Genomic DNA, 144,179 nt, shown 5'->3' on the forward strand with positions numbered 1-144,179 from the left:
TTAAGAAAAATCTCAAAGCCAATTTTCTAAAATCCTATGTTTAATTATTTTGCCGTAATCACTTGAACTTTTTTTTTTTTTTTGCATATACTCAAATGATGCCTCGCTCGGATGACTTCATTAGTTTGATCAACTTGCTACTTTTCTTAGCATTTATACCATAAGTTAATCATAAACATTATATACTATACCTTGTACATCCCGTAAACATTGTAATATTCTCGATATTTTGAATTTTGCATGTTACGTCACTTCCGACATTGATATACTGTACTAAAACCTATGTTATATTTTTGGAGCCCACATCCTGCAAGCTTTGCTTTTTAGTGGGTTCCTCATATTACACGCCAATTATATGTCCTTATACATTTGTGCATTATTGGTTGAAACTGACCATTGTGTGAAAAACATTTCTGCTTCAAATCAAATGGAATATAAAACTTGTATGAAATGTGGAATATGGAACATGAATAATAATAATAATAATGATAATAATAATGATAATAATATATAAGTACATATGTATATGTTTATATATTGCTGTATATATATATATATATATATATATATATATGTGTGTGTGTGTGTGTGTGTCTTGACACATGTGTAACACACAGACAAATATATATATATATATATATATATATATATATACACACATACATATGTATTCAGTGCGTATCAAAATGAAATAAGTAATCCAACTTACAGGGCTACTATTTCATAATTGATAATTGTCAACTATGGAATGCGAAATTTCGGTTGTGAGAAAAAGAGAATAATGTTCTTCTTCTTTCTATTGGTAGGTAATTGTGTTGACAAAATAAATGTCGTACATGACTGATCACGTTAACTTTAAGAACAACTATGACAAGTCCATGACACTATGACACAGTCCATTTTCTCTGTTCATATTCAAGACATGGTTTGTCGCTGCTCAGGGTCGCTGCGAGCTACGTTGTTAGTGTTGAAAGTGCAGGTGGCCATGTTGAAGGTTATGGAACATAAAAGATAAGATGAAACCTCAAACACAAACCTGCAGTCGTTCAGGCTGGCCTGTTTATTTGGCTAGTTCCAATAGACTGATCTCTTCCATTTCAGTGAGACAGTTCAGTTCAGTTCAGTTCAGTTTTATTCACCATCAATTTAGGAGTATACAATAAAAAACATACACAAAGATACATAACTATATACAAAGCAAACAAAAACAAAACAGAAAACAATTAAACTTGATGGTGGGAACCCCAGGAGAAGCAGTGCTTATAAATAGGGGCCAGAGTAATGCTTAAATATTAATATACATGTAAAACAAACAAGCAAAAGAATTAATATACATTTCAAGGTTGTAGATTTGGTATGGTGGGAATGGGAAAGAAAAAAAAAACAGCATGCATATAATACAATTATAAATACATATATATGCACAGATACCATGGAAAACAACAGCGAAAATCCAGTAGAGATGAAAGAAGAGTAGAAAACAAGGTGAGTATGATTTGAAAGGTGGGAGTATATAAGCGATAGATGGACTGTAGACAATAGACGTAGTGCTCGCAAGCAATGGTTTTCATTCATGTGCGTACAAGTGTGACTAGGATGACAGTAGATTTTTTTTTTTCAGTTTTCCCTCGGAAGGAGCAAATTAAAGGACAATCTCTTAAATCGTGATAAAGTAGAACTATGCTTTATATCTTCTGGAAGAGCATTCCATAGTTTTGGGAATTTTACTTGGAATGAGTTCAGGGCTAATGTTGTGCGTACCTTTGGTTGTCGCAGTGAGTTTCTCTGACGGGTATCATACAAATGAACAGAACTATTTAATACGAATAAATCATTAAACACATTTGGTAATAATCCAGCGTGAAGCTTATACATAAAGACTAAAGAATTGAATGATATCGAATCAGTAATAGGTAATACACGAAGCTGAGAAAACAGGTTGCTCGTGTGGGCATAAATACAAGAATTAGTTATAACTCTGACTGTCTTTTTTTGGAGTATTTCTATTTTTCGAAGTTGACTTTTGTATGTATGACCCCAGATTATTACAATAATTCAAATGTGGCATTATGATACTATTATACAATATTTTTGATACAGTTTGGGGTAAAATGTGCTTCAATCTTCTAAGAACACCAAGGCTTTTTGCTATCTTGAGTGAAATGGCACTGATGTGAGGCCTCCAGGAAAGATATTCGTTTAATACAACACCAAGAAATCTTATATTATCCACCATTGACACAGCGTGACCTCCTTTACATACATTTGGTTGGTTACATGGTATTTTTCTGTTTCTTGTTCTAAACAAAACATATTTGGTCTTATCAAGATTCAAAAATAATTTGTTACAATTAAACCACTCATATACATTAACCAGTTCTGCGTTAACTATTGTTATAAGATCATTCAGATTTTTGTGGGATACGAGAATTGTTGTGTCATCGGCAAATAATAAAAACTTGACTATATTAGAAGAAGATACAATGTCATTAATATAAATAAGAAACAAAAGGGGTCCCAGAACTGATCCCTGTGGGACACCACAACAAAGATTACCAAAACTGGATTTAACACCGTCCACCGCAACGTACTGTTTTCTATTCGTCAAGTAATTGGTGAACCAATCAAGAGCAATACCACGTACACCATAACATTCCAGTTTACGTAACAGTATGTGGTGGTCGAGGGTGTCGAACGCTTTTGGAAGATCCATAAAGACCCCAACACAATAGTTACCAGCATCTATTTCGCGAGATACTGAGTTCACCAAGTTCAGTACACCGAGTTCGGTTGAGTAGTTTTTCCTAAAGCCGAATTGTTGTGGTATCAACACGTCATTGCGAACAAGGTGACCGTGTAGTCTGGCGTAGAGTACTTTTTCAAGGAGCTTGGAAAAAAATGGGTAAAATGGCAATAGGTCTGTAGTTTTCTATACTGTTTTTGTCTCCTTTCTTGAAAATGGGAACTACTTTGGCTGTTTTCAAACTATCTGGGATCGTACCTTGAGTCATGGATTGATTAAAAATAAAACAAAGAGGATCAGCAATATAATGGATACACTTCTTAATAACTTGACTGCTGATTCCGTCAGGTCCAGACGATGCTGATGATTTCATACAGCGAGCAATATCTATTATTTCGGAGACTGTTGTGGGTTTCAAAAAAAGAGAACAGAAGGATTGTTTTGGGAGAAATTTATCAAAATTCTTACTTGTCATTGGGATATGCTGACGGATACGTTTTCCAGTATTCAAAAAGTATTTGTTAAACGCTTCGGAAATAGACTTTTTGGTGTTCAGTTTATCTTGATGATGATACATAGTTGTAGGAAGATTATTACTCTTTTTGCCAAGCAGCTTGTTTATGTGTCTCCACGTCTTATTCATGTCACCTTTTACAGAGATAAACTTATTGTGAAAATGCCCTTTTTTGATATTCTAATAATATTCGTCAAACTGTTTCTATACATGACATAAACCTTGCGTGTTTTATCAGTTGGGTTTCTGATATAAGTTCTATACAATCTCTGCTTCCGTTTTATTGATTTCAAAATTCCCGGAGTTATCCAAGGCTTTGACATATTCTTTATGGCAACTCAAAACACATTTCATATAAGTGACAGAATTTTTGAATAAACATATTATACGACTTGTTGACATTGTCAGTGTCATAGATATCAGACAAATCAACCGACTGGAGCCGCTGGATAAAATGATCTATCTTATTCACGGTTATTAATCTTGTCTTTGTCCATTTTTTGTTGGACATTTGGGGTTTGTTTCGGTTACTGACATAAAATATAGGAAAATGATCTGAAATATCAGAATAAATAAGACCACTTTTCTAACTTATATCAATACAATTACAAAATATATTATCAATCAAAGTAGCTGTATGGGGCGTAATTCTTGTAGGTTTTGTAATAGAGGGAAACAAACCAAACTGAAAGAGTGATTCAAGAAAACTATTTGTTTTGTTATCTCTTTCATAATTGAGTAAGTTAATATTGAAGTCGCCCATCAAATAAAAATCTTTGTTGCCAATATTGGTATCTCTTAGGTAGTCGGAGAGAATCTGCGTGAAAGTAGAGATGTCAGTATTGGGTACTCTATAGCAACAACCTACTACAATGGATTTATTCGTTTGGGGTATTTCAATAAACACTGAATCACAAACACTACTACTGGCTGGCATTCTAGAACAGAGTGTGAATTCCACACCGTTTCTTACATAGAGGGCCACGCCGCCACCTTGCCTGTTCGGTCTGTCAACATGAACGAGTGTATAGCCATTGAGAGAGAAAGACTCAATTGATGTATCATTACGAAACCAGGTTTCTGAAATACCAATGACAGTAAATTTGTAGTCTACAGCAAATAAGAGTAGTTCCAATTCTTCATGGTTTCGGACAAGGCTTCTTGCATTTACGTGTAATAATGCAAAATCATCAGAAGTTGCCTTAGTTTTATGAAGGAAATCTTCACAGAACAAATAATTACAAAAATTGGAGTCATTGACACTGTCGTAGGCACTCAATGCAGCATTAAAATCATTGGTTATCGGATTAAACTTGTTCATGCTCATTGGATTCACAGAGAGGGAGCAGAATCTTTCTTCATCAACAATTTCATTTAACTTAAAATATGAGAATAATGACCATAGAAATTGATCATTACTATCGTAGTGATTAAATGGAAACAATTCAGAATTACATGTACGACAGAATGAATTATAACGTAAACACTTCTGTTTGGAACAATATATACAAGGGTATAACGGATTCGATTTGACAATACCAGGATTTCGCTCAGCAGTGGAAAAAGGTAGTTCACAGAACAAACATTTGTCACATATCCAATCACATGTTTCATTAAAAATGGTGAGGCTTGAGGGTGTACATTTCAAATGGCACCATGACTTACACGAGACACAGAGGAGTGCGTTTTGATTGTTTCGCACGGAGGTATTACAATCGATACACGGGTATTTCGGAGGCATTTATGAAATTGAAACCAGTTGGACGAGAATATAACTACAAAATGTGTATGTACAGTTGCAAATATAGAGAGAGTGAGAGAAGTAGAAGAAGGTAGGAGAGGGGAAAAGAAGTCTCAGACTTACACGTTTCCGAGTTTTTCGAGGTCGTTTACAGTGTTTATTGGTATTTTCTTGTTGTCTGTGGTTAGAACTGTGATTCGTCCGTCTTGGGTCCACGTTCTTTGTACGTTCTTGCGACGTTTTGCTTGCATCAAGAGTCGCTGCCTGTAGGAAGTCAGAGATTCGTTGATGTAGATTCCCTTCCCTTTCAGCTCGCTTTGGACTTGTAGACGAGTTGCCTCGCGTTGTACGTGGCGAAGCGGACAATGACGGCTCTCGGTTTCGGAGGTCGACTTGTTCGCGCGTTGTCGGCTTGTTGTCGAGGTCGCTGTGTAAGTCGATGGCTGCGGTCGATGTCCTTGGCGTGGAGGTCGATGCCCAATTCAGTCTTGGCAAACTGCGAGATGACGGTGTCTGTGCTCTCGTTCTCGTTCTCGGGGAGACCATGGATGACTAAGCAGTTTCGACGACTATACTGCTCCTGGTCGTCGATATCCTCGTTGACTTCATCAAGTCTGCGATGAAGTTGTTTTAGCTGGTTGGAAAGAGCCTGAACTTCTTTCTCTTGTCGTTCTATGTCCAAGCGGAGGGACTCGTATATCTGTTGAGTGACGTCCTCCAAGATGGCCTCTTTCACGGCTTGAATGAGGGCCGCCATGACAGGTTGAGAAAGGAGGGCACGCCGTATCTTTTCAGATAGGAGACAATCAAGGTCATTGTCTCCTTTGTCTGTTGACTGATTGTCCGTGGTGTCGGTTGGATGACCAGCTGAACTCCCTTCAGGACCGGTGGGAGTGGAATCTACCGCAGAGTTGCCGAGGCCAGTTGTGGTCCGATGTTAGTTTGCAGGCACAAACCCTTGTTGGTCGTAGAGGAGTCTGCGCCAAGACTACTATATGCACCACCTCGGCACTGTCCCATAGGCCCTGTGTTGTAGCTTCTCCCAACAAGAGAGGCTGCAGTGCAGTTTTGCGTGTATTAGTCTTGGCACATGCAGACTCCTAACACGACCTACAAGGGTTTGTGCCTGCAAACTAGTCCGATGTCGTGCTTCCTTGCCTTGTCGTGTCACAGGCATCGTCACCACTTCAAAGTTGTCACAAAATTCAGTTATTTGAACGGAGTTGGTGGTAACAGAGCTTATCAAATGTTTCTTGAGCTCGACATCGTCGACGTCAGGCTGAAAATTATTTCTCAGATGCCATTTCAGCCACGTTGTCAGAGAGAAAACAGAAATTTTAGTGGAGCAACAGGCAGTGCATGATTGGAACACTCTTTCCATCTCAATCATACCTATCATATGATAGAGACATTCAATGTTCCTTCATGATAACACTTAAACTTGGAAAAAGTGCAACTTGTCATTGTTTTCTCTAAAGTTTGAAGTGATGTATGACATCTGTCAACACATAGGTTGCAATGCCAGGAAAGAAAAGAGTTGTCCTTTCCTCACAATCACCATTGCACTTTCCATAGTTGACGATTTGGATTACTTAAAAAAAAAATATAGACTGTATAAAGATATATATATATATATATATATATATATATATATATATATGTGTGTGTGTGTGTGTGTGTGTGTGTGTGTGTGTGTATGTGTTTGTGTGTGTTTTATATACGCATAACATAGAGATATATAAAACGAAGAAAACTACAAAAAACAAACAAACCAATACCAGAAAGATACTAGTAGTGGACCAAAATACACATTTTCATTCCTATGAAAAACATATTGGAAGTGTCTCCCCCTACAGTTGCCCTACAAAACATTAAAAACAAAACAAAACATAATCTGCCCAAAGAATAACATTAAAAAAGCAGAAAAGGAGCTCCTGCTAATAGATTATGCCTCATTTATCTTACTCTAACATAGTTTGGGGAAATTGTGCAAAGCATCTTTTAGAGCGTATTTTTATCTTACAAAAGCGTGCAATCCGTATGATTAGTAATAGGCCATTTTTAAGCAACATAGGTCTTTATTCAAAGAACATAACTTATTGACGAATTTTGATATGAACAAATTCTTTCTCGCTGTTGTCATGTACACATATATGAACAACATTTTGCCAAGGTTTCTTGATACCTCTTTTATTCAAAACAAGAATAAATATAATACTAGACAGATGAATAGATTGTATATCCCAAATTTGAAGTACTGTATTTCAAGATACACTTTCAAATATGTGGGACCTGTTTTATGGAATGATCTGCCAAATGCAATAAAGTAGTCTAATAGACTTTCAATATTTAAAAGAAGTTATAAATTCTTTCTTGTCCATAAAAATATAAGATAAATTTCAAGTTTTATTCATTGTATAAGCACCACACTTTGCTGATTCCTGCCTTCTTATATGTATAGTGTTCTCCCTTTCAGTCTTTAGTATACATGTAGTTCTCTGTTTGTATTGCATTAATGTAATCTATTTTACCTGTAATAATAGGGATCAGCCATAGAAAGACCAATGGTCTATGTTGATCCCCCCACAGACTGAAATTACTGCTTTATGTTGTGTGTTTGTCTGTTGTGAAATTGAAATAGGTTCACTATTTCCTCTGTTGTTCCAATGTTCTACTGTGTATGTATTGTTCCCAGTATTCTTTGTAAATGCTTTTTATCAGGATGTGGAAATAAATGAAATGAAATGGAATGAAGAATGGCAATTTTCAAAAATGATAATGTTTTGTATTATTGTTTATTTCCTCTTTCATCGATTCATTACTTTTTATGCTCAGTTGGAAGAAGTGGATCATTCAAGTGCGAAGGACACTGAAAGGGGCATTCGTGAAATGGAATATTTTATGATTATTCACTTATCGGGATGACTGCAAGAACGTCTATTCCCGTGCCTCCAGTTTACCTGGCATGATCGTGTTTTCATTCATTTTAACCGACAGGAACAAGTGGGTCATTCACGCGCAAAGGACAATGAAAGGGGCATTAGTAAAATGGAATATTTGATAATAATTCACTTATCGGGATGACTGCAAGATCATCTATTCCTGTGCCTCCAATTTACTCGGCATGATCGTGTATTCATTCATTTTAACCGACACCGTGCCACATCCCGACAACGTAATGCGATTTGAAAATGCTCCTCGACAACGCATGGATGAGACAATAATTATGACATACAATGATCATGTATGCATACGTTGAGAAAGTATTAACAGCAGACATATTGGCAGACTCATATAGTTATGTTCAGTTTCTTTTTCTTTCTTGCAGTACACATACGCAAACCCAAAGACACAAACACACACATACACACATACTACGTGAGACAAAAAGCATTTCCTACTTTCAATCCGGGTGACTTGAACATGAAAACATAAATTGGTTTCATTAAATCCATGAGTTATCTTGATAGGTTCCAGATTTTCGTCAAATTCTATTAAACCATCTGTGAACTTTACAGAGCGTCCAATGATGTGTATGTGAGTGTGTGCTTACCCTGACCCTGAACAATGGACAGGAATACCACTTTTTCAGAGCTCTGCTGACTACAGGCTTCTGATGTCTTGTTCCAAGGCACATGGATGCTTTATTTACAGTATAATTCACGATGGATTAACTTGGGCATTGCTTGTCTGAATTCATAGCAATGGGTAAGATTCATGCACATGAAAAAAAAGAAAAAAAGAAAAAAGGTAAGCACATGCTTCCACGTCCTTGCATACACTACATTTCAGGATGAATAAAGACTAGCTGTGACAGTGGAATTCCTCCTGAATAAATAATAAAGCATTAAAACCCTGGCCATTGTCTGGGTGTTAACCACACACCCATCAACATACCAATTGAACCCTGTGCAAAGTTAAAGTTTTGTACAGATGGTTGAAAATAAAGCAATATCTAAACTCTAACTTAAAAAAATAATCTTGAATTTAATGAAACTAACCTATGTTTTAGTTTTTGAATTACCTCCAACAAAATTACTCACTATTCAGCAATTGCTCATGACAATGTCAGTGTTATCTGATATAGTTTTTGAAATATTAAGAGTCAAAAGTGGGAAATGTTCCATAGTTCTCCTCCGATATTAATAAAGTTTTTTTTGAAAGAAATTTGTTTTACATAGTGGCTTTCTTAATCATTTCCTGTTTGAATTGCGGGTTATCCGCAAAGATACATTGTCGCTAAAGCAGAAACATTCACACAATATTGGTGGAGCATACTATTCACACATTTGTACATCATGATGGCGATACTTTTCTTAAATAGTGTTTTGAGTGTACACCACCCGAGGTTTTGTAAGACTTGATCAGATGGGGTATCCCAAGTATATCCACTAACCATGTAACCAGCACGTTTATGCAATTTATTATATATTGATTGAATTCGGATCTTGAGGACCAAGGAGTTGAGCAGTACATTGCGTGAGGTAGAACAAACCCAGTATAATCTGCTTAATTGGTTCGGGTGTAAATAAATGCTTTATTCGTCTAATCATGCCGAGCTTTTGTTGCGTGACTTTCACTGTAGAATTAATGTGGTGTTTAAAGCTTAACGTTTCGTCAATAACATCACCAAGACATTTACTTTGTTCTACACAATCCAATTCTATATCATCTATTCTAACTTTCATTTTCTTCCTTTGTAACGTATTCAATCTTTGCCGAGAACCTACGAGCATTACCCTTTTTTTTTGCGTATTCAATACTAACTTATTTTTTGTTGTCCATTGATTAACCTCCTCCATTGATTGGCTCAATTTGTTCTCTATTGATTCAAAAGATTAGAAAAATGTTATCTTATCCAAATCGAATGAAAAGTATTAAAGGAAGGTATGACATTTTGAAGATACATTGTCGCTAAAGCAGAAACATTCACACAATATTGGTAGAGCAATGCTACTCACACAATTGTACATCATGATGGCGATATTTTTCTCAAATAGTGTTTTAAGTGTACACCACCCGAGGTTTTGTAAGACTTGATCAGATGGGGTATGACATTTTGAAATTTCTTTAATTTTCAAGAAACAGTTCTTTAACAGCCAATATGAATACTCTCAGTATACAGATAATGAAGTGATGATGTCATCCCCTCACAACTTGCCATATAGTTTGTACATAAAATTGTGAAATTTACATTTTTTTCCATTCAAACGCAATTACGATATAGTCTCAGAGCCTGATATATCTAACTGACATTGAATTTTCGTGTTTTTTTTTAAGTTTACACAATCTGTGGGAAATTGTGAGGTCATGACATCATCAACTCACTCACTCGCATGTTCGTATCAACTATATCATAACAACTTTTCTGCAGAAAATCTGATTTCCCTTATTTTTATCTGATTGCGATCAAATTCTCAGTGTGGTACTCGTAATATTTTACTCTTTCTTATTAGATTGATTTATGGTTGAATTGAATTTATTTCCACGTCTGTGGGTGAAACAACCTGATTAGCAGAGCTGGTTTCCATAGGGGTCCACAGACATACATAACTAACAGTAAATGCAAAGAATATTTTCAGCTAAGACACAAACAAATATCATGTACATAACAATACAGATTCAACACCCATGAAACAAGCATACAGCAGATTCAAAATGAGATCATATAAATCAAGCCTATGACAATTACATATGGCAATAAGCGAGAAAAAGTTTCAGTTACAATCCTTTAAAACTGAAAAGTGAACTGTTCATCATTAGATTAAGATAGATCTAAAACTATATCAAATCGCATGAGATAAAATAACGCAAAAATATTATATAACAACAGAAAACCCCTTTCAAATGGCAAATTACTACATAAAACAGAGTAATCAAAGGAAAATTCCTCTTTTAGAGAGATATGCCAGCCAAAACATCCTGGTATCATCAATAATAATAATAATAATAATAATAATAATAATAATAATAATGATACTGGTGTTTCTAAGCGCACTGGTGCTATTCATACTAAAAGACTAGAAAACACAATAACATTAGCAAAACCAGCATAACAGTAATAAGAGAAGAAGAGAAGAAAAAAATACATGTGATACAGTGATACAATATTTAATAACCGACTGTGTGCGCCTCCAGGAAAACAAAATTACGACTGACTAAACAGGTGAGTTTTTAGAAGAATTTTAAATGATTTAAAAGATGAGGCATTCTGAAAATAAAGAGGGAGTTTATTACAAAGGGTGGGGGCAATAGAAGAGAAGGCTCGGTCACCATAACGGGTTTTTGTACGTGGGCCATGAAGTAATTGGAGAGAGGAATTGTTATTACATTGCATTACCTTCACGAGGTCTCACACACTGCCAATGGGTCATGCTGCTGGGAATCCCGAATTCTTCAAGGGACTTGATTGGTGGTCGCTCTATTTGCTGCAATTCCAGCTGGATTTCGTCTCCAGCTACTTCGTCCCGCACAGTCGGACACACAAAGGCAGGACAATTGGAGCCAGCGCAGACACCTTCTGATCCCGCTGAAAGAGACAAAGCTGTGGGTAGAAAGTAAAGTTATAAATCTTGATTGGAAATAGAGATAGATAAATAAATGAATTCATTAATCGGAGACCAGGACTAATGCGCCGTTTGCGTAGATTCATAAAGTTAATGTGTCGTAAATTGTTTGTCTTAGATGTGAAGAGAGGGGATTTGAAATTCCGATACTGAAAGCTAGCCACATCGATTGTTTGGCGTAATGAATTAAAATGAAACGAATTGACATAATCCAATTCTTAAAAAGGGAGAAGAGATGCAAACGAATAATCATCGTTTGATTTCTTTCCTCCTGGCGTTATCCAAAAGGCCTGGAAAAGATTGCCCGTAACAGATTTTTAACAGACTATTTGATTTCTGAATAGTAATGCACATTCAGTTCCTAACCAGTTTGGCTTTAGAAAGGGATGGTCGATAATTGTATTGTTAAATGTGACAAAGTTATTGAACCATTTGTATGGACTCAAGTATAAGGCGTTCGATACCGGTGATCAATATATATATAAGATATAATCATATATAAATACGATTGTAATGTATACATAAAAAGAGGTCAAGCTCTAGACCGGTGTAAACATTTGAACATAGCAGAAAATAATTTGTATTTTTTTTCCTCTATCCTTAGATTTTTTTTTTTAATCGACCATGTTTGATTTTCTTTCGGGGGAACCTACTCCCACAAGCATTTGCTTCTACGTAGGTTCCCTCCACACACAATTTTACATTTATTCGTCATGAATGTACTCTTGAGAATGATTGATTTTCTTTCGGGGGAACCTACTCCCACAAGCATTTGCTTCTACGTAGGTTCCCTCCACACACAATTTTATATTTATTCGTCATGAATGTACTCTTGAGAATGATTTCAACTGCTTTTGTGCTATGTAAAGCTATTTGATTGAATACGGAACTTGTAGCTTATAATTTATGTGTTACTTTACACTGTATGGATGGATGTTGTAAACACAAAACTGTATGATGTGTATGAAAACTAATAAATGAAATGAAATGAACATGAAAAATTATATTCACTGAACATTTTTTTTTTTGTAGAGTTTGGCAGTCCGTAAGGATCGATTTTAGGAACCCTCATATTTTTTTTTATATAATGTAAATTATTTTGTATGTTCTGCTTCATTTGATTTTGTTTGTTGATAGAACGAGCATTTTTTTTTATCATAACACTCTGCATGAAGTTAACATGCAATATTTCGATAACCAATTTAGAATAATTCAAAGTGTTAAGACGCTTTGGGATTACCATATTGTCTCTTGATAAAAATAATTGCAATATGTTTAGTTACAATTATAGACTTATACAAAATACTGCTACCCATGTAGATGGACAACGAGAAAAAACAAACAAACAAACAAACAAACAAACCCGAAAACTTTTGTTGATTTTCTGGGAATAATCATTGATGCTCATTTACAATGGCCCTATTACTTACACAAAGTCCAGTCAACGATATCAAGAAATATCAATTTTCTCAGGAAACTTAGACAATAATAGTTTATTATCTTTTACAGTGTTAGTTCTTTACAATGCATTAATTCTTCGTATCATATATTATCAAATGGTTTGGAGAAACTGCTGTCCTATTATAACCAATAGTCTTTTGCTTCTATACGGAAACGTGCAGTATACTTAAGGCTTCACACCACTATACGCACACACCAAATCCCGTTTCACGACTTTATTAAAGGACAAGTTCACCTTCATTAACATAAGAATTGAGAGAATGTAACAATATTAGTAGAACACATCATTGAAAGTTTGAGGAAAATCAGACAATCCGTTCAAAAGTTATTAATTTTTGAAGTTTTTGTGCAGTCACCGCTGGATGAGAAGACTACTGCAGTGTATGATGTCACATGCGTACAACAATATAAGGAAAATATAAAGAGAATTTTACAAAATTTCATGTTTTGAAAAAAGTACACATTCCCTTGACTCGATACTGACATATGTTGTGGGTAATATTATTCCCATTGCCTTTAGAAAGAGACAAGTCAAGTGCTCTTTTATTATGCGGTAAAAGTGAAGATATGCTGGATTTTCTTTACATTTTCTTTATACTGTTGTACTCATATGACATCACGAGCCTTAGTAGTCTCCTCATCCAGCAGTTCCAACACAAAAATTTTAAAAATTCATAACTTTTGCATCGATTGTCCAATTTTCCTCAAACTTTCACTGTTGTGTTCTACTAATATTGCTGCATTCTCTCAATCCTTATGTTAATGAAGGTGCTTGTCCTTTAACACTCTCAAAATCATCTACACCAAGGCAAAGAACAATAATGATGTATAAATATACCTTCAACCAGCTATCTGCAATGTTTGGAGATTCATTTATTTCAATTAGTTGAATGTAGCTCAAACATCTGAGCACTCCCAACATCCTGAGCACTCCCAACATGCATACTCTATATTATATCATTAATTTTCTTTCATATCGTTGTTTATGCAAGTCAAACGACTCTGTGTTAAATTACTTTGTATATTTCCTACAAAGTCATGTTCATGATTATGTAACTTATGTATATCGTTGTTTAAGCAAGTCAAACGACTCTGTGTTGAATTTACTTTGTATATTTCCTACATTTTCATGATTATGTAACTTATGTATGTTGATTTGGAGAAAATAAAGTATCTATCTATCTATCATCATATCCCCTTTACTCCTTTTTCTATTTTCTCGATCGTGAGATTGCTGTAAGCTTGTTGAATATCAAAACGTAATTTCTATTCAAATTTTATTTCATTTACACAGAGAAAAAACATCATCATAAGTAATGAATTACATTTCGTAGGAATAGCTCATACAATTAACTCACCACTCAGTGCACATAGTAAAGAGAACAATATCCAGACAGGCAAGGTCCCCATCTTTTTGTCCAGACAAAGTTGGCACGGAAGAGAACCACTTCACCTGTGGAAAAGACCTTACTACTGATATGTCGATGCCAACTTTAAACGCTTAAGGCGTGCAGGAACAAGATTGAGTTGTGGAGCGAGCGCGCTCTTTCAGACTAATGATGTACTGCTTTGGTAAGGCTGGGGAAGGGAAACTTTTCAATGCACAATGATACGTGATTGTACATCATCATAGTGGCAATGAAAGATATTCTACTGCCGGTAGATGGTAATAACCATACCAAACATCACAGAAAAGTTCATCATGAAAATAAATCATAAATGCCTTACAAGTCAGACATGGAAAAAAAAACCTACAAAAAAAAAAAACAAACGCGTATGTACCTGTCAACTATTACCTCAACCATTAATTTTCATAATGCAGTATCAATTTATTCAAGGTTACGTGCTATTCGCTTATCGCCTAGTTGTCACATCTCAGCAACAAACAAATATGCATCTCACTCATCTAGATGGGTGATGTTCGTTTATCAGAAGGTTCGTTAATACGAAAATGATATAAGGTAGGCTATTTCGTAGTCTCGTTATTACGAGACTACGAAATTCCGTATTTTATTATCTAGATGTTTGTTAATCCGAAAATAAAGTTTGTGGCAAAATTGTGGAGGTGCGTTATTCTGAAGGTGCTATAGTCCAGACATGAAATAATTCGGTTCGTTAGTTCGCTGAAAAAGAGAGTTGTTTAGTCTCAAAATGAAACTAGGTACGTTATTCCGAAGGTTCGTTAGTCCGAAAATGGGGCCTATGCAGGATTCTTTCAAAGGGGTTAATCAATACGGATGTAGGATTCTCTTTTTAAATCTGCCTTTGAGTGACCTGTTTTAATGATTATTTCTACGTCTTGCATGACACATTGTGCTGATGCTGAAGAGGAGAAATGTGAAATTCTAATCAGTGAGGGTATCGTGTGCGTGTGTGTGTGTGTGTGTGTGTGCGTGTAAAGAGTATTCACACTTCCCCCTTGTTAAAAGTAAACTTATCTTCATTTTCGGAATAATAAACCGTATTGGCTATACCTTATTGTAACCTTGTTGAATTTGGGACAGATATCTGGTGTACTGAATTGTGTGCCTCGGAATAACAAACCCTATCTGATTTTCCGATTAATAAACAAGCTTTATTGTTCAGACTTACGACCCTTTATAATGTACCAACAAACCCTCTGAATAATGAACCTTATTCCATTATCGAGTGAGCCTTCATCGTCTTACTTCGTACCTTCTGTTCTACCTCTTGATCATCCGAATATAATAATTATTCGCAAGAAACACCCCCCCCCCCAAAAAAAAAAATAAAAAAGAATGATAATTACAATCAGGCTATGAGTGATAATCATGAGTGAAAATCTTGGTCTGTACTGTCAGGGGATAACTGGTGCCGAAAAGGAATGTAACTTCGAACTATAGTAACCCTGTCATATTGGTTGCAGTTTGTTATTGAAAAGGTTCGGTATTTGTTTGTTTGTTTGTTTGTTCATTTCCATCTGAGAGATGGCTGGATAGCCCATATTCAGCTTCGTTAAGCTGGTCTACCATGGGGTCCAGTTGGATGTGAGGTGGGACCACTTCACCGGGTTAAACACCTTGCTCTTTGCGATGAATGAATGAAGCGGGATCTTTTGCGTGCATGAGTTGTTACTCTCTCATACACGGGACCTCCATTTTATGTCCTATCCGAGGGACATAGTGTTTTGCCTCTTGCTAGAGGAGACGGTATGCTTAAAGCCGTGGTCACAACTCGCCGTACTTGCAAGTGCGTGCTGTCTACTTGCAAAAACGTGGACAAAACTTGGGGATCCGTACGTAGTAAGTACTGCCTCAGTACGGATGTTGAAGCACGCAGACACGCCGTAACACTTTTATGTCACGAGGAACTTTCGCTGCGTCGGGCTACGGATTCACCCTAAGTACGGGCAACGTACGTGCCCTCTACAGTAAACGTGCTTACAACGCTCTGACTCCGTGCGTCTTCCTACCGTCACTATGTCTGTCTTGCTCGACGGACGGCGCACGAAGCACTTGCGTGTTGAGCACGCGTGGTAAGTGTAGTTTGCAGGCACAAACCCTTGTTGGTCGTATTAGGAGTCTGCATGTGCCAAGACCAATACACGCACCACTGCAACACAGGGCCTATGGGACAGTGCCGAAGTGGTGCATGTAGTAGTCTTGGCGCAGACACCTTTACGACCAACAACGGTTTGTGCCTGCAAACTATGATAAGTGCGTTGTCCGTGCTTATTCGGCACTTCGTGAGTTCAACTCTTCAACAGAGCACGCAGATCGTACCGAATAAGCACCTGATCCGCACTTACAACGCAAGTTGTGCGCACTGATTTCTGCAAGGCACACAAGTCCAGCCGACGGACGAGTGTCATTAATTTTGTCTCCAAGATGTTGGCAATTAGGTATTCGTATACTGTTCTACTTCACCTACGGGGCAGAAATGCCCTATAAGGATCGTTGCCTTGAAAAAAAAAAATCGCATACACAGAAAAAATGATTGTTATGTTACATGAAAGAGCTTTCAAAACTCTATCGAATTGTCATCACAAACCAAAATGTCATGCTACAGGACCTTTCTGCCTAGTAGACGATGAGTAATGATTATGGTAATTAATATATATATATAAATATATATATGTTTTGCAGAACATAAGAGACAGTCAAAAACTGTTTGAAGAAGAGAAGTCTTGAGTTCTGAGTGGTCAGTGCATGAAGTAACCAGGTTTTTGGAGTTCTGAAAAATTGTTACATTAAAGACTTGCACAAGTTTGGTAAAAACGCATTGATCATCATTATATATATATATATATATATATATATATATATATATTTTATCTTTTTTTTTGTAGAGTAGTAATAAAGTCAGAGAATGTGTATATTTTGAAAATAAGCAAGGAGGAAATTACTATGATGACAGTATTACCTTATATAAATTGCAAACGTGACATCTTCAGACTCAAAGAAAATGGAAAAAAAAAACATAGGCCTATATTCATCGTTCCAGCAATATGCTGTTAATCTAGCTCAAAATATGATGGATGGCTGAAAATAATGAACCACTGGCCACCTCTGAAACTGGGTGTAAAGATGGCCGACTTCATAACAGTAAATCATAAACACCTGAAATAACAAACGTATATTCTCAGCTCATCTCCAGTGGCAATGTGTTAGGCTATTTAAACCAAAAATAATGTTTAACAATGTCATTGTGTACACGATTATGTTTATACGTGTATCTGGGCCCCATTTCATAAAATAAGTTACGATGGCAACTCTTGCTGGAATGGCAGCTTCCAATGGCAACAGCCAATCAGGAAGCTGGATCCTTTCGTTACTACTGTATGACAATTGCCATTCTAGCAAGAGTTGCCTTCATAATCGACTATCAACTTTTTATGAAATATTATATGGCCCAGATGTATTAATCCTTTCTCTGTCAGTGAGTCATATATTCACACATTATTTTCACATTTTATAAACCTGTGGACATGAAACAAATATGGTACACAGTAGGTTAAACTGCCATGTACACGAATGGAGAAGACGTATGATTATACATCAGAAGAATCTCGAAGGTGGTCCTATAGGCCTACCCCCAACATTATGACGGAAAAAAAAAAAAAAAAAAAAACATCGCACTTGCACGCACTTACAACATGCGAGAGAGTAGAGAGATAGTACGTGAGCAGCACGTGTAATTACAGTCACCGCAAGATAACATGGCAATTGGACGGAAATTGTACGTTGTAAGCACGTACATTTCACTTACTACGTGCACAACGTACGATGCTCGTAACCCCTCACAGCCTGGCGTGGCGTGCGGGCCACGTACTTAACCCTGCGCAAACGTGCGAGTGTCGTGCGTTGACGAACTGCCTCCCTGCTCTAGTCACTCCCTCCCCACGTTTTCAAAAAAAAAAAAAAAACAAAAAACGAAAACATGAATGCCGTGGCCTCCGCCAAAAACGTACGGACTGAAAGCACACACGGCGAGTTGTGACCAGGGTTACACACAACATTGCTCAGTCCAGACTCGGGTTCGAACCCGGGCCGCGTGATGGTAAGGGTGTGATTTCACGGAGCATGTGAACGATTTGCGAAGGACGCGAATGGAAAAATCCAATATTCGGAAAAGTTTTTTCTCCGAATGTGTTCCGACAATGAAGCTGAAAACCATTCTTGCGCAATTTGTGCGAAGTTCTCACGATGTATGTGCGAATATCGTGTGTTTCATTGCTAAAGTACAGCATGTTACGTACACGAATAACACGCGACGGAAATGCGAACGCAAATTTTTCAATAATCATGGGAGAAGATGTACCCAAGGAGTTGTCTTGAGTTCAATTTTTTTTTCTTTCCTGTATTTCTCCTTTCTTTTTCTCTGATTTCTCTATTGTCATGATTGTGTGCGTGCCTAGAGTTATTTTCTTTATAGGACCTATCTCCACTAGTAAACCATTTGATTTTTTTTTTGGCAGTTTCTCCAACAAATAATCTCTGGTTTCAAATGTAATTATGGCATGCTTTAGATTCATTTTACGTGTATTCTGCGATTTTCTTGTACATTTAACACTTCTTTCTCTTTGCTAGTCTTTAATTTCTTTTTCACTATAATGTAGTGGTTAATAGTGGTGTTTAGATGTATGCTACGATTTTGATTTGTAGAAAACGTAGGTCATACATCCCCCAAACATGCGCTAAACGTTTGTGAAAATGTCTCAAAAGGTACGCGAACAGTTTGCGGTTACGTCGTAAAATGATGGGAAAAACTTCGCAGATTTCGCGAAATATACGCGAGACATTCTCCAAAGTTTCGGAGTCTGTTTAGGGTTTCATGAACATTTTGCGAACATCGCGCGTATCTTGCGAATGTCTTGCGCATATGGCGAGGCTTTAAAGACACTTTCGAGAACAAATCACGAGCAAATCACGACCAAGTGTGCGGAAAAGATTCGCAAAAAAATTCAAAATTTGTTGAAATTCTCGCCGAAGTAAAATCGACATTTACGAACAATTGACGATGCTTCCGAACCCTCACGTTCGTTTGGCGATCTTTTGCAGACTAAAATACGAATGCTGGATTTTGCCATTCGCGTCCTTCGCAAATCGTTCGCGTGCTCGGTGAAATCACACCTTAAGGCAAATGCGCTGCGACTGATCCAACTCACGGCCATTTCGAAGATTTGTAATTCCGAAAACTAAATTAATCATGCGGGCAGGTTGGCTGCAAGCCCGTTATGCGCAGCCTTTGTTAAATGGAATGTACAGTACTGGTTGAGGTGAGGATTCAGCTTGTAACGTTTTGCAAGATATTTAGAAACCTCTCTATGATTTGAATGTTAAAGAGCACACAATTTTAAAGGGAATCCAAATTTTATTTGATGAAAGTCGGTTTTGAAATAACCGAGATATATGAAAACAAGGAAAGACAAGGAGATCCTAATAAAAGTCGTTGCCTGTCAATTTTATTAGGATGGCTTTTTTTTTTGGATATCTCAGCCTTTTCAAGACCAACTTTCATCAATATTGAAATTGCATGCTTTTTCATATTTCATAGGAGGCTTCTCATTATCTCACCAAAAAAAAAAAAAATTATAAACCCGAATCCTCACCTCAACCAGTACTGTACAGTCCCTTTAAAGGTCCTTTGACAACCTTTGGCAGTCACATCTTTGTTTTAAAGCTTATCAGCAAAGACTGCTAATTGACTTTATATGTAGTGTGTTGCTACCCTTAATCAGAACGCCTGAATCAAGGATAGCAGAACCTTTTCAACGATTTTCTTTGACGAAGAATCCATTTATGTCATCGGTTTTTTTTTTTTTTTTGATGCCATTAAATCACTTAAATAACAAATTTATTACCATACTGAATTCATTATCATAATGTAACTAGTAGACAGTGCTATACATGTACTATGCGTGCAAGAGCAGCAACAACAAAACAATCAATACCACATTGTTTTTAAATGAAAGAAAGATATTATTCAGCGGGAGGGGGGGGGGGTGGCGAAGAAAGGTTCAGGTGTAAGTTTCTTCAATGTGTCTCAATTTTTCTTCCTCTCCCTCTAGGGGGAGACAACTTTGGGTCCCTACCCCGTTAGGATGTTCCCCACCAAGTTTGATTGAAATTCGCAGACTGGTTCTGAAGAAGATGAAAATGTATCTTTCCCCTTGGCCCCCACCCCTCAAACTTTCACCCCCTCTAGGGCCCAAGGGGGCCATCTTGGGTCTTGCCATAAACAAACTAAATTTTTCATACATAAAGGTATCTACATACAACATAATTATCTAGACTGTACAGCTTTGGGTTTGGAGAAGAAGATCTTTTAAAGTTTACCTCTTTTCCCTTGGGGGCCACATACTCCACGGGGGCATCCCACGAGACCGACACCCACGAGTCATACGGTTCACGAGACCGACATCAATAATAGGTCCATGAGTCATACAGCCCACGAGTTATACGGCTCAGGAGTCATACAGCCCATGAGTTCGACACTACGCACAAAAGGCTCATGAGACCGACACTAAGTAAACATAGCCCACGAGACCGACACTAAGCAATAAAGGCTCATGAGACCGACACTAAGCAAAGAAAGCCCACGAGACCGACAGTAGGCAAAAAAGGCCCACGAGACCGACACTAAGCTAAAAAGGCTCACGAGACCGACACTAAGCAAAGAAAGCCCACGAGACCGACAGTAGGCACAGAAGGCCCACGAGACCGACAGGATAAACAGCGCCATCTACATGTCAATCACCTGTACAGGGTGTTCCATGAACGGAAAAATAACATACTGGCGGTTGTAATTTCGTCACGCTATCAATTGAAAGATGGTGACCATCTACATAATTATGAACGACATCAAACATGTATTTCTACATACTTCTGGGGGGGGGGGGCAAGTGTGTCAGGGAGCGACATTGTTATCAAGTAGAAAAATAGAATTGTATTCTTCATGCCCCCCCCCCAAAAAAAAAAAAAAATAGAAGAATTAGTATTCTTCATCCCCCCAAAAAAGAGACAAAAAAACAACAACCCACAAATGAATTAAAAAGAGGGCAAGAACAATGTATGGATTAATTTTAGAGCTTTGATAATGCCATCGTGCTATAAAGGCTTTCCCAGGTTTTAGCTAGAAGATGGACAGGATATAATTTTTACCTCTTCTCTTTCCCGATTCACTAGTTACATTTTTGTACTTATTCTAGTTTAGATATTCTACCCTCCTGCTTGGAAGTTTTGCAGTAAGATCTATTTGTAATTTTCTCTGTAACTATAGTGTAATGCTACTGATTAAAACGTTTTATATCGCAGGGATTCACTTTAATTTGTTGCTTGTGTTATTCTCCTCCAAACAGTACATTTTTTTTTCCGTGAAATACAATAGCTGTTTTCCTGGATGCATCTAATTTTTCCCGAATCTCTTACGGTACCTTAATAGACGATTACGTTATTTTTTTATTTTTAATCAATACTAATTCAACACCCTCGCAGGTTTACTGTGGAAAGATCTGTTACACACTTTTACTGTACTTTGTTCATTTTTTTTCACAAACAAACACCCATGCAAACACAATTAAAGATCCTGATCATTTCGGGGGGGGGGGGGGGGGGCAACTGATGGGGTTACACCCTGCCGGAGATGGCAACTCTTCTTTTCCATCTCTCATATCTTCCTATGCTATTATCAGGACACCCTATACAATTTATTGGTCTATAGGTGGCGCTGTTCATCCTGTCGGTCTCGTGGGCCTTCTTTGCTTAATGTCGGTCTCGTGAACCTCTTTTGCGTAATGTCGGTCTCGTGAGCCTTGTATGCGTAGCGTCGGTCTCGTGGACCTTTTAAGTGTAGTGTCGGTCTCGTGGGCTTTGATTGCTTACTGTCGGTCTCATGAGCCTTTTGTGCGTAGTGTCGGTCTCGTGAGCCGTATAACTCCTGGGCTTATTTTACTTGATGTCGAACTCGTGGGCTTTATTTACTCAGTGTCGAACTCGTGGGCTGTATAACTGGTGGGCTGTATGACTTGTGAGCTGTATGACTCGTGGGCTGTATGACTTGTGAGCTGTATAACTTGTGGGCTGTATGACTCGTGGGTGTCGGTCTCGTGACGTGCACCCTACTCCACATGAACAACTTTGGGTCCTTACCCCATAAGAATGATTCCCACCAAGTTTGTTTGAAATCTGCTCACCGGTTCTGGAAGAGAAGATGAAAATGTAATCAGTTTATGCACGACGCACGACGGACAATGGACGATGGACGGCGGACGAAAAGCGATCGCAATACCTCATTCGAGCCTTCAGCTCGGGTGAGCTAAAAAGTGTCTTGCCTGTCTTTACTGCAGGACCAAATCACCTTAACTCCTTGACCGTATAATAGCTCTCAAGCCCATCCGTGGGTTTTTAGTTCAGTTACCAAAATGTGCAGATTGTCCAAAATGTACAGGCAAATCCACTTTTAACTGCACATTTTGATAACAGTTGATCCTGTCAGGTATAGGTGCACAATCGGTACATTTTGGTAGCAAATTTCTTTTACCAAAATGTGCAGTAAATTGCACATTTTGGTAATTTACTAAAAATGTGCAATTTACCAACATGTGCCGTAACATGGTCTAATTGGCATAGTAATGATGATGATAATTATAACGATGATGATGATGATGATGATAATAATAATAATAATATTAATAATGATAAAGATAAAAAATGCTTATATTATATTACGCATATTACATATGTCTATATCTCTATGCATTCAAGCAAAGAAAAGACTATAACAGAATCAACAATTCGTTTCGAGTTTTCGAGTTTCGATGGTTTCGAAGTTTCAAAGGTGAAGTAGGCTCGGCCTCGTATTATAGTAATAATTATGTGTGTATAATTTGAAAGCTTGTGGATATTGTATGCATGCAGGTGTACGAGTGTGTATGCACATGTGTGTACATGCTTACGTTTGCACACACCCACCCATTACATTGCTTATAAAGTTTGTGAGCGTTTTACTGCACGCACACATTCACTGCATGATCATGAGCAAAATGTAAAAAAGAAGTCGAGTATACTTATTAATCTGATTCAAGTTCTTCGCGCCATCAACGTCCAAAATACTGCAAGTCACACGCCCTCACACTTCACACACCCAACATTACGTTTGCGAACCCCTCACACTCATCCCACTGACACCACACACAGCATGCATACCCCCACCGCCTTAAAAGGTAACCAGTGTGTTTTAACCTATGTTGGTATATGTATTTCGAATGATTTCATTGCAATCATTGCCGCTGTCACAAGTAAGCTGGAAATTGTCATTTATTTTGCCCCCGCAGCTTTGTTTGATTTTTCTCCAGCAAAAGATGCTTTTAAATCTGTTTATTTTGTTTTCGCGGGTGACAACCGGCACAGGTGTACCGCATGTTTAAGCGGCGATTACCTGGAACCTACCTCCTTTTAATCTATCCTTCCATGGTGCGTGTTACCATGGCGATATTATGTAAATTAGATGTCGGTATAGGTGTATCGCTGATACAGCCCTTTCGGTACCGTAATTTTGTATTAAGATTGCTATGTGTATGCTTAGGAGCCCAAAGGGTTAATTTGTAGCGTCAGCGGCAGTTTTCCGTGCCACGCCCCAAGCGTTATGTTGGGCAAGGTATATCAGCAGTCCACGGTATATGTCAATTTATTACGTTCTTTGCTTTCAGCCCGTTAAGTTGATTCGTGTTAAGTTCGGAGGTCTCCACGTAAGCAGCCGTTGTATAATTTCGCCCTACGTTAAACCGTTCAACATTTATTACAACATTTGTTACAACTCCTTGTCCACGTTGCTGTCTACTGGTTTTAGCCAACACCGAGTTTGTTTGTATTGGCCGAGCCTCCGCCTCACATTTTAGTGTGGAAAACTCATCTGTGTATTGGCAGAGCCTCCATCCCATATGTTAGTGGGAAAACTCACCTATGGTGGTAAGCCCAATTTATTTTGTATTAATGATTAGGAAGATTGTGAATTATGTTATAAAACCAAGTAATTATGCAATGCAATAGAATGATGTTTGTATTTGAATAATTCATTATGTTAAATGATGGAAGGTTGATGATATGATGTAGATGTGATATGGAATTGTAATTATAGTTAGTTACACGGACAGAATGACTGTTATGCATGTGTGTGGGTTGTGTGCATTGGAGTCTAATTACAAAATGAATATTATACGGGATAAATTATTTGAAAGATATTGGATAACTGTCCTTCTATATATAGAGTTTTACTTCGGGACTGATGTCACGCTTCGTCAGAGCTGTGTCCTCCCGGCAACCCAGCAGCGTAACCAGTCCTCGTCACCAACCTTATTGTGTCTCCAAGGCCGTCAGCGACACCAGCCTTGGATCGTCGCAAGACCGCCGGCGTTATTACTGACCGCCAAGTCCGCTATTATTACATCACAGCACCGACGCAGCAATCATCGTTGTGCACGAGGATCCTCCAGCTCGCGTTTGTTATCTACAACGGGGCCCCAACCGCGAACTCTCAGGTTTCCAAGTGTGCTTCGGTGTGACTCCGTATGTTTGCGTGTGTGATTCCCCTTTTCCGTGAAAATTTAGATATTAATGTTTGTACTTGTCCCCCTGTATATTAGATAGCCCAGAGGGCATGAATACACTTCGTTATAAATCTTTTATATATATCATTGATTCTGTAATCCAGAATTTGGCGTGAATACAGTTTGTTATACCGCTTAATATATTATTTACGCTGTAACTCAGAATTTATTAAGGTTTGATTAAAGTGCTTTAATTTGAAGTCATTTGTCTTACTCCGTTTGTTGTGTTGATCGTCCACAAATAAGTTCGAACCCCTCTTGATTCACTGTCGGTCCTCCACCCGACCGTGACAACCGTTGTTATTGCTTATTAATACTATACTGTAGTAGTTGTAGTGTTGTAGTGAATGTCATGTTGTTGTCTATATTCCGTTTGATTTTCTTTTGATTTCCTTTCGGCTTTTTTAGGTAAGAGTTCCTTTTGAGACAGCCACCCAAAAGTGAGTGCGTGCATCCGTGCGTATCGCAAGCAAGGTTAGGCTAGGTAGAGTTGTATAGGTCTGCACTTATTTAGTACTAGTGTGATTGGGGTGGCTGTCTCAAAAGGAAGTCTTTCCCTTTTTTTATTTTGCCTTGTTTTTGCCTTCTTTTCAAATATGCAAAGTGGTTGCTTTTCTGCAATCTTGACTTGGATAAAACGGGGCACTGGAAGTTTAAACACTGGCACAACATTTCTTGCATCTATACATATCTATTATGTATACATATGTCAGGGCTCCACACTAACTTTTATTTTTGGTGGCCCAAAGGCAAACATCCGACCTTTTTTGGTGACCAGATCAGGCCACCAAATTCTTCATTTCTGAAATTTTGGTGGCCCGACGTGCGTTTTTGGTGGCCCCGGGCCACCGGGCCACCGTTAGTGTCGAGCCCTGCATAATATATAATATACATATACATATGAAGAGTTTGTTTGCAAAAACCGATAACTCCATATTTGCCAAATGGAGATATTTGCGATTAAAGGTCAAGAAAAATTAAGAGAATAATAAGAAAATTTTTTCTTCTTTTAACCATAACTTCAAAAATGTACCTTTATATGTGGTGACCAATATATCACTTAAAAGGTGTTATTTAGTGCTTTATGACAGACACCGTACTTTAAAATCTTAAACAATGGACTTATCGGTTTTTGCGAACAAACACTTCATATATATATATATATATATATATATATATATATATATCATAATGTATAAGTTAACCTCAGTGACTTATGATCATTCGACAAATTAGTCGTAGATTGAAATGAAATGTTTATTTTGAAGTATACCTCATAACAATTAGAGAATCCACGATGTTTGACAAATGGCACTGCACTCTTTTGCACCGTATGATGGCGCTGTAGGAAATCGTGGAAAAGACAATGACAAACTATTGCAAAATTTGTGGGCTATTTTTTGTTTGTCATGGTCATTAATACATCTGTATCATCTGCTACCCTGCACCACAAAACCAACAAAAAGGCTCCATACATCGTTTTTTTTTTTTTTTTTTTTTTTTTAGTGAAGAGCAGACACTGAAAGGGCAGACTCTAAGCCTTAAAGGCAAAATTTAACATTTGCAGATGAAACAAAATAGTTATGAAATGTGAGTTAGGGATAGAAACAACCACTGTAAAAAATTGATTCCGTATAATTAATGTTAAGTATTGTTAAATACACAAAATGTGAACAATAGTTATAATAAGAATGCTTACAGATTAAACCATCTACAGTTACGGTTTATTGAGAAAAATACTGATATCTCCTTATATTTTATACTTTATTGCGAAGAATTTATATGGTAGGATGTTTTGTGATACAACAGACCTACACATATGCATCAAATGTGATATCTTGAAGATTTTTAAAATCACTGCTCCCAAAGGTAAACTGGACCTTTAATGATGTATATAACTGAATTCAAATGGACTCTCCTAAATCTAAATCTAAATCTTGAAAAGAAATCACACACTCTGGAAAAGTGTGAACTGAGAAAACAACCTCTGAAGTACAGTGTCTATGTACAGTTCTGGTCGAGGTGAGGATTTAGCTTCTAACGTTTTGTGAGATATTCAGAAACCACTCTATGAGATGTCAAAGAGCATGCAATTCTAAGGAGTATCAAAAGTTTATTTGATGAAAATCGGTTTTGAATGGCTGAGATATCCAAAAAACAAGGTAAAACAAAGAGATCCTTATAAAAGGCATGGCCTGTCGCCTTTTATTATTATCACCTTTTTGGATATCTCAGCCATTTGAAAACCAATTTTCATCAAATAAATGTTGAATCCTTCTTAAAATTACATGCTCTTTCATATTTCTTAAGAGATTTCTCATTATCTCACTTAGGAATGTTCAAAACATGAATCCCCACCTCAACCAGTACTGTACAGTCCCTTTTATCTTGACCAAACCGTGCTGGTTGTGCAATGAATGGGACAAAAAAAAAAAAACAACAACAACCCAACAACAACAACAACAACAACAACAACAACAGCAAAACAGGATGTTGATCACCATAGCAACAACAATGAAGGAATTATCAGCTTAATGGGGCATTCCAGACGATTTTCATTATTTCTCATCATGTAGTACATAAATCAACAGATCCACGTATAGACTTATGGAATTTATTGTGGCCCTTGAGCAGAGAAACCAATAATCTGAAAATCTTAAACAAATTACACTGAACAGTGTTGATGACATATGAGTCTCACATATTTCAGAAATGTAGCAATGTAATTCCATTACAATACCACTTGCTTAACAAGTTCACCTGTGTAGAATCTATGCATACCTTCTTTTGTTCTGCTTCCTTGCATTCTTATGGTGAGGCTGCCATGTCATCATCCTTTAGTCCATGGGCCAAGACCCGAAAAATGGGTTGTTGGTACCATCTAAGGTGGCACAACCTTTTTGGTGTCAGTTTGTTTGTCGGGCATAGATATGCTTATCAAGCTATGATAGCATTTCCAAATGAGTAGCTTAGTCATAATAAATGAATTTTTAACCAATTTGGTCTCGTTTTTATATCCCTATACTTCTGAATCGAAACTAAACCGCTATACAAAGAAGAGCACTGCCTTCTGTATGTCCACAGGTGTTCTGTTGTAATCGCGGTGCGCTTTGTCTTTATTCAAGGCAGCGAAGGGAATATCCAAAGGGTTATGATGTCCACAGCTGTCACGCGGTGCGCTTAGTCTTTATCTAGACCAATGTGCCGTTATCATATCTAAAGTTCCTCATAAAAGGGATTATCTATACTGTTTTTATACTACCCTATCAACAAATACATAAGTTTTAAACAAAAATCACTCTGTTCATTTACAATATCATTCATGGAATGTATCGTAGTGTACCGGTACATTGTTTTTGCATTATCTTATATTGTTGGAGGGACATGAAGCGACATTGGCGTGGTATCAGCGTTTTCACCGTAGCGTTTTCGCCGGAAAATGATAAATAATTGAAAGATACGGTAAAATTCACGAAGAATTGCTTTTATTGTTGTTGTTGTTTTAAGATAAAAGGATATACACTGTATCATAAGCTTTGGACATTCCCTTCGCCGTCTAGAATAAAGACTAAGCGCTGTGGACATCATAACCTTTGGATATTCCCTTCGCTGCCTTGAATAAAGACTAAGCGCACCGCGTTTACAATAGAACACCTGTGAACATACCATCAGAGCTGCATTTTACAGCTCTATGGAACATACAGAAGACAGTGCTCTTCTTTGTGTAGCGGTTAGTTTTGATTCAGAAGTATAGGGATATAACAACGAGACCAAATTGGTTAAAAATTCATTTACTGTGACTAAGCTACTCATTTGGAAATGCTATCATAGCTTGATAAGCATATCTATGCCCGACAAACAAAATGACACCAAAAAGGTTTTGCCACCTCAGATGGTACCAATATCTGGCCTGGCCCATGGACTACTTGTTCATTGCAATTTGTTATAGATTTTGAAAACATTATTATTCCTCATCCCATTCACTATCAATTCTGAAACTCTGTACCCAGTATAAGTAATTTATAGTTGTTCAAATGTAAATGTCTGAAAATCTCCGGAGGTCCCTTTAAGCTCATATTGTTCTTGATTAATGCCAATTTTCAAAGCAGTAGCATTATCTATTCAGAAATTTCTAGAGCTGAAAGTGAAGAGTGTTCAAAGGATTCCCAAGAAATGAAGAGGTGCTTCTTAGACATACCCGATCACACAACTCTACCAAAAAAAAAAAAAAAAAAAAAAAAAAAAAAGGGGGGGGGGGGGGTGGGTTGTGAAAAACTGCTGAAAAAAAAAACAAACCCAAACGTTCCCATTCACTTTATGATCCCAAACTTATGAATAATGTAGAAGAAGAATAGCTCTTTCGGAAAATACATTACGGAAAACTAAAAATTGACTTGGCTGACCTGTTTAACCTTTTTTTTTGAGTTCTCACATAAAATCAAGAAGTGCGACTTTTTGATGGTTTTGTGATGCACGGTCACATTTTTTTTTTCATCCCTGCACAGTTATATAAGGAAAGTTAGAGATACAAATCAATACAGGAAATGTAAATTCTGCAGCAATACTGTAAAAAAAAAAAAAAAATAATAAGAGCATATGGAAAATGGAACATTGAACACAGGCGACCGTCACCATGATATATAGATAGAACTTAAAGGGATAGTTTAGTATTGGTTTAGATGAGGATTCCGCTTTATCTTTTTGGAGATACTTCAAACAACACTCTTTAAAATGCTATAGAGCATATTCTCTAAAGAATTCAAACTTTATTTGATGAACAAAACAAAGTAAAACGATGCGATCCTAATAAAAGGTGGGTAACACCTTTTATTAGGATCACTTCGTTTTGGATATCTCAGCCAATTTTCAAAAACCAATTTTGATTAAATATACTTCGAATTCCTCCTACGATTTTATGCTCTTTCATATCTTATAAGGGGTTTCTTATTATATCATAAAAATGATCATCAAAAAACGTTTGAAACTGTCATAAAACTTGTTATCAGTAACTGCCACATTTCTATGACAAATTTGTTCTCAACCAATCAGATACAAGGATTTCAATAGCTTATAACAACTATCGTAACTTGTTATTGATGACACGTTTTATGAAAAGGGGCCCTGAAGTCCAATCCCATTTGAAACTATGCCATCTCTTTAAATTAGATCAGGTCCAATTACATTTTACGACTTTTAGCGATATTATTTACCCTATTTCATTTACATGATTACATGTACATGTATATACATTGAGTGATTACAACTGTATATACAATGATAATATTCCTAAGGTAAAAGCGACAAATTGTAAGATGTTAATTTCTTGGCTGTGTGTGTGTGTGTGTGTGGGTGTGTGTTTGTGGGCAGGTTACTGATGGGCGTGTGGCTTGGATGAAGTTGCTGCTATCATTTAATTTGTACGAAAATGAATGTGCTGCAAGAGAATATTATGTAGAGGGGTTAAAGTTGAACTTTCTTTGTCTGCCTCTGTAACAAATGAAATTATCAAACTTCAATGAATGTGTTGCAAGTGCGATAGGAAACGACGGTGTCAATTCTGAATGTGTACATGTTTTCGGAGTAGAATGTGTGTCTCTGTGGATGTGATAAAATACAATAATTAATATCTTATTCTCATTATTAAGGATCACGAGAATAAAGTAAAATAATGCTTCTAGTCAGATTACATTACTCTTGATTATAGTAGTTGAGGACTCACCAACATTTGGAAAGCTAATATGACTCTATAAACATCAGAAAATAGTCCGACCTATGTACGATGCCATAGCAATACTTTAGTTATTTGTTTTTGCTCATCAAGATTGACATAGATATTGGACCAAGAAGCATCTACCTTCAATTGGCAAGCAGCAAGAAACTGTCTTCTACATTTACTACATTATGAATAACAAACGCATGCAGAGCTTGCCGATAGAGTATACATATTGAGCAATATTTGAAATACAATTTAACCTGCTAACCTAAAGTCACAGGCCCGTAACTTTTATGGGGGGGGGGGGATGGTTAGAATTAGAAAAAGTGGATAACTTCCGGGTTTAAAAAAAAAAACAAAAACAAAAACAACTCCCCGTGCGATCGTTTTGTTTCTCGTGCTATATACTTCTGGGTTTTATCTGCTGGCAAGAAAAAATTAACCCCTCTTTCATATTATTTTTTTTTCAAACGGGAGGTTCAGCGACTCAATTTCTTTCTGTTTATTTCCTTCATTTTTCTTTTTGCCTGCTGGCAAACGGGGGGGGGGGGGCCTGGGGGGAGGGATGTGTTCCGCGGAAACCCCTGAACCTCCCTCCCCACCCCCCCCCCCCCCCCCAGTTACGGGCCTTAGTTTTAGTATAGCAATTCACTTTGAAGCCACGGTTCTTCTGAACAGTCACGTCATATACATATAGTAGAGAGTGAGAATTCAATTGCATTCTACATTGGTTCAGTCAAGCAATATCATATGATTATAATTATTATGTATTTTTATGTAAGTAGAGATAGAGAGGGATAGATTAAAAAATGTACGTTGTTATCAGAATCAGTTTGATTAGTGTTGTCTGTATTTCACAGGCTGGCATACATTACGAAGAAATGGGAGGATATCTACATGTTTTTTTTAGATTAAAAAAAGTGTTTGAATGTGTTACGTAATTATTAAGTACAGAATAAGATTTCACTTCTATCTAAATTGGTTCAATGAAGCAATATCGTTCAATTATCATTATGTATATAAAGAGAAAGAGAGATAGACAAAAAAGTGTGTGTAAGAAAGTCAGAATCATTTTGATTAGACCTGTATTTTACAGGATGGCATAAATTACGAAAAAGAGGGAGCAGATAGATCTACAAGAACAGAATGTATTGCGTAACTATGTATAGCCGACCATTTACATGACATACAAAACTGTGAATCTGTACCTTGGTGAGAGAAAATAAACTGCTAGCTGATCAGTAATCAAGGCCATATACCTCTGTACAGACATAATTAACAGGCAAACTTCTATTTTCCTTCTCCCCTTTTCTTCTATCGTATATTGTATGTATCCATGTCACTCCTCCGTTCTCCTCTTTTCCTTTATGTATCACTAATTATACAGGCTGCAAGCGAACTTAGCTACGCTGAAGCTGTAGCCCTTTTAAATTATTTACTGTTTTACGTTTGCATTTAGATTTTTTATACACTTTGTGGATCCAAATAGAAACAAAATTACATTGTAAGTAACTTAAACAATGTATGCTACCAGCAATATGTGTGTGTGTTTTTTATGTACAGTAATATTGCAGGAACCAGGGAGGTTGGTCTCTTTCATCTCTGTGTAGGAACCAATAAATTACATCTTTCTATCAAATTCAAGCATATCAGAAAGCTTGTCTAACATCAAGTGCCTCATTTTACTGTTTGGGTTAAAAACATGGAAAATAAATACGATTGGTATTCCATCATGCCTAATCTCAAACGTGCCGGGGATGGATAATAGTACGTTACTGTAATTTCAGTGAGCTAATTCACACTATGATATCATTGTATCTGAATTTATTTTGTTCCCACTGTTATTATTGTTATTGTTTAGTGACATTTTCATCATTAGTATCATTTCATTTTCTGTCATTCTGTCATTACTTAATTGTCGGGAATCAAAGTTACCACCTTGAGTTGAGTCGAGACGTTCTGCACGGAATGATAGGTGATATTGCCAAAACCTGTTCGGGGAGCCCAGCGAGCGACCCTTTTCAGAGTTGGCTCTACCCAAACCAGCCAGCCGGACTCAAAGAACATGCTGAAGGGTGTGACTGTGACATCGAGAGCAATCGGTACGTCGACCTCTTGACTCGTTCCTTCGATGTTGATCATCTTCAAGGTTCCCGCACCGACGGAGAAGAAGAGGGCGCCACCTGTAGAGATGACGAAAAACATGAACAATAACGATCATTATGACGTCACTTTAACCCTGGCCAGTTTCAAAATTGATCCTGCGATAGTTCGAAGTCGTAACTGGAGAATTCGTTGCAATGCAGGGACCTCAGAACGTTTTCGAGGGTGGGGCCAATAAAATAGGAGGTCAAGGGTCGATGCACAATGTATATGACATTATATTCATGGTTTAGTGCGCTATACCACGAGTAATATGGCACATTTTTTTCTCAATCGGCATTTTGTCCTTGATATAACAATGTTATGTTTGATGACATGACGCCTTATTGACCAATCAACGAATAGGACTTCATTCATGAAGGATATAATGCAGATATCTTCAAAAGCAACTCAATAAAGTGGAGTTTACCAACATGTATCCCGAGAGCTGATAATGTTTTGTCAAGATTGAAGATCTGGAAACCTTTGCGAAGCTGTGTTAATCCTGGCTCGAGTGGTAGAGAAGCAGGATATAACTTGTCTTCATAGATTGGATTTATAGTAAGTTTTGTTTGATTAGTTCTATTTCATTTTGTTCAAAATAATTTCATACATAAATCAGTATATCAAATCTCTTTCAGGAATATAACAGGACACGTCAATATACAATCTATATGATTTGAAGAAAGTTAATAAATGTATACATAAAGGCATCTGGCAAAATCAATTTTATTTTACCAAATAAGCTAATAGTATATTAAGAAACAAAGAAGTCTGAGCATCCCTCGCCACGCCCCTTTTAAGTTCTTGACTTGGGCTAAATCAGTGGTCTGAATTATTAACATGACGAAGATTGTCCCTACGGAATTTGCCACCCGAAATTTCGCCATTGGCGGAAACAGAGAAGAGAGAGTATTATCGAAACCTTAACAAGAAGAGAAAAGAAAGCCAAAGTGCATTTCTCTCTCTGTACTTATAGAGATATTGCAGAATGAAACCAAACAAACGTTGAGTACATGAATTGCAAATTTTTGGATTCACGTAAGCATAGCTGAATCAACGCCTGACCAAGCTCTTCTCCGCAGTGTTTGGACACAAAGTACCGGCTATGTCGATGCTAAGTGATTAGAGTTTGACCATGGAGAGCTCTATGGTTTGACTTACCCACTTCGTCGAGTGCAAGTCCTCGGACGTAGGGTCGACTGTCTGGGTCTGCGAAGGCATGCAAGACTCTCTCGGACTGACGGGGAAGATCCCCGGTGATGATACCGGTCCCTTGCAGGATGTAATATGTCCTGCAAAAAAGCAAACATTACGTAATATCCATCACTTACTAATAATTGAATTATTCTCATTATAAATGAATGTTCATGCATAATGCAATCTCCTCATTCGATATGATTTTTGAGTAAATTAAGCATAGTTATTTCTTGTAATGTCGTGAAGCTCGAACATATTTTATCGTAATGTTTACTTAAGTTTTATCATACCATAACAACTTAATGTATGCTTTTCATACCTTTTCTCGAATCTGTTTATGCTACCAAGAGTGTTTCTTTCTTAACCCTCCATTGCCCTCTGGATTGCAGACAGACAGACAGACAGACAGACAGACAGACAGACAGACACAACTCATCTTTTATGAGGCGTATGTGGGAGATGAGTCAAGTGTTCGTTCATTAGAAGAATGAAAATATGTGACATTTCTTTTTATTATTAGATATAACGTTCCATAACGATGACTTTACGAATTGCAGCTATAAGCCTTTTTATTCACGAATAGGCCAGTCTTCATGGCGGCAATCTCAAGATTCGGGTTGTGATCATGATCGCGTCTTTTTAGTTCAGCGTTCTCACGGTCAGAATTTCGCGATTATTTTGTGAAGAGCTGACGTGCGCATATATTATGGATGCTTACTAGTATACATCACAAGGCCAATTCGATGTACCATGGTGCGCCACAGCTTGTAAAAATAGCCAGGAGCAACACGAGCGGTGCATTAAAGGATTTATTTCGAAACATCTTCAGCTTGCCGTCATCTTTTTCACTGCTCAACTTCGCGTCTTTTTGCAAGATAAAATGTGACTCTGCACCTCAAAACAGACAAAAAGTCGCCAGACATGAATTTTTAATTAAGACCATATTCTGAAAGAGCAGACTTTAAGCTTTAAAATGATGTATAACTCAAATCAAATGGACTCTCCTAACCTATCTAAATATTGGAAAGAAAACACAAACTCAGGAAAAGTGTGAACTGAGAAAAGAGGCTCTGAAGTACAGTGTCTATTCAAGCGCTTAATCTTTACCAAACCGTGCTGGCTGTGCGATGAATGGGACAAAAAAGAGGAAGTAAACCAGCAGAGTAACAACAATGAAGGGATTATCACATTGAACTGAAATTAACCCTAATCAGGCTGGGGGGGGGGGGGGCGGAATCCGCCCCCCCCCCCCCTCGACGTTTCGCGCAATATCTTCGCAACGCGATAAGCTCCCGCCGCGATGTTTCATGACTTTTTTCTTTCAAGTATCGCGCAACTTTTGAGACCCAAATTGTTGCACCCGCGCGTACCGTTTTGACGCGACGCCCGTTCGAAAAAAAATTGTCAACCCCAAAATTGCTCCAAAATGTGATTTTGTGTACAAATCCAATGCAAATTGTGTTTTTTCAATTAATTCACATAAAAATTCATATCTTCACTTAGAATGGCCGAAATTAATTTATTTTAGCATAATAATGCTTCGAAAAATGTCTGTGACAAATTTTGGCCAAAAAACAAACAAAAACAAAAGGTCAAAAAACAGAGAAATACATAAGAAATTTAAAAAACAATAAAATACATAAGAAATTAATTTCGATACAGATTTTTTTTTTTTATCCTGTGTCTCAGAAGAATGATACAAGAAACATTTTAAAAAAGAAATTAGCTTAATTGGAGCATTAATAAGTGATTTAGAGCCCAAAACTGAATTTATGCATAAATTACATTAATTAATTAATATAAAATATAAGAAAAATTTTTCGGAGAAAACAACCATACATTTTGATAGAATACGTCGCGGGCGTCGCGTGTGCCGATTTTCGGCGCGATCGCGCGTTCCATAGGCGAGATCTGAAGGGGGGGCGGAATCCGCCCCCCCCCCCCCCCCAGATATAGCATAGCCAAAAAAGCCCAGCCTGATTAGGGTTAAGCATGCCTCATTAACACATTTTGTCCATAATTAATGCCAACTTTTAAAGCAGTAGCACTATCCTTTCAAAAGTTATTAGAGTTGAAAGTGAAGAGCGTGGGCAAGGTTTTTCAGAAATGAAAAAGGGATTCTAAAGACACACCTACTCACACTATTCTACCAAAAATGTTCGAGATAAACTGCTAAAAAAACACACTTTCCTGCCCGTTTTATGATACCAAATTTTAGCATAATGTAAAAGAAGACCCGCTCTTTCAGAAAATATGAAAAAGTCAAGTTCGGCTAGGTTGACCCATTTCAATTATTTTCAGTCCTCACGCAAAATCAGTGTGTGCGACTTTATGTTCGTTTTGAGGTGCACGGTCACAAATAATCTTACAAATCATTGCGTTTTGGATCGCGACCAAAATCTCGCAAAAAAGCGTTATTTCTGTTCTCACTGTAAAAAAGACGAAATAATGCGTTATTATGAATGCAATGAGAACGGTACTAAAGACGGTAGACGGATTGAAACAAGCCCTCAAACTTTCCCTTGATAAACTTTCCATTTCCCAAGCAAAGTTTAATGTCATATTTATTTGTCTATCCACTGTCACATTCCATTAAATTCATGTTCATTCTGACAGAAGCCAATTCCTAAATGTGCTTTGGTTCCTCCTTGAACTCCGATTTGAATTCTTTACACATCATGGTCTGTTAACATCTTCTCAAATTAATATACTCAGGACAGGGCATAATTAGTTCCAGAATTTAGTATCATGCTAACATACTCATTAGTATAATTACGACTTATTCATCATCAAATATGTCCTACCTCGTAGACTGACGAATAACCAGGCTTCTTGGATATAATGTTATGTCTGAAGAGTAACGATGTAAAAGGCTCTTCTCACTCTCCCCATCAGGGTCTCGCCGGTAGAATTCCCCAGTCTTGGTTGTCCAATAGACATATCCATCTGTCTCATCTACCGCCAAAGAATTGTACCCTGGAGAAATCAAGATAAATAAATTGACTCACGCAATATGTATCCGCAGGATGTTTTGTTCGTTTATTTTGTGTGTGTGTGTGTATGTGTATGTGCGTGTGTTTACTTGGTCTTTGAAAAAAAAATAAAACAAAATTAAGACAAAAATACGCACTAACATAATACATAAACCAGCAAACAGTTTTATCTTTGTGCACGCGCACGCGCACGTGTGCGTGCGGTCACTTGCCGTACAGTCTCTTAATGATCGATTCATACATTTGCTATTCTTAGGCCCTATCCCTTACATATTCAATTTTGCAACATTACGCTACTAAACCTGTCATTTGGTTGTGATGCTGCTCTGGCTCCTCTCATCACAAGAAAATGTCTCATCCGTAAAGAACAATACTCTAAAGGCAAAACATTACAAAAGAGTATAAACGCATGTACAATGGAAAACCAAAACAAAACAAAGCAACCCAAAACAGAGAAGCTTTTGCTGACATTTACTTTTTTACGTCTGTGCATGTGTGTGCCATTGTGTATGTGCTTAAGATGGTTCTAGATTTTTGAAACAGTAGTTACAATTCGAGATCGACAGAATAATAGGGCCATTCAACCTTGTATTTGCGATTTAATGAAAGCAGTGATGATCATAGACGTCGTGTAGGCCTATCATTTAGCGTGTTATTTGCCTTGAAAGATGAAAATACGAGAAAAACAAAGATTATCATTTGCTAAATGCTTTTATGGAAGCTAGATCGTTTGTCAATGCCAAGACATTTTCATCTTTTGATTGTTGACATTTTTAGTTATCAAAATTAAAGTTTTGCCCACTAGTGTCAATTATTTCTCTCCCCAACTCCCCTCCCCCCATCCCGCCCCGTATGCCAGATAAAGTGTTGCTTAGGGTCTACTCAGCAGTTTCAGTCTCACAAAAGCACCCGAAAGCAAATAAGGCAGTCACCACCTAACTGAACAATTTGGAAATTAAAGTCATTTTTTTCAGTTCTTGTCCTTCGAATTTAATCACTCCTGTTATCAGTCCACGATACGCATGCCACTAGATATCGATGTCGAATTCTGTACCAAAAGACCTGCGACACACACTTTAAGTATAAAGTAGTGGAATGTTTATCGTGTTCAAGACCCCACATTCACCGTACTTTAGCTCACGGTGACCATACACAACATTATGAAGCTTTGCATTTGGGTATAGGGTAATTACCCCTGGTCAGTTACCCCGGACTCTTCCCCAGACCGTAACCCTAATCCTAATCCTGAAACTAATCTTTAACCTAACCCAAACTCTTAACCCTAAACCTAACCCTAAACCTTACCCTTACCCGAACCCTATAATCTTTACACTAACTTTATTACTAACCAATATTTAGCGGGGGGAGGGGGGGGGGGGGGTTTAATGCCTTCTGGGGGTAATTGCTCTTCACCAATGCCCGTATAACTTAATGAACCAGTGTCAGACGAGAGATGGATCCGCGGCCACGTGCTTTGCCTCACCGCCATTATAGTACATGTATTATCATTATGCATACTAATTTCTACGTATGACAGGCCTTTACGCATTACGCAGTAAGCGGTACCATTGGCTTAAATACATTATTTGTGAAAGGCTTTTACATTTACACAAACACACACACACACAATCACATACGCACACAACACAAATACACGCACACACATACCAACACGCACAGGACGTGGCCATTTATGACGGGAAACGAAAGACTTCTTACCGTTGCAGGTCGGAGAATTACTGTGGAGAGACCACTGATCACTTCCAAGTTCGCGTCGAAAAATTTTGCACTGGTCGACATACACCAAAGCGTAGAGCCAACCTCGCAAGGAGTCATAGTAGACAGAAAACACATTTCGCTGGCCAGAGCCAAATGGCTCGAAGGAGCTCTTTGACACTTCGGAAATGAAGAATGAAGAGTCGGTGCTTCTCCTCTCAACAACAAGAAGTCGTCCTTTATAAAAAAAGAAAGAAAGAAAGAACTTAAAAGAGACCTCCGGGTGATTCTCAGATTTTTACATTTGTACAACTATTAATTAGTTATACTGAGGACAGAGTTTCAGAATTTGTGATAATTGGGATGAAGAATAAGAATATTTTCAAAAAATAGAACAATTTGCAATTAACAAGGATGATGACATGGCAGAGTCACCATAAAAATGCATGAGTTGGGGCTCAAGGAACCAGACCAAAAGAAGAAGGCATGCATAGATTAAGTGTAGACAGGTGAACTTGCAAGCAAGCGGTATTGTTATGGCATTACACTGCTATCATTTCTGAAATATGTGAACCTTCTATGTCATCATCCTCGTTCAGTGTAATTTGTTTAAGGTTTTTCAAATGCAATTAACTGCGATCAGCAGCCCCATACGCATAGCGACCAGCAGTCCCATACGCATAGCGTAATAGGGCTTCGCATTGTAGCATTCAGGTTCATGACAGATTTAGTATCGCAGGGTAAATGTCAACTTAAAATCCCATAAATTCTTCAATTTGAAGACTTACCAATTAACTTGAAGTATTGAAAACAGGCTTCGGGCAACGTTTGGTTCTGCCTATAGTCCTTTTCTGTTCGAATTGATGACTGAATGTGACTCGGTCGACAGGACCTTAGGAGAGCTACATACAGTGCACTGAATACTACAGCCAGTGCATGCGAACACATCACATGCACACAAATTTCAAATCCATGAACGGATAAGATGTTTGTGTGCGCATGCGCTGGCCATGGTATCCAGTGTATGTAGCTCTCCCAAGGTCCTCTCGACCGAGTCACATTCAGTCATCAATTCGAACAGAAAGGGACTATTGGCAGAACCAAACGTTGTTCGAAGCCTGTTTTCAATACTTCAACTTAATTGGTAAGTCTTCAAATCGAAAAAAAAATTTTGGATTTTAAGTTGACATTTACCCGCGATACTAATTCTGTCATGATCCTGAATGCTACAATGCGAAGCCCCATTACGCTCTGCGTATGGGGCTGCTGGTCGCAGTTAGCTATGCGTACAATGGGCTGCACGCTGCTGGTCGCAGTCAGTGGTTTCGTACAATATTTATCGACGCTGGTCAGCGTCGGCTCTGGTACGAAACCATTATTGCATGATTACTAAGACATGAGAGCACTTTGGGGTGAGTAATTCTCACACACAACGTACTTTAACCTGAAACACAAACCAAGACAAGGAAATTCAGGGAAGCTTTTGAGGTACCAAAACTTTTTATTATCTTTAACCAACAATAACAAGTGAGTCAACAGGAAGCCGGGACATTTCCTCTAGTCAAGGGTTCTTCAGAATTTCAGCGGTGATCTTTGTATGTTGTTTCTTTGATTTGAATGAATAGGAAAGATGATATCTTTTTTTTTTGTTGTTGGCGGGGGGGGGGGGGGGGGCAAGGTATGTTTTTTGTGACCGTGCACCTCAAAACGAACATAAAGTCGCACACACTGATTTTGCGTGAGGAAAGAGCGGGTCTTCTTTTACATTATGCTAAAATTTGGTATCATAAAACGGGCAGGAAAGTGTGTTTTTTAGCAGTTTATCTTGAACATTTTTTGTAGAATAGTGTGATTAGGTGTGTCTTTAGAATCCCTTTTTCATTTCTGAAAAACCTTGTCCACACTCTTCACTTTCAACTCTAATAACTTTTGAAAGTATAGTGCTACTGCTTTGAATGTTGGCATTTATTATGGACAATGTGTTAATGAGGCATATTTAATTTCAGTTTAATCTGATAATCTCTTAATTGTTGTTACCCTGGTGGTTTACTTCCTGATTTTTGTCCCATTCATCGCACAGCCAGCACGGTTTGGTAAAGATTAAGCGCTTGAATAGACACTGTACTTCAGAGCCTCTTTTCTCAGTTCACACTTTTCCTGAGTTTGTGCTTTCTTTCCATTATTTAGATAGGTTAGGAGAGTCCATTTGATTTGAGTTATACATCATTTTAAAAGTCTGCTCTTTCAGAATATGGTCTTAACTAAAAATTCATGTCTGGCGACTTTTTGTTTGTTTTGAGGTGCAGGGTCACTTTTGCTCTCCTTTCACTGCCTCTTCCTGTCTGTCTTTCTGTCTGTCTGTCTGTCTGTCTGTCTCTCTCTCTCTCTAACTTTTTATTTCTTTTTTTTTTTTGGGGGGGGGGGTTGGGATGTTTACAAACAGTGACTGTGATTGATACCACTGTTCCACAATATTATTATGATCGAACACTCCTTCAATGCTGGTTACATGGCATACAGAATTGATGGAAACAGACGAAACGTTATAAAGAGGAAAATGCTTGAAAACGAATGCGAATTTAAGAAAAATTAGCTGCAAACTGCGAGCTGAAAAGAGAATTACGAAACGTTTCAGAACCTTTGAGATCGCACACCACCCCAGCGTCTTGGCCGTGATCACAGGTGTTCACCCCGATTTGACTCTTGCGGCATCTGTAGAGGGACTCCTCTGTGCCCGAGCACACGGTATTGTCAAGCCAGATCATACCCGTCCCCTCCCCGTACGCCGATGCATCCGGCAAAGCTACAGCCTTGGTGTAGCCAAGCTCCTTGCAAACAACTTGAGCAGCCTCTCATTCCGAAGGGAACAGAGTTGAGAGAGAGAAAAAAAAAACATGCTTATAAACTGATAACTAGTATTGTATGATATAAACGATTATGTTACAAAAGAAATGTAAAGGGCTGTAATCTCATCGTACGAGAATACTGTCGGAATACTTTTAATGCTAATGTTTGCAAAGTCAATAAACTGTAGACTTCACAAACTGAACATAGTTGTAACAACATTCAGTGCATGCTTTTCATGTGAGCTATATATCACAATCTGGAAACCAAATATATGTGTAGATTCAGTAAAATAAAAATGTAAAAATAATAGAACACTTCCGTGAAGTTAAAGGAAATTTGGCGAATTGGGGTCAAATGTGGTTTTGGTATGAACATCGCTGGATATGAAGACTAACACGATATCACATTGTAGGATAAGAATAACAAAGAAACTTTATAGAATTTTATGCATTTTCATAATCATTTTTCCAGTACGTAGGCTCTAATCATGCTAATGCAACAGCAATAGGCGAAAACATGCAGGGGGAATAATTCCTATCCTTTTTGCTTGTATTATATGCGTATATATATATATATATATATATATATATTTGAAACAAAAATACAATTGTGTTTTCTTCATTGTTACTCACTTTCACATGTATTTTGTCAATCTACGTCTTTGTAATCATTACAAATATGTCCTGTTTTTACATTGTACATGATTTCTATGTTCATTATATGGAAATAAAAATGAATTTCAATCTTAATCTTGAATCTTGAATATCACTCTCAACATAAAATGCCAGTATAGGTAGGGGGAAAACAGTGTAATGTTCATAGAATATGAAATTTTGTGGAATTCTCTTTGCATTTTTTATATCGTTATCCTACTGTGACAATACGAATTGTAAATTCAATATTTTCTCTTCCTTGCTTTACCCCTTCTGTCAGAATCAAAGTGAACGCAGATATAAGGTCTCTTTGATACCTACTTTGTTTTAAAAAAATAGGAACTTAAACTTAAGAGTCATAACTTACGTTGCTATCCCATGAGGTGTTACACACGGTTCCCCATTCCTTGAAGTAGTAGATTTCAACTCTTCCTTCTCCATTTGATGATAGTCGAACAGCTACCGACAGGAAAGTTCAGATAAGAATATAAATCTTTCTTTTATCGCATTTTTTTTTTGATTCAACAAATTGGTGCTACATTCTAAAAAGAGCATTAATAACAAGTAACACCCATGAAAATCAGCAAACATGTATATAATCATCTGTCTACTGATCCATGTGTAGCTAATAACCCTCTGTGATATGTAGTGCAATTTGTATCCCTGCATATTATTATATGCGACGATGAGCAATGTCGGGACGACATTAGATAATTGTCTGACTTAATACGCAGGCCACCAGGTTCCCACACAGACTTTATACCTGCCTAACCCACTCAAGATCTCACGTCACTGCCATTCATGCCTTTGAATAAACTTCGCTATTTTCCAGCTAAATTTAGCATCTCAGTGAGCCCAACAGGTCGTCTCATCCACAATGATAACAGACAATGACAATCACACCGTCGGCGCCCAAGATTCCACACATCGTGAACGCTACTGGTCCTACGGCAAGCCGAATTCTCGCTTTTTGTAGTATCTCTGAGAGTGCAAAATGATCACATTTTGAAAATTGCAAGGGTTGACAAAAATTGTCCTAAACTCATAACACATTACCAAAATTAAAGAATCTGGTGTCATTCTGTTGGAAAAAGAATGGCCTTTCAAATATTATGCAATATAATGACACATTTGCAACAAAATTGCTGAAATTAAAGATCATAAGTGTTCCGTTCTTTCTGGGCCACCCTGTACAGGCCTATATCACGAGGAAAACTTGAGGCTTGAGACATAGAGAAAGAAAGAGCATCATCCGTTTCTGATATCAAAGGATGCTAGTTGTAGACCAGAATGCACACTTTTATTAGTGTGAAAACTAGATTGAAAGCATCCCTAAACAACAACAACAAAACAAAACGAAACGCAAAAAATGCGGGAAAAGAGCCTCCATATTTTCCATTATCGCTCATTTCCTCTTTCATCGATTCATTTCGATACTTTTCAATGATCAGTTGGAAGAAGTTGATCATTAAAGCGCGAAGGACAAGGAAAAGAAAATTAGTGACATGGAATATTTGATCATTATTCACTTATTGTATGTGTTTACTGCATGATTGTCTGTTCCTGTGCCTCCAATTTACTCGGCAAGATCGTGTATTCATTTATTATGACCAACACCGTGCCACATCCCGACAAAGGTAATATGATTTGAAATACTTTTCGATAACACTTGGATGAGATGATATGAATACAATAATTATGACAATGATAGTAGGTTGAGATAATCATTAAGAGCAAAGTCATGTATTTTCAATCTCTTTTTCGTCCTCTTTACACATACGCAAACCCATGCACAAACATAAATATATAAGTTAACGTGTTTGTGTATCCGTGTATGTATGTATGGGTGTGTGTATGCGTGTTTTACAACTGCTGAGACTTTTCAAGACACGGCCTGAAATAAAATCATAATCAAGGCAGGAAACGAGGTATAGTAGAAAATACGTTGACAGTATACAGGCAGCCTTGACATAAGATCCATGTTCTCTGTTTTTTTAACAAGTCTTTCGTTCCAAACGTTCATAAGTGGTTTTTGGTTGGAAATTTCCCACTCCATCACAGACTGTTTTCAAGAAACTAGTTACATTTTGACAACCATCTCACAAGACACAGAAATTACATCTTTAACAATTACACTAAGAATTTCATATCATCGGGTCATTAAAATGTATCAGCATATTTTTGTGGAGTCGATATATCAATTTTTCTATACATATATACATAATACAAATTCATATTTGACTCTCCTCACAATGTAATACTTTTGTTTATTATGTTTGTTTCATTCCATCTCAGAACCACGTAGTATTCCATGGGATCCAGTTTGACGTGAGGAGGACCCAAATCCCTCTTTTAATGCTTTTTAATACCATAATCTTACTCTACACATAACATACATCATCTCATATGTGGAAAGTGCAGTGAATCCAAAGTGAAAAAAAACATACATATTTGATTCAGATATTTGATGTAACATTATGTATATAGCAATACATGTTTTTCATTGCTTTCATGAGTATTGTACTATTAGTCTATGTAAAGGATGTCTCGCTAACGCTATTGCAAATTACTAGTTTAGTCAGCTCAGTCTCAATTGCCTTGGGTTGCATACAGCGGAGTTCTCTCTTTGCCCATTTTGCTTTGGTCTTCTGACCTTCACATGTCTATTCTATACTTTCACCACTTTGACCTTGAGCTCACTAACCTTGTTCTTCTGACCTTCACATGTCATTCTGTGCCTCCCTCGCTCTGACCTTGCTCTCACCATTAGTACTTTCACTTTGTCCCTTCTCACTTTGACTTTGCCTTGTCTTTCAGAACTCTTGCCTTGCTCTCCTCAGTTCAACCTTGTCCTGACTTTCAGAGTCCTTGCCCTTACCCTTCGTTCGCCCTTGCCTCTTACTGCCTTTCAGCCTCATGCTCCCTACGTCCTTGACACTCACTGTCCTTCAGTCTTTTCAGCTTGCTCCCTTTCCCCCTGACTTTCACTGTCCTTCAGCCCTTTGTGCTTGCTTCTTATCTTGACTTTCTCCTGTCCTTGTATCCTCTCCTTAATATGACTTTGAGCTCCAGTGCTCAAAGACGTCCTTCTCCTATATACTCCGCAGCGCGATAAACGTCTTTCTCGCGACCTTCATGACTGGTCCTCCCCATCTCTCTCGAACAAGAGGGGCTTGTTTGAAAGCGGTATATAATACAGACTCTATGCTTATCTAAGAGTTGACTTGATTGAAGTTCACTTGCTTGCTTGGGAGATGGAGTGGAGAGTGTGTCAGCTAAGAGCGGAACCCGCGTGTTTGAACAGTGAGAGAGTAACCAACGAAAGAGATAAAGAGTCAACCAGTCCAGAAACGGTATGCTGTCATGTTGTAGCTTCTTGTATTAGTAAGTCTAAGTCCTTCACCGCATCGCACCTCTCATGCCTGGCGAGACATCCTCAAAAATCCATCCCTCTAAATGTGTTCAAGTGATTCTCCATAATAAACTTCTTTAACTGTGATTTCTGCCAGATGACTGTAATTTCTCCGTGACCCTCGGCATCCTTCGACAAATAACTCTTCAACACATAGCGGGACTTTATTTTAGGACCTTCACAGAATAGAAATTATATTGTGCCCATATTCAACAAATATAAGTTGCCGTTACAATATATATTTTCTTGTCTATAGTAAAGAAGGCTATGATAGAAATGTGTACAACTTCTATCCTTATATCACAGACATTACTTCACCCATTGAAAGTTTTCAAATTTCATGATACCAATGCTTTACAAACAGCAACATTAGTGATTAAGTATAAGAAAAAATTGTTACCTCAAGCTTTTAACGATTATTCTTCATTAAAGGGAAGGTACGTGTAGTATTGGTAGAGGTGAGGATTTGGCTTTTAATTTTTTGCGAGATATCAAGAAACCACTTGTGAAATAGTACAGAGCGTATCATTTTGAGAGGAATTCTAAGTTTATTTGACGAGAATCGGTTTTGGAATGGCTAAGACATTCAAGAACAAAGTAAACAAAAGCGATCGTAATAAAAGATGGGTCCCACCTTTTATTAAGATTGTTCTGTTTTGGGTATCTCAGCCATTTCAACACCAATCTTTTCATCAAATAAATTGAATTCTTCTTGGAATTACATGCTCTTTTATATCTAATAAGAATGTTACAAACCTGAGGTTAGGTCTCAACCAAAAACCATACAATCCCTTTAAAGTATTCATATCCTGCTGAATCACATGTCCTGAAGGCACTATGGAACTGTGGAATGCTCTCCCTAATCATAGGAAGCAATTCACATCCTTCTTAAAACATTAAAAAATTGATGATAATAGATGAAACTTGTTTTCTGAATGAAAATCATGTCTTTAAAAAATATGACTATCGAAACAAGGTGTAGTATTAACAACGACAGAAACGTACTTAGTTATGTTAATCTATGGTCCCACACAATGACATTCTTTTTACAGTAAAATCAAACAAAGCCATTTTGAATTCCCCGTCCCTCCCTGGCCCCTCCACTTGCCCCTCCTCTTTTTGTGAGCAAACACTTTTTACCCTCTCTGTCAACTCATCAAGCATTATTACTTATGTTAAACGTGAAATCACAAATTGCAGCAATGAATTGAAATTGATATTTAACTTAAAATCTAGACATATTTCTCCTTTTTATTGAAGTCGTAATGAGGGGATCACGGATATGTCTCACCTTCTCGTTGGCACTTACTATAAGCTCCAGCATTTAAAGGAAAATGCCAGTGCAGTTAAAAATGAATTTGAGGAAAAGGAGTAAACTTGTCTTAGCTCATAAAGACAGAGAATTTGATTAAAACCAAATTTAAAATAAGGAAGTTATGGCATTTTAAACTTTCGTAGATTTTTCAAGAAACAGTTCTTGAACAGTCATTTTGAATTTGCAAATAGTGAAGTGAAAGTCATCAAAACACGATTTGATCAATTGGTACAAAAAAAAATGTGATATTCATTTATTTTTTCGTTCTACCCAATTATGCCTCTGTCTCAAGTCCTGACATATGTAACTGACAATTATTCTGAAATTATTCAATAGGATTAACATTATGTTTTATAAATTGTTATGTTTCATAAAAAAAACCCAACGTCTAATTTTGTCACTGATAATGGTGAGGTGATCACATCATCAGCTCACTCACTTGCGTTTTCATATCAACTACACCAGAACATTTCTGCAGAGATTTGAAACTTCACCATTTTATAACCTCCCTATAATTTTTTCCCGAATGTGGTCAAACTCTAAGTTTTGTTCTCAGATTTCATTCGTTTTATTGTTATATTTAGCTTTCACTGTTTTATTGAATTGACTTAAACTAAATTGAACTGAACTGAATTAATTTTCATGTCTTGTGGTGGTACACCCTGATCAGCGGAGCTGGTTTCCGTGTAGGGGTCCACATACATACATAATTAACAGTAAAATGTAGAGAATATATGCAGCTATTAAAAAAACACAAGCCATGATGTACACGACAATAGGTACATAACTCAAACTTTCAGTTAAACAATCTTCTTGTTAGATGTAAACTCCACATGATTAGATGAAGACAGATCTAGAATTGCGTAACAACATGATATTTAATTTGTGTAATTGTGTAATGCATTTTACATATAATTCGTACAGGATTAGCGAAATTTGTTCATATCAATTCAGTAACACAATGTAGTCGTGGTAACTTTGTGCTGATTTATACATGTAACAAGCCATGCATTCTAAAAGAATGTTTGAATTGTTTCTTTAAGTCAGTCTTCTGTCTTGATGATTATTTATCAATTAGTGGTTTTTGTGAAGATTCAGATAGTGATAAAAAGTATGGATGATAAGTGCAGCGATAATTCCTACAGTTAGTTCAAAGTTGTGTTACAGAGGTTGGACACATGCATTTTGATAGCATTGTGTGTAGATACGTGTGTATACAGGTTGGCCGTATGACACATTTTAGACAATCAATCCTAATTAATTAGTAAACGTGATCAGTTATGGGACTGAAAATGGTGTTGATGTATGATGTAAATAGTTTAAGCAAACTGTGAAGAGTTTGAAGGGATAGATTAACTGTGTAAAAATAAAGAAAGAATAAAGGAAATCTTAGGGGAAATGTATAATCGTGTTTATAATAATTCCACACAGGTACTATTTGCTACCTCATGTATCACCCTTCTGTCATGAGTACATTTCAAACGAGATATTCTGCGCATACTCTCTAAGTAAGGTGGTTGTAATCGATGCCGATCTGTATCTTTGGAGATCTGTGCGGCGTCCTGAACGAGCGAATATACACAGTGTATATATACCTATAACGAACTAAACTTGTGTTCCAGTACATCACCTCTGAAGTTGTAATGCATTCTTGTTCAGTACAAGATAAGGATTGGTTGGAAAGAGTGCTAAATGCCGACGAGATTAGGATGCCCATCGGTGGTTCTGCACTAGAAGACAACTCGTCCAGCAGCCTTTGCGAGCATTCTCAAGCGGGCTTTGCTGCAACGTGGGATAACTGATTGAGTCACTGGTCGCGACGTCCGACGTACTTGCAGAACGGACGTCGGAGAACGAAGTGCAGTACTTTGGTATTGACAAGTACGAACGACGTACTTCCAGGGTGAACGTCGGAAGACGACGTACTTCTGAACTAAGGTGCAGAACGACGAAGTACAAGGGCGGACGTTGGGAAACGACGTACTTTCTGAATGACGTCAAAGAACGACGCACTCTAGAAACGACGTCGGGGGTGATAGTGAGAATTCACTTGTCAGTGTGTTGGATGAGTTAGATATGAGAGTGAGAATGTGCCTTTGAGTTAGATGATGTGAAGTGCAAGGGGTAGACTGGTGACGTACGAAGAGTGGTGGAAGACTCAAGGTTTTATCCTGTTCACAGAGTAATCGTATATTTCGATCAAACGGACGGTCGGCTCGGACGGCAAAAGCACCTATAGGCCCCGTTTTCGCTACAATATATAAAACCGCATTAAAGAAAATCACGCAAATACATACCATACAAAACTTCATTACCTTCACGAGGTCTCAGACATTGCCAATGGGTCAAGCTGTTGGGAATCCCGAATTCTTCAAGGGACTTGATTGGCGGTCGCTCTATTTGCTGCAATTCCAGCTGGATTTCGTCTCCAGCGACTTCGTCCCGCACGGTCGGACACACAAAGGCAGGACAATTGGAGCCAGCGCAAACACCTTCGGATCCCGCCGAAAGGGGCAAAGCTGGAAGTATAAAGAAAAGAAAGTTATAGTTCTTGATTAGAAATAGATATAGAAAAAATAAATGAATTCATTAATCGGAGATACGGACTACTGCGCCGTTTGCATAGATTCATAAAATTAAAGGGATCACACAGTATTTTGTGGAAGTGAGAATTGGGCTTCTATAACTTTTTGCGAGATACCTAGAAGTTTAATTATAGAAAGAAATTTATGATATAATTATAGAGCATACCATTTTAAGAGGACTTCAAAGTTTATTTGATGAAAATCGGGTTTGGAATGACTGAAACATCAAAAAAAAGTAAAGCAAAGCGGTCGTAATAAAGTGTAGTTCCCACACTTAGTTAAAATCGCTCTTTTTTTATATCAGCTATTTCAAAACCAATTTTCATCACATAAACATTGAATTCCTCATAGAATTACATGATTTTTCTCATTTCATAAGATGTTTCTCATTATCTCACCAAAAAAAAAAAAAAATGTTAGAAACCTGAAATTAGGTCTCTATCAAAACTACACGATCCCTTCAATGAGTCGTAAATTGTTTGTCTTGGATGTGAAGAGAGTGGATTTGAAATTCCTACTGAAAACTAGCCATATCGATTGTTTGGCGTAATGAATTAAAATGATATGAATTGACTTAACCCGATTCTTAAAGGAAAAAGAAGAGATGATTCGTTGCAAACGAAGAATTATCGTTTGATTTCTTTACTCCTTGCGTTATCCAAAAGTCCTGGAAAAGATTGCCCGTACCAGATTATTTTTTACAGACTATTTGATTTCTGAATAGTAATGCACATAGTTCCTGACCAGTTTGGCTTTATAAAGGGATGTTCTGTCATTGTTTTGTTCATTACAAAAAGTCTACATTTGCATACCACCAATCACAATGCGTTGAGCGTTAAAGAATAATACATATACATGATGCAATCACGCGCCGTAAATGCTACGTTGAGCTAATGTGTTAATGACATCTAAATAGTAATAAAGACGCGCGCACCTATTGTCACGTCACAAATATGCATACGCGCTACGTCACGATCACGCGTTGACCCGATGCGACCTCGTAAGGCCAATGACATTTAGCCAATCAGCGTAGCGTATTTAAGTGAGAAGCACGCAGGGACGCGCAATTGCTTTAGTGTATGAACATATTGGTGGGTTATTCACTCGGGCTAAACTGACATGGCTTATGAATATTGAAAAGGTACCAATGGCGAAGTTTCACGAAATTCCTCCAAACTCAGTATGTATACACGTGAATATTTGCTGCAACTTAGTAGGCAGGTGCATTTTACAAATACAACAGGTATGGCAGTAAAATAACCCTCTCAAAATGGCCTTCAGGCTCACAGTTGGCACAGCGCGCTGTCAATGTAGAATTGCGTGTTGTCGTAGAGCTGATTGCGTTTGAGTGAGAAATGACACCTAATTTTCAACTCGAAAGGAACCGACGTAAAATGTTCACAAAACTTTACAAAATTCAACATATTTTCACTTTTCTCGCACAACAAAAGAACACTTGACTTCTCTCTTTCAGAAGGCAGGGGGTATAATATTACCCTTAACATATGTTAGTAACAAGTCGAAGAAATGTGCACTCTTTTCAAAAAGAAAAGTTTTGTGAAATTCTCTTTTTATTTTCTTTATGACGTTGTACGCATATGACATCATACACTGTAGAAGTCTTCTCATCCAGCAGTGAGTGTGCAGATACTTAAAATATTTGTAACTTTTGAACGGATTGTCCGATCTGCCCCAAACTTTCACTAATGTGTTCTACTAATATTGCTGCATTCACTCAACCCACATGTCTATGAAGGTGAACTTGTCCTTTAAGGACGTTCCTCAGTAAAGTGCGAAGTCCATATCATTTTCTTTAAACTTTCCATACCGTAACTTTGACCCATCCGAAGCCCAAATATGTAAATATAACCAAAGGTTTGTGTGCTTGTTTTTCTTCTACGAGACTTTGAAGAATATGACTAATCTGTCGTCCTGTACCAAGATGATAGCGTTACAGGATCAAGACCATGATTGGCAACAAAATCTGCAATGACAAACTAAATCCCCATAATTCTTTCAAAATCCACGATATTTTCTCCAAATTTGCAAGAATTGCAGAAAAGGGTACCCAAAACGAGGAAAAGGTTTTAAAGTTAGGGTTTACACTCTCATTCTTGAGCAAGCAGCGCCCTCACGCGGCAGAAAACACCGAAATCTCTCAAATCCTTCTCATCGACGTTTTCTGTTAGGGGTGAGCAAAAGGACAAGGTTCATAAAAGTTATGCTGTACATTCAGAACCCATGCCGTTTTCACGAAACTTGACCAAATTGTAGAAGGCGGCTTACTAGTTCCAGAAAAACAATAAAAAGTGAGGGTTCAGGTACTCGTTTTTGTGCTAGCAGGGTCCCCATGCGACATCATATCATCGTAAGTCCCAAAAATCTGGTCAGGAACCTATGCAGGGATGCCCTGACAGGGTGGGTTCATAAAACTTATGCTTTACATTCAAAACCCATGTCAATTTCGCAGAACTTGACCAAATTGTAGAAAGAGGCTCACTAATTCCAGAAAACCAATCAAAAGTGGGGGTTTATGTGCTCGTTTTTGTGCTAGCAGCGCCCCCATGCGACATATATCACCGTAAGTCCCCAAAATCTGGTCAGGAACCTATATGCAAGGATGCCCTGGCAGGGTGGGTTCATAAATCTCACACTGTACATTCAAAATCCCTGTCATTTTCACGAAACTTGACCAAATTGTAGAAGAAGGCTTATATATTCCAGAAAAAACAATAAAAAGAGGGGGTTCATGTGCTAGTCTTTGTGCTGGTAGCACCCCCATACGATAGAAACCATCCTAGGAGCCCCAAATCTGGTTATAAACCTAACGTAGGTGCCCTGATTAGGTGGGGTTCATGAATGTCATGCTGTACATTCAAAACCCATGTCATTTTTACGAAACTTTATCAAATTGTAGAAGAAGGCTTACTTAATGCAGAACAATTGTAAAAATGGGGGGTTCATGTGTTCGCTTTTGTGCTAGCAGAGCCTCCTTGCGACAGAAATCATCGTAAGACCCCCAAATCTGGTCAGGAACGAATGCAGGGATCCATGCTACGATGCTCATGCGGTTCACCTTTAAAACCCCATTTTCTTTACTTTTCTTTTTTCAAAAGCAAAAAAAAAAAAGTGTCACAATTGCAGTGATATGGTGGAAAAATATTCAGAAAGGAAGGTCCACGTGCGTTTTTGTTATTATTTCCCTGACACAGCCATAGGCCTATGTGGACGCAAGCTTTGAAAACTCCACATTGACATGCCTGTTTGTTTGTTTGTTTGTTTTACCCACTTGCTGTAACCATGTGTGCAGAAAGTTATAATGAAGGAAGAAGAACAAATATAAGGAAATGGGAGTTTTGGTGTTAGTCTGACGGTCCTCCAAAGGAAAAACAAATATTAATAAAATGACGTTGATTGTAGATTGTATGTGTTGGTTTTTGCGTGTTGTGAACTAGGGATATGCACCTTGAGTACCCTCCCCCCCCAAAAAAAAAAAAAAAAAAAAATGATTCTCCTTTTGTTACACCAGATTTGGTAATGAAAAATCAATATCTGAATGGTGAAAGTGATAAATACATATTTGGTAATACTTTCGTGACCTTGTATTTTGTAACCCAAAATAAAAAAAACCCAATATTTTGCATCAGTAACGACAAGTTTAGATCTACTAATTTAGATTTTAACAGAGATATTCAGATTGTTTTAGTTGTTAGACATAAAGATGAAATGTGTGTCATACGTTTGTTTCGTTGTTGTTGTTGTTGTTGTTGTTGTTGTTGTTGTTGTTTTTTTTCAACACCTTGTCTAGTAGACTAGTAGTCCACGACTAGGGCCTATAGGCCTTACGTACCTTAGCACTCAATTTGACCATGTTAATGAACAAATAAATGAACTGCATGTCACAAAACAGATCTATGGATTGAAAATGGAAACAGCTCAGTTCCACTTCCAAGCTTCCCGATTCCGTCGATCAGTGTTGTGCTACCATGAACATGTATATGCGGCTCGGACCGCTGAACTTTACGTAGTACGTACAAATTGTAACGCGTACAGTCGGCACGCGAGCCGAGCGAGGCCGCCCAGCGCGGCCGCGGTGGCATGGGGAGCAGCCTGTCGGGTATCCGAACGTACCACACTCTAGCTCGCAGCTGCTCAGCTCAGCTAGCTCAGCTCATCACTCGTGCGTGCGCTTCTACACTCTTTGTTACGTCACTGAAACTTTTTCTAGTGTAAAAAACCTTTTTGACGGTCTCAAGTATAAGAAGGTGTTCAATACCGGTGATCAAAATATGTAAATACGATTGTAAAAAATAAATAAATTAGAAATAAAAATAAATACATTACGAAGGCCAAGCTCTAAACCGGCTTGAACATTTGAACATAGCAGAAAATAATGTGTGTGTGATTTTCTCGATCATTAGATTTGCATATATACGTATAGGTTCGGTAGGTTCCCTCCACACACAGTTTTATTTATCAGTCATGAATGTACCTATGAGAATGATTTCACTTGCTTTTGTGCTATGAAAAGCTATTTGTATTGTAACGAAGTGATATTTATTTGTGTAGATGAAGCGTTCATTTTACTTGGAATTCGTGCAAAATTAGAATGAAATTCGTTACACCAATTCAGTAACACACAATAGTCGGGTTACTTTGTGCTGATTGCTATACATGTAACAAGCGATGCATTCTAAAATAATGTTTGAATTGTTCCTTTAAGTCAGTCTTCTGTGTTGATGATTATTTATCAATTACTGGTTTCTGTGAAAATTCAGATAGTGATGAAAAGTATGGATGGTAAGTGCAGCGATAATTCCTACAGTTACAATATGTAGTTCAAAGATGTGTTACAGAGGTTTGACACATGCATTTAGCATTGTGTGTGTATAAGTGTGTATACAGGTTGGCCGTATGACACATTTTAGACAATTAATCTTAATTAATTAGTAAGCGTAATCAGTTATGGGACTGAAAATGGTGTTGATGTATATATGATGTAAATAATTTAAGCAAACTGTGAAGAGTTTAAAGGGATAGATTAACTCTGTGCAAAAATAAAGAAGGAATAAAGGAAATTTTAGGGGAATTTGATAACCGTGTTTATAATAAGTCCACACAGGTAATATTAGCTACCTCTTATACACATCTACAGTCATCAATGTACTCTCTGTGCAAAAAGATTGGGAGTTGAGGCTGATCCATTAGATAGCATCGTTTTCCGTCTTGTGCTCGAGACGACGTAAATTTTGAATGTGAGTGTGTTCACATTATTCCCGGAAATAAACAGGATTGGGATCCGGTATATCGCTTCTGAAGATGTGATGCATTCGTGTTCAGTATAAGATAATAGTAAGTATTGGTTGGAATGAGTGCTGAATGCCGGTGGTTCTGCACTAGAAGACAACTCGTCCAGAAGCCTTTGCTGCAATGTGGGATAATTGAGCTTCTGGACGGACGTCCGACGTACTTGCAGAACGGACGTCGGAGAACGAAGTACAGTACTCTGGAAAGGACAAGTACGTCGGACGTACTTCAAGAACGGACGTCGGAGAACGAAGTACAGTTCTTTGGAAATGATATGTACGAACGACGTACTTCCAAGGCGTCAAAGACGTCAAAGAATGACGCACTCTTGAAATGACGTCGGGAGTGATAGTGAGAATTCACTTGTCAGTGTGTTGGGTGAATTAGATATGAAAGTGAGAATGTGCCTTTGAATCATATGGTGTGAAGTGCAAGGTGTAGACTGGTAACGTACAAGTGGCGGAAGACTTAAGGTTATATCTTCTTCATAGAGTGGTCGTATATTTCGATCAAACGGACGGTTGGCTCGGTCGGCATAAGTGCCAAGGCCCCGTGTTCGCTACAGTATACTGAAATTATAACTTATAATTTATGTGTTACTTTACATTGTCTTTGATGGATGTTGTAAACACAATACTGTATGATTTTTGTGGAAACTTAATAAATGAAATGAAATGAAATGAAAACGAAAAATTAGAAACACTTAACAAATCTTTAGGAACCCTCGTATTTTTATGTATAATGTAAATCATTCTGTATGTTCTGCTTCATTTGATTTTATTTGTTAATAAAACGAGCATTTTTCTCTAATACTCTGCATAAAGTTTACATGCACTATTTCGATAACCAATTTAGAATAAACAAAGTGCTAACACGCTTTGGGATTAACAAATTGTCTCTTGATAAAAATAATTGTAACATGTTTAGTTGCAGTTATAGACTTATACAAAATACTGCTACCTATAGATGGACAACGAGAAAAAAAAAAACTTTTGATGAGTTTTTGGGAATAATCATTGATGCTCATTTACAATGGCCCTATTACTTACGAACAATCTTTAGCGTTAGTTCTTTACAATGCATTAATTCTTCTTATATAATTATTATCAAAATGGTTTGGAGAGAGTGCTGTCCTACATGAAAGTCAATACTCTTTTTGCTTCGACGGAAACGTGCAGTAATACTTATTAAGGGTTCACACCACTATCATGACTATGAGCACACACCAAATCCCCTTTTCACGACTTGTTAACACTCTCAAAATCATCTGTACACCCTGGCAAAGAACAATATTGATGTATGCATATACCTTCAACCAGCTATTTGCAATGTTTGAAGATTCATTTATTTCAAACTCCAGCTTCCATTCATATCCCACCCATCACGCAGCCGATTGTCGTTTGCCGCAAAATACAAAAATTACTTTCGCACAAAAGATAAAAGACTTTGCTTGGAACTCAACTGTGGTCTGAGAATCTTTGACGTATTCAATTGAAAAGTTCTTTATTACAAATGGGCCAGAAGACCAAAGGTCAAATATTACATAAATGCACATAATCATAGAATATTTGAATTGATATGAGAGGAAAAATATAATATACATAGATTGAAATTAACAATCAACACATTGAAATTTGCATGCACATAATGCAAAAATCTTATGTAAAAACAAGAACTTTATTTGATACTGTATCATTCTAACAATAGTCCCGCTCACTAAATTATTTCATATCTCAATTATTTCTCAACTGTTTTGACTAATTTAGCATTTACGTTCGGAGGCTCAAAAATTGAATTCCCAAGTAACATTACTTTTGCATATGAATGTAGCTCTAAACCCCTGAGCACTGCTAACATCCATCTTTCTCTTCTCTCTTTTTTCTCTATCGTGAGATTGCTGTAACCTTGTTAAATATCAAAACGTGATTTCTATTCAAATTTTATTTCATTTTTCGTATACAGAGAGAGAAAACATTATCATAAGTAATGAATTACAACGCGTATAAAAAAAAGGTAATCCAATTTTAGAGGGCTACTATCTTATTATTGTGAGCTACGGAAAGCGCATTGTAAGTTGTGAGGAAAGGGGAACTCCTCTTTCCATTGATACCTCATTATGGCCGTGTTTATGCTTCCCTTTTTCGGGCCAGAATCAGCGTTTTGAAACGTGATTAGTGCAAAACGCTGTTGCGTTCATGCTCACTTCGACAGAAACGCTGATTCAAAACGCCGATCCAAAACGCACAAAAAAGGTGCGTTTACGGTCGGCGTTTCTGACTAATCACGTTTGACGGGGAACAGCGTTTCTTAACGCGTTTAGAGTGACGTCATCTAAACGCCTTTCCGGTTCACGTGAAAAAGCGCGCGCCTGGCCAGCCAGCTAGCCTGGCCTGTGCAGTTTTCCCATGTACTGTGAACGCATGTCTTTCCCAGCTGCTCTCTCAGGCCAGGCCACCGATCGCAGCGCGCGCCTCAATTTGACCTGCCTCTTCTGAGGCCGAGTCAGCGAAGCAATCGCAAACGCTCTTTCCAAGGCTCGAAGAAAGTGAACATAAACAGTGCTCCCGCGAACGGCGTTTTGAATCAGCGTTTCAATACGCTGATTCTGCCTTCGCAAATTAAGCATAAACACACCCTTAGTTGACAAACGCCATGCATGACTGAGCACATGAACTTCAAAGACAACAATGGCAAATTGCATTTTTTCCAAGTTTGCGTGTTATTGTGAAGGAACAATGCATGTCTGACTGCATGGATGAGATCTGTCAATAAAAGTGGTCAAATCATCAGGCCAGCCTGCATGACTGCAGGTTTGAGTTTAGGGTTTCTTCTAACTGTTTTTATGGTTCATGACCTTCAACATGGCCACATTGTCGATAATTTGATCCTTCGCATAAAGGCTAAACCATTATCCCTTTTTCTCTCTTCATATTCAAGACATGGTTTGTCGCCGCGAGCTATGTGTTGAATATGAGCAGAGAAAAAATGGACTGTGTGGGTTGTCCTTTGTGGGAGTGACCAAGTTATCGGACAGGTGGACATGTTAGAGGTTATGGACCATGAACTGTCAGGAAAATCTCTAGACACAAACCCTAAACACAAACCTGCATTCGTACAGGCTGGCCTATTTGGCCACTTTCAACGACAAATCTCATCCATGCAGTCAGACATGCATTGTTCCTTCACAATAACACGCAAACTTGAAAAAAGTGCAATTTGTCATTGTTGTCTTTAAAGTTCATGTGCTCAGTCATGCATGATATTTGTCAATATGATTAGGTACCAATGGAAAGAAGAAGAGTTTTTCTTTCCTCACAACCAACATTGTGCTCTCCATAGCTGACAATTACGAAATAGTGGCCCTCCAAAGTTGGATTACCTTGTTTGTTTGTTTGTTTGTTTTTTGATACGCATTGTATATTATTTTCGTAGGAATAGCTCATACAAACAACTCACCACTCAGTGCACATAGTAAAGAGAACAATTTCCAGACCAGCAAGATCCCCATCTTTTTGTTCAGCCAAAGTTGGCACGGGAGAGAACCACTTCACCTGTGGAATAGAACTTATTATTGATATGTCGATGCCATCTTTACACGCTTAAGGTTTGCAGGAACAAGATTGACTTGTGGAGCGAGCGCGCCCTTTCAACCTAATGATTTACTGCATGGGTGAGGCTGGGGTAGTAAAACTTTTCTGTACGTGGCTGCACATCGTTACAGTGATTATGAAAAGTAGTTTACTGCCTGTAGACGGTAATGGCCATACCGACCTTCACAGCAAGGTTCATCATGAAAATTAACATAAACGTTTTACAAGTCAGACATTAAAAAAAAAAACGCATTTGCGCATGTCAACTATACCTCAGCCATTAATTTTCATATGACAGTATCAGTTTAGTTAATTTCACGTGCTATTCGCTTCTCGCCTGGCTTGTCACATCCCAGTAGCAAATAGGCATCTCTCTCATCTTGACGGGTGATGTTCCTGAATCTGAAGGTCCGTTGATACGAAAATGAAGCAAGGCTCGTTAATTCGTAGTCTCGTTTAATACTACGAGACACACAAATTCCGTATATCTACATATGTAGATGTTTGTTAATCCGAAAATAAAGTTTGTGGCAAAATTATGGAGGTGAGTTATTCTGTAGGTGGGATAGTCCAGACATTAAATAAGGTTCGTTAGTTCGAAAATAAAAGAGAGTTGTTTCGTCTGAAAATGCATTTGGGTTCGTTATTACGAAGGTTCGTCGGTCCGAAAATGGGGCCTATACATGTAGGATTCTTCCAAAGGGGGTAATCAATACACGCATGTAAGATTTTCTTTTTTAATCTGCCTTTGAGTGGCCTGTTATGATAATTATTTCTATGTCTTGCATTGTTCATTGTGCTGATTGTACTACTGAAGAGAAAGAGAGATGTGCAATTCCAATCAGTGAGTGTATCGTGTGTGTGTGTTTGTGTTTGTGTTTGTATATCATTTAGGTATTAATTCTTCCCCCTTGTTATCCTGGTTGATATGGTATTTGTTGGAACAAATATAACGTTTATAAAGGATCGATTTTTTGAAGTTGCATTGGTTGATTAATAGTTAGGCTACTGTTATATATTCAGCTATTATACAATGTGTATAGAATATGTACATCTTATAATTTTTTATTTGATTTGATTTATTGGTTTCTGTATCATCATTGTACATATACACATTCATGTACAAACATAAATATGATAATATATATAAGTATTTTCTTGTTCATTGCCTGTGTACAATGTACAGCAAAAGTACAACAAAACATACTACAATGAATAATACAGAGGGGCTACAGCATAAGCGTAGCTTGATTTGCGTGCAGCCCCCGTAGCATAACATAGTATTATAATGTACATCGGAAGGAGAATAGGAGGGAGGGATGACTTGCATAGAGATAGGATAGTTGAAAGGAGAAGGGGAAGGGAGAGGTTTGTCTGCTTTCACTAAAGGTTTATACAAAATAAAATCACCTGTATCACTGATTAGCAAGACATGACAAAATATTTCTTCAACGAGGTACAGGTGGACAGTTGATACAGGTCATGGTCGGTTACATAATCATTATTACATAATAGACTAATTGTGTCGATATTTGTACAAAAGAATTTCGTGTATATAACAATGACAATGGAATTACTGATATTCAGATAACAACATCGTTTTTACAGCCTTCCTAAAAGAATACGTGGACTTTAAACTTCGAATTTCAGAAGGAAGAGAATTCCAAACATCGGGTCCGGTGTGTCTGACAGATTTCAGAGCCATCACTGTTTTGGGATTATACAAGTGAAACTTATCAGATTGTCTTGTTGGATAAGAATGTATTTCCTTATTTAATTGAAATAATGAGTAAAAAGAAGATGGCAACTGACCATTATGTAAGCGAAACATAAAGAGTGAGTTTTGCAAAAAAATTAATGTCATTTACCTTAAGTGTTCTTAATTCTGCGAATAAAGGATCTGAATGGTCTCGATAACCTGAGTTGGTGCATATACGTATTGCTTTCTTTTGCAAAAGTAATATACTATCAATGTGGCTCTTTGATGTTGCCCATACAATGTTGCAATAAGAAATGTGCGATAATATCAATGAATTATATAACATAAATAAGATATTCTGAGGGACATAATACTTTAACTTTTGAAGTATACCAACATTACGAGATACTTTATCAGAGATATATTGTACATGAACATTCCATTTCATATTTTCATTTATATATATTCCGAGGAATTTAATACTCTCTTTTTGTTCCAATAATACACCATCCACCAAAATATTTAAATGTTGCATTTCAATGTTGTGCTTCTTGTTATAGAAATACATAAAATTTGTCTTTTTCAGATTAAGTGATAATCTATTACTCTTAAACCACATAGATAATTTCGGTAATTCAGTGTTAAGAGTTCTTAGGAGCGAATGAAAATCATAATTGGAACAAAATACATTGGTGTCATCAGCAAACATAATATATTGCAGTGACTTAGATGAGTTTGAAATATCATTTACATACACTAGAAATAATAACGGTCCCAATATGGATCCTTGTGGGACTCCACATTGTATAGGTAATACTTCAGAGTTAACAGATTCATAGTACACATATTGCTTTCTATTTAACAAGTAATCTTTAAACCATTCAAGTGGAATACCACGAACACCATAGGACTGCAATTTACGTATGAGGATAGTGTGGTCAAGAGTGTCGAATGCCTTGCTTAGGTCCATGAAAACACCGATGACATGTTTTTGTTCAGCTAAGGCAGTCGACACTCTATCGTATAATTGGGCTAGTGCCATATCTGTTGAATGAAATTTCCTGAAGCCATACTGGTCTTGGTTAAATATATCATATTGTGTCAAAAAATCATACAATCTGTTATATACAAGCCTTTCTATTACCTTAGAAATACTAGGAAGAATAGAAATAGGACGGTAATTTGATACAAAAGAAGAGTCATCTTTTTTATATACTGGAATAACTTTAGCAATTTTACATGCATTCGGAAATATACCAGTTGAGAGTGACAAATTACAAATGTACACTAAGGGTGTCAGTATACTACCAATAATCTGTTTTAAAAAATACGTACTCATTTCATCATGACCAGTTGCATAACTTGATTTTAATGAGTGAACAATGTCAAGAATCTCACCATAATCTGTTGGTTTAAAAAATAATGATTTATCATTTGACGCACCTAAATACTGCGAAAAATCAGTTTGTGTGGGATCTATTTTTGAAGCTTGACTAGGACCTATGGCAACAAAATACTCATTGAAACAACATGCTACATCCCTTGGGTTACAGAGTGTTTGACCGTCACGCATAATTTGAAATGTTGACATATTCTTTTGCTTACCAATCACATCATTAACAATCATGTGTATATGGGTGCATGAATATATGTATTATGATATTATATGTATATGAAGTCTATGAATATAGGTAGATAGATGGATAGATAGATAGAAAGAAGTGTGTACAGGAAAAGCAGTATATTACACTGGACACAGTTCTGTGATATCACGCAGTAAGTGTGTCACGGTCCGGTTGAGGGCCGACAGTAAATCAAGAGGGGGAGAACTTATTTGTGGACGATCAACACAACAAACTGACTAAGACAAATGACTTCAAATTTAGAGCATTTTAATCAAAGCTTGATGAATTCTGAATTACAGGGTAAATGATATATAGTACGTGTAGCTTTATGACAAACTGTATTCGCACCCTCCCAGCTATACAGGAAAGCAATTGCGGAAATTAATCTTTAATTTTACACGGACTAGTGAAATCACACACGCAAACATACGGACTCACACCAAGACACACATGGAAACCTGAGAGTTCGCGGTTGGGGCCCCGTTGTAGCTAACAAACGCGAGCTGGAGAATGCTGGTGCACGACAATAATTTCTGCGTCGGTGCTGCGATGAAATAATGGCGAACTTGGCGGATCAGTGATGATGCCGGTGGCGGCCTTGCGACGAGTCCACGGTGTCGCTGACGGCCAGAGAAACACAATAAGGTTGGTGACGAGGACTGGTTACGCTGCTGACTTGCCGGAAGGACACGGCTCCGACGAAGCGTGACATCAGTCCTTAAGTAAAACTCTATTATGGAAGAACAGTTACCCAATGTCTTTCGAGTAATTTGTCCCATATAATATTCATTTTGTAATTAAACTCCGATACACACACAACACACGCGCATGCATGGCAGTCGTTCTGTCCCTGTGACTAATTCCATCTCACATCTACATCATAATACATCAGCCTTCCATCATTGAACATGATATTACCTTACTCAATGCCAACATCATTCTATTATAACTTCTTGTTTTGAATATTTCACCATCTTCATAATCATTAATACACGTACAAAATAAATTGAGCTTACCACCATAGGTGAGTTTTCCACACTACAATACGGGATGGAGACTGCCAATACAAACCCGGTGTCGGCTAAGACCAGTAGACGACAAAGAATTGTTGCAAATGGTGAAACAGGATAACATACGGCGAAAATAATATGACGGCTGCTTAACTTGAAGAACTCCAGACTTAACACGAACTCAATGACAACTTAAAGGGCCGAAAGCAAAGAACGTAATGACTAAACGTGTACAGTGGACGGCTATCATACCTTGCCCAACGTAGCACTTTGGGCGTGTGTCGAGTTTCGAAACCGTTACTTTGGCTTAAACCGTATAACTCGCCGCCTACGCTACCATGCAGAAATACAATATCTGCCAGTGCGTACGCGCCATGTCATCATCCTTGTTCATTGCAATTTTGTTCTAAATTTTGAAAACATTCTTATTCTTCATCCCAATTATCACAAATTCTGAAACTCCGTCCTCAAGTATAACTAATCTATAGTTGTTCAAATGTAAAAATCTGAAAATCATCCGGAGGTCTCCTTAAAGGGCGCGACAGGCGTGGAACAAAAAAGCTACCGCTGACGCTACAGGGTAACCCTTTGGGTTCCTAAACATACGCGCAACAATCTTAATACAAAATCACAGTACCGAAAGGGCTATGTAAGCGATACTCGTACGCCAACATCTGATTTACATGCATTACCATGGTAACACGCACCATGAAAGGATAGTTTACTTAAAGGGGATGAATTCCAGGTGATCGCCGCTTGAATATGCGGTACACCTGTGCCAGCTTTTACCCGCGAAGGCAAAATTGAAACAAATTTAGACACCTTTAACTGGGGAAGAGTAAAACAAGGATGGGAAATAAAATAAATAGCAATATATGATCATGTGTATATGGGTGCATGAATATATACATGTATTATGATATTATATGTACATGATGTATATGAATATGGATAGACAGATAGATAGATAGCTGGATAGATAGATAGAAAGAGAAGTGTACCGGAAAAACAATTATTACACTGTGTGACACAGTTCTGTTATATCACGCAATAAGTGCAGAAAGATTTTGCCAGTAATAGTTAATTCTGTTACATGTATACCGTATAGTTTTGTGTTATGTGCCCAGGGGAAAGTAGCAACACACCATCTACTCTCTTACTGAGCCCTGGTTCCATGCCTGCCATTGTGAATGATTGTGAACCAGCTGTAGGAGTTAAACACTGACACTGACCATGAGAATGTTCATTTTTTTAGTATTGTACTTTTAAACAATCCCCCACTGACACACTTGCATGAACACTGAACCCAATTCTTTATACCATCGGACCCTATTATAATTGCCTGATATGCACCACTCCACACACACCTTCTCTCCCAATATATCATAGGTGCATGCTCGCTCTCATCCTTCAGTTCAGTTCAGTTTTTATTTCTGCATTTCAAAATCAATACAATACAAATCAACAAATTAACAAAATACTTTAATAGTCATTTACAGAGCCAATATTCGTAATGTTTGGATCATACATATATTTTCTTTTTTCGAGAACGAATATCATATATAAAAGGAAGCAATAGGAAATGATAAAAATGAAATGCAGGGGACCATCATCATAAGCTAAGCTTGACGAGGAACATGGCCCCAGGTAAAGAGATACATAGAGAAAGTCTTGCCACTCACTGAGTGGAGGGGGGTAATTGTGCGAAGGGCACGATAAAGAGATACATAAAGAAAATCTTGCCACTCACTGAGTGAGAAGTAATTGTGCGAAGGGCGTGCGGTGCAGTGCGGTGAGCATTGTGTTGGGATGAATCTTGGTTTGTACGTTGAGAGTTATTTTGTGTGTCAGTGTGATGAGGTGAGTGTTACTTCAGTTATGGCCGTGAACTCATTGTTTAGGGTGTTTGTTAACCAGGTGGTATGAATATTTATGTGTCAGAAGTATACTGGATTATGAGGGTGTTTTTTAGTTCTCGTTTGAAAATGTTCAACGACGTACATTGTTTTAAATTAGGGGGTAAAAAATTCCAAATATCTGGTCCATTATGTTTTAATAATTTTTGAGCTAAAATGATTCTGGGGTTTTCGAGATGATAATCGGACGACTGACGTGTTGGATATGAATGAACGATGGAATTTGGAGTGAGAAGCCATCAAAAATTTTTGGAAGACAATTAAATGTATATTCATACATAAAAACAGCAGTTTGAAAGGTGTGAAGATCCTCAATTTTGCCACAGACAACCACAAAACAAACCCAAGACCCTTAACACACACACGTCTGCCTAGCAGGTAACTACGGTATTAAGTTTATTTATGATATGTCTATTTCTGTTTATAATTTTTCATCTTATGATACGTCTGCATGTAATAGATACCCATTATTGTATAATATATATAATTACTTACAGTGATATATTGTGGAATGTTTTGTAATTGCTAAATATGTTGCTAAGTATGCTCTGAAGTTGTTGACTCATGCTGAAACTGTACTCAATGTATTATGTTCATTACTCCATGATTTATTATGCTCCAAACCGCTATTCCATTTTGTATAAACAGCCAATAAAGCTGACGAAGAACTGAGGTCGAAAGCTTCTATCACCAGCCGGCATCGGCACTACTACTATATCTTTCTATCTTCCTCAATGTTTGCCTTACAAGAGAGCCGCCATGTGTTTGTTAATGTGCGTCCGTAAGTGTGCTTGTATGTGTGTATTACTCTTGTCTGTTTTTTTGTTTTTGTTTTTGTTTTTGTTTTGTTTTGTTTTGCTTTGCTTTGCTTTTGCTACCGGTTAGGGAAATTTGTTGTTGTTGTTGTTTCTTTTTTGCATTTTTTTCTTTATGAGGGGACTGTATTCTACAAGCTCTGCTTTTTAGCAGTCCCCTCCATTTCCAGCAATATCGATTATGCATTTACCACAGCGACGTAACAGATATTTGTATCTCTGTTGATAATTTACCTATATTTTCTTACAATGTTATTCTGTTCATCGCATTGTGGTACAGATTTCATGACGTCTGTGTATATGAGTGTTACTTTGTATTTCTTATTTGTTTGTTGGAAGTGAAATAAAATCAACTTGAACTTGATCGTGCGACATAGTCTTCATTATTGCCTCGATTATATCATTCTTCCCAAGATGACAGAAGCGTTAGGTAAAAATATCAGCCTCATCCCACTATGTATATATATAAATAAATAAATATATATATATATATATATATATATATATATATATATATATATACATACATATTACATAAATATAGATAAGTTAACCTCAGTGACTTATGTTCATTCGACGAATTAGTCGTAAATTGGTTCTTGGTTTATTCCAAGTTCTGGACATTTTGAAAAGCTATGAAGTCATTGGATTACTACTCTAATGCCCCACCCCCCCCCCAAAAAAAAAAAAAAAAATAGTCGGAATGACTGGTCCTGGTATATCAATGCTGCATAGCAAATTCCCCAAAATAATGCAAAACGAAAGGTACATGAAGTGTAGTTGAAAAGTTTATTTTGAAGTATACCTCATAACAATAATAATAGAATCGACGAAGTTTGACAAATGGCACTACACTCTTTCGCGCCGTATGATGGCGCTGTAGGGAACCGCGGAAAGACAATGATAAACTGTTGCGAAATTTTTGGGCTGTTTTTGGTTTTGTTTTTGTTTTTTGTCTAGTTTGGTCATTAACACATCTGTATCATTTGTTACCCTGCACCACAAAACCAACAAAAAGGCTCCAGACATCGATGTTTAGTTAAGAGCAGATTCTGAAAGAGCAGACGCTATTAAATTTTAAAATGATGAATAACTCAATTCAAATGGACTCTCCTAACCTATCTAAATCTTGAAAAGAAAGCACACGGAGAAAAGAGGCTCTGAAGTGCAGGATGTATTCAAGCGCTTAATCTTGACCAAGCCGTGCTAGCTGTGCAATGAATGGGACAAAAACAGGATGTTAATCACCATAGCAACAACAATGAAGGGATTTTCAAATTAAGCTGAAATTTAGCATGCTCCATTAACACATTCTTTTCTTGATTAATGCCAACTTTCAAAGCAGTAGCATTATCTTTTCAAAAGGTATTAGAGTTGAAAGTGGAGAGTGTACGAAGGAATTTCAAGAAATGAAAAGGTGCCTCTTCGACATACCCGATCACACAACTCTACCAAAAAAGGTTGTAAAAAACTGCTGAAAACCCACGTTCCCATTAACTTTATGATCCCAAACTTACGAATAATGTAGAAGAAAAATAGCTCTTTCAGAAAATATGGAAAACTCTAAATTGACTTGGTTGACACGTTTCACCTTTTTTGAGTTCTCACATAAAATCAAGGGGTGCGACTTATTGTTGGTTTTGTGACGGACGGTCACATTTTTTTTTTTTGTTATCCCTGCGCATTTAAATGAATACACAGGTATGTAAGGAAAGTTAAAGATACAAATCAATACAGGAATTGTAAATTCTGCAGCAACACCGTCAAAAAGAATAGAGCATAATAAGTTAATGGTAAATGGCAATACTGAACACAAGAGCCGGTAGGAAAGGCCCCGTCACGCTACAGCGAATGCCCAACGAATGCCCAACGAATGTCCAATAAATTTGAAAATTTGAAGATAATGTTCACATCCGTCGGTAATACTAGAATAGTTCGTTACATGCCTGGCGTTATTTGTATTCATTAGCTATTCGTAGGGATTCGCAAAGATACGGTGGAGCCGATTTTTTTTTAACATGTCCAAAATCTCCAGTGTATCTCTGTGAATTCCTACGAATAGCTAATGAATACAAAGAACGTCAAACATTTTACGAAGTATTCTAGTATTAGCAACGGATGCAAACTGTCTTCACATTTTCGGATTCGTTGGGCACTCGCTTGGAATTCGTTGGGCATTCGCTGTAGTGTGACGGAGCCTGAAGAAAAGAAGAAAATAACACAGGCGACCGTCACCATACTATATAGGTAGAAATTAAAGGGATGGTATAGTATTGGTTGAGATGAGGATTCAGCTTTGATTTTCTTTTTTGAGAGATACTTAAGAAAACACTGTATAAAGTGATAAAGAGCAAACAATCTTCCGAGGAATTCAAAGTTTATTTGATAAACATTGGTTTTGAAATGACTGAGATATAAAAAAAAAAACAACAACAACAAAGTAAAACAATGCGATCCTAACAAAAGGTGGGTCCCACCTTTTATTAGGATCACTTCGTTTTGGATATCTCAGCCAATTCAAATATCAATTTTATTAAATAATGTTATACTTAGAACTCCTCCTGGGATTATATGCTCTTTCATATCATATGAAAGATTTCTCATTATCTCATAAAATGACCATCAAAACACGTTTGAAACCTGGGTCCCGTTTAAAAAAACTTGTTATCAGTAGCTGCCACATTTCGATGACAAATTTGCTCTCAACCAATCAAATATAAGGATTTCAGTAGCTTATAACAACTATTGTACCTTGTTATTGATAACATGTTTTATGAAAAGGGGGCCCTGAAGTCCAATCCCATTTGAAACTATACCATCTCTTTAACTTAGATGAGGTCCAATTACATTTTTTACACGACTTTAATTTCAGCGATATCATTTACTCTATTTCATATACGTGATTATATACATCGCATGATTATAACTTATACATAATTAATATTCCTAGGGTAAAAGCGACAAATTGTCAGATGTTGATTTCTTAGCTCTGAGAGAGAGAGAGAGAGAGAGAGAGAGAGAGAGAGAGTGTGTGTGTGTGTGTGTGTGTGTGTGCAGGTTAGTGATTGGTGTGTGGTTTGGATGAAGTCACTGCTATCATTCAATTTGTACGAAAATGAATGTGTTGCAAGAGAATAATTATTAAGTCATGTGTAAGTAGAGAGGTGAAGGTTGAATTTTCTTCGTCTCCCTCTAACAAATGAAACTTGTAAGACCGCGACTGCTGATCTGTAATTTAACAAACATGTCGGAAAAAAGGAATCAGTAGCGGTAGATAACAGGTTCGAGTCCCGTGGATCTTTTTTTTCCCCGACATGTTTGTTAAATTACAGTTGCCATCTTACAAATATCATTTGTCAGAGGGAGACAAACGGAAGAAAATTCAAACCTCAATGAATGTGTCGCAAGTGCGATAGGAAACGACAGTGTCAATTCTGAATGTGTACATGTTTTCGGAGTAGAATCATGCGTCTCTGTGGATGTTATAAAATACAATAGTTAATATCTTATTCTCATTAATAAGGATCACGAGAATAAAGTACAATAATGCTTCTAGTCAGATTACATTACTCTTGATTACAGTAGTTGAGGACTCACCAAAATTTGGAAAGCTGATAATTATGACTTAAACATCAGATAATAGTCCGACCTATGTACGATGTCATAGCAATACATTCGTTATTTGTTTTTGCTCATCAAGATTGACATAGGTATTGGACCAAGAAGCATGTACCTTCCATTGGCAAGCAACAAGAAACTGTCTTCTACATTCACTACATTGTGAATAACAAACGCATGCAGAACTTGCAGATAGAGTATGCATATCGAGCAATATTTGAGATACAACTTAACCTGCTAACCTCAAGTCACAGGCCCGTAACTTTTATGGGGGTGGGGGGGGGGTGGTTAGAATTAGAAAAAGTGGATAACTTCCGGGTTTAAAAAAACAAACAAACAACAACTCCCCGTGCGATCGTTTTGTTTCTCGTGCTATATACTTCTGGGTTTTATCTGCTGGCAAGAAAAAATTAACCCCTCTTTCATATTATTTTTTTTTTCAAACGGGAGGTTCAGCGACTCAATTTCTTTCTGTTTATTTCCTTCATTTTTCTTTTTGCCTGCTGGCAAACGGGGGGGGGGGGGGGGGGGGCTGGGGGGAGGGATGTGTTCCGCGGAAACCCCTGAACCTCCCTCCCCACCCCCCCCCCCCACCCCCAGTTACGGGCCTTAGTTTTAGTATAGCAATTCACTTTGAAGCCACGGTTCTTCTAAACAGTCACGTCATATACATATAGTAGAGAGTGAGAATTCAATTGTATTCTACATTGGTTCAGTCAAGCAATATCATATGATTATAATTATTATGTATTTTTATGTAAGTAGAGATAGAGAGGGATAGATTAAAAAATATACGTTCTTATCAGAATCAGTTTGATTAGTGTTGTCTGTATTTCACAGGCTGGCATACATTACGAAGAAATGGGAGGATATCTACATGTTTTTTTTTAGATTAAAAAAAGTGTTTGAATGTGTTACGTAATAATTAAGTACAGAATAAGATTTCAATTCTATTTAATTGGTACAATCAAGCAATATCATTCAATTATCATTGTGTATGTAAAGAGAAAGAGAGATAGATTAAAAAAGTGTGTGTAAGTCAGAATAATTTTAATTAGACTTGTATTTCAAAGGCTGGCATATATTACGAAAAAGAGGGAGCAGATAGATCTACAAGAACAGAATGTATTGCGTAACTATATATAGCCAACCATTTACATGGCATACAAAACTGTGAATCTGTACCTTTGTGAGAGAAGACAAACTGCTAGCTGATCAGTAATCAATGCCATATACCTATGTACAGACATAATTAACAGGCAAACTTCTATTTTCCTTCTCCCTTTTTCTTCTATCGTATACAGTATGTATCCAAGTCACTCCTCCGTTCTCCTCTTTTCCTTTATGTATCACTAATTACAAGCTGCAAGCGAATTTAGCTACGCTGAAGCTGTAGCCCTTTTAAGTTATTTACTGTTTTACCTTTGCATTTAGATTTTTTATACACTTTGTGGATCCAAATAAAAATTACATTGTATTAATTTGTAAGTGACTTAAACAATGTATGCTGCAAGCAATGTGTGTGTGTGTGTGTTTATTTTTTTTTTTTTATGTACAGTGATATTGCAGGAACCAGGGAGGTTGGTCTCTTTCCATCTCTTTGTAGGAACCAATAAATTACATCTTTCTATCAAATTCAAGCATATCAGAAAGCTTGTCTAACATCAAGTGCCAAAGATGACCGACCACCTCATTTTACTATTTGGGTTAAAAAACATGGATAATAAACACGATTGGTGTTCCATGATGTTTAATTTCCAACATGCCGGAGATGGATAATAGTACGTTACTGTAATTTCAGTGAGCTAATTCACAATGATAATCATTGTATCTGAATTTATTTTGTTCCCACTGTTATTATTGTTATTGATAAGTGACATTTTCATTATTAGTTTTATTTCATTTTTTCCCCGCCTTATCGTTCCCAATTGATACTATCTGTTATCATTTAGATGTCTGGAATCAAGGTTACCACTTTGAGTTCAGCCGAGACGTTCTCCACGGAATGATAGGTGATATTGCCAAAACCTGCTCGAGGAGCCCAGCGAGCGACTCTTCTCAGAGTTGGCTCTACCCAAACCAGCCAGCCGGACTCAAAGAACATGCTGAAGGGTGTGACATCGAGAGCAATTGGTACGTCGACCTCTTGAATCGTTCCTTCTATGTTGATCATCTTCAAAGTTGGCCCGCCGACGGAGAAGAAGAGGGCGCCACCTGTAGAGATGACGAAAAACGTGAACAGTAACGATCATTATGACGTCACTTAATAATTGCACCCCGGCCAGTTTCAAAATTGATCCTGCGATAGTTCAAAGTCGTAACTTGAGAATCTGTTGCAATGCAGGGACTTCGGAACGTTTTCGAGGGCGGGGGGCAATAAAACAATAGAAGGGGGAGATCAAGGGCCGATGCACAAAGTATATGACATCATATTCACGGTTTAGTACGCTATACCACGAATGATATGGCACATTTTTCTCAATCTGCATTTTGTCCTTAACATAAGAAAGCTATGTTTGATGACATGACGCCTTAATGACCAATCAACGAACAGGATTTCATTAAAGAAGGGTATAATGCAGATATTCTTCAAAAGCAACTCAATGAAGTAAGTTGACTCACATGTATCCCGAGAGCTGATAATGTTTTGTCAAGATTGAAGATCTGAAACCTTCGCGAAGCTGTATTAATCCTGGCTCGATCGGTAGAGAAGCAGGATAACTTGTCTTCATAGATTGGATTTATTGTAAGTTTTGTTTGATTAGTTCTATTTCATTTTCTTCAAAATAATTTCATACATAAATCAGTAAATCAAATTTCTTTAAGGAATATAACAGGACACGTCAATATACAATCTATATGATTCGAAGAAAGTTATTAAACGTATACATAAGGGCATCTGGCAAAATCAATTTTATTTTACCAAATAAGCATATAGTAAAGTAAGAAATAAAGAAGTCCGAGGATCCCGCGCCACGCCCCTTTTAAGTTCTTGACTAGGGCTAAATCAGTGGTCTGAATCATTAACATGACGAAGATTGTCCCTACGGAATTTGCCAACCGAAATTTCGCCATTGGCGGAAACAGAGAAAAGAGAGTATTATCGAAACCTTAACAAGAAGAGAAAAGAAAGCCAAAGTGCATTTCTCTCTCAGCACTATTGCAGAATGAAACCAAACAAACGTTGAGTACATGAATTGGAATTTTTGGATTCACGTAGGCATAGCTGAATCAACGCCTGACCATGCTCTTCTCCGCAGTGTTTGGACACAAAGTACCGGCTATGTCGATACTAAGTGATTAGAGTTTGACCATGGGAGAGCTCTATGGTTTGACTTACCCACTTCGTCGAGTGCAAGTCCTCGGACGTAGGATCGACTGTCTGGGTCTGCGAAGGCATGCAAGACTCTCTTGGACTGACGGGGAAGATCCCCGGTGATGATACCGGTCTTTCTCAGGATGAAATATGTCCTGCAAAAAAGCAAACATTACGTAATATCCATCACTTACTAATAATTGAACTATTCTCATTATAAATGAATGTTCATGCATAATGCATCCTCCTCATTCGATGTGCTTTTTGAGTAAATTAAGCATAGTTATTTCTTGTAATGTCGTGAATTTCGAATATATTCTATCGTAATGTTTACGTAAGTTTTATCATACCATAACAACTTAATGTATGCTTTTCATACTTTTTCTCAAAACCGTTTATGATACCAAGATTGTTCCTTTCTTAACCCTCCATTGCTCTCTGGATTGCAGACAGACAGACAGACACAACTCATCTTTTATGAGGGAGACGAGTCAAGTGCTCGTTCATTAGAAGAGTGAAAATATGTGACATTTCTTTTTATTATCAGATATAACGTTCCATAACTATGACTTTACGAATTACAGCTATAAGCCTCCTTATTCACGAATAGGCCAGCCATGGCGGCAATCTCAAGATTCGGGTTGCGATCATGATCGCGTCTTTTTGATTCAGCGTTCTCACGGTCAAAAATTTCTCGATTATTTTGCGAAGAGCTGACGTGCGCATTATTATGGATGCTTACTAGTATACATCACAAGGCCAATTTGATGTACCATGGCGCGCCACAGCTTGTAAAAATAGCCAGGAGCAACACGAGTGGTGCATTATAAGGCTCACATCTGAAAATAAAATGGAATGTCCCAGACCCCTTCACAAATTCGTACCAAAGATACCAAAATAAATGAAGAAAAATATTGATTAAAAAATCAGTGATGCAGTTTGGCATAAAACTGAATAGCAGCAGATATTAAGTATGAATTCCTCTACAAGCTGCATTTTGGTTTGAAGATGAAAGCTTTTCTCATGGAATTTGAAGGGACTATTTTCATTGGGTACGTGTACGGAAAATAGATGATTTTTTGATTGACAAGAACTTGTAGTCTGGCTTTGCGGACCCTTGGACAGAGTTTGAGCCAAAGAACCTGCCATGGAAATTTGATGGATGACAGGGTATCGCTCACTTATTCAGGTTAGTGAAGATGAAACACCTCATTTCTTCCAGCTATTTTACAGAATTTTTTTGAAATTTGAATATAAACACACGTCTCTGTGGGGAATTATTTACCCGTGTGAGCCCTATAGGATATATTTCGAAACATCTTCAGCTTGCTGTCATCGTTTTCACTGCTCAACTTCGCGTCTTTTTGCAAGAAAAAAAAAATCGTACAAAGTATTGCGATTTGGATCGCGACCAAAATCTCGCAAAATAACGCGTTAGTTCTGTTCTCACTGTAAACAAGACGAAATAATGCGTTATTATGAATGCAATGAGAACGGTACTAAAGACGGTAGACGGATTGAAACAAGCCCTCAAACTTTCCCTTGATAAACTTTCCATTTCCCAAGCAAAGTTTAATGTCATTTTTGTTTTGTCTATTCTCTGTCACATTCCATTAAAATCATGTTCATTCTGACAGAAGCCAATTCCTAAATATGCTTTGGTTCCTCCTTGAACTCCGATTTGAATTCTTTACACATCATGGTCTCTTAACATCTTCTAAAATTAGTATACTCAGGGCGTTATTAGTTTCAGAAATCAGTATCATGCCAACATACTCATTGGTATGATTACGATTAATTCATCATCAAATATGTCCTACCTCCTAGACTGACGAATAACCAGGCTTCTTGGATATTTGTCTGAAGAGTAACGATGTAAAAGGCTCTTCAGACTCTTCCCATCAGGGTCTCGCCGGTAGAATTCCCCAGAACTGGCGGTCCAATAAACATATCCATCTGTCTCATCTACCGCCAAAGAATTGTACCCTTGAGAAATCAAGAGAAATAAATGAACGAAATCACACACGCAATATTTATCTGCAGGATGTTTTGATCGTTTATTTTGTTTGTGTGTGTGTGTGTGTGTGTGTGTGTGTGTGTGTTTACTTGGTCTTTGAATTAAAACAAAAATACACACTAACATAATACATAATACGCGCACGCGCATGTGTGTGTGCGCTCACTTGCAGTACAGTATGATCAATTCATACATTAGCTATTCGTATATAGGCCTTACATATTCATTTTTGCAACATTACGCTGCTAAACCTGTGATAAGGTTGTTATGCTACTCTAGTAATGACGATTCTTTTGGTTCCTCTCATTCACAAGAAAATGTCTCATCCGTAAAAAGCAATACTCTAAAGCCAAAACATTACAAAAGAGTATAAACGCATGTAGAATGAAAAAACAAAACAAAGCAACCCAAAACAGAAGCTGTTGCTGATATATTTACGTCTGTGCGTGTGTGTGCCATTGTGTATGTGATTAAGATTGTTTCTAGATTTTTGAAACAGTAGTTAAAATTCGAGATTCGAGATTTTTAGCTCACCTGAGCCAAAGGCTCAAGTGAGCTATTGCGATCGCCCTCCGTCCGGAGTCCGTCGTGCGTCGTCCGTCGTCCGTCGTCCGTCGTGCGTAAACCTTTTACATTTTCATCTTCTTCTTGAAAACCCCAAGACCAATTTTCATCAAACTTGGCAGGTACCATCCCTAGGGGGTTAGGAACTCAATTTATTAAAATGGGCACCATGCCCCACCCAGGGGGCCCCAGGGGGGGGGGGGGCCCAAACCCCCCAAAATTAAGGAATCTGTACAAATCTTCTTCTCTAGAACCAGAAGTGATAGAGCTAAGTTAATACTATGAGTTAGTACATTGATGACTGTAGTTTCAAGTTTGTTCATGGCAGAATCAGGGGTGCCCCCCTCGGGACCCTTGGGAGGGGGGTGGGGAGGGGTCCTAATGGGGCCTAAATTGTACATTTTCATCTTCTTCTTGAGAACCCCATGACCCATTTTCACCAAACTTGGCAGGTAGCATCCCTAGGGGGTTAGGATCTCAATTTGTTAAAATGGGCACCATGCCCCATCCAGGGGGCCCCCAGGGGGGGGGGGGGGGGGCAAACCCCCCGAAATGAAGGAATCTTTAAAAATCGTCTCTAGAATCAGAAGTTATAGAGCTAAGATAATACTATGAGTGAGTACATTAATGACTGTAGTTTCAAGTTTGTTCATAGCAGATCCAGGGGTGCCCCTCTTGGGGGCGGGGGGGGGGGGTGGGAAGGTCCAAATGGGGGCCTGAATTGTACATTTTCATCTTCTTCCTGAAAACCTTATGATGGATTTTCGTCAAACTTGGCAGGTAGCATCCCTAGGGGGTCAGGATCTCAATTTATCAAAATGGGCACCATGCCCCGCCCAGAGGGCCCCAGGGGGCCCCAATCCCCCCAAATTAAGGAATCTTAAAAAAATTGGGCCTTTATTGTACATTTTCATCTTCTACTTGAGAATGCCTGGCCAAATTTTAGTAGAGCTGTGAATAATTTAGATTAGTGACTGCGTGAAAGGTGAACTTGCGATACTCAGGTGAGCGCTATACCCGTGGGTCTCTTGTTTTTTTCAGTTCTTGTCCTTCGAATTTAATCACTCCTGTTATCAGTCGACGATACACATGCCATTAGATATCGATGTCGAATTCTGTACCAAAAGACCTTCGACACACATTTTAAGTATAAAGTAGTAGAATGTTTGTTGTGTTCATGACCCTTCATACACCGTACTTCAGCTCACGGTAACCATACACAACATTTTGAAGCTTTGCATTTGGGTATAGGGCAATTACCCACTGTTCAATAATTATCCCGGAACCTTCCCCAGACTCTAACCCTAATCCTAATCCTGAACCTAATCCTTACCCTAACCCAAACTCTAACCCTAACCTTACCCTAAACCTTACCCTAACCCGAACCCTGATCGTGACTCTAACTTTATTACACACACACACACACAAACACACATACGCACACAACACAAATACACGAACACACCTACCACCACGCACAGGACGTGGCCATTTATGACGAGATACGAAAGACTTCTTACCGCTGCAGCTCGGAGAATTAGCGTGGGGAGACCACTGATCACTACCAAGTTTGCGTCGAAAAATTCTGCACTGGTTGACAGCTGGTCCTACTACATATACCAAAGCGTAGAGCCAACCTCGCACAGAGTCATAGTAGACAGAATACACCTTTCCCTGCATCCATCCAAATGGCTCGAAGGAGCTCTTTGACACTTCGGAAATGAAGAATGAAGATTCGGTGCTAGTTCTTTCAGCAGCCAGAAGTCGTCCTTTATTAAAAAAAGAGAAAAAGAAAAAAAGAACGCAAATAGTCCACATATTTCATTTTAAATGTGAACCCCACTCTCTATTCAAACCAGCTTTGAATAAAGAGTAAGAGAGAGAATCGTCGACACTAAATCAGATCGGACCAGAATGGGATAGTTATGAATTTTCGGCTTTGTTTGTTTTTTCTCCAATGAGAAGGCCCGTATTGGTCTTAACCAACAATAACAAGTGAGTCAACAGGAAGCCGGGACATTCCCTCTAGTCAAGGGTCCTTCAGATTTTCAGCGTTCATCTTTGTATTTTGTTTCTATTGATTTGAATGAATAGGAAAGATGATAACTTTTTTTTTTGACGGGGGGGGGGGGGGGGCAACGTATGTTGTTTGCTTTCCTTTCACTGCCTCTTCCTCTCTCTCTCCTCTCTTTCTCTTTTTTTGGGGTGGGGGGGGGGGTGGGGTGTTTGTTTACAACCAGTGACTGTGATCGATATCACTGTTCCACAATATGATTATGATCGAACACTCCTTCAATGCTGGTTACGTACATGGTATACAGAGCTGGGATTCGACGAAACAGGATAAAGAGGAAAATGCTTGAAAACTAATGCTAATTTTAGAAAAAAATAAATGCGAGCTGAGAAGAGAACTGCGAAACACTTTAGAACCTTTGAGATCGCACACCACCCCGGCGTCTTGACCGTGATCACAGGTGTTCACCCCGATCGGACTCTTGCGGCATCTGTAAAGGGACTCCTCGGTGCCCGAGCACACGGTGTTGTCAAGCCAGATCCGACCCGTGCCCTCCCCGTACGCCGATGTACCCGGCCAAGCGACAGCCTTGCTGTAGCCAAGCTCCTTGCAAACAACTTGAGCAGCCTCTCATTCCGAAGAGAACAGAGTTGAGAGAGAAAAAAAAAACATGCTTACGAAATGATACATTGTACATGTATGATAGATGTTACAAAAGAAAATGGAAATGGTTGTAATCTTATCGTACGAAAATACTATCGCAATACTTTAAATAATGCTAATATTTGCAAAGTCAATCGACTGTAAACTTCTTCATACACTGAACAGAGTTGGAACAACATTCAGTGAACGCTTTTCATATGAGCTATAACATCACAATCTGGAACCCATATATATATGTGTAGAATCAGTAAATATAAAGATAATAGAACAAGTTGGAGGAAAATTGGACAATTGGGGTCAAATGTAGTTTTGTTAGAGTCATCGCTGGATATGAAGACTACCACGATATCACAGTGTACGACAAGAATAACAAAGAAACGCCATAGAAGTTGTGTGTTTTTTTTGTTTTTTTTTTGTAGTTTCCCGGCTAATTTCACACTGTTATCAATCCAATTCCTTATTGCTGCATTCAATTGAGCAACATTTAGCGTAGATGACATTTTCGGTATTTTAATTTTATAATCCCTCATTACAATTCATTTTGGAGCTTTCAAATTACCTTTAACCTCATTCTAATTAACACTTTTTCAACTGGAATTCGTAAGACAAGCACCATTTCGTCATCCGTTCGTTCAATTTAGAATGATACAGTCACGTGATCACGTATATGCTGCGCTCGTTCATTCGAATTCATTTTTGTCAATTTAGCACACATATATATGCTTTGGTTCTTTCTTATTTTTTTTTTTTCATCATAGTTATTGTTTTGTAACCATCTTTACATTTCATATTTTCGCGTTTATTTTAGAGATTTTGGCAACAGTTTTTTTTTTTTTGTTTTTGTTTTTTGTTCAATATCCTTTTGAGTCTCCCAGTCCGAACTGTTATTCCGAGTGTGTCGGCCAGTTCTAGGAAGTCAAAGTTACGATAATCAAAATGTTCCTATACTTTTTCTTTGTATTCTTGAGATATACGTCTGTATCAAACTTGCTGTCATGACTGTAAGGAGACGAAGTATAATCTGTAGTATTTGTACATGTAGGCCTATATAACATGTATAAAAGAAAAGGGGCGTTACAGAACAATAAACTCGAGTTTTATAGGGTCTAAAACATACTTTTACTACTTAACAGTGTGTTGATGAAAAAAAAAAGTCACATAGAAATACACCTTGTACACGTTTAACTGTTCTTTCCTTTTCAAAAAAGAAATAACATGACGTAAATTTGAATGATAAATGTTTGGAATTTGACTGCCCATTCACGAAATTGAAAGCCTCAAATAACCTTTTCGGTTAGTGATGGTGAATTTAAATGAACCAGCCAATTTGAATGCCCTTTTTACGAATTCGAAAGCCACATGTGCAAATTCCATTGATCGATATGCTAAGTTGAACGCACAAAATTTTAATTGCTATTTTGAAAGACAGACTGTGCGATAACGATGGTTATGGCTAAATTGAATGAACCTTCTATCAAATGGACTGACAAAAGTGCGAAATTGGCCGGGAAAACCTGTAATCATTTTTCAAGTTCGTAGGCTCTAATCATGCTAATGAAACAGCAATAGGCGAAAACACGCAGGGGGAATAATATCCTTCGAAAACAGTTGATAATAAGCTTTCACATTGACAGTATATGTTAAACTACTTTAGGTAACATTGGAATGATTGATAAGCTTAAATTTGTCTCCTTTTGTTGTCCCTGCTTATGTTGTATATTCATCCCTAATATTGCCATATTAGAATTATGGTATTCTCGAGTGTGAAATACACATCAAACACACTTAGATAAATTATTTTTATTATAAAAGAAATCAATCCGTCATACTGCACACATATAAAAAAGGAAATGTATTTTCTGAAGGTTCCATACTATGATATAAGCTTTGCTTATTAGTGTATATGGGACACTCCTTTTCCATTCCCATCCTTAATTTGCTTGTACTATATGCATATGTATATATTTGAAACAAAAATACAATTGTGTTTTCTTCATTGTTACTCATTTTCACATGTATTTTGTCAATCTACGTCTTTGCAATTATTAGAAATATGTTCTGCTTTTACATTGTAGATGATTTCTCTGTTTATCATATGAAAAAAAAAAAAGAATTTTAATATTTAATCTTGAATCTTGAATATCACTCTCAACATAAAATGTCAGTAGGTAGGGGAAAGACAGTGTAATGTTCATAAAATATGACATTTTGTGGAATTCTCTTTGCATTTTTTATATCGTTATCCTACTGTGACTATACGAATTGTAAATTCAAAGTTTTCTCTTTATTGCTTTACCCCTTCTGCCATGTCTGTCAGAGTGAAGGTGAACGCAGATATAGGGTCTCTTTGATACTTACATTGGGTAAAAATAAAAAAAAACACAACAAACACACACTTAAACTTATAAGTCATGACTTACGTTGATATTCCATGAGGTGTTACACACGGTTCCCCATTCCTTGAAGTAGTAGATTTCAACTCTTCCTTCCCCGTTTGATGATAGTCTAACAGCTACCGACAGGAAAGTTCAGATAAGAACATAACTCTTTCTTTTAAAATGATCATTAACAAGTTACACCCATGGAAATCAGCAAACATGTGCATCATCTGTCTATCGATCCATCATGTAGCTAAAGAGATACTAATAACACTCTATAATATGTAGTGTTATTTGTATCCCTGCATATCATTATGCGCAACGATGAGCAATGTCGAGACTGCAATTAGAAATTGTCTTACCCATTACCTGAATTGGTTTATCCCAGAATCTATCTTTCCGCTTACCCAGTTCATGAAGAGGTAAGTACATAGTAGATATAAAGTAAAATCAGGAAAAAAAAAGAGGATGCTGTGTATTTCTTTGTAAGTCCCTTGTAGAGAAACACAGAGTCCCTCTAGACTACACAAAGTATAGCTAAATACACACCACGAGTTAGTATGGCCTATATTGACCATAAACGCACATTGCCTTGACACAAGGCGACCTGCACAGAGCCCAACCATCTATGCTTCAGATCCTGATGAAGGCCATATCAGGCCCAAGGTTTGATGAATAAGGGGAGCATTGAGAGCATTTACGTCCGTCTGAAACCTACTCTCGTGCACATAAAATACCCTAAAAATAAAATACGAGATACCGTTCGTGCAGGTTGAGGCCGAGCTCCATCTCTCCCTCTCTCTCTCTCCACACACACTCCCTCCCTCTCTCTCATACACACATACACGCACACGCACATACAGGTGTATATAAGTTTTCACTTTCTTTGTTTTCGATTAATATATGTATATCAGCGTTTGCTTTTTTTTTTTTTCAAATTCACATTTCCCATAGAATATTTGGGTGAACATTGATGTTTTATATACCATGTTCAAGAATATTTAACTGGCTATCAACCTGGTAGGTCATTAAAGGACAAGTTCACCTTCATAGACATGTGGTTTGAGTGAATGCAGCAATATTGATACAACACATCAGCAAGAGTTTGAGGAAAATCAGACAATCCGTTTAAAAGTTATTAATTTTTGAAGTTTCTGCTTAGTCACTGCTGGATGAGAAGACTACTACAGCTTGTGATGTCACATGAGTACAACGATATAAAGAGAATATAAGGACAATTCAAGATATTTTCACTTTTCTCGCATAATAAAAGAACACTTGACTTCCCCCCTTCAAAGAAGGCAAGGGGAATAATATTACCCTTAACATACGTCAATGACGAGTCGAGGAAATGTGCACTTTTTTCAAAAAGTAAAAGTTTGTGAAATTCTCTTTACATTTTCATTATATCGTTGTACGCATGTGACATCATACACTCTAGTAGTCTTCTCATCCACCAGTGACTGTGCACATACTTCAAAAATTCATAACTTTTGAACGGATTGTCCGCTTTTCCCCAAACTTTCACTGATGTGTTCCAATAACATTGCTGCATTCACTCAATCCGCATGTATATGAAGGTGAACTTGTCCTTTAAAAAGGGAAAATTTACGCACGAGTGAACACATTCGTTTTTCTCTTCCGAGACACAGAAATTAAGATTTCAAAAAAACACAAGCTCTCTTTCATGCGTATGTGCTCTCCAATCTAACAATGAGAACAAAAGACAACTTGAACTCAATAAGAAAGACAAGTTAGTGTACAAAAAAATCACCCACTCTATAAAGTCATTGTAGTCCCTAAAGATAAAGACGATGGAGAAATTATTTATTTTTTTTTTTTGGTCAAATGACATCCAAAGAGGCGATATTAACAAAAATGGTAGGAATTTGGTAGCGATACAATACATTGGTCAAAATTGCTCTAGCAGTTTGTTTTATTATGTAAGTATATGTATATATATTTATACATATATATTGGCATGATTTTAGTGTTTAATGACGCTGCATTCAGTTCATTATCAATGCCAACTTTCAAAGCATTACCATTGTGAGTTGATAGTAAAAAGTGTGCAAAGGATTTTCAAGAAATGAAATGGGGGCCTCCAGTACCTGATCTCACTACTCGAAAAAAAAAAAGAAAAAAGAAAGGAGGGGGGGGGGGTGTAGAAATATTGCTCCAAACACACTTTCCCATTTCATTTTATGTTCCACAACCCAGGTATAATGTAAAAGAAGAATACCTTTTTCAGAAAAAAAGTTATGAAAAACTACAAATTGACTCGGTTGACCAGTTTATCCTCTTTTGATTCCTCTTGTAAAATCAAGGGGTGCGACGTTTTGTTGGTTTTATGATGCACAGTCATATAGGTATATAATATAAACATATATATATATATATATATGTGTGTATATGCATAGATAATATAACGAGGAAAAGCTGAGGCTTCAGACACACAAAGGTCGAGCATCATCCGTTTCTGATATCAAAGGAAGCTAGTTGTAGACCAGAATACACACTTTTATCTTCAAAAATATATATATATCGGAAGCACCCCCACAAAAAAGCAGAAAAACAAAATAAAACAAAAACAAAAACAAACAAACAAAACAAGCCAAAACCTCTCCGAAGAGAACATATATAGCGGGAAAAGAGCCTCTGTTAATAAAATGGAAATTTTCAGACAATATCTTACATTATCACTCATTTACTCTTTCATCGATTAATTTCGATACGTTTCAACGATCAGTTGGAAGAAGTGGATCATTAAAGCGCGAAGGACAATGAAAGGGGCATTAGTTAAATGGAATATTTGATCATTATTCACTTATCTTCCTCCAATTTACTCGGCATGATCGTGTATTCATTCATTTTGACCGACACCGTGCCACATCCCGACAAAGATAATGATTTGAAATACTTTTCGATAACACTTGGATGAGATAATAATTATCAAAATAATACAATCATTATGACAATAATTATGGTAGGCTGAGATAATCATCTAGAGCAAAGTCATGTATTTTCAATATTTTTTTTTCTCTTCACACATACGCAAACCCAAACACATACATAACTTTACATGTTTGTGTATGTGTGTATGTATGCGTGTGTGTGTGTGTGTGTGTGTGTGTGTGCATGTTTTACAAATGCTGAGACTTTTCAAGACACGGCCTTAAATTCAAGTCATAATCAAGGCAGGAAACGAGGTATAGCAGATTATGCGTTGATAGTACAGACAGCCTTGACAGAAGATCCATGTTCTGTGCTTTTTTTAACAAGTCTTTTGTTTTAGACGTTGAAAAGTGGTTTTGGAATCGAAATTTCCCATTACATATACACATTTTTTTTTTTCAAGAAACTAGTAACATCTCGACAACCATCTCGTAAGGCACAGAAATTACATTTTAAGCATTTACACTAAGAATTTCATATCATCTGGTCTTTAAAATGTACCAGCATATTATTGTGGAGTCGGTATAACAGTTTTTCTATACATATTATACATACACATTCTTATCTGACCCTTCTCACCATGGGCGTAAATCCCGGGGGGGGGGGGGGGATGGGGGGATATATCCCCCTGAAATGGAGGAGGGGGGGGGGATGGCCTGTACAATCATCCCCCCTGAATTTTGGGGAAAAAAAATGGAGGAAGCAGAAATGTGATTGTATCAATTTTGGCATATTGCATGACGTTTGTACGCCGGCCTTCAGACAGGTAACAGAGCTGAACAGTATTCTATCTCGTAAGAAAATGTATACATAATTTTCTCAAGCGCTCGCTCGCTTCGCTCGCTCGCGAAGAAAGTAACATCGGCATACACTGCAAGGTATGGCTCAGACGTTGACAACGTCAAATAGTATAGGCCTATAATGTAAACATGCTATGACGCGAGTAACTGGGGACCATCTGCAAGATATGTAGGAAAACAAACAAACAAACAAACAATAACAAAAACTATATCGCCATATGATTGAACCCCCTCCATTTCCTGAATCATTCCTGAGAAACGACAGTGACTGGTGACTCAGTCAGGATACATCTATGAGCATACCCAGGGAAGATCAGGGGCGTCGAATCGAATCTATCTCGGGGGGGGGGGGGGGGGGGGAAGGGGCATTTGCCCCCCCCCCTACGGAAGTGTTTAGGCAGACAAATCATTTATCCCCCAAGCAATTCCCGAGATGAGGACATATCTCGAACTTTCTTAATGGAAAATTGTCCAAATATCGCCAGAACTATGCACCAGATCGTTGTATGCAATCATAAACATGCAAAAGCTCCGCTATACAGGATCCCTTTCGATAGACTTTGTACACTTTTGAGATTGACGTATATTTCCCTAATATATCAAAGAGTGTGCAGCAGATCTTTCACTTAACAAAAGCACCCTCATATGCAGAGGCGTCGATGGTGGGGGGGGGGGAGGGGGGATGGTTCCCCCGTAAAAGTGGGACAAACAAAAGCGAAAAATATAGCTTTACAAACGGCAGTGTTTGGAGTGTAAAATGAAAAAATTTTAAAGCTCGCTCGCTCCGCTCGCTCGCATTTAATCGCTATGCCATTCTCCTAATGCTGCTGCCTGTGAATTGCAGCAGCTGCGCCCGGTGCGCCCCGGCCCCTTAATTTCCAAAGCGAAAAATATAGCTACAAACTACAAACGGCAGTTTTTGGACTGTAAAATGTCAAAATTTTGAAGCTCGCTCGGTTTTAATCGTTATGCCATTCTTCTGATGTTGCAGCTAGTAATTGCCAGCAGTTTTTGCCCGATGCGCCCCCTTAATTTCCAAAGCGAAAAATATAGCTACAAACGGCAGTTTGGGAACTGTAAAATGTCAAAATTTTCAAGCTCGCTCCCTTCGCTCGCTCGCATTTAATCATTATGCCATTCTCCTGATGTTGCTGCTAGCAATTGCCAGTAGTTTTCGCCCGGTGCGCCTCCTTAATTTCCAAAGCGAAAAAATACCAGCCACAAACGACAGTTTGGGGGACTGTAAAATGTCAAAATTTTCAAGCTCGCTCGCTTCGCTCGCTCGCATTTAATCATTATGCCATTCTCCTGATGTTGCTGCTAGTAATTGCCAGTAGTTTTCGCCCGGTGCGCCCCCCTTAATTTCCAAAGTGAAAAAATACAGCCACAAAGGACAGTTTTTGGGACTGTAAAATATCAAAATTTTCAAGCTCACTCGCTTCGCTCGCTCGCATTTAATCGTTATGCCATTCTCCTGATGTTAGACTTTGTACACTTTTGAGATTGACGTATATTTCCCTAATTTATCAAAGAGTGTGCAGCAGATCTTTCACTTAATAAAAGCACCCTCATATGCAGAGGCATCGATTGGGGGGGGGGGGTGGTTCCCCCGTAAAAGTGGGACAAACAAAAGCGAAAAATATAGCTACAAACGGCAGTGTTTGGAGTGTAAGATGTCAAAATTTTAAAGCTCGCTCGCTCCGCTCGCTCGCATTTAATCGCTACGCCATTCTCCTGATGCTGCTGCCTGTTAATGGCAGCAGTTGCGCCCGGTGCGCCCCGGCCCCGTAATTTCCAAAGCGAAAAATATAACTACAAACTACAAACGGCAGTTTTTGGACTGTAAAAAGTCAAAATTTTCAAGCTCACTCGCTTCGCCCGCTCGTATTCAATCGTTATGCCATTCCCCTGATGTTGCTGCCAGTAACTGCCAGTAGTTGCACCCGGTGCACCCCCCTTAATTTCCAAAGCGAAAAAATACAGCCAAAAGCGGCAGTTTGGGGACTGTAGGGTTAGTGTCAAAATTTTCAAGCTCGCTCCCTTCGCTCGCTCGCATTTAATCATTATGCCATTCTCCTGATGTTGCTGCTAGTAATTGCCAGTAGTTTTCGCCCGGTGCGCCTCCTTAATTTCCAAAGCGAAAAAATACCAGCCACAAACGACAGTTTGGGGGACTGCAAAATGTCAAAATTTTCAAGCTCGCTCGCTTAGCTCGCTCGCATTTAATCATTATGCATTCTCCTGATGTTGCTGCTAGTAATTGCCAGTAGTTCTCGCCCGGTGCGCCCCCCTTAATTTCCAAAGCGAAAAAATACAGCCACAAAGGACAGTTTTTGGGACTGTAAAATGTCAAAATTTTCAAGCTCGCTCGCTTAGCTCGCTCGCATTTAATCATTATGCATTCTCCTGATGTTGCTGCTAGTAATTGCCAGTAGTTCTCGCCCGGTGCGCCCCCCTTAATTTCCAAAGCGAAAAAATACAGCCACAAAGGACAGTTTTTGGGACTGTAAAATGTCAAAATTTTCAAGCTCACTCGCTTCGCTCGCTCGCATTTAATCGTTATGCCATTCTCCTGATGTTACTGCCAGTAATTGCCGGCAGTTGCGCCCGGTGTGTCCCCCCCCCCCCCTTAATTTCCAAAGCGAAAAAATACAGCCACAAAAGACAGTTTGGGGACTGTAAAATGTCAAAATTTTCAAACTCGCTCGCTTTCATTTAATTGTTATGCCATTCTCCTGATGTTGCATGCTGCCAGTAATTGCCAGCAGTTGTGCCCGGTGCGCCCCCCCCCCCTTTAATTTCCAAAGCGAAAAATATAGCTACAAACGACAGTTTTGGGACTGTAAAAAGTCAAAATTTTCAAGCTCACTCGCTTCGCCCGCTCGTATTCAATCGTTATGCCATTCCCCTGATGTTGCTGCCAGTAACTGCCAGTAGTTGCACCCGGTGCACCCCCCTTAATTTCCAAAGCGAAAAAATACAGCCAAAAGCGGCAGTTTTGGGACTGTAAAATGTCAAAATTTTCAAGCTCGCTCGCTTCACTCGCTCGCATTTAATTGTTATGCCATTCTCCTGATGTTGCTGCCAGTAATTGCCAGCAGTTGCACCCGGTGCGCCCCCCTTCATTTCCAAAGCAAAAAAATACAGCCACAAACGGCAGTTTTTGGACTGTAAAATGCCAAAATTTTCAAGCTCGCTCGCTTCGCTCGCTCGCATTTAATTGCTATACCATTCTCCTGATGTTGCTGCCAGTGATTGACAACAGTTGCGCCCGGTGCGGCCCCCCTTGATTTCCAAAGCGAAGAAGTATAGCTACAAACGGCAGTTTTTAGCATGTAAAAGCATTATGTCAAAATTTTCAAGCTCGCTCGCTCCACTCGCTCGCATTTAATCGCTATGCCATTCTCCTCATGCTGCTGCCAGTGATTGACAGCAGTTGCGCACGGTGTGCCCCCCCCCCCTTAATTTCCAAAGCGAAGAATATAGCTACAAACGTACAAACGGCAGTTTTTTGACTGTAAAATGTCAAAATTTTCAATGTAAAAAGATTTCACCGTGGGAGGGAGAAACCCCCCTACCATACCCTCCCCCCCCCTCGCTTGCTTCGCTCCCTCACGATCTCATAACCGCTCCCCCAAGATCAAATCCTGTCTACGCCGGTGATAGGCCCCACTATTTAGTAGGCCTTCGCAGTGATGTCGCACAGGCGGAGCAAGAGCTGAAATACCACGATTTAGTCATTCAATAATATATTGTGAATATTTCATTTTCTATTGGTTTTTTAAGAAAAAACGAACAAAAATTTCACCAAAAGTGTGCACCAGATCTCTGAATTACAGGTCTGAAAATGTAAAATCTTCCTCGTGTGGGAGAGGGACACCCCCCCCCCCCCATACACACCCTCCCCCCGTTAACCCGGTCGCTCCGCTCTCTCTCACAGATATTTCAAAACAAAAAATGTCTTCATACTTTTAAGGTCTGATTTTCCGCCGCAAGTCATCTGACAAGCAAAAAAAAAAGCAAAAACAAGAACAAAAAGTCTTCATATTTTTGCTGCCACTTTCCTCCCACTTTATATTTCATGCAAAAGAGTGGGACATCCGATCCCTGTAAAGTGTGCGTGTGTGTGGGGGGGGGGGGGGGGGGAGAGAAGCTTCTTCCCCCCCCCCCCCCCAAAGGCTGCACCGGTCCGGTTATGGGCTTGTAAGCGTGGTGATGGTGACCATCCCCCCCCCCCCCACTTCTCAGTACGGATTTACGCCGTTGCTTCTCACAATGTGATACTTATGTTTATCATGTTTGTTTTAGTTTTCTTCCCAGAAGATGGCTGGATGGCCCATATTCAGCTGCACTATACCCGGTCTTCCATTGGATCCAGTGCGATATGAGGCGGACCCAAATTCCTCTTGTAATGCTTTACAATACCCTAATTTTAATCTTCACATAACATACAACGGCATCAATCTCGTATGTGGTAAGTGCAGTGAATCCAAATTGAAAAATATTTTCTTGTCTAATAAAGAAGGCTATGATAGAAATGTGTACAACTTCTATCTTTATATCACAGACTTAACTTCACCTATTGAAAATTTTCAAATTTCATGATACCAATGCTTTTCAAACAGCAACATTCATGTTTAAGTATAAGAAAAAATGTTATCTCAAAATTTTAACGATTATTCTTTATTAAGGGTAACGTAGGTGTAGCATTGGTAGAGGTGAGGATTGGGCTTTTAACTTTTTGCGAGATATCAAGAAACCACTTGTAAAACAGTACATAGCATACCATTCTGAGAGGAATTCAAAGTTTATTTGACGAAAATTGGTTATGGAATGGCTGAGACATTCAGAAACAAAGTAAACCAAAGCGATCGTAATAAATGGTGGGTCCCGCCTTTTACTCAGTATTAGGATTGCTCTGTTTTGAGTATCTCAGCCATTTCAAAACGAATTTTCATCAAATAAACGTTGAATTGTTCTTAGAATTACATGGTCTTTCATACTTAATAAAAATGTTAGAAATCTGAGGTAATTTACAACCAAAACTATACAAGCCCTTTAACAAAACATTCATTCATATCCTGCTGGATCATACACCCTGAAGACACTATGGATCTGTGGAATGATTTCCCTGATCATAGGAAACAATTCACATCCTTCGTAAAACATAAAAAAAAAAGTTGATGATGATAGATGAAACATGGTTTCTGAATAAAAGAATATGTCTTTAAAAAATATGATTATCGAAAAGAGGTGGAGTATTAACAACGACCGAAACGTACTTATTTATGTTAATTCATGGTCCCACATAATCATATTCTTTTTAAAGTACAATCAAACCAAGCAATTTTGATTTACCAGTCCCTTCCCCTTTCCACTTGCCCCTCCCCTTTTTGTGAGCAAATCCTTGCAAATCCTTTTTTTTTTACTCGCTCTCAACTCATCAAGCATTATTACTGAATAGGCCCCCTATCCTGTGAAATCACAAATTGTGTTGTACTCGAAAGATTTCACTCTTTTTATTGTAAGATTTATCTATCACTGTTTTATTAAAAGGACTTAAACTGAACTGAACTGAACTGAACTGGACTGAACTGAATTCATTTCCATGTCTTGTGGTGGTACCCCTGATCAGCAGAGCTGGTTTCCGTGTAGGGGTCCACATACATACTTACATACACAATTAACAGTAAAATGCAGAGAATATTATGCAATATTGTGCAATGATGCACACGATAATAGGTACATAACTCAATACACGTGAAATAAACGAGGAAGACTTTCAGTTACACAATCTTCATAAATTTAGATGTAAACAACACATCATGATTAGATGAAGACAGATCTAAAAAAATATATATATATGAAACCAAATTAAACAAAACAAAATCACGCAGATATATAGCATACAACAACAACAAAACACTTTGATGAGGCAAATGACTAAATGCAACAAGGAAACAAGAAAAAAGAATCTCTTTTTTTTTTTTGAAGAAAGATATGGTAGTCAAAATTTCGTGGTATTACATTGCATTACCTTCACGAGGTCTCACACACTGCCAATGGGTCAAGCTGCTTGGAATCCCGAATTCTTCAAGGGATTTGATTGGCGGTCGCTCTATTTGCTGCAATTCCAGCTGAATTTCGTCTCCAGCGACTTCGTCCCGCACGGTCGGACACACAAAGGCAGGACAATTGGAGCCAGCACAGACACCTTCGGATCCCTCCGAAAGGGGCAATGCTGAAGGTATAAAGTAAGGAAGTTATAAATCTTGATTAGAAATAGATGATAAATAAATGAATTGATTAATCGGAGATCAGGACTAATGCGCCGTTTGTTTAGATTCATAAAGTTAATGTGTCGTAAATTGTTTGTCTTGGATGTGAAGAGAGTGGATTTGAAATTCCTACTGAAAGGTAGCCACATCGATTGTTCGACGTAATGAATTGAAATGAAATGAATTGACGCAACCCAATTCTTAAAAAAGGAGAAGAGATGATTCGTTGCAAACAAAGACTCATTATCGCTTGATTTCTTTACTCCTTGCGTTATCCAAAAGTCCTGGAAAGGCTTGCCAGTAACAGATTTTTAACAGACTATTTGATTTCTGAATAATAATAATGCACATTCAGTTCCTAACCGGTTTGGCTTTAGAAAGGGATGTTCGATCATTGTATTGTTAAATGTGACAAAGTTATTGAACCATTTTTATGGACTGAAGTATAAGGCGTTCGATACCGGTGATCAATATAATGACGGGTTTGTTTGCAAAAACCGATAAGTCCATTTTTGAATACTTTGAAGTACGGTCTATGTCATAAAGTACAAAACAATACCTTTTAAATGATATATTGGTTACTACATATAAAGGTACATTTTTGAAGTTATGGTCAAAAGAAGCAACAATTTTCTTATTATTCTCTTTATTTTTCTTGACCTTTAATCGCAAATATCACCATTTGAAAAATATGGACTTATCGGTTTTTGCAAACAAACTGTAAACCGGTTTAAACATTTGAACATAGCAGAAAATAATATGTATTTTTTTTTCTCCATCCTTAGATTTTTTTTTTTATTTTTTTTTATCGACCATGTTTGATTTTCTTTCGGGGATCCTTCTCCCACTAGCATTTGCTTCTACGTAGGTTTCCTCCACACACTATTTTATTTATCCGTCATGAATGTACCCTTGAGAATGATTTCAATTGCTTTTGTGCTATGTAAAGCTATTTGAATACTGAACTTATTACTTATAATCTATGTGTTACTTTACACTGTATGAATGGATGTTGTAAACACAACACTGTATGATTTGTGTGAAAACTACATAAATGAAATGAAACGAAAATGAAAAATTAGATCCAATGAACAAAATTTTCTTTGTGGAGTTTGGCAATCCGTAAGGATCGATTTTAGGAACCCTCATATTTTTTTTCTTTTAATATATGATGTAAATTAATTTGTATGTTCTGCTTCATTTGATTTTGTTTGTTGATAAAACGAGCATTTTTCTTTTGTCATAACACTCCGCATAAAGTTAACATGCAATAATTCGATAATCAATTTAGAATAATTCAAAATGTTAACACGCTTTGGGATTACCATATTGCCTCTTGATAAAAATAATTGCAATATGTTTAGTTACAGTTATAGACTTATACAAAATACTGCTACACATATAGATGGACAACGAGAAAAAAACAACAATAACTTTTGTTGATTTTCTGGGAATAATCATTGATGCTCAATTACAATGGCCCTATTATACTTACGCAAAATCCAGTCAACGATATCTACAAATATCAATTTTCTCAGGAAACTTAGACAATAATAATGTATTATCTTTACAGTGTTAGTTCTTTACAATGCATTAATTCTTTATCAATTTTCTTCATTAATTTTCTTCATTCATTCATTAATATGTTATTAAATGGTTTGGAGAAACTGCTGTCCTATTAAAACCATTACTCTTTTGCTTCTATACGGAAACGTGCAGTATACTTATTAAGGCTTCACACCACTATACGCACACACCAAATCCCCGTTTCACGACTTATTAACACTCTCAAAATCATCTACACCAAGGCAAAGAACAATAATGATGTATATATACCTTCAACCAGCTACCTGCAATGTTTGAAGATTCATTTATTTCAATTTGTTGAATTTAGCTCTAAACCCCTGAGCACTCCCAACATCCCCTTTTCTCTTCTCTCTATTTTCTCGATCGTGAGATTTCTGTAAGTTTGTTGAATATCAAAACGTAATTTCTATTCAAATTTTATCTCATTTACAGAGAGAGAAAAAAAACATCATCATAAGTAATGAATTACGTAGGAATAGCTCATACAAACTACTCACCACTCAGTGCACATAGTAAAGAGAACAATTTCCAGACCGGCAAGGTCCCCATCTTTTTGTCCAGCCAAAGTTGGCACGGGAGAGAACCACTTCACCTGTGGAATAGAACTTACTATTGATATGTTGATGCCAACTTTAAATGCTTAAGGCGTGCAGGAACAAGATTGAGTTGCGGAGCGAGCGCGCCCTTTCAGACTAATGATTTACTGCATGGGTGAGGCTGCGGGGTAGTGGAACTTTTCAGTACGGGGCTGCCCATCATTACAGTGATTATGAAAAGTAGTCTACGGACGGTAGAAGGTAATGGCCATACCAAACTTCATAGAAAGGTTCATCATGAAAATTGATCATAAATGCTTTAAAAGTCAGACAGGAAAAAAAAAAAACAAAAGACAACGCATGTGCGCGTGTCAACTATTTTTGCCATCAATGCTCATGTCACAGTATCAATTTATCTAATGTCACGTGTTATTATCGCCTGGCTTGTCACATCCCAGCAGCAGACAGGCATCTCTCCAATCTTGACGAGTGCTGTTCGTTGTTCCGAAGGTTTGACTCTCAGCTGAGCATGGAGACACGCATATCCAAGAGCTGCAAAGCAGCTTTCTACTATCTATGTAATCTTCGTCATACATGTATTCGCAAATATCTCAGTAGTACATGTATGGAAATATTGGTCCATGCCTTCATCAGGTCATGTAAACGCGATTACTCTAATGGACTGTTTTATAAAATGGGTTCAAGAATGTAGCCAATTGGAAGCGCTGAAATGAGTTACGTGTGCTTGTATTAATTTCTCTCTAACATCCGCGGCCGACGTCACAATGTTTGCACTAGCAGTGCGCACTCAATCAGTTGTTACAAGTGCGTCGCGCGCTACTATACGCGCTGTCAATCTTGTAAACAACTTCTAGTTCGGGCTGCCGGCCGGCCTTTCTTGTGTGCATAACAATCTTGTGTGGCGTACGTATACTCTTAATACATACAGTACTTGTACTTATATGTGCGGGATTTCCGAGTGCGACGTGTTTGGGACGAACATCTTTGGACATCTTGATCCACAAAGGTACGTGAAAAATGTTGTTAGTTTTCGACCCATTTTATAAAACAAATGATGCACAGGGTTATTTCGTGGCGTTAGTGGAGACGCAGCTCACTCTCGGGTATTTACAATGTAGTGCAACATGCACTCGGCTTCGCCTCGTGCATGTTTCACAATTGTACTATACCCTCGAGTGCGCTACGCCTCAACTAACGCACTCTATCCTGTGCATCATTTGTATAGTAGCGGTTACTAGTATCTGAATGTCAGATAAGCTAAAAAGAGTACAAAATGTATGTGCCAAACTCATGTGCAACTCTTCTAAATTTCCACATGTTAAAGTCCTTTACTTTATGAACTGCACTGGCTCCCAGTACATCAGAGAATTAAGTTTAAGCTACTTCTTATAACATACAAAGTTATTCATGGTCTGGCTCCCACTTACATCACCATAATTATAATCTTCGACTCGGGCAATATTCTTTTAGTTTGGCCAATATTTTCTGGTATCTCCCTCAAGGCCAGTCAATATTATATAAGTATTTTCATCTTGCAGGACATATTACATCCTGAGAAAGACCGGTATCATTTCACCATAAAAACAACCCAGTTTTACAGACTTCGTAGCTCAAAATGACACCATGCTCCTCAGTCATCTAAGGTGCAAGACGAAAATTACCTCAAGAGACAGTGCTTTTGTTAGTACTGCACCAAGACTCTGGAATAACCTCCCTCCCTCAATCAGATTTATATCATCAATCGACAGTTCCAAAAATCTTCTTAAAACACATCTATTTCAGGAAAGTTTCCCATAGTCACAGTTCAGTGCATCTCCGCATGGTTCCCAGATATCAATATCCTTTATGAATTATGATTATGCAATTATTAGTCTTTTAATTTCATTATATTGTACGATTTTTAGTCAAGAATTATTAATATTTTTTTAAAATTATATCATACATAATTGTTATGCGCAGTTGAGTATACATGCTTCAAAGAAACTGCGAAATATGAATTCACGATTATTATCATTATTAAGTAATCCGAAATGAAATACGATCCGATATTCCGTAGGCTCATTACTCCGAGACACACAAGTTTCGTACATCTATGTTTTGTTGATGCAGAAATGAAATAAGGCTTGTTAATCCGAAAATCAAAGAAGTCCGAATAAAATAATCAGATAAATAGGTTCGTTAATATGAAAATTTAGTACTCTGTGGCGAAAAATTAAGTGATGCGGGGGGGGGGGGGGGGGATCGCTGTTTCTGTAGAGTATAGTGTATGAGGTGGAGGTTCTAATCAGTAAAAGGAAATAACCAGAACAAGAATGTAAGATTTTTTTTTTTTCATCTGCCTTTGGGTGACCGCTAATGATAACTATTTCTACGTCATGCATGACTCATCGAGATGATGTTAGAGAGGAGGAGAGAGGTGAAATCCTTTTTTCACCAATGATAATTGCAAATTTCGATTGTATTCTAATCCGCCTAGATGTGTGCGTATCGTGTGCGTGTATGTGTTTATATATGTGTGTGCGTACACGTGTGTGTGTGTGTGAGAGAGAGAGAGAGAGAGGAGAGAGAGAGAAGGTTTGTGTATATATGTATATACATATATATATATATATATATATATATATATATATATATAAGATATTATAGGTATTCATGCATCTCCCCTGTCAAAACTGAACTTGTCTTCATATTCTGATTACGGAATAATGGAATAACGAATCTTATTTCACTTTGGGAGTAACAAACAGGTATATGGAATGTGTGATGCAGAATAACAAATATTAGGAATAAGAACCTTTTTTTCATTTTCGGATTAATGAACCCTTTCTTATTTTTTTTAGACTTATGACCGTAACTCATTTTCAGACTATCTACAAACCTTTTATATAATGAACCTTATTCCATTATTGAGTGAACCTTCACGGTCTTGCTTCCTATAAATCTACTTTGGCTCTACCTTTTGATCATCCAAATTCATTTTCATTCATTCATCAAACAAAATCAGTTACAGTCAGGCTATAAGTGAAGATGAGAACAGAAGTTTTTGATCGGTGTGGTCAGGTTTTGTTTACATAGTAGCGCCAGTCGACTATCTGTGTGCATTTGTTATTGTGACGTGGGTAGGCCGATTTAAAGGTCCAGTTTACCTTTGGGAGCAGTGATTTCAAAAAGTTTCAAGATATCATATTTGATGCATATGTGTAGGTCTGTTGTATCATAAAACATCCTACCATATGAAATATTTGCTATAAAACCTAAAATATTAGGAGATATCAGGGTTTTTCTCATTAAACCGTAACTGTATACGGTTTAGTCTGGAAACATTTTTATTATAACTATTGTTCACATTTTGTGTATTTAACAACACTTAACATCGATTATACGGATTCAAATTTTGACAGCGGTTGTCTCTATCCCTAACTCACATTTTAGAACTATTTTATGGCACTAATGCTTTCATCTGCAAATGGTAAATTATGCCTTTAAGACAGACCGGCATTGGCTGCGCACAAAGAGAGACCAATCCATGGTCTGCTTCCCCCAAAATAAGACTGTGGAGAGTAGTATTGCAAAATGTGTGTATGTTAAGAATTATCATTAAATTACTTTACTGTAGGCAATTCCCAAATATTCCCAAACAAATAACTGTAAATATCGTATAATTATATATATATATATATATATATATATATATATATATATATATGTATACATATATATATATATATATGTATATAATATATATATATATATATATATAATTATATATATATATATATATACGTAATATATATACACATATAGATATATATGATATGATGTATATATAGTATATATATATATATATATATGCATATATGTATATATATATATATATATATATATATATAATATACATACATATATGGTTTTTTTTTTTATGCTACAAATGGCGCCGGTTGGCTATCTGTCCGTCATGACCATATTCGATTTGTGGACGACGTAACTTAAGAACTGTTCCAGGTATATATCCAAATAAACTTTCTGCATGTCGTGTTTTGGGGGTTTCAGTTGCATGGTACCGTCTAACAGACATAATATAGTGTGCAAACCTTAACTTACTCAGTATATAAATTATCATGTATAAAGACAAGCACGTTACTCGACAAATACGAGCTTGCCCCAAACATGGAATCTTCGTCATCGAAATCCTTTGAGCACGTTATTTTCAGACATCCTCCACTAAGCTTAAAAACAGGTCGTATATTCGGGATGGGGTTGGTATAATTTCATGGTAACTTTATAAATGAAGGCTAATTGCCCAGAATTGCCAAGGTGCCAACCTACCTATAGATATACTAATATTGCCTATACAATTCACAAATAGAAATATTGATATAATGTTACCATATATACTGGAACATGTACATATGCAAATATCCTCATTATGCTTGTTATGAAATCTACGACACACACACACAAAAACAAACAAACATGCACGCATTCGACACATAGAATAGGATTCATTTAATCACGACTCAAAACACATATTTTCATTGAACTGTTTATTATCATTAAGTACATTAGAAGCTTTTGCAGCGCAGAAGAATATAGGTCTCTAGGTCTTGCGCTATATAAGTTGATATATTATTGTCATTATTATTACATATTATATACATAGTCTATACATACAATGATAGCGCAAGAATTTTGAACAATAATTTAGTTCCAAAAGAGTATATGCATACTTTGAAAGCGACTAATGCGATCAAAAAAGAAAAAAAAAAAGAGGAAAAAAGATGGGTCTGAATGACTGGTCTTTGTATAATGCTCTACATTGCAAACCCTAAAAAAAGATTAAAAATGCTACATGAAAGGTACATGAAATATGGAATATAATCGAGAAATTTAATTCTAAAGTATACTTCATAAAGCAATAGAATCGACCATAAAGACAAAAAGGTACTGTTTTTGGAGTAGAATTTACGTCTCTGTGGATATGATGAAATACGATAGTTAACATCTTAACCTCATTAATAAGAAGAAAGAAGTACAATAATGTATATCCAGTTAGATTACATTGCTCTCAATTTTATACACTGGAGTCGAGGATAAAAAAAAAAAATGGAAAAAAAAAGACCTCGAAAAGTATATGACTTATCCGGTAATAGTTCGATCTATTTCAATTGTTACCTAAAATTAAAGGCTTTGACTACTTTACAATTTGACATAGGCCTAATTGTGGCTTTTGAAGCAAGACATTTTGAGCATACAATTGTATTAAACTGCAATGACACACTGTTCTAGATAGACTATCTATTTCGTTCTGGCTCGATAAAGTTTCATTTACAGTTGCTTTTTGATAATAATTATTTTGGTGCCGTATCCAAGAGGTAGGATGCAATAGGCAATGAATATTGAGCATTTCAGCAAATCCACACGTTCAGAAGAAGATCTGCAGACAAGCAGACACACAGTTATATTACAATCAAATCTCTACAAATGTATTTTGCCAAAGATTCTTATCGATATCACTCAAACCTTAACAATTCATACATTGTTCGTAAAATTACGAATCACACCTCCTTCAATCTACAATGTAAGTAAAGACAAAATGGGTTCTTTCCACAAGACCAACACCCATGAGTCATACCCATACAGCCCACGAGTCCTACAGCTCACGAGTTCGACAGTAGTCAAATAAAGCTCACGAAACCGACACTAGGTAAAAACAGCCCACAATTTCGAAAGATACAACACGAGGTTTAATGTGTCGGTCTTGTGGGCGTTGTTTGCTTAGTGTCGAACTCATGGGCTGTATGACTCGTGGGTGTCAGTCTCGTGACGTGCACCCAATAAAATAAGTACCTGTGCCCATGATTAGTCAGTAGTCAATAGTCTGCCATCATTTCACACAATTGAAAACGTCATCTGTTCGTGCTATATTAGAAACAGAATGACAGCAAATAGTGGCACACTGTATTTGCTATATTCAGTTACTTGTTTCGCCCATAAGACTGACATGGCTATTGAATCAAGAGGTATCTAACCTTTAACTGGCAAGCAGCCTAAACTGCCTTCTACAATCACTACAGTATTAATAACAAACAATCTCTATATCAATTAGAACTGTACATACCTTAAATATATTTGTTTATACTAGATCCAGATTTTGGAACAGCTTTGACAACATTAATTCAAAAGAATCTGTTAAGTTAACTTCATTTGAATATAAACTAAGAAAGAAAAAGCTTCTTTTCGCATACATCAGATAATTGCATTGTTAACGTAATTATACTTCATTTTTATTAACCTGTCCTTGAGATTGAGTAGTCTCATCGCAGAACCTCTTTCCTTTCTTCTTCGCTCTTCTTTCCTCGTTCTCCGTTGTTCTGTAACATTGTATTGCGTATTTTGTTCATGTGTGCATGTTTGTTACTTTTGTGTTGTTTTGTTGCTGGCGTTGCTGTCGTTTTGCGTGACAACCTGTGTGTCTTCTGTATTGGGTATCAGTATATTCCTGGTACACACGGCCCGATAAATAGTGTCTATGCCGAAACATTGCTATAGTACCTTCAGTTACTACATGTATTTCATTGGCATTCTAAAGTTATGTACAGTTAATATTTGTATTATGCTCTGTATTATCAGCATTATCATTATATGATACATTAATCCAATGGTATATAGACCAATTTAGCATGGACACGTTGTATTTGTATATTGGTGTCGTTATTTGCTTTTTTTTTTTCTTTGATTGATCTAAGTCCTATAAGCGTTGTTTTTTAGTGGAACACTCTTTTCCATCATCATAACTACTTTTTGTTGTTTTGTTACAATGACAAAGTGTGCATTCTCTTTGTTACTATAATATAGGTTCAATTTCATCAATTTTTCATTGGAATCGATGAAAAGGCGTTCAAATTCAAGAAATTCTAGATCACTGCTCTACTCTCATGGTTCATTTCATTTCTTTGATCATTCAATTTCGTTTGTTGTCATTCTTTTTAGATTCTTTTTCATTCAATTCAACGACTCAACAAAATTTAACGACTCATAGTTGACACTCAATATCACGCCAATGGATAGACGTTCAAGATTGTCCCAAGTACCAATTTCAATTTCATTTATAGGAACTCAACTTCACACTTTGATCTACTAATCCGTCTAATTGTTTGCATTTCTTTCCTGTGATTCGTTCTTCCACTTTCAATGATTATATCCCCTAACAGTATGGATGTAACAATTAGGAAATGACCATATTTCAAAATGGTTTAGTTATGTCCACTTCCATATTTACATTTTTTTTAAATTACAGTCCTGCCTTCCTCGTGTTCATAATTATCATCAGTTGCCACAATCGGCTCAGCTGTCAACCTATTTCACCCAAGGGTGTTGCCAATGATCTAGTCTTGCCGGTTGTCAATGGTTTTTACCCAATTTTTGTCCGTACTCAAAATAGGAGAAATGAGTCAACCTAGTCAATCTTGAGTTTTTCATTAATTTTCTGAAAGAGCAATTTCTAAAGTTTTGAATCATTAAAACGAATGGGTATTGTGTTTTTAGCATTTTTGGGGAGCACTTATTTTGGAAAATAGTTGATTAGGTATGTTTGAGAGGCCCCTTTTCCTTTCTTAACAAAATAATTTACATACTCGTCACTTTCAACTCTAATAACCTTTGAAAAAATAATGCTACTGCCATGAACGCTAAGTTGTGGAGAGAATATGTTGACAGAGCATGCCCAAGTTCAGGTCACAGCAAGTATCAATCATCAGAAAGGGCTGCAGGCAAATTATTAATAGCTACGCTTAAGCTGCAGCCTTTCTCTGTTATTTGCTGTTGTTCTTATTCATGTTTGTTACACTTTGTGAATCCAACGGATACATAATGCTTTGTAAGCATTTTATGCATATGCTACAATATGCGTAAATGTACAATGATAATCCAGGATGCAAAGAGGTGGATCTCTTTCCATCTTGCAAAAAACTATAAATCAAATATTTTATCGAATGAATCATATCAGGAGGCTTGTCTAATATATTATAAAGTTTCCACGATGGACAATAACCTCTACTCCTTCTTCTTCTTTTAAACATGATATGGACAAAACCTTGGCAAATAAAAACGATTGGTGTTTATTTCTATGTTGTTTTAAACGTGCCGAAGATGGGTGTAAGTTTATCCAGAAAAAGCAGTAAGTAGCACTGTATCTGATTTTGTTTTATTTCCACTGTTATCATCATGATTGTTATCATGATCGTGATTATTAACATTGTCATTGTTACCATTATTTCAATTTCAATTCTTACTTTTCAATTATTATCCGTCATTATCATGTTTCGTTATCTAATTGTCAGGTATCAATGTTACCACTTTAGGATTATTGGAATTCTGCAGGGAATGATAGGTGATATTGCCAAAACCTGTTCGGGGAGCCCAGCGAGCGACCCTTCTGAGATTTGGCTCTACCCAAACCAGCCAGCCGGACTCAAAGAACATGCTGAAGGGTGTGACTGTGACATCGAGAGCAATCGGTACGTCGACCTCTTGACTCGTTCCTTCGATGTTGATCATCTTCAAGATTCCTGCGCCGACGGAGAAGAAGAGCGCGCCACCTGTACAGATGACACAAAACAAAGAATACTTAGAATCATTGATGTCACAAAATGATTGCACGGCCTCAAAATGGAGGCTGCGGTATTTCAAAATCGGTGTGGCATAACTGCAAAATTCGCTGCAATGCACTGGCCTCGGAACGTTTTTGAGGGCGGGGGTTGGGGGTGGGGGTAGGGAAAGAGGGGGGAGGGTGAGGAAGAAGAGGGAGTGTGTGGAGGGGCGCGAGGCAATAGAGAGGAAGAGGGGGTCAAAGGTCAATGCACAATGAATATACCGTCATATTCATGGTATAGTGCACTTTACTATATGGATATGACACTTTTTTAATTATTAATCGCCATTTTGTCTTTGTCAAATCATGTAATGTTTTGGTGACCAATATGACGCTATGTAGTTCAATCAGCGCACAGAATCTCATTAATAAGTAATATTATACGGGTATTCTTTAAAAGCAACTCGGTGAAGCATGGGCGGATCCAGGGATTCCGTAAAGGAGGGGCATCTTTACAAAATTAAAGGGGTGCTCACGGGCCCCCACTTTTATCTATTTTTTTTTTTCTGTAAAAAATAAAGGGGGCGCCCCGTGCGCTCCGGGCCGGATCCAACACTGTTGACGCAACTTGACCAACATAACTAGTGCTATCCGAGAGCTAAGATCGGGAGTTGGGTCATAGACTTTCTTGGTGTTATGGGTGAAATTGGTCAACCTACCCGATCTTAAATGTTTCATATTTTCTGAAAGAACAATCTTCTCTTACATTGTGCTAAAATTTGGGATCATAAAACGAGCAGAAAAGTGTGTATTTTAGCAGTTTATCTCGAACAAATTTTGGTAGAATTGTGTGATTAGGTGTGTCTTTAGAGTCCCCTTTTCATTTCTTAAAAAAGCTTGTACACTTCACTATCAACTCTAATAATTTTTGATAGGATGATGGTACTGCTTTGAAAGTTGGCATTGATTATGGACAGAATGTGTTGATAAGGCATGCTCAATTTTACTTTAATCTGATAATCCCTTCATTGTTGTTACTTCGATGGTTCACATCCTGTTTTGTCGTCCCATTCATCGCACAGGCAGTAAAGATGGTAAAGATTATGCGCTTGAATAGACACTGTACTTCAGAGCCTCTTTTCTCAGTCCACACTTTCCTGAGTGTGTGTTTTCTTTCCAATATTTAGATAGAAGTCTGCTCTTTTAGAATATGTGACCGTGCACCTCAAAACGAACATAAAGTCGCACACACTGATTTTGTGCAAGGACTGAAGATAAGTGAAATGGGTCAACCTAGCCGAATTTGAATTTTTCATATTTTCTGAAAGAGCGGGTCTTCTTTTACATTATGCTAGAATTTGGTATCATAAAACGGGCAGGAAAGTGTGTTTTTTTAGCAGTTTATCTCGAACATTTTTGGTAGAATAGTGTGATTAGGTGTGTCTTTAGAATCCCTTTTTCATTTCTGAAAAACCTTGCCACACTCTTCACTTTCAACTCTAATAACTTTTAAAAAGATAGTGCTACTGCTTTGAAAGTTGGCATTAATTATGGACAGATTGTGTTAATGAGGCATGCTTAATTTCAGTTTAATCTAATAATCCCTGCATTGTTGTTACTCTGGTGGTTTACTTCCTGTTTTGTTTTGTCTCATTCATCGCACAGCCAGCACGGTTTGGTAAAGATTAAGCGCTTGAATAGACACTGTACTTCAGAGCCTCTTTTCTCAGTTCACACTTTTCCTGAGTTTGTGCTTTCTTTCCAATATTTAGATAGGTTAGGAGAGTGCATTTGATTTGAATTATACATCATTTTAAAGCTTAAAGTCTGCTCTTTTAGAATATGGTCTTAACTAAAAATTCATGTCTGGCGACTCTTTGTTTGTTTTGAGGTGCAGGGTCACATAAACTCTCACCCATGCAACACCGCCTCAACGTCTGTTTTAACATTTCCAGCTTCTGACTATGATAAGTATGTAAATTACAAACGGCCTTATTCTTATGATATATATCCTAACAATTTATTATCATCCATTTTTTACATTCAAACACACAAGAGATGTACATTTATACAACACTAGACCAAAATGATGATTAATATTTCCATTTCCTTAGACATGCTGTATCGCTTAGATCTGTTTAATGGCTAGGAGCACATGTTTGGAAGTCCGTGCCTGATGAAATAAAGTTACGCCTATCCCTTGCCTCTTTTAAGCTAAGTATAAAATAAAATCTTTTTTTTTTCTCCAATGTGTTGTATTTCTTTTCGCATAGTAGTCCGATGCAATGTTATTTTTCTCGCATTGTTATTTGCATTTTATGACAAGACTATTTAGAAATAAATGAAATGACACGAAGAGAAGTTTGACTTACCCACTTCGTCGAGTGCAAGTCCCCGGACATTGGGTCGACTGTCTGGGTCTGCGAAGGCATGCAAGACTCCCTCGGACTGACGGGGAAGATCCCCGGTGATGATACCGGTCTGTCGCAGGATGAAATATGTCCTGCAACAAGCAAATACATGTATTAGTTACTATCAATCCCTGACTGATAATCAGTTTCATCAATGCATTTATACATACATTACATTACGCTCATTCGATGTGTGTGTGTGTGTGTGTGTGTGTGTGTGTGTGTGTGTTTTGGAGATAGGATATAGTCATTGGAAACAAATATGACTTTTTTCATTCATTAAAAAAGAATAATACTTTTCGCTGTCCATTATCACAATCTATTCAAATCTTTGTCTTTCTGCCATAGTGTAAGTCAATACCTTCACGCACTAGGGCTCTAATTCCTTCCGCTTTAAATTTTTTACATATCATTGTCTGTTTTAAAAATTCTGAGAACATGATTACTTCATGAATTAAATAATGTACCATACGTATATCATCACCATCTTTTGTGGAATTTACCAATGATATCCAGTTGACTAACGAGCGTTTGAAAGTCACCATCAAATGTTGCTTACCTTTGAGACTGACGAATAACCAGGCTTCTCGGATATGCAATTTGGTTGTACTGATATAAGAGCTCCTTATTAACGGGTTGATTAGGGTCCCGCCGGTAGAACTTCCCATCGCTGGTGGTCCAATAGAAATACCCGTCTGTCTCGTCCACTGCCAAGGAATTGTACCCTCAAAAAAAAAGCGACCCCAGTTTGAAATAGATCCTGATATCTCTCGTCTTATAACTGCCAATCGTTTGAACACTTACTTTGCCGACATCTGTAGACAACTTCCCAGTTGCAACCTCTCGGAGCTACCGGCCTATCTCCCAGCTTGGCCTCCCCCAACCATAGAGCGACGAGATGTCTACAACCGACTTCGGCGTCTGAATGCATCCAAGGCTGGCCATCCATCTGACTTGCCCATACGCCTGCTGAAGGAATTTGCCTACGAATTATCAATTCCTTTGACAAATCTGTTCAACGAATGCCTTACTTCTGGGTATTTTCCCGATACCGAAAACAGCATCCGTATGCCCGGTGCCTAAGACAACTCCAGTTGTTGAGTTCAGTCAACTTCGTCCTATCTCGATCACTCCGATAATAGCTCGCATCTTTGAGGGTTTCCTCGCGCAATGGGTTATGTCTGATATCGCGCATGTAATCGATCCTCGTCAGTTTGGAAACATGAAAGGCAGCTCAGTATGCCATTACCTGATAAGCATGCTTGATACAATCTACAAAGGCCTTGACAAACCAGGTCACTACGCCGATCTTTGTGCCATTGATTTTACAAAAGCTTTCGACTTAGTTGACCATACGACAGCTGTTAGAAAGATGATCGATCTTGAAGTGAACCCATCGATTATTCCTACAATCTGCAGCTTCCTGTCCAATCGCTCGCAGACGGTGCTCTACAAGGGTACTACGTCATCTTCGGAATCACTAACGTGCGGAGTCCCCCAAGGGACAAAACTTGGCCCGATTATCTTTCTGATCATGGTCAATGACCTCGCCCTGACAGCGGACAATAGATGGAAGTATGTCGACGACCTGAGCATAGTCGAAATCTCTCATAAAGCCGGCCACAACAATTTGCAATCTCATATTGAATCTGTTTGTGAATGGAGCAATGCTAATTACATGAAACCCAAGCCTGAAAAATGCAAATTGATGCACTTCACCTTCTTGCGTAATCATGTCCCCCCTCCGGTCATTACTATTGGAAACAACCCGATTGAAGTCGTATCCTCCATGCGCATTCTTGGCGTTACCATCCGATCAGACCTGAGATGGGATAGTCAAGTACGGGAAATGATCTCGCGCGCCTCTCGGAGACTTTACATTTTGTGCTCACTCAGGAGAAACGGAGTTACCAATAATGATCTGTTGTTTGTGTACACCGTGTATATCCGCCCCCTTCTTGAATTTGCTGCCCCAGTGTGGTGCACCAACCTGACTCATGAGCAGTCACAAGCGTTGGAAAAGGTGCAGAGGAGAGCTCTCCGCCTCATCAGTTACCCCTTATATCTCCCCTATAATGATGCTCTCCGTGATATGAACATCGAGTCATTGTCTGAAAGAAGGAGTTCCCTTCTCACTAGTTTTGGAAAATCCCTCCTTCGCTCTACCCGTCACCGTGACATGCTTCCTCCTCAGCGTTCCCAACTCATATCTCGTAGCCTTAGGAACTCGTTAAATATCGACATCCCCCGAACCAGAACACAACGTTTCAGAAACTCAACAATCCCTTGCTTAGTGAGGCTACTCAATGGCTTGTAGACTTTTCTACTCATCAATGTGCAATATTCCTGACCTTTTGTAAAGTATTCTCTTTGTGTTTTTGATAGTAAATTTCATGCGTATTTTGTTCATGTCCAAAAGGTCAAGGTCAATTTCAAGTGCATATCTCTGCCCATCAATGATTCTCTTGAGAGTTTTGAGGGCGTGGAGTCAAAGGTCAAGGGTTAGGCTGAATGCTATAAGTTTGTTGTTTAGTGCTGATTTTTTTTTTCTCTTTTATGTTTTGATGCATGGATTTGTGATAGGTTCGGTGTAAGTTGAAACTTTTTGGATTTTTTGATATCTTGTTTTTTATTTAATAACTTGGATGTTCATTGATTTGGACTTGGTGGGTGGGGGGTGGGAAGCACTCAATACCTTTGTGATAAATACACTGTTTTTTAATGTTTTTTAATGTTTTGTCAATTGTGTTGAAGTATTGTTTTATATTTGAGATGTGCTTTAGACTTGTTTTGAGAACCACATGTTGTGCCATAACGGCGCCTTGAGTTTGTTTACATTCATAATCGATTGTGTTTATGATGCGTATCGATAATTAAGCTCAATTACTTTATTGTTTAGAAATTTAATTACTCCCTGCTCAGTTCAGTTACTCGATGATTTTTACAATCATTAGTTTCTTTACATGTGCAATATTTTTCAGTATTCGTACTCCATTATTGATGATTTTAATACATGCATTTTTATTGAGGGTTAAGAGGTCAAAGGTTTTAATCAGTGAAAAAGAAAATATTTATGCATGTACTGTTTGTTGATAATTTCCATGGGAATTTTAGGGTCTTGGTTCAAAATTCAGGGATTTGAGGCCGGGTCGAAACATCAATGTTTTATCTGTTTGTACAGTGTTTCCGTCATATCGTTGTACAGTGTTTCCGTCATTTCGATACATATCGATAGACAATTTCACAAACACATATATTTATTTTGTACAATGTTGTATTTCTGTTTTAATTGTAAATTGAACAATTTCAGCTAATGAGCTGCATGTTCTTTTTTATTGTCAATAAACCTTCATTGAATTGAATTGAATTGAATTGAAGAAAACAAGAGAAAAAAGTAACCTAAAGTGTTTGAGTGTTTAACATGATTTTTAGATTTCTGAGACATTTACTACTATTTAAGTGGAGATCAGCATAATTACAGATGTCTTGTATCTTTGCCTTACATTGTAATACTTACAATTTTCTTTGAAATACAGAATGGAAGCACGAAAGATATCATTATCATGTATCCGTATTTATCCATTCACATTCATGGGATTGATAGCTCTTTCAGCAAATTGCCGTTTTTCGAACACTGTTGAAGGGCTCCAACCAAAGTAAAAACAAACAAATAAAAAAGCCCATAAACAATGTAATAGTCACATGGAGAGCATCTAAGCAAGACATATGTAATTGATAACTGAAACAGTAAACCAATAAACAATAATACAAAAAGAAAATACAAGTTTAAGTCAAAGAAATCAAACAACTGACTAAAAACAAGAGACCCGCGGGTCTCGCGCTCCTGAGTATCGCAAGTTCACCTTTCACGCAGTCACTAATCTAGACTATACACAGCTCTACCAAAATTTGAACAGGCATTTTCAAGTAGAAGATGAAAATGTACAATTAGGATCTAAACTCGGACCCCCACTCATAGCATCAATTTTAGCTCTATCACTTCTGGTTCTAGAGAATATTCCTTAATGTGGGGGGAGGGGGCGCCCTGGGTCCGCCCTGGGTGGAGCATGGTGCCCATTTTAACAAATTGAGATCCTAACCCCCCCCCCCCCCGGGGGATGCTACCTGTCAAGTTTTGCGAACATCCATCATGCAGATTTCACGAAGAAGATGGAATTCAGAATGTACAATTCAAGCCCCAATTTGGATCTCGCCACCCCCCCCCCCTGCCCGCAAAAAAAAGGGGGGGGGGCATCCCTTGATCTGCTATGAGCAAATGTACTAACTCGTAGTTTTAACTTAGTTCTATCACTTTTGATTCTAGAGAAAATGTTTAAAGAATCCTTAATTTTGGGAGGTTTGGGTCCCTTGGGGCCCTAAGGTGGGACACAGTGCCCATTTGAATAGATTGAGTTAATTTGCCCCTAGGGATGCTACCTGCCAAGTTTGGTGAAAATGGGTCATGGCGTTCTCAAGAAGAAGATGAAAATGTACAATTTAGGCCCCATTAGGACCCCTCCCAACCCCCTCTCTGGGTCTCAAGGGGGGGGGGGGAACCCCTGATCCCACCATGAACAAACATGAAACTAGTCATCAATGTACTAACTCATAGTATTAACTTAGCTCTATCACGTCTGGTTCTAGAGAAGCAGATTTTTAAAGATACCTTAATTTTGGTGGGTTTGGGCCCCTGGGAGCCCCCTGGGTGGGGTATGGTGCCCATTTTGATAAATTGAGATCCTAACCCTCTAGGGATGCTACATGCCAAGTTTGGTGAAAATCCACCATGAGGTTTTCAAGAAGAAGATGAAAATGTACAATTTAGGCCCCAATTGGACCTTCCACCACCCCCCTCGCCCCAAGGAGGGCATCGCTGGATCTGCCATGAACAAACTTGGAACTACAGTCATTAATGTACTAACTCATATTATTAACTATCAAGTATCCTGTGCCCCTAGGGATGCTACCTGCCAAGTTTGGTGGAAATGGGTCATTTGGTTCTCAAGAAGAAGATGAAATGGTACAATTTAGGCCCCATTAGGACCCCTCCCTGGGTCCCAAGGGGGGGGGACCCCTGATCCCACCATGAACAAACATGAAACTACAGTCATCAACGTACTAACTCATAGTATTAACTTAGGTCTATCATTCTGGTTCTAGAGAAGACGATTTATAAAGATTCCTTAATTTGGGGGCGTTTGGGCCCCCTGCCCCCCCCCCCCCCGGGTGGGGCATAGTGCCCATTTTAATAAATTGAGATCCAAACCCCCCTAGGAATACTACCTGCCAAGTTTGGTGAAAATCGGTCCTGGGTTTTTCAACAAGAAGATGAAAATGTAAAAAGTTTACGCACGACGCACGACGGACGACGGACGACGGACGAAGAGCGATCGCAGTAGCTCAATTGAGCCTTCGGCTCAGGTGATAAAAAAAAAAAAAGAAAAAAAAAACTGAGAAGGAGAGGTAGAAAAAAAAGAAATAACAGCCAAATAAAGATAGCAATTCATTCATATAAACTAAAAGAATGCTATACAATCAATAATGAAAGACATTCAAGGAAATTGGGCTGGTATTAAATAATGACGCTTAAAACTCTCGACCAAACAAATTTACAGGAAGGTCCCCTGAACACATTGATACCATATAACCTTTTACAACAAAAATGACAGTCCATGTCTGACAAACCTGTCTTGGCCCTGGGTACTACTAACGTCTAGGTCATTCCAGAGCTTTGAGCTACCATAAGTCAAAGATTGTATACCATAATCACTTTTTGGTTGGGTTAGTCTGAGAGTGTGTTTGTCAGATCTCGTTACATATAGGGAGATTCACTCACACAAAACACACTGCTTTTATGCTTCTAGGGCAATTACCCCAGAACCCTTCTCTGACCCTAACCCTAATCGTAATCTTGAACCTAATCTTGAACCTAATCCTGACCCAAACCCATACTGTAACCCTAAACGTAACCCTAACCCTCATCTTTACTCATACCCTATTACTAATCAGTATTTAGCTGGAGCCCGGGGGAGGGGAGGGGGTAAATGCCCTGATAGGTGTCTTACTGTTTAATACAATTGACAGAGATTACGATTGATCGCTGCATGCTAATTGCTCTCTTCAACGCATAAAGTCCATTTATACAAGCTTTGTGAAGGAAACATACAGTCCACATTCAATTCAATTCAAAGTGCACAATTTTGTAATACAGTGGGATCTCGAATATCAAGCCATCGATTTCCGGATTGTCTGTTATCCGGACGTGGACTGGCTGACATCATCTTTTAATGCAACTGATTGACAAATTGCCCTACATCGACGTAAATAAGCACTGAATTGATCAGTGTCTTAGTAGTAGCCATGATAAAAAATCATGGGCGTACATACTCGAGCAGGATTTGAACCCACGACCTCCTGATCGGTGATCGGTGATCGCAGCAAGTGTCAGACGTTTCATGGAATTATGCTCCGGGGTTTTAATGCATCCTGGGGCGCGTTTGTATTCATTTCCACCATTGCAGATGTAAACTGCATTTACTATCATGATTATCTACATAGGCAGTAAGCAGTCAGTGAAGAAAAGCATTTCCGTGCCCGAACTTCCGAGCTTATAATCTGAACGGGTGCACGTGCACGTTACGAGACCGACACCCATGAGTCATACAGCCCATGAGTCATACAGACCATGAGTTATACAGCACACAAGTTATACAGCCCTTTGGGTCATACAGCTCATGAGATCGCCATAAAAAATGGTGTAAAGCAAACAAAGATCGACACATAAAGCCTTATGTTGAAATGTCGAACTCGTGGGCCCTAATTGTCTAGTGTCAAACTTATGGACTGTAAGACTCGAGAGTGGGCTAGATGACTCATGGACCTTTTTCAATGTCGAACTCGTGGGCTGTATGACTCCTGGGTGTCGGTCTCGTGGGATGACCCCGTCATGGGGTTACACTTGTAACTAACGAGTTCTTTCGTAAATGTGAAAGTCTTTTACATTTTCACACACACACACACACACACACGCACACACACACACACACACACATGCACACACATATCATTTGAATAAGATGACGTGTGTATTTGTGGCGATATAGATGTCCTACCGTTACAGGCCGTGAAATGTGCTATGGGAGTCCACTGGTTACTCCCAAGTTCCCATCTCACAATTAGGCCCCCGCCGCCAACTTGAAGTAACATAGCGTAGAGGCAACCTCGTACCGAGTCGTAGGAGACAGAATACACCTTTCCTTGCATCGATCCAAATGGCTCGAAGGTGCTTTTAGACACTTCGGAGATGAAGACTGAAGACTGGGCGTTATTTTTCTCAACAACAAGAAGTCGTCCTGTTATGTATCAATAAGTAAAAGCGAATATACGCCTTTCATTGTGTATAGACACTCAAATGCTTCCTTTTTGAATTAGTACGAAAATACAAGTGGAATGAGTCGGACAAAAATGATTGTCGACACCTGATGGCAGGACCTGAAGTAGCAAAAATACAAGTTTGGGCATTTATTCTTTTTTTGTGTGTGTGCATGCGTGTTTATTAAGAAGAATATTAGTCATAAACAATGACACCAACTGAGGATGACAGGTGGTATTAACAGGTTCCTACAAAACAAAGATTTTTTTTTTCAACTTTCAGTGATTGTTTTAATGTTGTTTGTTTGATATAAATTGTAAGAAAGTATCTATATATTTTTTTTCCTAACATTGTTCTTTGGTCTCTTTTTATCTCTCACTCTTTGTCTGTCTACGCGTTTTTTCTCATTATGGGAGGGGGGGGGGGAGATTCTTTTTCATCATCAACATCTAAACTGCGTACAAACCGTGATTGTGCCCGATACGACAGGTTAGGATCCAACACTCGTTGAGTGCTAGTTGCATTGGTCATACTTTAGGATATGAAGGGAACGTGTTAGAAAACGATAACGAATTCCATTTCAATGCAAAGAACTAATAAATTTGCGAAGACGCAAAATATTATTAACCTTTGAGATCGCAAACCACCCCAGCGTCTTGGCCGTGATCACAGGTGTTCGCCCCGATTGGACTCTTGCGGCATCTGTAGAGGGACTCTTCGGCGCCCGAACACACGGTGTTGTCAAGCCAGATCCGCCCCGTGCCCTCCTCGTACGCCGATGCACCCGACCATGCTAGACCCTTGGTGTAGCCAAGCTCCTTGCAAACAACTTGAGCAGCCTATTTATCCGAAGAGCACAGACTTGCGAAAATGAAAATGCTTACAAACTGATATAAACTGCAATTATAATGTCCAGTATGTCACAAACAAAATGATAAATTGTAGTTAACTATCATACGAGAATATTACATTGCGCTTCGAGTTTGCAAAGTCGATTCGCCCAGAACTGAACCAAACTGAATCGTGACATAGTGTCTGTCACATTCTATTTTATTTGGAAGATCACTTTTATTACATACTTTTCATCCTACATTCTTTTCATCCTACATAGTTTTACCAAGGAGCTACTACAGACATGGAGTCCCATCAAGCCAACCTTCTTTGATCTAGCTTCGATGCCGCTCCGACGAACGCGCGTATACGCAGCGGGGAGCCGAGCATGATTTACGACATCTGTGTCCACGTCCGTGGCATAATCGCCCGGGTTTGGCGTTTCTATCGCACGCTTTGGTGGTTTCCGCACTGCGTTGTGATAAACATTACGGAGCGATCGCGTTTTCATCGGGGAAAACCCACTAGTAATCCGTAATTCGGAAATGTGTGTTTGAAGGAGGAAGTGCGGAATTGGTTGATATTTGTGCGGTTTCTGGGAGACACTGCATAATGCATGCGATCCATCGCGTTCGAACTGCTTGATTTTGCTTGTTCAATTCGTTGTGTACCGTCCAAACATTTGTTCGATATGGCGGGTTTTGACGATATTGCGGACAGTGAATTGTGTAACCTGTTAGAAATCGAACAGTTGGAATTGGTTCCCGATGATTCTGAGATTGATTCAAACAGAATGTCGATTTTCATTGTATTTTTGGCCTCCCCAAATCGGTCTTTATACACCAATTCTACACTACAGTACAGCACTACAGCTACAAGTACCCACATGCATGTTTTCGTGTCCGTAGTTGTGAAAATATGAGGGAAAGCAAGGAGCTACTACAGTACTATTACTAAAAAAACTAGCTCCTAGGGGAAAGGAACAGACCATGGCATGGGATGGAAAGGCAAAGGAGAAAGGCTTGTGCCGAAAGGGTGGGTTGGGTGGTGGCGCGTCGCGTTAATGGGAACACCACCCTTCGTCCAAAGCCCCCCCGGTTTTGCCGAAAGGGTGCGTTGGGAGCGTTGGGTCGCGTCGCGTTGACTGGAACCCCACCCTTCGTCCAAAGCCCCCCCCCCCCCCCGGTTTTGCCGAAAGGGTGCGTTGGTACTTTTTCTCATGTAATATTAAACGACGCGTTTTGAATTTATATTTAACCTTCAAACAACCATTTCAAAGAGGCTATCGTCCGGATCGGTTTACACTCTATTACAACTTGGTCTACAGCCAGTTGGTCTAATAGACTGTTTAATATCAGTTGGTCTAATATATACCAGTTGGTCTAGTCATCATTTCGTCCAATTACTGTTTGGTCTAATTGCTATTTGTTGTTTAATACAAAACTCGTCTTTTAACCCTATAAAGCCCAAGGGGGGGGGGGGCGCATTGTGCCCCCTACCAGATTTTCATTCGCCACTCCTTCGCCCTTAATCCAGTTTTAACCAAATTTGGTGACTTTTCCAAAAATCTTATTTCCAAAAAATCTTATTTCCAACATTTTGATATATAGTTTAGCTATATTTGATATTGCTGGTTGCCATGGCAACAATAAAACTGACAACCATGTCAGTCAGATTTTGCATATTTTTCTGTTCCAATTCCAATTAACCATATTATAATGTATAAAATGGGCGTTTGTTGGCTGAAATTTGCTGAAGGAGCAAAATGTGAAGTAATTATCGCCCTGAAATGTTTTTCCTATTATTTCCTTTGTTTTTCTGTGACAATGCCATAAAACAGTAGCTATAGTTAGAGATACTTGAAAATAACAGTATTTTCCAAAGATTGCCATTCTATTTTGTGTCATTTTGATTCCTCCACCCAAGTTATACCTCTAATATCATTTGTTTATCACATTATCAATCTGCAAACTTAAAATTCCGATATTATTGGACTATGAAATATGATAACTATGCATGTACCTATCCCTAACAATACATCGCAGGTCTCATAATGTATTTCTTTATTTTGTTATGAATAGCGCCCCCATGTAGTGACCTTGAGAAATTTCAACCATAAAAACTAATGAGCTTTGACTTGCAGATCATTTGTGGCAAATATGAAAAATATTGGTCTATGATAAGACATACTGGGGATAAAGAAATTATACAGAAAAATCATGTTTTTAGCATATTTCCTATGTATTTCTTTATATTATGGTAAATAGCGCCCTCTATGTGTCACCATGAAAAAAAATCAAGTATGTGGTCATGTAGACTATGAGTTGCTCTACCCATGTGCCAAATGTGACGATGAAACATCAAAAAATAACATCAAAATAGCTTGGGCTTTATAGGGTTACATGAGAAAAAGAGAAAAAGTACCAACGCACCCTTTCGGCAAAACCGGGGGGGATTTGGACGAAGGGTGGGGTTTTAGTCAACGCGACGCGATCCAACGCTCCCAACGCACCCTTTCGGCAAAACCGGGGGGGCTTTGGACGAAGGGTGGTGTTCCCATTAACGCGACGCGCCACCACCCAACCCACCCTTTCGGCACAAGCCAAGGAGAAAGCCGAAACGGCTTAAATTTACTGATTTAAGTTTCAACTCTTAAGACTAAGATCTAGATCTAGTTAAGAGTTTCATTGGTGACTTGGCTTGGGAAAACATGACAAAATGAGATTCTACTGTATTACCTGAAATGTTCGCGCTTTTATTTTCGCGAATTTCGTGAGTTAAGACATGACTGAGTATCACATATTTATTTTATCAAGCTTCTTACTCCAAATTTTGATCTATAGTAAACTAAGTAACAATTTAGTTTTATTCATATTCTTAGACTTAAGTTAAATCTTAAGACTAAAGTTAATTAATCGTGATGAACGGATAATCGTATTCGTAATCAAGTCTGAGTCTGGGCAGAGATCAAAACTTTGTCATGAATTGACGACTAACACAAATATGAACAAATGGGACTGTACGAAGACGTGAGCAGACGACAGTGTCGCCCACCGTCAGCTCACTTCCAATGCATTTTAATATGTGTTGGCACCTGTTGGTACTCTTATGCTCGGTTGCATTCGAAAGGTTGAAGTATCCTCTTTCGAACGAAATTTCTTTAAAAGTTCCCACAAAAGTAATGTTTCATGCAGAGGAATTTAAAAAGCGAAGGTAATATGGATCGTATTCGTAATCAAGTCTGAGTTTGGGCAGAGATCAAAACTTTGTCATGAATTGACGACTAACACAAATATGAACAAATGGGACTGTATGAAGACGTGAGCAGACGACAGCGTCGCCCACCGTCAGCTCACTTCCAATGCATTTTAATATGTGTTGGCACCTGTTGGCACTCTCATGCTCGGTTGCATTCGAAAGGTTGAAGTATCCTCTTTCGAACGAAATTACTTTAAAAGTTCCCACAAAAGTCATGTTTCATGTAGAGGAATTTAAAAAAATGAAGGTAATATGGCATGTTTTTATACATATTTCATCATAACTCACCCATCTCAGGTCCAAATTTCGCGAAATAACGATTACCAGATTCGAAATTTCGTTGTGGATTCGATGATTTCGATTGCGCATACTAAAATGGCTGACTTATGGACTGCGCATGCACAAAAGAGACGTGTGTTTGTTTCGACAATTTTTACTCTCCTCCACTAACGGACAGAGCTGCGGCATCGAACTTGATCTTGAAAGCGCGCGGCAGCTGTCACCGGGGGCAAGATTTTGGTGATAACGTCGCTGCGGCACTTTGAAGTTAAGCGCGTTGCGTAAAGAGTTCGGTCGTAAATTACTCTGTTGGGACTCCATGTCTGTAGTAGCTCCTTGGTTTTACGCACCTTATTTTCTGTTACCGAAAAAAAAGTGATAGCTAAATGTTCTTGTCGAAAAATGAAATAAAAAGTTGAATTGAATTGAATTGAACTGAATTGAATTGAATTAGTGAGTCTACGTTTACAGCGATTTTGCAGAGATCAAACTTTATCTATACCTTTGTCATGAATACGATGTGGACAAGCAAAGTAAAAACGCTCATCGCTCTGTAGCTTATTGCCACTGGTTAAAAAGCGAATCATAGCCCTATTAAATCCATCTTAATACCCTAGAATAAATATAAACCTGCACCCGACAATATTGACCCCGTTTACAGTGCGAGGCTCGGCCGCGGCTCGGCCGCGGCTCGGCCCAGTCCCGCTTCACTGTAAACGCGCAAAAGGCCAAATGCGGGGCCAAAATTGGCCTCGCATTTGGCCTCGCTCTGGAGGTGGTCTCTGGAGCCCGGCCTTTTCTCAGAGTAAACGCAAACTGGGCCAAATGTGCGGCCAATTTTGGACCCCGTTTACAGTGCGGGGCTGGGCCGAGCCGCGGCCGAGCCCAGCCTTTTCTCAGTGTAAACGCAAACTGGGCCAAACGCCAATTTTAGTCTGGCTTCCAAACCCTCTGCCTGTATCTTTCGCTATTCAGGATATTAACCCCCTCAACGTCGTAAACTAGTATAGTTTAAGGTGGTTTTGTCCTGCAAAGGATTTTTTCCTTCGGCAAAGGCCTTTGCCCGTACGGCGACTTTGTCGCCACGAAATTCAGTTGGTAAAGGGTCTGAAAACCAGACAATACCAAATTGTGTTTGTTTACAAGCAGAGCGCCACTACGACAAAATATTGAAAGGTCTGAATCAAAAGCGCGGCCGATCCCGGCAGTGTAAACGGACAAAATTGCGGGGCTCCGCCTTGCAATTGAGGCTGGGCTCGGCTGCGGCTCGGCCGCGGCTCGGCCCAGCCCCGCATGATACTGTAAACGAGGTCCAGGTCTGGCTTCCAAACCCTCTGCCCGTACTATTTCGCTATTCAGGATATTAACCCCCTCAACGTCGAAATTAGTTTAGTTTAAGGTGGTGTTGTCCTGCAAAGGATTTTCCTTCGTCAAAGGCCTTTGCCCGAACGGCGACTTTGTCGCCACGGAATCCAGTTGGCAAATTGTCTGAAAACCAGACTATACCAAATTGCGTTTGTTTACAAGCAGAGCGCCACTACGACAAAATATTGAAAGGTTTTAATTAAAAGCGCGGCCGAGCCCGGCAGTGTAAACGGACTAAATTGCGGGGCCCGGCCTCGCAATTGAGGCTGGGCTCGGCCGCGGCCCAGCCCCGCATTGTAAACGGGGTCAAAAATACTCCGCATCTTGCATCTCCGCGTCTCTTGATTTCCCATTCATGTTGGATACCAGATTTTACGAAAGGTTTTGGATCTGTTACATAAAAAACATGGACTAAAATGTGTATGATAATTATCAAAATGGAGATGCACTCTGTTCCATTTAATTGGAAGCAGTAAATGACATAACATCCTAAAGTTTAAAAACTTTTTTACTGGACTGTGGATTTGACAGCAATTACACAAACAAATGTGGCGATGCTGTATCTCTAGTCTCCAACTGTACTGACCTGAATACTATTCTCTATACTTAGTGGCAAACTGTACATTTCGCATCAGATCAAATTATGGAGTTATACCTTTTCCGATCAACAAGATACGGATCATGCATTGGTTAATCGCTGATCAATAATAGATCAAAAATCATGTATGTTCTTGATCCGCGTCGTTTTATTTCGGGGTTATGAATATACCCTCAGCAAAGAAGGAAAAAGAAAAGAAAAAGAAAAAGAAAGCAAAAAATGAAAAAGAAAAGATAGAGAAAAAAAAAACCAGACACTTTTCAAGTTCATATTTCTCATAGAAGATTCGGGTAAGTATTAATGTTTTATATACCATGTTAAAGATAATCTAATTGGCTAATAATCTGGTAGGTCAATGAAAAAAAAAACAAATATTACGCACGAGTGAACACATTCGTTTTTCTCTTCCAAAGCACAAAAGTAAGAATGGCAAAAATGGACAAGTTGTCATTCATGCGTAAGTGCTCTTCCATGTAACAATGACAACAATCAAAGACAATTCAAAACAATCAAAAATACAAATTCAGTTTTGAAAATCATCTCATGTCCCAGTCCCGTCCGTTTTTGACAGAGTATCCATCCGTACGGATCTGCCCCCAAAAATGAAACGCGAGAGGGGCAGACTCGCGTCAATTGCCTACAATTCTCGAAAGAATAGCAACCTTTCGACGGGGATTAAGGTGTCTGGCACTCAAATCTTGCTTCAAACCCGAAAAAATGCAAGAAGCGGAGGAACACCCGAGAGCTGGACAAATTACTCGGAATAATGCCACGTAATGTATCAAATTTCCCACACTTCACTTTGTAATCTGTAAACGTCAGAGTCCTCCTTGTATACTCTTGAAATATTTCTGTTTTAGTCAAATCATGATCAACATGATTGAATTATTCTTGATATCAAACAATAAGATCATCCCAGTTTTCGCGGTAATGCAACGCTTTATTCAATGCCAGCATTACTTATATTTATGATCATAACCCAACGTCACCGGATTCCAATGAGCTGCAGTGCTCAGGACTCAATTCTTTTTCAATGAAATACTATTAAAACATTGGTTTAAGGCCCCATAATGTGTTTTAAGTCACTGATAACATACATACATTTCCCTCGTCGCTTGTATTTGTTTTCAAACGATCTTGATTTTGTCTTTATATTGATGTTATAATGGAAGACAAGTTTTTACTCAAGGCATCTTGAATCCTGTTGACTCTATCCGTTCTTATGAAATCTGTATAACATAGGCCTACAGCACTTGTGGCAAGTTAAATGTAGCCCAAAAAACTGAAGAAATAGTCCCCAGTACTTTAATCATATTTTATGGCATAAACGACTACTGATAGTGCAAGGTCTTTATACTAATTATCTATACCTTTATTTAACAGTGGGCATTGTGTTTCACATTCTAGCTTGCGTGATGTACACCTTCAACTTTTTAATTGCCAAATATCTTAGCAAGAACAGTAAATGAAGAACTGAAAAAGGTTATAAAATGGATATACGCAAATAAATTGTTAAATATTCAAAACACAATATTTATGCTTTTTAGTAACTCTTTAGGTAGCCTTCCAGGCAATATAACATTTTGATACTACTCCCCTAGAAGAAGTTTCCACCTTAAAATGTCTTAGTGTTTGCGTTGATAACAAGCTTTCTTGGAGGAATCATATTGATAACATTAGTATGTAAAATTATTTCAGGTAACATTGGGGTAATGAACAGATTAAGATATCATCTTCCTTCATCTGCATTATTAACTCTATATTCTAGTTTAATACTACCCCATTTAAACTACGGGATCCTTGCTTGGGGTAATACATATCAGATATTACTTAATAAACTTTTTTATTGCAAAAAAAAGTGCTCAGAATTGTTTTTAACCTAAGTACCCTAGAACATACATATCCTTTGTTTTTTTACCATAACATACTAAAAATCAAAGATTTGTATGTGTTTCAACTTGGCCAGTGCATGTTTAATTATAACAGCAATTTTTTTTTTTTTTACCCAAAATATTCCACGACTCATTTCATTGAAACAGTCATGTACATAACTACCCTACGCGACGATCCGACAAATTCCATCTTTCATTAATGAGAACCGCACTTGCCCAAAATACATTTCTTTCTACCGGACCCAGACTTTGGAATAGTCTAGATAATAGCTTAAAAGAAAGATTCACTCGAATTCCTCACATTTAAATACAAATTCAGAAAACGCTTACTATCTAATTATAATTCTCGATAATCTGAATTGCTTTAATTCATGCTTGAGGTTTCACCTGTCCTGATGTCGCAGCACTTGGCGTGATCTGTATGCAGACCTCTCTTCTCTCTTCTTTCTTCTTTCATCTTCCTTTCCTGTCTTTTGTTCCTCGTAGACTTGTATTGTTACCGTCTTTTCTCTTCTCGGTACTGTCTCGCGTCTTATATGTGTGTGGGTAACTGAATGTATGTACGAGTGTGTTGTCCTTCATATTTTCCCGGTACACGCAGTTCAACGAACACTGTCTGGGCATTAGCATTGATACTCCATTCTTATTTCTTATTAGCCAGCATATCTCAAAATAACTATATTTTTACAAATGATTTAAGTAATCTATACTTAATACAATAGCTGTTAAAAACCTTGAATAATATATTGTTTACTCATTATTTATCTAGCGATCCACGTCCCACAAGCTTTGCTTTTTAGTGGATCGCTATTTTCCATGATTGAAGTTATTTTCCGAACGCTCACGAAGTATGCATGCATTGTTCCTCGTAATTATTGTACATAATAATGACAATAATAATGTTATGTATAATTTATTTCATATACTACATGAATCTTTTGTAAACGTTTGGACAATATCATTAGATGACATGTATACTTTGTACTATGTTTTTGATCTTCGTTGATTGGAAATAAACTATGATAGATAGATTGATTGATTGATTGAATTACTTTGTAGCCCGCTAAGATAAAGAAAGGCGAAAAAATGATAGAGAAAATTAAGAATTTTCCATCAAATCCAAATTCAAATGGTATGAAAGAGGCAATATTAACAAAAATGATAGAAATTTCAAATGTTATTATTTCAAATAAAGAACTTTGAAAATCGTACTTGGTTCTTGAAATTGTCTCATGACTTCTTAAATTCCTAAATGAAAAGATTGAAATGAAGAAATTCTGTCCATTTTTTCACCTTTGCGGCTTACTCCCTGTGTCATTTGAAGTTAGACTCGATAGGAAACGCTTATTTTTCCCCTTCAGTTTCCCGCTTTTTTTTAGTGTTTGAGGAGATAAAGAGATACAAGGGGACGAAAACTTCAAGGGGACGAAAACTTCTATTTCATTCATGTCTCTCAATGTGTGAAATAGCTCGTTTGTTATCATTGCTATCTTGAAGGGTTTTTGCAAATGAACGACAATGTCAATTCTTGCAATTTTTACTTTTGTGTCTTGAAGGATAAAGTCAACGTGTTTACTCATGCATGAAATTTCCCTTTGTGTTAACGTACCAGGTTGATATCCAATGAAATAATCTTTGATATGGTGTACCAAAGGCACAATGATTTTGATCAAAATCTTCTAGGAAAAATATGTGCAGTAAAAAATGTTTACATTCTTTTTTTGCTGAGCGTATTTTGGAGAAACGTCGCGAATATCTATTACTGACTAATTTTTGTTCTGCTAATGAAGTATAACCCTTTTACTTGCTTGCTTTTTATAGTCAACTAGACTACACAATGTAGTGAATTTTTACTACCAAAACTGGCTAAAAGATTGCAACTTACATTATTATCCCATGAGGTGTTACACACGGTTCCCCATTCCTTGAAGTAGTAGATTTCAACTCTTCCTTCCCCGTTTGAAGACAATCGAACAGCTAAAGCGGAAAATGAAGATAAGAGCACGACTCTTTGTTGTACTGTTATATTTCTTCATATTACTCAAGACACAAATACGCTTATTGTCAAGTCACACTCACGCAAACACGCCTGCATTTACATGTGTCCACTGTAAATGTGTTATACCTAGTGTTCACCGCAACAGTAGTGTCATTTATGGTAGCCTACTTAAAGTCATAATCACTATTAAAACTGAAGCAAGTTACTAAATTCTTCTAAAAATATCATGAGTTTTGTACAACTTCAATTGTATTTCAGATCATTTTTTTTCACTGCTTGGAGGCGTCTGGATAATGATGAAGTCCGAATAAGAGAGGGCTGGATAATCGAAGTCGGACTGTATCCACTGGATTCGCAGCAGAAGATATTCTAACGACACCTTCCTATGCAGGGATTAATTGATAGATGTGCCATTAAATTATAATGTCTTCCCATTAACTAGGAATGATATATTCCCTTATCCTTCTCTCCACTTAGCATGAACGGAAAGGTTTAGATGAGAGTGACTAGTGAGGATTATGAAGCAAATTATATTATGATACCTAGTAACTATGAACGATGACATGACAGTCCAAAGATGACCTGAAATCATGTGGGCTAATTCAAGAATTAAAAATATGCTGCATATGCGTTAACACAACCATTGTTTTGTTTGGTGAGTAAACATGAATGAACAAAACAAAAATGATGAGGAATCCACAGCAATTCGGGGTAAGATTGACGAACTTCCCTTCATCGACGTAGATAACATTAATCATTCAGTGTTTCAGTATTAGTATGTAGTTGTGTTTTTTCATGTCTTCAGCAAACAACAGCAAGAACAACGCTTCATGTTTGTTGACGTCGTTGAATAGGAATTAGTCATTCACATGCAACAGGCACTGATTGTTCGCACAGAATACACAAAACGTACAAAAACAGGTAAAGGAGTTCAATTTACTGAGGTTGCCAGAAAGGAACATCCAAATACAGTACTAGATCACACCGTGACTCTCCCTTGTCGTGCGTGTGTGTCCCTTTGTGTGTTAGAGATGATCAATTCAGTATAATATTTATATGTATGATAGCAAGGATAATGCTGTTGGTATAGAAAGACGACCAAAAAGGGGGAAAAACAAGCATCTTTCCTTTGGACTACAAAAAGAAATGAATTTGCGAAGTGCGCTAGAAAACACTTTTTTTTAGCAGAATGAATAATGTTGATGTTGAAAACATGGCTAACACACACACACACACACACACACACACGACCAAACACGTAAACAAAACAAATACGTAGAAGAAAAACCCCTGCTTAATGTTTTTTCTCATTCAGGCTTTTATTCATTTATCTTTTTTTTTTTTTCCAGCATAAGCTTCATCCATGGCTGTTCTTCAGCATGTCCGTGCACATAATAAAAAGAAACAAAACAAAGGTTGATTTACTTTTAGATTTTAGTAGTTAGATGAGCTTTAAAAATTCTACAAAATGGGGAAATTTTCATCGACGCTCATCCTTTATTGAATCTTTGCTCTTCCATGATCAGTCGGGAGAGGTGGACCATGGGGCGTGAAAAGAGCATTTAATTAGGGGAATGGAATATTTTGCAATCACTTTAAATGTATTACAGTCTGCATACCGGCACTTTCCCTATGAAAGACAGAATTTATATTTTCACTTAGACCAACGTCCCTGCAAAATCCAGAAATTGGGGGGGGGGGGGTATTGCAGTTCCCAGAAGTACCCTTTTTGAAGAAACGAGAATTTAGGCTGGAATTGAGATTCTTTGCATCAATGGTCGTGGAACCAAAAAGGCCCTCTCACACATTTCCAGGCAAGCATTGAGTTGTGACTTGAGAAAAACAATGTTTGCTACCCGGAGGTCCCCACAGATGGCCCGCACATGACAGTGCATAGCACGTATCTCACCCGTAGTTGCCCAGATTTGCGCATGCAAGTCCTGTTTACCCGCGGCTAAGTTTAGGCCCTGTCAGTTGCCTGTCACACCTTTCCGGGCAAGCTACGGGGACTTGTTGCGAGTTGTGATTTCCTGGCCGAGTGTTTCATGCTGGACCTTCTGAACCTACTACTACTTACGATCTACTGACTTGATGCATTCTGTGGTATCTACATGTCAGACACATGGATGGTGCGTGAGGGCTGACAACTCAGTGAGGGAATCCCTCTGAGGAATTTCAGTATAGCAGAGGTCCCACAGAGAATGTCCTTATCTTGGCCGCAGCAACTCTCAACTAAGCAGCTGAAAGGCTGTAACTGACCCTCAGCATGCACACAATTTGCTCGAATAGCTCACACCAGGCCCACACAACTAACCAGCTACACGGATGTTGGCAAAATTACCATTCCTTGCCAGTTAAACACCCGTATTATGCTTGTAGCGGGATTGCCCGCAGAGGTCCACGCAGAACACGCAGGCCAAAGAACGTAAAAAGCACGCGTTCATCAGGTAAGACGCACGCGAAACTATAGCCCATGATCTAACCGCGCAGAAAATTATCCCGAGAGCAGGAAAATCCCTTAACACAACAACCCGGAAAGTTGTGACAGTTGGGCCTTAAAAATCTCCATTCAGACATCAAATTTGATCCATTCCCAAGTCCTTGTGACATTTACATTATCCAACTTCATTATTAGAGAACTTAGTATACGGAAGTTAAATATGTGCGCCACTTATAAAGACGATCTACTATATTGTTTTCTCGACCATTCCTGGTCGAAAACGGCAAGAACACAACGAAATATCAAATATCCCCTCTCTCGCTTTCTCGATTGACTGGAAAAGTTGAGAAGACGAGATCTGGGATTTTGCCTTCTCACCTTCTTCAGTGTTCTTGGGCCCGAAAATTCGAGATGACGCGAGGACATATTTCTAGACTTCTTAGACTCGAGAAGCCCAAATGACAAGTTCTTGGATTTTGAAGTCAAGTAAATGCGTTAACTCGTCTTCTATCAGTGACACTCATCAGCATCCGTAATTACGGTGTTTCACTTTACCTTCACGAGGTCTCACACACTGCCAATGGGTCAAGCTGCTGGGAATCCCGAACTCTTCAAGGGACTTGATTGGCGGTCGCTCTATTTGCTGCAGTTCCAGCTGAATTTTGTCTCCAGCAACTTCGTCCCGCACGGTCGGACACACAAAGCCAGGACAATTGGAGCCAACACAGACACCTTCGGATCCCGCCGAAAGGGGCAAAGCTGTTGGTAATAAAATAAAGAAAGTTATAAATCTTCACTAGAAGTGGAGATAGATGAGTTCATTAATCGGAGACCAGGACTAATCATAAGTTCGTCGTTTGCGTACATTCATAAAGTTAATGTGTCGTAAATCGATTGTCTTGGATGTGAAGAGAGTGGATTTTAAATTCCTACTGAAAGCTAGCCACATCGATTGCTTGGCGTAACAAATTAAGATGAAATTAAATGACATAAGGCAATTTATAAAAAAAGAAGAAGAGATGATTCGTTACAAACGAAGAATTATCGTTCGATTTATTTACTCCCTGCGTCATCCAAAATTCCTGAAAAAAGTGCCCGTAACAGATTTTGAACAGACCATATTTTTGATTTCTGAATAGTAATATTCATTCATCCGTTCTAATCAGTTTGGCTTTGGAAAGGGATGTTTGTTTTATTCTTCAATATGATAAAGTAACTGAATTATTTTCATGGACTCAAGTATAAGGCGTTCGATACTAGGGATCATAATAATCTATATATATATATATATATATATATATATATATGTATATACACACATATATACACACAATTGAAAAATATGGTATTCTGGCGCCAAGCTCTAAACCGGTTTAGACATTTTTAACACTGCACAAAATATATATTTTCTTTTCAATCGATCATTAGATCCACTAAACAAAATTTCCTTCAGGGAGTTGGACAATCCGTAAGGTTGCATTTTAGCAACCCTTATATTTTCATTTATGTGAATTATTTTGTGTATTCTCTGCCATTGCTTCATTGACTTTGTTTGTAGATAAAACGAGCATTTTCCTTTGTCATAAAGATTTACATGCACTTCATTGACAAGCAATTTAGAATAATCCGAATTTTTATCATGCTTTAGGATTAACAAATTGTTTAACAATAATAGACTTACACAAAATACTGCTACCCAACTGGAAAAAAACATCATCGTTTGTTGAGTTTTTGGGAACAATCATTGATGCTCATTTACAATGGCCCTATTACTCACGCAAAATCCAGTCAACGATATGCAGAAAATCTCTTTCTCAGAAAATATTGACAATGATAACTTATTATCTTCTACAGTGTTAATATCTTTACAATGCTTTGATATTCCTCGTATCATATTTATATTGTCAAATGTTTTGGAGAAACTGTAGTCTTATTGAAATCAATACTCTTGCTTGTACGGAAACGTGCAGTATAATACTAGGTGTTACAAGAACATTTCCAACTTTTGATCCTTACATTCATATAGTTCAATACTATACATCAGATAACACTGTTTTTGATATGAGCAACAGCTGAACAGCGTACAATTTAGTTGTAGGTGATTTGAATATGAGAGCATGAATCAGTTTCGTTAAATCCGTAATTAATCTTAAAGTTAAGTTCCAGATTTTGGTCAATTTTGAACACTTTGTACCAAACTGAACTTTACACAAGGACCAATGATGTGTATGTGAGTGTGTGCTCACAATGACCCTGAACAATAGACATGAATACCATGAATACCGCCTTTTCAGAGCTCTGCTGACTAGGCTTGGACTCTTGCTTCCAGGTGCATCAATGCTTTATTAATAATTCATGATGCATTGCCCTGAGTACTGCTGGTCTGACTTCATGATAAAGGGTAAAATGCATGCACATGAAAAAAATAAGCACATGCTTTCATGCGCTTGCATGCACTACATTTCAGGATGAATAAAGACAAGCTGTGATGTTGGAATTTCTCATGGATATGCAATAGAGCATTCCATTCCTCGTTATTGTTCAGGACCATTGTCAAGGCGTTAACCACACACTTCCATACACACCAATTGATCCCTGTGCAAAATTAAAGTTTTGCACAAACAGAGCAAAATCTGAAACCTATAACTTAAAAATAAATATTGAATTCAATGAAACTGATCTATGCTATCATTTTTATATTACCTCCAACAAGATTGTACACCATTCGGCTATTGCTCATATCAATGTCAGTGTTATCTGATATGTAGTTTTTGAACTATTCAGGATGAAAAGTGGGAAATGTTTTTGTAACACCTAGTACTTATTAAGGGTTCACACCACTACGCACCCACCAAATCCCCATTTCACGACTTAACACTCTCAAAGACCCCGTTTACAGTGTGTGTGAGCCCGACCTCGCAATTTTGTCCGTTTACACCAGAGCGAGGCCAAATGCGAGGCCAATTTTGGCCTCGCATTTGGCCTTTTGCGCGTTTACACTGAAGCGGGGTCAAAGTCATCTGTTTACACATAGGCAAAGTACAATATTGATGTACGGATATACGTGTACCTACAATCAGCTATCTGCAATGTTTGAAGATTCATTTATCTCAAACTCCAGCGTCTATTCATATCAAACCCTTCACGCAAAAAAATAAAAAAATCGAACAAAAGCTAAAAGACATAATAGGTGTTTTCACATCAGCCCGATAAAAATCCAAGCTCGAGATATTTTCCTATTTCCCAAGTCAGAAAATAGCGCGCTATTTCGAAACATCGGGCTGATGTGAAAACGCCTTGTATGACCGGTTGTGTGGAACTCGAGATATGAGAATCATTGGCGTAATGTTTCTCCTCAGCTGGTTTGTCAATGGAAATGAATTCAATTGAAAAGTCCTTTATTACCAATGGGACAGGAGACTAAAGGTCAAATATTGCACAAATGTACATAATCATAGAATATTTTCATTGATATAAGAAGAGAAATGTCATAATATACATCAATTGAAATTAACAATCAACACATTGAAAACTGCATGCAAATAATACAAATCTTATAAAAAAAAAAAAAAAAAGAAGAAAAAAACCAACCTTTATTTGACACTGTATCATTCCAACAATAATACCGGTCACTAAATTATTTCATATCTCAATTTTTTCAACTGTTTTGACTAATTTATCATATAGGTTTGTAGGCTCAAAAACTGAATTTGCAAGTAACATTCGTTTTGCATAATGTTGAATGTAGCTCTAAACCTTCGAGTACTGCTAACATCACCTTTTCTATTCTCTTTATTTTCTCCATCATGTTGTGATCTTGTTGAATATCAAAAAATAATTTTTATTCAAATTTTATTTCATTTGTCGTATTCAGGGAGAGAAAACATTACCATAAGTAATGAATTACATTTCGTAGGAATAGTTCATACAAAAAACTCACCTCGCATTGTGCATAGTAAACAGAACCATTTCCAGACCGGCAAGATCCCCATCTTTTTGTCCAGATAAGGTTGGCACGGAAAAGAACCACTTCACCTGTGGAATAGAACTTACTTCCGATATGTCGATGCCAACTTTAAGCGCTTAAGGCGTGCAGGAACAAGATTGTTTCAGACTAATGATTTACTGCATGGGTGAGGCTAGGTAGGGAAACTTTTCAACACATGGTTGCACATCATTTTAGTGGTAATGAAAGATAGTGACGGTAGACGGAAATGGCCATACCAAACGTCACAGAAAGGTTCGTCATGAAAATTAACATAATTGCATTTCATGTCAGACATGAAAAAAGAAACACATTTGCGCATGTCAACTATACCTCGGCCATTAATGTTCATATGTCAATATCAATTTAGTTAATTTCACGTGCTATTCGCTTATCGCATGGCTTGTCACATCCCAGCAGCAGATAGGTATTTCTCCTATCTTGACGTTCGAGTGCTGTTCGTTATTCCAAAAGTTTGATAATCCGAAAATGAAATAGGATCTGATATTCCATAGGCTCATTACTCCGAGACACACAAGTTAAGTATATCCATGTTTCGTTGTTACGGAATGAAATAAGTTTTTTTTTTCTTTTTTTCTTTAAAGCTGGAAAGCAAAGATGTCTGAAGAATGTCTGAATCTGAAGAATAAGTACTCTGCGGCGAAAAAGGGAGCGACGGGGGGGGGGGGGGATCACGGCGTATGGCTTGGAGAGGCTAATCAGGGAATAAGCAGTAGATACAAGAATGTTATTTTTTTCATCTGCCTTTGAGTGGCCTCCTATCATATGATAATTATTTTCAACGCCATGCGTGGCTCATCGTGATGTTGTTGAAGAGAAAGAAAGAGGAGAAATACTTTTTTCCTCAAGAAATAATACAATGTCAAATTTCGATTGTAATTCACCAATAGGTGTGCGTATCTCGTGCGAGCAAGTTTTGTGTGTGTGTGTGTGTGTGTGTGTGTGTATGTGTTATAAGGGAGTAGGTATTCATGCATCTCCCATGTCAAAAATAAACTTGTCTTCATATTCGGGATTAATAAGCCTTCGGAATAACGAACATTATTTCACTTTGGGACTAACGAACATCAGGTACATGGAATGTGTGTTTCGAAACTTTAAACAAGCCTTCGGAATTATAAGCCTTATTTCATTTTCGGATTAATGAACCCGTTCTTAGTTTTTTAGACTTATGACCTTTACTTCATTTTCAGACTATGAACAAACCTTTGAAATGATGAACCTTATTCCATTATCGAGTGAACCCTCACGGTCTTGCTTCTTAAAAATCTACTTTGGTTCTACCTTTTCATCATCCATATTCATTCTCATTCATTCATTTCATTCATTCATCGAACAAAATCAATTACAATCAGGCTATAAGTGATAATGAAAACAAAAGATTTTGATCGGCACGGTCAGGGTTTGTTTACATTGTAGCCAGTCGACTATCTGTGTGCATTTGATATTGTGACGTGGGTAGGCCGATTTAAGACAGACCGGATTGGCTGCGTACAAAGAGAGACTAGCAAACCAATGAAAGGTCTGCTTCTCCCAAAATAGACTATGGAGAGTAGTATTAGAAAATGTGTGTATGTAAAGAATTATCATTACATTATTTCACTATAGACTATAATTTGCAGTATTCCCAAACTAGAAATATGCCTATTTCGGACAGACCAAAAAATAAAATATCGTATAATGATATGCACATAATTATGTTTTTTAATGCGACAAAATGGCGCCGGTTGCCTGTCTGTCCGTCATGATCATAAATTAGTCGATTTGTGGACGACGTAACTCAAGAACTGATCCAGGTATATATCAAAATAAATTTTCTGTATGTGGTGTTGGGGTTCAGTTGTGCATGGTACCGTCTAATAGACATGATATAGTGTACAAACCCTAACTTCCTCAGTATATAAATTATCATGTCAGACAAACGCGTTTCTCGACAAATACGAGTTTGCCCCTAACATGGAATCTTCGTCATCGAAATCCTTTGAGCACGTTATTTTCAGGCATCCTCCATCAAGCTTAAAAACAGGTCGTATATTCGGGATTGGGTGTATGTATAGAATTTTATGGTAACTTTATGAATGAAGGCTAATTGCCCAGAATTGCCAAGGTGCCAACCTACCTATAGATATACTTCTATTGCCGATACAATTTACAAATCAAAATGAATTTCTTGCAGGTCATAGATATTGATAGAATGTTCATACTGGAACATGTACATAATTATGCAAATATTCTCATTATGCTATTTATGAAATCTACGACACACACACACACACACACAAAGATGCACGCATTCGATGCTTATATAGCACACTTCAAATCACAACTCAAAACACATCTTTTCATTTAACTGTCTATTTTCATTAAGTACACCAGAATCTTTTGCTGCGCAGAATATCATGTTTATACGTTTTGCGCTTTATAAGTTGATATGTTATGATTATTGTTGATTATACACATATAACATACAATGATAACGCAATTATTTTGAACAATTAGTTCCATAAGTGTATATGCATACTTTGAATAGATACGACCAGTATGACAAAAAAAAAAGAAAAAAAAAAAGAAGAACCGTCAGAATGACTGGTCCTTGTGTATATCACTGCTCTTAGGATTGCAAATCCTAAAAAAGAATGCTACACGAACGGTACATGGAATATAATTGAAAAGATTAATTTTGAAGTATACTTCATAACGATATAAAATCGGTACCGAGTGATGTGGTACTGCTGAGTATTTGCAATTATAACTGCAATGACACAGAGTTCTAGACAGAGTATCTATTTCATTCTGGCTCGATAAAGTTGCATTTACAGTTGCTTTTTTGATAAGAATCCTTTTGGTATCATATCCAAGAGGTAGGATGCAATAGATAATTCAATTCAATTCAATTTATGTATTTTCATAATTCTCATTTATGAATATTACATCAGAAATGATAGTTCTTTTTTTTTACCTTGTCAACAATGTGCAAAATCAAACAATTGAGCAGTTCAGCAGAATTGCAAGTACGAAATAAGATCTGCAGACACAAAGCTATCATGCCATTGAATCTGTACATTTATGCAGTTTGCAAATTCTCTTCTATGTCACTCACACGTAAGGAATTTATATGTAACATTAAGAATCGCCTCCTCTTATTGAATCTATGTAAAGACAAAAAAAGGTAGCTCTGCCCGGGATTAGTCAATAGTCAGGAGAGCCGTCTGCCATCATTTCACCCGATTTAAAACTACCAAACATTAGATATAACACACTCTATCTGTTCGTGCTGAAAACAGAATGACAGCAAATAGGAACACAATGTATATGCAATATTTAGTTACTTGTTTCGCCCATAAGACTGACGAGAGATATTGAACCAAGAAGCATCTGCCTTTAAAGTGGCAAGCAGCCAAAAACTGCCTTCTACATTCACCACAGTATGAATTACAAACAATCTCCTATTAATGCGAACTGTACTTTAACTAAAATACCTTCAGTGTTTATACTATAGATCAAGTTTTTAAATAGCTTAGATAACAATTTAAAAGAATCTGTTAATCACATTTAAATACAAACTGCAAAACGAAAAAAAGAATCTGCTTTCCGCATACACCAGAAAATAACATTGTTAATGTAACTATCCTTCATTTTTATAACCTGTGCTTGAGATTGAGTAGTCTCTTTACAGACCCTCTTTCTTTTCTTCTTCGCTCCTCTTTCCTCGTTCTCCATTGTGCTGTAACTTCTAATTGCGTATTTTCTTCACGTGCGCATGTTTGTTACTTCTGTATTGTTTTTGTTGCTGCCGTTGATCACCAGTATATTCATGGTACATCACACGATCCAATAAATAGTGTCTACGCCGAAACATCCTTCAGTTACTATTTCATTATGGGTGAGGCCAGGGCAGGGAAACTTTTCAACACATGGTTGCGCATCATTTTAGTGGTAATGAAAGATAGTGACGGTAGACGGAAATGGCCATACCAAACGTCACAGAAAGGTTCGTCATGAAAATTAACATAATTGCATTTCATGTCAGACATGAAAAAAGAAACACATTTGCGCATGTCAACTATACCTCGGCCATTAATGTTCATATGTCAATATCAATTTAGTTAATTTCACGTGCTATTCGCTTATCGCATGGCTTGTCACATCCCAGCAGCAGATAGGTATTTCTCCTATCTTGACGTTCGAGTGCTGTTCGTTATTCCAAAATTTCGTTAATCCGAAAATGAAATAGGATCCGATATTCCATATTCTCATTACTCCGAGACACATACGTTCAGTATATCCATGTTTCGTTGTTTCGGAAATAAAATAAAGTTTTTTAACATGGAAAGCAAAGATTTCTGAAGAATGTGTGAATCTGAAGAATAAGTACTCTGCGGCGAAAAAGGGAGTGACGAGGGAGTGGGGGATCACGGCGTATGGCTAGGAGAGGCTAATCAGGGAATAAGCAGTAGATACAAGAATGTTTTTTTTTTTTTATTTCATCTGCCTTTGAGTGGCCTCCTATCATATGATAATTATTTTCAACGCCATGCGTGGCTCATCGTGATGTTGTTGAAGAGAAGCAGAGAGGAGAAATACTTTTTTCCCTAACAAAGAATACAATGTCAAATTCGATTGTAATTCACCAATAAGTGTGCGTATCTCGTGCGTGCAAGTTTTTTTTTTTTTTTTTTTTTTTTTTTTTTTTTTTTTTTGTCTGTGTGTATGTGTTAAGAGAGTAGGTATTCATGCAGCTCCCATGTCAAAAATAAACTTGTCTTCATATTCGGTTTAATAAGCCTTCGGAAAAACACACATTATTTCACTTTGGGACTAACGAACATCAGGTTTATGGAATGTGTGTTTCGAAATAACAAGCCTTCGGAATAATAAACCTTATTTCATTTTCGCATTAATGAACCCTTTCTTAGTTTTTTAGACTTATGACCTTTACTTCATTTTCAGACTATCTACAAATCTTTGAAATAATGAACCTTATTCCATTATCGAGTGAACCTTCACGGTCTTGCTTCCTAAAAATCTGCTTTGGCTCTACCTTTTGATCATCAAAATTTATTCTCATACATTCGTCTCATTCATTTATCGAACAAAATAAATCACAATCAGGCTATGAGTGGTAATGAGAACAGAAGTTTTTGATTGGAGAGGTCAGGGTTTTGTTTACATTGTAGCCAGTCGGCTATCTGTGTGCATTTGATATTGTGACGTGGGTAGGCCTATTATTAATACAGACCGACATTGGCTGCGTACAAAGAGAGACCAATGAATGGTCTGCTTTTCCCAAAATAAGACTATGGAGAGTAGTATTGGAAAATGTGTGTATGTAAAGAATTATCATTACATTATTTTAGTATGCAATAACTTGCAGTATTCCCAAACTAGATATATGAATATTTCGGGCAAGTCAAAACAGAAAATATCTGTAAATATAATATAATGGATATATATATATATATATATATATATATATATATATATATATATATATAATGGATATATATATATATATATACATATATGTATGTACATATACATATATAAGTAACAAAACTGGAACAAAGTTCATGCTCAGTTGAGAAAGGGCGGCGAGACGCTCGAAAATTTGTGTGCAGAAATAAACCGTTGGTGATACAGCATGAACTTTGTTCCAGTTTTGTTACTTATCTTTTTATCTTGCCAACACGTGGATTACCTAATCAACATATACATATATATATATATATATATATATGATTTTTTTTTTTTTATGCCACAAAATGGCGCCGGTTGTCTGTCTATCCGTTATGACCATATTCGATTTGTGGACGACGTAACTTAAGAACTCTTCCGGGCATTCCTTGATATCTCTAAATAAAACTTTTTTTTTTGTTTTTTTTGCGTGTCTTGTTTTTGGGGTTTCAGTTGTGCATATAACCGTCTGACAGAGTACAAACGGTAATCTTACCTCAGTATATCGATTATGCTATAAAGACAAACGCGTTACTTGACAGATAAGAGTTTGCCCCAAACATGGGATCTTCATCATCGAAATCCTTTGAGTACGTTATTTTCAGGCATTCTCTAATAAGCTTAAGAACAGGTCGTATATTCGGGATTGGGTGTATGTAGCATTTTATGGTGACTTTATAAATGAACGCTAATTGCCCAGAATTGCCAAGGTGCCAACCTACATAATACTTTTATTGCCTATACAATTACAAATCAAAATGAATTTCTTCTACAGTGTAAAAACATGGGTGTTAGATTTAACACCACGGGTGTTAAATCTAACAGCGATCAAACTTCAATAAAGGACCACACCCACAGGTGTTAAAAATGCACTGTGATGGTGTTGAAAAGTGTTCACCTGACACTTCGTGGTGTTAATTTGACACTGTACCAGGTGTTATTTTGACACTGTACTGGTGTTAATTAAAAAATGACACCACATGGTGTTGATTTGATACTTGTTGGTGTTAATATCAATGGTTTAACACCCGTCCAGCTTCAATAAGGGACCACACCAGCTGGTGTTACTTTGGTGTAAAATTATTTTCACATTTTTTCAAAAATCTAGTATTTTAATGTAAAATTCTTGATCGTCTTGTTTAAATTAAAAATCAACAAGAAGTGCAGTTACTAAGAAACTCTTCAAAAAGCAGTTTAAAATTTGGAAATGACACCCGGGGGTGTTAATTTAACACCATAAATGAGCACCGAAAATTTAACACCAGCTCGGTGTTCACTATTTAACACCGGACTTTTTGCAGTGTAGGTCATAGATATTGATAAAATGTTACCATGTATACTGGAACATGTACATATTTTTTATACAAATATTCTCATTATGCTATTTATGGAATCTACGACACACACACACACACACAAACATGCACGCATTCGATGCTTTATATAGCAAACTTCAAATCACAACTCAAAACACATCCTTTCATTTAACTGTCTATTTTCATTAAGTACATCGGAATCTTTTGCAGCGCAGAATATTATGTTTATACGTTTTGCGATTTGCGACTTTGCGAAGTTGATAATATGTTATTATTATTGTTAATTATACACATATAACATACAATGATAACGCAATTATTTTGAACAATTAGTTCCATATTGTGTATATGCATACTTTGAATAGATACGACCAATATGACAAAAAAAAAAACAAAACCCGAATTAACATAATGACTGATCCATGTGTATATCACTGCTCTCAGGATTGTAAATCCTAAAAAAGAATGCTACACGAACGGTACATGGAATATAATTGAAAAGATTAATTTTGAAGTATACTTCATAACGATATAAAATCGACGATGAATAGACAAATTGGTACTGAGTGATGTGGTACTGGTGAGTATTTGCAATTATAACTGCAATGACACAGAGTTCTAGACCGAGTATCTATTTCTGGCTCGATAAAGTTGCATTTACAGTTGCTTTTTTGATAAGAATCCTTTTGGTGTCATATCCAAGAGGTAGGATGCAATAAGCAATTCAATTCAATTCAATTCAATTCATTTATTTCATACTTCTCATTTAAGAATATTACATCAGAAATAATAGTACAAGTTATTCAAATTCATGAAATTCTTCCGTCGAGATGTGTTTATTGCAACTGATTGACAAAATGCCCTACATCGACGTAAAATTTGCGTCAATGTAGGGCAATTTGTCAATCAGTTGCAATAGTACAAGTTCTTTTACCTTGTCAACAATGTGCAAAAACAAACAATTGGGCATTTCGGCAGAATTGCAAGTACGAAATAAGATCTGCAGACACACAGCTATCATGCCATCAAATCTGTACAATTCATAATGTAGTTTGCAAATTCTCTTCGATGCCACTCACACGTTAAAAATATACACGTAAAATTACGAATCACATCCTCTTATTGAATCTATGTAAAGACAAAATATGTATAGCTCAGCCCAGGATTAGTAAATAGTCAGGAGAGCCGTCTGCCATCATTTCATCCGATTTAAAGCTACCAAGCATTAGACATAACACACTCTATCTGTTCGTGCTAAAAACAGAATGACAGCAAATACGAACATTATGCAATATTTAGTTACTTGTTTAGCCCATAAGACTGATAGAGATATTGAACCAAGAAGCAGCCAAAAATTGCCTTGTACATTCACCACAGTATGAATAACAAACAATCTCCTATTAATGAGAACTGTACTTAACTAAAATACATTCAGTGTTTATACTAGATCAAGATTTTGGAATAGCTTCGACGACATTTCAAAAGAATCTGTTAAGTTAACTTAATTTGAATATAAACTATTAAAGAAAAAAAATCTTCCTTCTGCATACATCATAATTACAATGTTAATGTTATTATTCTTAATTTTTATCAACCTGTCCTTGAGAATGAGTAGTCTCTTCACAGACCCTATTTTCTTTCTTCTTCGCTCCTCTTTCCTCGTTCTCCATTGTGCAGTAACTGCGTATTTTGTTTATGTGTGCATTTTTGTTACTTCTGTATTGTTTTTCTTGCTGCTGTTGATCTTCAGTATATTCATGGTACAACAAACTGTCCAATATATAGGGTCTATGCCGAAACATATAACGCTACCTTCAGTTGTTATTTCATTTGCATTCTGAAGTTACGTACTGTTAATAGTATGCTCTGTGTTATCAGCATTATCATTTTATCAATAATCAAATCATCCGATGGTACATAGACCAATTTAGCATAAACATGATGTATTCGTATATTGATGTCATTATTTTTTTCTGTGATTGATCTAAGTCCCATAAGCGTTGTTTTTTCGTGGAACACTCTTTTCGATCTCCATAATTACATTTTGCTGTTTTGATACAGTGAGAAAAGTGTGCATTCTTTTTGTCACTATAAAACAGGTTCAATTTATTCAGTTCAATTTATCCACTAACAGTATGGATGTAACATTTAGGAAATGGCCATATCTCAGAATTGTTTTTTATGTCCACATCCATAATTACATGCTCTTATTACAATCCTACCTTCCTCGTGTTCATAATTATCATCAGTTACCACAATCGGTTCAGCTGTCAACCTGTTTCACACAGGGGTATTGCCAATGATAAAGTCTTGTATTAAAGTTGTCAATGGTTTTTACCCACTAATTTTGTCCGTACTCAAAATAGGAGAAATGAGTTAACCATAGTCCACGAGTCAATCTAGTCAATCTTGAGTTTTTCATATGTGACTGTGTATCACAATGCCAAGAAAAGGTCGCACGCACTTATTTCCAGTTAGGACTGAAAGTAAGTGAAATGGGTCAACCCAGCCAATCTTAAGTTTTTCATATTCGTTTGTATTTTGAAAGATCAAGTCTACATTATACTAAAGTTTGGGGTCATGAAATGAACAGGAACTTGTGTTTTTAGCACTTTTTCTCGACCACGTTTTGGTGGAATAGTGTGACTAGGTGTTTCTCGCAGGGTTTTCTTTTCATTTGTTAAAAACCCTGTCCATACTCTTGCTTTGAAAGTTGGCATTAGCCATCTACAGAATGTGTGAATAAAGCATGCCCATTCAGCTTAATCTGATAATCTCTTCATTTTTGTTGCTTCGGCGGTTAACATCCTGTTTTTTGTTCCATTCATCGCACAGCGGGCACGGCTTGGTAAAGATTAACCACTTGAATAGACCATGTACTTCAGAGCCTCTTTTCTCTTTTTACACTCTCCAGAGTGTGTGCTTTTTTTTTTTCAATAACAGGATAGTTTTGGAGAGTACATTTTAATTTAGCGACATCATAAGAAAATTTAAAGTCTGCTCTTTCAGAATCTGCTCTTAAACTAAAAATCAATGTATGGCGACCTTTTGTTGGTTTTATGATGCAGATGCAGGGTCACATATTTTCCGAAAGAGCAATTCTTTAAAGTTTTGAGTCATAAAGCGAATAGGAATTGTGTTTTCAGCATTTTTCTTTTTGAATACTTATTTTGGAGAGTAGTTGATAAGGTATGTCTGAGAGACCCCTTTTCATTTCTTAAACAAATCCTTTAAACATACTCTTCACTTTGAAATCTAATCATAACCTTTGAAAAAAATAATGCTACTGCCTTGAACGTTGGTAAGCTCATAAGTTGTGGATAGAATATGTTGACAGAGCATGCTCAACTTCAGGTCACTACAAGTATCAATCATTACAAAAGGGGGCAGGCACATTATTAATAGCAACGCATAAGCTATGGCCTTTCTGTGTTATTTGCTGTTGAATCATGTTTGTTACACTTTGTGAATCCAACGGATAAAAACATGCTTTGTAAGCATGTTATGCATATGCTACTAATTAATGCGTGAATGCGCAATGGTAATGCAGGGCTCAAGGAGGTGGATCTCTTTCCATCTTGCAGACACCTACAAAACAAATATTTTATCAAATGAATTATATCAGAAGGCTTGTCTAATATCAAGTGTCCACGATGGACAATAACCTCTACTTCTTCTTCTTCTTTTACACACATGGTCAAAAGTTGGCAAATAAAAACGATTGGTGTTCATTTCTGTGTTGTTTTAAACGTGCCGAAGATGGGTGTAAGTTTATCCAGAAAAAGCAGTATGATGGCACTGTATCCGAATTTGTTTTATTTCCACTGTTATCATTATGATTGTTATCATTAATCTTTATCATTATGATCGTGATTATTAAAATTACCATTGTTACCATTATTTCAATTATCATTCTTATTTTTCAATAATGTCATTATTTCAATCAATGTCATTATCATGTTTCATTATCTAATTGTCAGGTATCAATGTTACCACTTTAGGATTACCGGAAATATTCTGTAGGGAATGATAGGTGATATTGTCAAAACCTGTTCGCGGAGCCCAGCGAGCGACCCTTTTTAAAGTTGGCTCTGCCCAAACCAGCCAGCCGGACTCAAACAACAAGCTGAAGGGTGTGACTGTGACATCGAGAGCAATCGGTACGTCGACCTCTTGACTCGTTCCTTTAATGTTGATCATCTTCAACATTCCCGCGCCGACGGAGAAGAAGAGCGTTCCACCTGTACAGATGGCACGAAACAAAAACAATTACGATCATTATGTTACGTCACTCCTAGTAAGTGAACCAATCAATAATACTAAATACTCGTAAGTGAACGAATTGAACCTTAAGTTCGATTCAATTCAATTTAATTCAATTCAATTCAAACCACGGCCAGTTTCAAAGTTGGTGCTGCAGTATGCAGGTGTCGCAGTATACGGGACAATAAAAAGGGGGAGGTGTCAAGGGTCAATACATAATGCGTATACGAGTTATATGTATGGCATAGTGCACTATACTATGGATATTGCACATTCTTCTTAATCAGCATTTCGTTTTTAACATAATCTTGTTATGTTTGGTGACATGACGCCATGTAGTCCAATCTGCGAAGAGAATATCGTCTGTTGAGAATGAGAAGGGCTGTAAGTTGTCTCAAACACTATGGGTTTAGTGGCAACTTAACGCCCTTATCATTCTCAACCGACGATATATATACTTAGTAAGGAATATTGTACAGATTGTCTTCAAAAGCAACCCAGGAAAAAAACTTCACCAATTGAATTGTTGTATACACCGTCCGAGGGTAAGGTGATAATGTTCAGTCAGAAACAAAGATCCGGAAGCTTTTGCGAACCTGGATTATCGGGTGAGGAGCTCCAGACATCAGGTCCTTGATATCTTAAATATTTTTGTTCCAGGACAATGCTAGGGTTTGCTGATTGATAGTCGGGCAAACGGAGAGTTGAAACATAAGATATGAGCTTGACTTACCCACTTCGTCAAGAGCAAGTCCCCGGACATTGGGTCGACTGCCTGGGTCTGTGAAGGCATGCAAGACTCTCTCGGACTGACGGGGAAGATCCCCGGTGATGATACCGGTCTGTCGCAGGATGTAATATGTCCTGCAAGATGAAAATACTACGTAATATCAAACCATTACTGAAAATGCATTCTCATTAATGCATGTATATAATGCTTTCTCCTCATTCGATGCGAGTGTTTTGCTGTTTTATTTAAGGTAAATGAAATATAGTCATTGTATGCTGACAAATAAGGATCATTCTTCTGCTTTGAATTTGCTGTTTTATGTAAGGTAAATAAACTATATATTTTAATGCACATAATGGACTACAATGTACTATAAAATCTTCTAAAAGATGATTTGTTCTGTAATTTAAAATCTCTCCAACATACGTATTTAATGTTTCATTATCATATTTCATGACATATATCAATAATAGATCAACAAGTCTTTGAGATTCATCATAATAGAGATTTCCCACCTCCGCGACTGACTAATGACTAGGCTCCTTGGATATATAGCTTGGTTGTAGTTATATAAGAGCTCCTTCACACTTGTTTGCTTAGGGTCTCGCCGGTAGAAATTCCCATTGCTAGCGGTCCAATAGAAATACCCGTCTGTCTCGTCCACTGCCAAGGAATTGTACCCTGGAGAGAGAAAAATGAACACACACACACACACACTCTAACTTTTTGTATGTTTGTTTGTGTATAAGAGCTCTTTGGATTAATTCGACATCTACCACAAACCTCTGGAAACATTGTCAAGAAAACAACAAATCAGATACACAGATGCACACACTCGTACGTAAGCGTGTATATCAATATTGGCCAAGGAATCACTTGACGTATGCTTTATCTATTACCTTTACGTATTTCTTTACTATACATTATGATAAGAGTGCGATGCTGAAGTGATGGCGATGCTTTTAGTTCACATTATATCATTCACAAGAAACTATTTCCTCCACAACAATGCTTTGATAATGCAAGCCACATTCAACAAGCTTGACTGAGAAAAAACAAAACAAAACAAAAACGTGGAACATCGAAAGACAGAAAAGCTGCGGATGATATGTAATTATTTGTACGTGTGTATATATGTATTTGTGTGTGTGTGTGTGTGTCTGTATTTAAAATTGATTGTTAGATTTCTGAAACATTCTACTTAACTTGTGAAGGAGAGAACAGAACAAGGCCTATTATTTATCGATCGATATATCGCGTTACAATTAAAGTCGTTATAATCACAGACGGCTTGTATCTTTCATGCATGATATGTACCAATTTCTCTTTGACATAAGATGGAAAACATGTGAAAATCATATTTTTAATGTAATATGTATCTCTGTGTGAAAATTCAATACAATTGTTTGTCAACGCTATGTTCAACTATTGATTGGTAATATTTTCAGTTATAAACGTCAAAGTTTGATCCACTGGTTCCAGGCGTTTCCATTTCCCTTCCCCTGCCCTTCCTCCTCCTCCTCCCCCCCCCCCCGAACTCTTTAGTCATAATATTCTCACTTCCCTCCAACAACGGAATTACTGTAGAACAGCGTAATGCGATATTCCTTTGTTTCTCCAAAGAATGGAAATATTAGATATATTAACATTCATACATATCAAATATTGAACTCAAGAAATGTATCATGCTGTGAATACCACGTGGAATTTGAAGAAAATACAGATTTTCTGGCTCCCTACCCTTTGTAAAAATGATTTTAATTCCGAGGGAACAATGACAGGTCAATTCGCTTTACCAAGGACGCGCGCTTAAACGCACAGATGCTTTGTTGTTGTTATTATTATCATTTTTTTCTTCTTCTCTTTTTTGTTGTTGTTTAGTTCATGCCATGATGTTGCTGCAAAAATACGAGCTCCTGCAAGGAAGAGTGGTCTTACCTTGTATGTTTGCGCGTACAATACCCATTATCCACACCAGCACTGAAGCGAAAATCGTGTTGTCGCACGTCTGAATACCGCGGATTACGATCCATGACGATCATAATAAATTTATCCGTGGACGTGTAAAAGGGGCTTAAGAGGCTTAAAGGCATAATTTATTATTTGCAGATAAAGCAAAAACCCAACATTAGTGCTTCAAAATGGTACTAAAATGTGACTTAGGGATAGAAACAACCAATGTAAGAATTTGAATCAGTATAATCAATGTTAACTATGGTGAATTATACAAAATGTGAACAATAGTTATGATAAAAAAAGATTAATGCTTCAGGACTAAACCCTCTAGAGTTTTGGTAAATTAATAGAATAAAAAGTGATATCTTCTTAAATCTTATAATTTATTGCGGAAATATGAGGTAGGATGTTTTGTGACACAGTTTACTGGCCTACACATACAGTTGTATGCAACTTAATGTGATATCTTGAACATTTTCTAAATCACTGCTCCATAAGGTAAACAGGACCTTTAAATGTGAAACCCTCTTCATTTTAATACACACACAAACACACACATGCACACACATACACACTCACATACACACACACACACACACACACACACACACACAGTTGACGAGTGTTTTTGTGACGAGATAGACTACCTTCTTACCGTTGCAGATCGGGGAATGGGCAAACGCCTTCCACTTATTACTTCCAAGTTCGCGTCGAAAAACTCTGCACTTGCTGCCAGTTCCTCCTACTTTTGCCAAAGCGTAGAGCCAACCTCGCACTGAGTCAAAGTCGGCAGAATACACCTTGCCCTCTATGGATCCAAATGGCTCAAAGCTTTTCTTGGACACTTCAGAGATGAATAATAAAGATTCGGTGCCAGTTCTGTCAGCAACAAGAATTCGTCCTTTATAATAAACAAAAAAGAAGAAAAAAATGATGACGTAAACACACATTTCACTTTTAAATGAGAATTCCGGTCTCTGGTGAAAAAGATAAGAAAGTTGATTCGGACAGAATGGTAGACACTTAATCATATCGGACCAGAAATGGGAAGCTTCCTAATGTTTGGCTTTGGCTTTTTTTTTCATTGTTAAGTAGGTCTACGATAGGTCACAACCAACAATACCAAGTTTCAAAGGTAGCCAGTACCTTTCCTCTAGTCAAAGGTTCTTCAGAATTTAAGTGTTCATCTTTGCATTTTGTTTCTTTGGTTGAATGGATGGGAAAGCTTTCTTTACTTGTATGTTTTTTGCTTTTCGTCTGTGTTTCGATTTGTCTGTCTGTCTGTCTGTCTCTTTTTTTGTGGGGGGGGGGGGGAGGTTGTATACGATCAGCGATTGTGATCGATATCACTATTTTAGGAAAAGGCATGAAATTTCAAAGTTCCACATTATATTGAACACTAGGCCTACTTCAATGCCGGTTACGTGGTTGATATGTAGCAATGGAAATAATAAAAAATACTGGTAGACTTAACATTATTTCATTTTATGGATCTTTTTCCATATCTCAATCGTAAAAATTACAAGCAGAGTACCAGAAATGATTTGCTAAATAGGGTGAAATGCCACAAAGTAATTACGAATGCAAACAATGATGTTACGTAAGTATAATACTTTTTGCAGCTGCACCTACAAACATAATAGACACACGTGATTTATATCATGAGTTCACTGTGAGTTGAAAATTATAGGATAAAAAAGTGAAATTCTTGAAAACTATGCCGACTTTCAGAAAAAAAAAACTAGTAGTAAATGTTAGCTGAGAAGAGATGAAATGATTGAACCTTTGAGATCGCACACCACCCCTGCGTCTTGGCCGTGATCACAGGAGTTCACACCGATCGGACTTTTGCGGCATCTGTAGAGGGACTCCTCGGCGCCCGAGCACACGGTATTGTCAAGCCAGATCCGCCCCGTGCCCCCCTCGTACATCGATGCACTCGGCCAAGCTACAGCCTTGGCGTGGCCAAGCTCCTTGCAAACAATTTGGGCAGCCTTTCATTCCGAATTGTACAAATTTGAGAGAGTAAAAACGCTTGTAAACTGCTATCAACTATGATTACAATATGTATGTAGTATATCATTATGTCACAAACGAAACAATAAAAGGTTGTTAACTATCAAGCGATATCTACAAAGCGCCTACTTTTTGCAAAATCGATTCATGCATAACTTTGACTTGAACCAAATTGATGATAATAAGTGTCTGTCACATGAGTTCTACTTTCTTGTTAATTAGTCAGCGAGTCTACGAAAAGTGATTATGCAGACATCGAACCTTATCTGCTTAATGTCACTGATACAATTTGACAATCAAGGCATTAAAACAAAAAATAGCCAACTACAGTAGTTGCCTGCCACTGGTTAGAAATAGAAACATATTCCTATTCAGCTTAGTGGGCCTAGCTTGATATAATTACATGCTCCCCGATTAAAACAATCCATATCTTAGTTCCGATCCCAAATCCTAGTTAATTTCAAAACACAGAATGCCGATCGCTACCTTGCCATTGAGCAAGAGAAACATTATCCCTATACATTCAGCTTAGAGGGCCTAGATTTGTATACTTGCGCTGGACTGTAATACTCCATAAATTATTTCAAGTCTTACGAGTCCCCCCCCCCCCCCCAAAAAAAAAAAAAAATAAAAAAAAAAAAAATAAATAAATAAAGAAATAAAAAAAAATTGTAAGGAGTTGATTTAAATCTAATTTAAATACCCTCCAGTCTGGGAGGAAGTGAATTTGCATATAAATTTAGTCGGGTTGGAGGCATCCCACATGCAGGTGTTTGACAGCTATTGTTCCACAGCATAGCTAAGTTTGCAGCAGCCAGCGTATGTATAGGCAGGCTCACAAGAAGTGAAGCTGCCACACCCTGTCTTGCCACCAGACAGACCAGACGCTGCAGAGCCTTGTCTAGCAGTGATGCCACAACTGGGGTGTCCAAGGCCCAACTACGGCTGTTAAGGGTATAGTGGAGCTTCGTCCACATAAGCTCACACAATCACCGCAAAAAGTTTCGGTACTCTAACCCAGAGCAG

Source organism: Diadema setosum, chromosome 22 (assembly GCF_964275005.1).
Source record: "Diadema setosum chromosome 22, eeDiaSeto1, whole genome shotgun sequence".
Taxonomy (NCBI): Eukaryota; Metazoa; Echinodermata; class Echinoidea; order Diadematoida; family Diadematidae; genus Diadema; species Diadema setosum.